Below are 144,179 nucleotides of genomic sequence, written 5' to 3'. Positions count from 1 at the left end.
TCTTATTTATACCCTAGGTAAAATACAAACCCAATGAAATAAGAAAACTCAAATGTAATAAAGGTTCAACTATTAATAATCAATAAAATACTAAAATTCTAAGCTTGCGAAGGCAAGCTCAATCCCGTCCCTGCCTTCTGTAGACGAGTAAGGGCCTTAGCCCTTTTTCATTCTCGGGTGCTTGCTCTGGCTCTCTATTATCGTCCCTAATGAAATTAATAAGTATATGTTTGTAGAAATACGTACTACATTGCGAGACTATTTCAAAACATATGGTCCACGGACCAGGTGGGATGTATAGTCTTAATGGTTCCTATATGGTGGATGGTCTAAGATGAAAAGTGTAGCAAACACCATCCTAAGAAATACTTTTGTCCATACTACTGTTGAAGCTGAATTTGTCTAACATAAAGCTTGATGTGACCAATCAAACATATTTTTCGTAAATGGTATATTAATAGATAATTTGGATTATTTCATTCAATTGACATCCATTTGTGTGGTCCAATGCTCATAAATATATATAGAGAAAAAAAAATCTGATGATGTATATGTGAAAGTGGACATGTTGTGCAACTATCATTCTTTATAGAAACAATCAAGATTCAAATAAAAATAAATAGATATGCAAACGAGATTATGAAATCAAAATTTATCTAGCCGGTGTCTATGTATTGAGAATTGAAGCTTGATAGAGATGATATTACTGAACTCCAAAATTATTCTCCAAATGTGTCTATGATTCATGAAAAGGTAATTTGGTCAATGTTCTAAACCTTATTGGTGTTCATTGAATGTTAATCAAATGGTTTGAAGCTATTAGAAATAGTGTCATTATACGAAGAGTGATCAATGTCCATTCCGCTATTGAGTGGGTCTGGAAACAATATACAGAGTATTGAGTTGTTACAATATATGCACGTCCAATATCTTATGGAGAAATATTACTTGCAACTTTTGTACAGGATTTCGTGTGCTCAAATTATTGAGGATGATTGGACATCTATTGGAATAATTTATTCCCCTTTTTAAGCGAACATGTGCAACATGTTGTTTGTTGAATGATTAAAACGAATGGCATGAAGGCCTTGTTGATGCTAGAAAGTGGATTTTTCGTTGAAATTGTGGAATATGTTTGCAACAAGGCTAATGTTTTTTGAATTAACAAACCCATTATGAATTGCATATTGTTATGTGGGTTGCTTATTATCATAAAGTTAATTTTGTCTAAGAAAGAGGTTAGCGAAGCCTTTCAATTTTAATTGAAAGTTATTATTGCTATTGAACTTGAACAATACAAGTTTGAATTTGGTCATCTTATTTTGTTGGTGTACGGTTGGAGATGCAGACTGAAACTTAGAGTTATTATTGAGTGTGGTATTAATTATTTATTAACTAAATTCTATGTAAAATAAATAGATTAATAATGTAAACAGACTGGTCAGGCTGAATGCAGGATTTCAACGCGACCTAAAAGTAACAACTCACTAAACTGTTTAACTGCTGTTGAAAAATATATGATTTAAAACTTGTTGGGTTGGTTTCAGGTGGATCAAGTCAGTTTTGGCCAGTTGGACAAGTTGTGTGGAATTATGTACACCCCTGCTAAAGAGGGTTTCTGTCTTTCTGTTTATTTATTTTTAACTGTTTCCCTCTGTTCCTATAGTCATAAATCCTTCCTTTAGAAGTCATTTAATTGTTTTCTCTGTTGTCCTTTTCTTAATCTAGTGGAGGAAAGCAATATTTGAGTCACAGCTTCTTTAGCTTCAACATTTATGATGTTATCTTTTAGTGCAGATCAGTGAAGGAGAGCGAATTACACTCAGTTTGTGGTTCAGTCGTGATTCAGCTCATGATGAGGATGCCAAAATTTTGTCATCACTCTGCGACCATTCACTAAACAGTTCTATAAGCATGTCTCCTTCATACTTCCCCATGCTTGCACCGCATAATATGTATTGGTTTCCTCCTGAAGAAGCTTCAAAATTCCAGTCTGGAATTGATATATGCTCTGCAAGATTACATGTTCTTGGATTCGACATTTATTCCTCCAATGAAGAACCCTGTTCGACTATGGATGCCTCCAATGACCTGAAATTGTTGAACGAACCATTACATCTGGCACGTGGTGATAAGCTGCTTTCTTTAGAATTTGTCAACATTCTGCATGCTCTTCAGGTATGTTTCATGGTAAAGAGTCCTGAAGTTCTAGGATTTGCACACTGAAACATAATATTTACATAATAGCCATAATAGGTTTCTCTCTATATATGTTAGTTGTGAAGGCAAAATGCTGTATGTTGCAGATTACTTTAATTATTATCCGGTTATTTATGGTTTATTCTCGTACTTTGCTTTATCCATGGAGTTACAAAGTTATATGTTTCCCGATCACCATATAATGCAAAGACTGGTCTTTCTAAGATTAGAACATATCCATTAGCCGGGTTCCTTTTAATAAAGTTATTAAACAACTTTCTTTGATCAGATTTCACTTTCTGTAGTGTCTGTCTTGACTGCAGCACATACTTTCTCTCATACAAGGGTCAATTAATCTCTACACCTGTGTATATTTATATTACCAAGTCTTCAGTATGCTGCACAATAAATTGCCTCCAACATCTTGAATGTTGTGTGTTAGTAGCCATCAGATGATATTAACTTTTACTTTCCGGTATTTTATTTTTTGTATATTACAGGTGGTGCAATTTTATTACTGGAAGGCACCTGAGCTCAAGAAGTTGTATGCAGATGCAGCTTCCCCAGAGCCCAACGAGTCATCTGTTAAGGTCACACAGCTATCTGAAGTACAACGGGGAAAAATCAATTCGCTGAAAGGCATGATTTTAAAGGATTGCAATTTAGCAGAGAATCTTCTTGCGAAAGCCAGCAAAGGCTTGCAGATATCATTCGACTGTCGCAGTTTTTCTGCTGCAGTTGCCAAGTGGGAAGCTTATACCTATACGTTGCTGAAAGAAATTGTTACAAACTTGCCACAGTGGAGAAGGCATGGATCCATTTTCTCAATGGTCAGCACCGACTAGAAATCTGTTTCTTGTTTACAGTCTGTGGCTGTGATCGGTTTCCTCACAAGGAAGTCAAAAGTTTTCAACTGAAGGAGATGGGAAGCTGCAAAGGTGCTCGTTCGAATATTCCCTTTTTCTACTTCGAAGTTTAAGGTATATGTTTGTCCTAGATAGTTGGATATGATTCTGATGAAGTTCAAAATCAGACGGATGGGCTTAACACAAACACGAACACCGGCGGATAATATAAGTAAATGGGTTGGGTTAAAGAACAGTAACTGAGTTTGTTCCTTTAGTGTTTTAGGTTTTTGGGAATTTTGTTTATTAATTACTCGAAATTGTGATGTTTGGTGAAGTAGTTTTTGTTAGTGTTTTAGGTAAAATATTATGTGAGGTGATGTTTTATGTGTAAAAAGTTATTATATTCTATTGAAAAATTAATGAACATTAAAAGAACAAATTCTATATAATTCAAGGATATCCTAATGACATCCTCTATCTCAAACCATCGAAGAAATAAATATTGTTTTGGGTAAAGTACATAATAATACACATATGTTACATAAAATACATGCAACACATCTTGTCCCATAAATAATAATAATAATAATAATAATGAAAAAAAAAGAAATAAAATGGATGACGACTTTTTTTTTTTCCCAGTATTTTGTCTAATGTTATATTGTTATGTCACAGTTTGCTTTTGATAATGACACCTATAGAATTCCTTGGTTATCCCTAGGTTGCACCACCATCTGGTCATTAACTTCTCGAACCACTGCCACCCCTTTTAGGACTGACCAATTCTTCACCTACACAAGTATATATATATATATATATATAGCTGTCCCGTAAAGGATGGTCTGGTGGTATAGGGGTTTGATTTGTGACCGTGAGATCAGATCAAGATCTGTGCTCTTATATATTCATGGTATTTGTTTTATTTAAGATATTTATAGGATTTTTGATTTATTTATATGATTTATATATGTATGAGCTATTATGATCTTGAATAGATAATTTCAATTTCATATTTTAACATGGTGTTAGAGCCGTTATAATCTCATATTTGTTAATATGATTGTTGATGTATTTATCATCACCACGCCGTTGCCGCCACTTTGATATCCACTAAAAGAGTTTTGAATCCGACTCCAATTCTATTGAGAGTCATATTTTCAACTTTGTTGAGAGTGGACGAGTCCTATTTTTAATCCTGTTGTGAAGGAGTGTGTTTTATATATGACCATGACTCCGTGAGCAAGCTGAGTCATGTTTCTAATGTAACTTAGTTGATAGCGTTGCTTCAGGTCTCTTTTTGGCAACTTTAAGTTGTTTGGTTTTATTTTCGGATTGAAAAAAAGGGTGTTAACATATATTTAGAATATTTATTATATTTATGATATTTATCGTATTTAACATATTGATAGGATTCTTGATTTATTTATACATTATTATGAATATGTATGAGTTATTATTATTGAAATAGAAAATTTCTGTTTCATATTCAATTAATTGGTTAGTACTTCTCATCTTATTCATTGATGGTTTTTTCCTTTTTGCTCCATTACACGGACATTCAAACTTAGTGTCATTTTCTTTTTGCTTCTTCAATTTAAAGCAAGATCTCTTGATGTGTCCCCGGAGGGCCAGTATCGTGTTGAGCTTTATAATAAGTTCAGCACGATGTTGATTTTTAGTAACATCCGTTGTATTGATATAAAATTTAATCTTCGTGATTCATAATGATTCAGAGGCAATTATAATTTTTTTTTTTATTTAAAAAGTTAGTTTGATGACATTTTAATTAAAATTAAGGCTAAAATTGTACAAAATTCACTTGTGGTTTCACGAAATTGCGCCAAATTCCCCATACTTTAAAAATTTCGTCAAACTCCCTCGTGATTTCATAAATTCTGCGTCTAACCTCCTTGGCGGTCCTTATTTTATGGTATTTGACCTAAATGCGTTCAAACAACGAATAAATTTTAGAATCTCAATTTTTAAATCCCTAAAATTACAAATATACTCCCTCCGTCCCATTGAAAGGTTACTATTTTTCATTTTCGTCCGTCCCAAAACAAGGTTACCATTTTCTAATTTAGTAATTGTATTACCTACTTAACATAATAAATACCCTTTCAACTTACAATATATTACACAAATGTCATTACTTTTATATTACACCATACTAATAGGGGTATTTTTGTCTTTTTTTACTACAATCCAATATAATACTAATATTAAAAAATCTACGTGCAAAAAACAAACGCCACCCTTCCAACGGGACGGAGGGAGTATTTATTTTTCTTACATCTAGCCTAAAAAAACAGTAAAAATAAACTCTTAAAATCTCATAAAAATAACTATTTTAGAGTATATTTACTATTTTTGAGTCTAAATATAAGAAAAATGAATATATTTGTAAGTTTAGGGGTTTAGAAATTTGAGATTTTAAAATTTATTTGCAGTTTGGGCGCATTTAGGTCAAATACCGTTAAATAAGAACTACCGAGGGGGTTAGACGCAGAGTTTATAAAACCATGGGGGAGTTTGACACAGTTTTAGAAGTATAGAGGATTTGACGCAATTTCATGAAACCATATGTAGATTTTGTGCAAATTAGCCTAAAATTAATTAGATTGAATTAGTATGTTATATTTGGTAATAAGAATATATCCAAAAAATAAAAATAAGCAGATATATTAAATATTAAACGAAATTTATGTATTCAAAGTGATATGGTATTGCTAACAAGTAAATATGTTTATGATAGAGCGACAATACGATATATTAGTTTAAATTACATATCATAGACATGATGGACTGAATATATTATTTATAAAACAAACCTAATATATATTTTCACCACATCTTTTTGGACAATAGACCATATTATATTTTGGTGAAATTGCCTTGTGGTTTTGAAATTGAGCATAAAATTTTTCTATACTTTAAAAATTGCATGATGCCCCCTTACACTTTAGAAAACGTTGCATTAAACCCCACCACCATGAAACCTTCCTTGTGTGATGAGAAGATAATTTCGTATCTATATTTTTTGCATGGCGGAGGTTTTCATGCTAACATTTTTTAAAGTATAAGGGGGGCTATGTAATTTTTAAAATAAAGTGAAGATTTACGTTGAATTTCAAAACTACAAAGGGGTTTCATGCAATATTTTTTAAAGTATAAATGAACGCAATGCAATTTTTAAAGTAAAAGGGGAGATTTACGTTGAGTTTTGTAATCACAAGGGAGTTATGGACAACTTTGCCTTATATTTTTAACAATTAATATAATATACACAAGTTACATATATGATTCAACACGAAAAATAATAAGAATACATCAATCGCACCAAAAAAAAAAAAGAAAAATAAAAATTAGAGCATAGAAAGTAACCAATCGTTAAATCAAAACTAATCCTAAACCGACCCCAAATCAATTTTGTTTCTCCAACCAAGCCGTATCTCGATTCTTTGACCCGCACGCTGGAGCCAAATCGCAGGTGTTCGTCGCTTCCCTCGCCACTTCCCCCCATTTCGTTCTCAGTCCCCATCGAATCTTGAAATAGTTTAGGCATTGCATTAGCTCAAGTTCGAAGTTGACAAGGCTTAACTCAAGAAAGAGACCGAGGCATCGATGAAGCCAAAAGTCATGAAAACCATTTTTATACAAGTTTCCTATGTGCTGAAGAAAGCGGTCAATTTGAACAACCAAAAACCTTTTTTGCCAAGCTGTCGATTCTTCGTGTGCAGTTGTCCATCGCTGCCATCATTTCCACATTGTCTCGGGTTTGATTTCCAATATGATGAAGTTGTCTATTGTCATCTGATTCCCAATCCTTCTCCGTTGTTTGTAACTGTCAAAATCAAGGGAAATGCTAAGAAGACAATGAAGCCCAAGGACACGAGAACCATCTCCATACAATTTGTTTTTAAAGGTACTTCATCAGAGACACTTGTTTCAAGGAGTTATTGCTTGTGAGCCCAAAATAAAATTCATTCTTAAACTATTGAGTTAGAGATATCAACTTTAAGGGAGTATAATTGAGATTTTATAAGATTTTATTGGATTTTAAAAAATTTATGGATTTGTGTGAACTTTTTAAATTTACAGAGTCAACGTAGAGTTTAATATATTTCATTAATTGATTTAGATAGATTTTCATGAATTTAATAGGATTGTAAAATATATATATTTTTTATTGATTTATAGAATTGTATAAATTTATATAAAACACATTCGTAGATAAAACATAATTATTCAAATTATTAAATAAATAAAAAAAAGAATTTAAAAAATACATTAATAATACTATTATTATTATATTATTATTGTTGTTGTTTTCGTCATCATCATCTTCATTCTCATCATTGTTATTTTTATTATATTACGGTCTCATTTTTCACGTAGCATTAGAAATATTTATTTTTCATGTATTAGCTTCTTTAATAAATATATATTTTGTTAATTATTAATAATGTAGAAATATTTTAACATAATACTATTTTTGTATATTAATATATATTTTTTTATTTTATTATAATTCAATATATAAATTTATTTTAATTTATATTTGTTATTATTATTTATATATTTTTTTACAAAAAATAAATATATATAAAATTAAAATAAAAATTTACAGTTGTTACAAAAAAAAAAAAAAATTGACATTAAAAAAAGTAAAAGTTTAAAAAAAACATATAAACATAAATTAACAACTAGTCTATCTTCACCAGAATGACAAATAGTGTATTCAATAATTTAATATAGATGACAATGGTAATATATATTTATTATGATAAAATAGTAGTATTTTTTTAAATATTATATTTATAATATAAAAACACATTTTTTTGAAAAAGTTGATAAAAATTTACTAGTATGTTTTAGTTTTAAATTATTACTTTTTATTAAAATATCATAATAATATTAATATTATTATACTATTTATCACTTATACATCAATAATAATAATTTTTGATGTAGAAATTCAACAAATTAAAAGTAAAATTCGTATATTTCGAATTTAGAATAGAAAGAGTAAGAGATCACGTATTCCTAAAACAAAATACATAAAAGAGTTAGAAAATGTGCAAAAAAACTGAGAATTTAAAAGAGTGATCCCCAATAAGACTTTTCATGAGATGATTAAAGATTCCCTACCCAATCTTCATTAGATTGTTTAAATAAAATCCAGCTTGAATCGTCTGAAATCGTCTTTTAGTCGGTTACCAAAATTATGCACTGAACCGTCGTTGGTTACCCCATCCACATGATCGTCGGTTACCTTTTGTCAACTTTCTGTCGACAGTGGTCAATTGTAACCACAGACGACCAATCCAATCGATTCCTTCAAAGCCAACCAACTCAGCACTCAAATTCAAATGGACCCCTCATCCGAAAAAACGACTAATCAAACTTGATAGTCTGTTGGGTTCCACCGGTCAGCCCTATTGAAATTTACTCCTGAAAGCCACCTGGCCCACCATTGGGCTCACACCCTTTTCATTTTTTGGGCCTAAACCCTAATTTTTAAATTTTGTACTCAACAACTTGCCCTATCCCGCCGTAACATGTGATGTTTGGAAGTCTACGACTCGAAACAACAATGTAATCACTATGCCTTTTCAAGTCAAATCACTTTTACAAAAACCCTTCTTTCCGCACAAATCAACCCTTATGCGAAATTCCTTCAATATTTCGACTCCTTCGTCTTCCTTATTGCGTACTTCTCCTTTAATCTTTCATCTTTATCAACATGGCTAACCAATATGTTCCCGCTCTTCCTTTTGATGGTTCCGATCCAGAAACCCCGTTTGTCTCTTCCAAGGTCTTGACCCCCACCATCCGTCTATACTGCACCACCATTGAAGATGCTTCTTGAATGCCAAAAATTCTCGAACAAGGCACATCTTGGCCACCAAGAATCCTGCTTACAACCCAGCTCGCCTTCTGGATAATATTAAGACCCATCTGAATGATCCCAAAGATAGCTTCCGTTCCTGGCGCACTAGGCTTTCCTTAATTTCCATGAGCAATGGAAACATTAGGGGATCGACAAAGCCATTTTTCTATCCACCCAGGTACTTTACCTTCACAAGAAGGTATTGCTAGCTATTTCCGCGTTCTGGAATCAAAAGGTTGGAGCCTTCTTACTACCCTCTGGCCCCATTGGTCCAACCTTGATAGACGTGGCCATGATTACCCATCTCCCGATTATGAGTGAAGACCTAGTGGTCGGCTCCTTCGATGGTAAAGAACCTGCATCCAACCACACTGGCTGGTTGCTATCCAATATTCAAGACAGAGGATGGACCAACTTCATAACCGAGTATTAGGGCAACTCTGGCACCCCTATGACCGACCGAGAGCACACTGCCTTTATACTCTTTTTGCTTTGTAGGTATGTTATTATTTATCCTTCTAAATGCGTTCTTCCATCCATTGTACACTTAGCCATCCATATAGCCCGTGGTCATTTCTTCTCGATCGGAACTTTTTTTCTTGCCAATCTTTTTGAAGGTCTTTCCCTTGTTAGCGCCCGCCTTTTAGATGCCAAAAAATTAGACACCGCCGCCTCATGCCCCTTTTGGTTCCTTGAAATTTGGTTCCATCTGTACTTCCCAACTGCCTTTTACAGCCGACCGCCCATAAATCAGAGTCCCGATCGTTCGCTGGGCTTGACTCTTGCCTTGATGTCCCCAAAAAATCCAACCTAAAACCTTTCGACCCAATCATTCACCACATCCTCTCCGACGGTAGGAACAACTCTCGCTTTTACGTCTATGAGAGTTACGTACAATATGCAGTCGAACTTTTATAGCCTTACCCTGATACTGACTTCCCCTTGCCATATCGAGACCCGTTACCTCATCCGAACTACCCATTTTCCTGGGATGCTGTTTTAAAATCAAGATCTCTTTTCCCCAGTAAGAGAATGGACAAAAAAGGAAACAAGCCCTTCTATACATTGAACTACGAACCTCAATACCTGGCACGTCAGTTCGGCTGCTGTCAAAGTCTTGCCCGTCCTCACCGAATCACCCGAAGTCCAGATGGCCACGTTATCCCCGACTCATACAACTATATCTGACCCAACTCTTAACCTATATTACCACAAATTCCTACATTTCCTTCAAAACACATCCTCAAATCGTCAAACCCTTCAGAGAATGGTAGTTGACCACATGGGCATTGTTGGCCCCATCATAGGACCGACTACTGGCGATCCTCATTACGTCGCCAGCTTTGGCCTTGGGCTCGCCAACCCTAGCCACGACTTTTAAAAACAAACAGACGGCTCCCACTGATGCTGGCCCAAGCGTCCTGAAGAAAAGAAGGGAACCGCCTAGCCCACAGTCGCAGCGGCACTAGCAGTGGACCAACAGGCAGTTGAGGATTACTTGGTGTTGCTGTCGACTGACACTCATTGGATGCCATCCAATATACGAAACCTCATGCCACCTGGCTTTAGTAAGTCCAGTCCCTCTGGCTATTTTACCGTTTGGACTATACTATTTTCTGACTTAAAACTTCTTTTCGAAGGATCCCTTGCCACCTCCTCTATGAACCGACCAGCCTATCGATCCGCCAACCGACCAAACCACTCAAGTAAATGATCTTTACTTAAAATAACTCTTCCGAACAAAAACTTTTGTTGACGAACCTTGACGAATTTCCAGGTACCAATTTCTCCACCAACCAATATTACAACTCGTCAACTTCCAATAGAAGTCCTTAGGCCGACCAAGAAGAACCGCTGATGATCCATCAGGAAGAGGAACCGACCAGGAGGCAGATGCTTTGTCTACCTCCTGCGCCGTCGACCCAACAACATGTATAGTCGGTAAGTCTTGATTTCCTGAACACCTTAATTTTTTTGTCGAGCTCATTTAACTCAAGTAAAACCTCATCAGGTACATGGTGCAATAGACGCTGAGCCGATCATCATTTTCAATTCACCAGCCGATCTTCCCGATTAACCAGTCGAACGGAAAGAGTGAGTGGCTCCCGAACCAGTCCAACAATCAATAGAGGTGACCGACCCTTCTGCCGCCCGCTTGGTTGTGCTTGAAACATCTCTTCATCACAATCAGGGGAAGCTTCCGTCAACCAAGACTTGGAAGAAGTGGTAAGTCATTGTGTCATTAAGAAATTCCATGTCTCTCAGATTCGTCTTCTCACTAACTTTTCTTCACAAGGATCCGAACTGAATGCTGCCAGCCGTTCCGCCAAGCGAATAGTCAGCGGTCGGAGCATGGGCCCACTGGGGTCCACCCTTACGAGTTCCCCAACAAATTTCCCCAGTCTTGGCCCATTCCGAAATGACCGCCGTCCAGGCTCACGTAAAAATTTCCGTAGCTCCCAATTTTTTTTTTCCAAAACTTGAACTTCATTCACTATATCTCAATTTGACAAAACAACCTCGATCTGTCCTCCCTCCTCCGAGTGTCAGTTCCAACAGCCGCCCGACCAGTGGTGACCCACTGTGCCATGTTGTCCTTTATTGACCTGAAGTCTGAAGACTTTCAAGCTTTAGCTCAAGTCACAATCGACTTGCTGATTCAACATCCTGCTGAGTCAGCGGCCACTTTAGTTCTCCACCGACTAATGAAGTGAATTAGTGAACTTCAAGCTGATCTTATAGTGATCCAAACTCCAGCATCCGACCCACCTCAGCCTCCGTCCGTGGCCAACTCGAATGCAATTGAGGCAACCTTGTAAAAAACAAACGAGGACCTCAAACGAGGTTGAGCAACCTCTTTAAAGCTCTAAGCTTCCTGACCAAAGACATAAAAAATGAGGCATAGAGAACTGGAGCGTCTTCAGAAAGAGTTGAAAAAACTGCAGAGGGAGGAGACCGCCTGGGACGGTTGCATCGAGGAGGAAAGACATCTGATTTCCGACATAGACAAAGCCAATCGAATCTGCACCAAGAATTGCAAGCATCCATTCGTTTGTGGCTAGTTCATGAATATCAAATAGCCTATCAGCAGCGATGGGCGGCTCGGTCCAAACAGAAATGGACTGACTTCCGAACTACCCTTGATGTCTTGTTATCTCATTTTTAAATTTTTACTTTACCAAATAAAATTTGTTTTGGCCCAACAAACATACCTATTTTCACGGATCAAAACACAACTTACACACTTAATTATAAAAAAACCAAATCTAAACTTCAAAATTACCATAAAATAAATCAAACTTGACCAAAAGGCAATTTGCCAAACATTATTCAGTTTCTCCTAGCCTAATGACCTCCCCACGCGTCTACGTTTCATCAAGCAATTGTGAAAATTCCCTACAACCCTTCTTTGTAGGGCAACATCCCATTGGTGGTCATCTTGAAGACCTGAGACAAGTGCTCAAACAACTAGATTTCAAATTCAAATTTTCCCAAAGAGGCAGAAGGACAATAGATCAAGTAATTCGTTTGATGGAACATGTCTCCATTGGGTACGAAACACTTAGTGACATCCTTAGTCGCATCTCTGATATTGATCATCACATGGACCTGATAGAACATCATGTTATGGCGATTCTGCTTGATCTTAGTTGGAACAATGTGTTTTCCCAATAGAGAGCACCGTTCGCATGGTTACGTGTTCTTATGGACCGAGAACACCAATCTTTACAAGATGTGAAAGTTTGTAGTGAACAAGATCTGGAAGAAATGCATGAACAATAGGATAGATACCGACCTGACCTTAAAGATCTCTTGGATGAGGAACTAGAATTTATGTCCACCAACTGGGATAATGATTCTGGATCGGAGAAAGAAAACCATCCTTGCATCACCCTCTCAGATGATAAATAAACCCCTCAAAGGGTTTGAACCCTTGACGGGTTCCAAAATAATTTTACCAGATAGTTATGCATTGTAATTTGAAAAGGCAGGATAATACATTTTCAGATACTTCACGTTAATTTTATCATGTACCACATTCCCTTCTTGATCCATAATAATAAATGCTCAGTTTCCGATTTTTTTGTAAACCACAAAAGGTCCCTCCAAATTAGGTGACTATTTCCACAACTGATCAACCTTTTTGTAAGTTGGAGAAATAGTTTTCCAAACCAGATCTCCTTCCTTAAAAGTCTTGTAAAGAACTATTTTACCATAATGTCTGGCTTTGCATTTCACTTTTTTTCACCATCTGGTCAATCGTCTTCAATCAGGTAACATCTAGATCTCCCAACTGCTGCATCATTGTTAATATCTAACGTAGTGTTAGCAGCATGAACTAACGGTACGTGAAGCTCGGCTGGTAGCACTGCATCTTGTCCATATGTAAGCTAATATGGCGAAAATCCAATGGCTGAATTTTTGCTATTTCAATGTGCCCAGAGAGCTTGAGGAAACAACTTATGCCATTTCCTTGGATTCTCACCAATCATCTTCTTGAAAATACCAATATAAGTTTATTCGCACCTTCTGCCTGACCATTTGCTTCCGGGTAACAAGGGGAGAAATGATGTAATGGGATATTAAAACCATCCAAAAATTCAACAAAATTCTCCATAGTAAAAGCTAAACCATGATCTGTAATAAAAGTGTGCAGAATCCCGAATTGAGAAATAATTTGATTTAAAACAAACTCAATTACCTCTTTCTATGTCGCATTCTTCAAAGGGATAGCCTCAAGCTACTTGGTGAAATAATTTGTTGCAACCAAAATGAAGCAATGATGCTTCGAAGAGGCCGGATGAATTTTACCAATAAAATTCATTGCCCAGGCCTTGAATGACCATGGTTTGACTGAAGTTTGGAGGTCAACATAAGATAGATGATTTAATGGCCCATGCTTTTGACTTTCTGGACAATGTTTGGCATAACTAATACAATCCTAAAAAATCTTTAGCCAAAAGAACCCTAAGCAATGAATAGCCCATCTCATGTTCAACCCTTCTCAGTGGGCCCTGCACATGCCACTATGAACTTCCTACATAACTTCTAGTGATTCTTCTGGTCCCAAGCATCTTAATAATATACCTTCAAAGGTCCTCTTGTACAAGATTCCTACAATTAGCTAAAACCGTAATGCCTTCAACCGAACACCCACGGGTATGACCGACTAGACTCTTTTAGATATGCAATGATATCTATCCTCTTGTCGGTCAAGACTTTCACCCCCGTACTGACGTCACAAACGGCTGTATTTGAGACCCCTCTACAGGTATCCTGAGCCAAATCATCTGCGTGACGATACTCCATCCTCGGGATATGTTCAATAATGACTTCTGAAAAATTCTTGACAACAATCGATACACCAAAGTCCTATACCATCGTAAATGAGGGACATTACAAGCATATCGCGTTACCTGATTGATCACCAATTGCGAATATCCTTGAATTACGACCGACTGGACCCTCATCGCAACCAAAGCCTCAAGTTCCAAACATATTATGCAGAATTATGAGTCATTTCTTCCAACTGCAATTGCAATTTAACCTTTTGAACGTCGGATCCTTTCAGAATTACTCATGCTCCCGATCTTTTGCCCACACTCGACCCATCAAAAAACATATGCCAAGTCCGAGTACCCACGTGTGACGTAAGCCTCGTATCCCCTCATCTATCCTCAGTAAATTGTGCCAAAATATCAACAATTGTCTGCCCTTTCACAATCTTCAAAGGTTTGTATTTTAATAAAAATGGAGCTAACTTAAGAGCCAATTTCATTAATCTCCCCTGCATGGTTGGCCTTTAAAAAATTAATTTGATCAGATCTACCTTGGATATGAGTTTTATCTCTTTGGGCAAGATGTAATGTTTCAGCTTGGTACATGCAAATTCTAGTGAGTAACACATTTTCTCAAGCACGGTGTAATTCAATTCAGGCCCAGAGAAAGTCTTGTTTAGATAATAAATAGCCCGTTCTTTTTTGTTCTCCCATTCTTGAGCGAAAAGACTACTCACCACATCGTGAGTATTTGCAACATACAATTTGAGAGGTTGGTCACCTCGTGGGGCCCCCAGAATAGGGCGTTCTGTAAGAGTATGTTTTATAGCTTCAAAAGCCTTGTGTTGTTCGGGCCCCCAAGAAAAATCAATTGCTTTTTCCTTTAGTAACTTTGTTATGGGCTTCATTTTTCTTGCAGCGTTGATAATAAATCTTCTCAAATAATTGACCTTACCCAAAAGATTATGCATTTCTTTGGTCGTCATAGGCGGCCACATCATAAAAAATGCCCTAGTTTTATTCTTATCAATCTCAATGCCTCTCTCTGTAACAAAAAATCCCAAGAAATTACTTGCTGACAGTCCAAATGCATATTTAATCGGATTCATCTTAAAGTTGTAATTTTTCATATGAACAAACGCCTTCTCGAGGTTGGCCAGGTTTGCCTCAAAATCAGTTGATTTAACAATGACATCATCAATATAGACCTCCATGGGATGCCCAATTAGGTCATGGAAGCTTGCATTCACAGCCCTCTGATAAGTAGTCCCCGTATTTTTTTAACCAAAAGGGCATGAAGGTCCACTCATAAATCCCTAACGCCCCAGGGCATCTGAAAGCCGTTTTAGGAATATCCTTTTATGCCAGAAAGATTTGATTATAACCAGCATACTAATCCATAAGAGTAAGGATCCAGTGTCCTGCAGCTGAGTCAATTAACATGTTAGCCATGTGCATCACATACTCATCCTTAGGGGTTGCTACATTGAGATCACAAAAATCAATATAGATCTAAATCTTCCCATTCTTCTTGGTCACCGGAACTATATTTGCTAACCATTCAACATACCTACACAACCGAATAAATCCAACTTGTAAGAGCTTCTTTATCTCTTCTTGGATTTGTGGCATCAATTCGGGACTGATACGCCGAGCCAGCTGCTTGTATGACCTGAAACCTGCCTTGATAAGAAATATATGCTCAATCAAATTCCTTTCCAATCCTGGAATTTCTGAATAATCCCATGGTAGACAGTCCATGTTTTCTCGTATCAAGTCGCCATCTGCTTTTGTTGTTGTTTAGACAATAGACTGCTTACCCTGACCATCTTTTGAACTAGGTCAATTCCAACATCATACTCAATAAGAGGATCTTGCGTTGTAAAAGATGGCTCTGTCTTTTCGAACAAATCTTTCTAACAAAATTGTCCATCTTCGACATCTGCTATAACTCTGACGTTTTGCAATCTATTTAATAATTGCCCCAAATAATACTGATTTATTACCATACTACACTCATTTATACTGGTACCTTCCATAATAATTCTAATTAATACAATAATAATGTTTTGGCTATCAATGAGCCATAAAATCGACGAGAGATTTGTTCTATCAAAAGAACACATACCCTCGGCTGGTGAGCTTATAGCTCCGCCATGGGTATTCGCTAACTAAAGTAGTTTTCGAAAGTGGAGGAGTATGCCTAGAGTAAAGTACGGACTTTTCGATAGAACAATTGATTTTCTTCCCAGAACATCAATTGCTGATGTAATGATGAAACCACGCATTGAGACGCATGAATTCAGTCTCTTCCCAATAACACTGAGTATGTGGTATCCGCATTTACCACAAAGAAAATTGTAGATATCAATTTTGGCCCCACCACTATTGGGGCCACCATCATGCCTTCTGGTTTGGTCGGTTGCCCAGTAAAACTTGTCATTTCAATATCCACCAGTAATAAATCAGTGACTCCTTTGTCTAGCCTTTTAAGAGTTTTAAAGGCATAACATTAAAGACCGCACTGTTATTAATAAAAAGTTTACTGATTGGCTTATCACAAATATGACCATTGACATAAAGGGGCTTTAGATGAGGAATCGTCCCTTCAGAAAGAGGAAAAAAAATCATTGGTGGGGAAGAATCGCTGATAGATATAGATTTCTTATCTTTGCCTATTCAAGCTCTTCCAAACACTCATTCGCCAAACTAGCCCAAATAGGCTCCTCCTAAATCGACTCATCTTTTTTTTATTTATTTTTATTTATTTTTCAGTGCATTCCTGTCATCTCGATCTCGAAAAGATACACTTGCTGACATGATTGCCTGATTTTCCATAAGTGACTAAATTTCAATCGATGAGAGTGACCCAAACCGAACTTCCCTGTGATCTTCGTTGATCTCCCTTATGATAGAATCTATATTAATTTGGTTACAATACTAACACTTGTAACCTTTTTCTTTCTTACTAGGCCTTTCTTGATTATATTTCTGAACGGTTTTGTAATTTGTTATAGTATCCAGAGATACACGAATTCTGGATTCAGGCCTCGATGTAGAAAACCTTTTATTATTTGAATTATGACCATGCCTAGCAGCATACCTACATTTAGCATTTCGAATCTGAGTATGATTCATACCTAAAAATCGAGGTTCAATATCCACTGGCAAGGGCCTCCTATTTCGACTCTATTTGTTGTTGACTGAACAAGGTTTCCTAGTCGTCCGACTCGAACCAACACCTGGTCTTTAATTCCACCTCATAAGTTCCGTTAGGGTGGTTCCACTTTTATGCAATTCGATTTTCACACGACTTGAATTTTTCCTTCTAGTTCTCTTTCGGGTGTGCTCTTTTCTAAATCCCTTGTTCGGGACAACCCCATTTTGGCCACCGTCATCTTTGGAAATGGTTGTTGTTCCACACCTAACATGAAATATTTGAAATGTCTGTCTTTAATGGCTCTTTTGGATTTCTTTCCGAAAGTGCGTACACTGACCTGTACTATGGGTAAAAGAATTTTGCTATTTTCAATATGACCTTCCTTTGATCTCTTCTTTTGTTGCTATTCATTGGCCTTTAGGAATCTCTATTTGTCCATCCACTAACGAAATATCAAAAATCTCGTCTACTTTAGAATTGTTGAAGGTCGGCTGGTCATTTCCCTCTATTCCTGGAATTTGTTTTAGCTTGGGGCAGATATACGGCTTTCCACTGACTATTTCTGCAACCATTTCTTCGCTTCTACCAATGGGTCCAAATATGAGGCATATGATTCTATTTCTATGCTAGCTATCTGCTGGACCTTGTTGCGCCAAAAATTCTGATCTCTATCTCTTAATAACTATTCTAAACGTCTAGCCTCCGATGTTAGACTGACCAAATCCTCGATATCATGTGTGGTTAGCGCCTCAGGTAACGGTCTATTCATATTTTTGACAACGAGATTGGTCATTTCTTTCTCCTCTATCACAGTCGGGCACCTACCCTTCATTAGACGAATCCTTTCTATAATTGCACAGAGGATTCTTCTGGCACCTGCTTAATTTACAACATATCAAGTAAAGACACCGTTGGAACAAGTATGAATCTTGCCCGCCTGCTCATTCATCTCTCTGCAAATTTGCAAAAAGGATCAGTCCTTTTTTCCAAAGAAATGTTGTTAGGATAGGTAAGAAGAGCTTTTCCCTTTTCCGCCCTACTAGGAGCGGTAGCTCTTAGGATGATGCTATCAACAAAAGACGGCATTGCAAAATTCGTCTGTAGACGCGAAAGAGACATTCTTGGAGGCGTATGTACATAATGCAAGGTGACCCTCAAAATGGCCTGATCCAGCATATTCGGTATTAAGTTTTGTTGATCACGCAACATTGCTTGCATGGCTGTTGTTTGTTGGTTGTTCATTTGTTGAAAATACGTCAACCATTCCGTTGGTACTCGTGCTGACGCCTGAGAAGCTTCTCACGTGGTCGGGATAGGCGATGAAGTTGTTGTTGTGACTTCGACGGCTGCGCTGAGATTTTGAGACTGGGAACCTGCCATTAGCTTCATTGCAACAATTCGACCGGATCGGAGTCGTATATAATTTTCATCGGACGTAGAATTAATAATTTTGCCTCGACTCCCATTGGGGTTGCCAATTTGTTGATGTATAAATTCAACAAATTAAAAGTAAAATTCGAAATATATTTTGAATTTGAAATAAAAAGAGTCAAAGATCACACATCCCTAAAACAAAGTACATAAAGAGCTTGAAAATGCGCTAAAAAACTGAGAATTTTTAAAAGAGTGATCCCCAATAAGACTTTTCATGAGATCATTGAAGATGCCCTACCTAATCTCCATCAGATCATTTAAATAAAATCCATCCCGAACCGTATGAAACTGTCTCTTAGTCGGTTATCAAAATCGTGCACTGAATCATCGTTGGTTACCCTATCCACACAATCGTCGGTTACCTTTTGTCAACCTTTTCTCGACATGTAGTCGATTGTAACCACAGACGACCAATCCAGTCGGTTCCTTCAAAGCCAACCAACTCGGCACTCATATTCAGATGGGTGCTTCATCTGAAAAAACAACCAATCAAACCTGATAGTCTGTTGGGTTCCGCTAGTCAGCTCAACTGAAACTTACTCCTTGAAGCCGCCTGGCCCACCACTGGGCCCATGCCCTTTTCCTTTCCTGGCCCTAAACCCTAATTTTCAAAATTTGCATTCAACAACAACAATAATAATAAGAATGATATATTTTCAAGAATTCACTCCAACGTTTATAAATTGATTAATTGGTAAAGATACACGCAAACTCGACCACTTAGAAGCAATAGACACAATGCAACAAGGTAAGGATTGACTAATGAGCATTTTTCCCATTACAATCGAAGAAAAAAAGGAACTATTTCGATCAATTTCCCATGAAATATTAGTAGTAGTAGTAGTAGTAGTAATAATAATAATAATAATAATAATAATAATAACAACGTGTTACAATCTCACCCCATCAGTGTAATGTAAAATACTGTAAAAATTTATTAGACACATAGTATTTGTTGTTTAAGAATTAATAGTGTAAACAAATATGGTTAATAATAATAATAATAAAATAATAATAATGTGTTACAATCTCAACCAATGAGTGTTTTGTAAAATATTGTAACAACTTATTAGAAACATAATATTTGTTGTTGAAGAGTCAGTAGTGTGAACATATATGAATAATAATAATAATAATAATAATAATAATAATAATAATAATAATAATAATAATGTGTTACAATCTCACCCAATGAGTGTTATGTAAAATATTTTAACAACTTATTAGACACATAATATTTGTTGTTGAAGATTTAATAGTGTGAACATATATGGTTAATAATAATAATAATAATAATAATAATAATAATAATAATAATAATAAGGTGTTACAATCTCACTCATTAGTGTTATGTAAAATATTGTAACAACTTATTATACAAATAGTATTTGTTGTTGAAGAGTTAATAGTGTGAATAAATATGGTTAATAATAATAATAATAATAATAATAATAATAATAATAATAATAATAATAATAATAATAATAATGTTTTACAATCTCACCCAATGAGTGTTATGTAAAATATTGTAACAACTTATTAGACACATAATATTTGTTGAAGATTTAATAGTGTGAACAAATATGATTAATAATAATAATAATAATAATAATAATAATAATAATAATAATAATATGTTACAATCCCACTCATTGAGTGTCATGTAAAATATTGTAACAACTTATTAGACACATAGTATTTGTTTTTGAAAAGTTAATAATGTGATATGTGATGCATATGCCATTCCAAAGTGATCTCCCTTTTGTGATCACTAAACGTTCTGGATAAAAAGCGTGTCTCCTTGATACCCAATCAAATCCTCTTTTTGGAGGATTGAATATGGTACTTTCCCATCATAGGGCTTTCTATCTATAGATTGAGCCATTACTCCCAAAATCTCTACTTATCATGAGAGATTTTATATGGTATAATTTCTTTTATAACTTTCCATTAAAATCGAGTAAAATCCACATACTTTGGAAGTCCATGGATTGTTGAATATCATAACATTTTAAAAGACTTTTGTAAGTCTTCATTGAATACCTCCATATTTTAAAAGACTTTTAAAAATTTAGATTCAATACCTCCAAATTTTGAAAGACTTTTAAAAATCTGAATTGAATATACTCAAAATTTAAAAGTCTCTCAAAATCCTATAGAGTTTAACCAACGAAGATTTTGATATGTTGTATGTACTGTGGTCTGTGTGTAGAAATAATGATAAAAATATATACTCTCTTTGTCCTACTTAATTTGTTTATTATTTCTATTTATGTCTGTCCCATATAATTTGTTATTTTTTTTTCTGAAAATATAATTATACACTTTAATCACATTTTAAAATTAATAATTTATAATTTTTTTCAAAAGATATTTAGTCATTTTAATGTTAATCTATAATTAGTTTTACTAATACACTTTTTACTTACTTACTAATTATACAATATCTAAAACTCCGTGTCAATCTAAAGTGGACTAATTAAGTGGGATGGATGGAATATTTAACTAAATAATTTCATTGTTTAATAGAATATTATGTTTTATATTAATTTATATGTTGTCTTTTATTTATAATACATATTTTATTTTTATTTTCTATTATATTGATCCTACTAATACATATTATTTTATCCATAATTAATAGAATTGTTTTTACAAAATTAAACCGTGACAATATATAATATGATTATACAATATATATTATATATTTTTAATTAATTATTTAATAAAATATATTGCTCTATTTTTAATACTTTTGATAATACATTAATATGATGTGTCAATTAATTTATATGCTGTTATTACTGTAGTAATAAGCTACAAAATATATAAATCAATAATAACAATTAATTTATTTAATTTTATCATTATGATCATTAATTTAGGTAATTAATTTTTTTTAAATTACGACTTCTTTCTAATTCATGAAATTTAATTTATGTTATTATAATTTACTAAAATAATGTACTTAAATTATCACTAAAGAAACATGACTTTTTGTAGCTGTCCATCAAAATAAGTCCGTCACAAAAAGTGATTTTTGTTAAGAAATTTGTCGGGACAAAAGTTTAGTGGTTTCTCAACCTTTTTTTGGTATTTGTTTCGATAATTTATCTTTAACAACTATATTTTAGATGAGATGCCGTCATATATATTTATTACGCAATTCAAGCTATAACAAATAGGACAATATTAAAATTTTCTATCTATATATATAAAAAAATCCAGATAGAAGATTGGTAATCTTCCCTTTCCAAACATGATATTTTGTTCCATGGAAACAATCCATCCTTCCTAGTTTCATCTCCATCTGTCAATAGTGAATACTAATTCCAAACAACCAAGCTCTTGTTTTTGTGTTGGAAGAAACACTGGTTGAAGAAGAAAGCCCAAGCAAAAATAAAGGACGAGATGGTCCTTGTAGAGGAAGATGTGCTGCTTAGCCATGATTACCCAAGGTGACAAAATATCTTCGAGCCTAAACATGATATCGTCCATTGCCCCACGAATTTTTCTTCACCAAAAATTCAATTACTTCTTCACTATTGACAAAAGATGATAAAAAACAACAAACAATAGAAATAAAAATACGGAACACCAAGGATTTAACGTAGAAAACTCCTTCAATATGAAGAAGATAAAACTAAGATGCCTATTACCGACCCAATGTAAAAATTCACTATATCAAAAGTGTTTGTACAATAAAAAATAACCACAACCAATTGCTATCAAAATTCTGCATCCAATTATAGAAATCAAACTTCTATCACAAGAGATCAAACATCAATAAACAAGATTTAAATTAGAATACAAAACAAATAAGAAGACGAAAAATTAACAATACCGAAATAACATCCAAGATGACAAAAATTGTTTATTGGAACAGAGTTGAAAAAAACCACTATTTCTTGTTTTATTCTCTTATATATGGGGATGTCGATTGTCTCTCTCAATTGCCCTTTCTCCAAAGTCAACTCTCAAAGTAAAATTCAGGCACTACAATTTGGGACTTAGGCTTTAATAACTTTTGGGTTCAAATTAAATTGTTGAGTGTCTGGCTTATATGAGGAACTCAAACCCAACACTATGCTTCCAAATAAGTCCAATTCAAGTAGACTAACCCAAATATGGTCATTTCGATAGGTTTTGTGTACTTTTTAGCTCAATATCTTCAAGAAAAAGAGCCTTATTATTATTATTATTCGAATTCTATAGGGGTTTGACCCCACTGAATTGAATCGGGTCCATGAATAATGTAAAACATTTTAGTGGGCCTGTTTTATTAGTATTTCATGAGCCTTCTTTGGGAATATGAATCTACTATATATATATATACCATATAATTTGGATTGCAACATGACTACTTTCATTTTTTCATTTGGGGTACTAGTTGGCCTCGCAGGGCAGACCTCTGTGATTGCGAGTTGGAGCTGCCATAGGTTATGGCCAGAGCAATGTACAGGTCTTAGAAGAGAGCAAAATAAGGATAACAAGAACGGAGCCAGCCAAGCGGGCAGCAGTGACAACGGGTAAATGCTTGGTAGGCCAACAGTCCAGTGAACCGAGCAGGGTACTCGAAAAAAGGGGGCAAACATTGCAAGTAAGAGAAATTGGCCCCCGAGGAGCTTTCAACAAAGCAAGGACTTCAATTCTCCAAAGTGAGAACTAAGGCAGGTCTTGCTTACACTTTAAGACAGATCAATCTTAAGAAGATCATAGCTTACTCCTCAGTAGCTCATATAAATCTGGTGACTATTGGTAGTTTAGTCGGGCGGCAGCCGTTAGGTCACCTATTTTGAGTTATGGACACACAAGGCCAAAACATGTGCTGGCCATTGGGGACCGAGTGGTAAGGCCATGATATGCAGGGGAAAATATCACTCATTCTTTCATTAGGAAATGGGACAGGTGCACGAACGAAAATTTCAAACGTCACACATCCGCTGCCTACCGTATGTTTAGGTGGCACCAACGATATCCAGCTAAGGTAAGGTCATGTCGCGGCTGTTCTACTCTGCTGCGGTCTAAATTTTTTTGCGTAGACGGTAGACCTCACCAGTTAAAATAATATTAAAAATAAAAAAGAAAATGAGTGAAAAAGTGGAGATGGGAGAAAGCCGCGGCAGCTTGGATTATTTACTATGTATATTTATATTTAATTTTATAAACATAATTTATTATTTGGAGTATAAAATTTTTATTTATATTTATTTTAAATTATACTATTCCCTGTAATCCTATTTGCGTTGGGCAGGAGATTTAAAAAATAATAATATTACATTAATAATTTGTAAAAAGTACGAGTAAAAATTTTAATTGCCCTTACGAGTGTATTATTGTAAAAAGTGATGACACTTGTGTAATAATAATGAAAAAATATGAATAATTTTATGGTTATATGAATATTTTATGAAAACAAGACTATTGTTTTAAGATAAAAAAAGAATGATAAACAACACTATTGTATTGGGACTGAGGGAGTATTATACTACTATAATAAAGTAATAAATATTTTTAGTTGTATATTTATATATAAGTTGATTTTGATATTTTTGTCATTGTAAGTAAAAATGATAAAAATATTTTTTATAAGAATGAGAGGTATTTTGGTATTTATATATTAATCATTTTTACTATAGTAAAAAATAGATAATTTTAAATCGGATCGAAGAATATTTTAAAGTGATAGTAAAAAAAAAAAAACGAGTAGAAATTTAGATCATAAATGAAGTATATGTTATCAAATTAATTAAACTGATTTAGGGATAGTCTGGTGATTTAGGGGTTAGACTTGTGACCATGAGGCTTGCCACACATGGTTCGCTAAACATATATTATTTAATTATTTATTTTTTTGATGAATGTATTTTTATGTTAGATATAAATAAATTTTTTGATAATATAAAAAATAATATTTTTTGTTTAATTATTGAATTTTTATGAGTGAAAAAAATATATATATTTCATGTCTTTTACTTTTGTAATAATATTTATAAGTATTGTACATTTCAAAAATATTAAGTGAACAAACTCAGATTGTTTATTCTAATGAATTATATATAAATTTAATGGATAAAGAAATAATAACATAAATTTGATAGATAAATAAAATATTATTTAACAGCAGTCCCGTGTATACGGGTCACGACTAGTCATAAAATATTTTAGATTTCAAAAAACAAAAAAGAAATTAGCATATATGATTATCTTATGAATTATTTACTTAAATGTTTATAATAGATAAATAATAAGGGTTCGGTTTATTTTATTTTAGGATAAACTGTTTTTTAGTCCTGTAACTGGACTTCCTTATCATTTTAGTCCCGTAAGTGGAGCCTGTCGTAAACTAGTCCCATAAGTTAAAATTTTCGCTGTTTTAGTCCTCCGGCGCCCGCATGGCTCGCCGGAAGCCACGTGTCCACCATGTCAGCGACACCTGGCGGACACGTAGATTTTATTAATTTTTTTTTCACTTTTTTATTTTTTTTAAATTTATTTTAAATTTTATGTCTTTTTTAGTTTTTTTTTATTTGATCCAATTGAAAGAAAATTAAAAAAATTATAAAATAAATAAATAAATAAATAAAATTCACGTGTCCGTCATGTGATGCTCACCTGGCAGACACGTGGCTTCCGGCGAACCACGCGAGCGTCTCTGGTATCGGAGGCAAAATCAAGTCAAATGTTTTATTCGTAGGCTAACCATGTCAATTCGTTTCTCGCAACGTAGCATCATAGACCAAGCCAAATTTGAATAAGACTATAAATAAGTACATTAGTGTTATAACTAATCAATCAATCAATCAATCAATTAATTAATTAACATAGCTGTTGGAAGTTAGTGAAATTTTAAAAACTAACAATGCCGGCAACAAGTGCAATGATTTATACAGGGAAAATTACACAAAAAAATATCCGACACGTATACTCCATTATCACTTTTGTCATATATTTAAATCACCGGTAAAATGTATCCCACATGTTTACAAAAGTCGCTATTTATGTCATTATCACTTTTTTCATGTATTTATCTCGTTGGCAAAATATATTCCACATATTTGCAAAATTCGCTATTTCTATCATTTGACTGCGCGTGATTGCGCGTTGTGTGAATGTCACGCGGGCAAAGGACATAAATAGCGACTTTTGTAAACATGTTGGGATACATTTTACCAGTGATATAAATATAGGACAAAAGTGATAATAGAGTATAAGTGTGAGATATTTTTTGCAATTTTCTCGATTTGTATATTTATAATGTATTACATGCTTGGTTGTTGGCGTGGGTGAATTGTATGCGGTTAAAGATCAAGTTGCGTGGTCTATTTGAAAGGCATTAATAAATTGGATAATTGTGACCATCCATCAAAATTTCATTTTAGTCGAGTCTGGCCTAGGTAGCTATATGGATTTTGGATATTTATTGATGTGAAGACCTACTTGGAATAAATCCAAACCTATTGATTAAATCAATGGGACCAGTGGCTCTGCCTCTTCTTCTTTAAAATTAAATTCTTTAAATATTTGGCAAATTGTTGAAAATTCAACTATCTCCATAGTCGAATGACTTTATATATATATATATATATATATATGCTGTTGTGATGATTTTTCCAATATTTTGTTAGTTTGTATTGCAAATGTATTCTGTTTATATATATGTATATACATATATATATATATTATGTACTAACAATTCTTAATAATAAATATATTATTGAATTATGTCAGTTCATACGTTATATTTATATTATGCTAACATATTTATTATATTGTTTATTTATACTTTGTGTTGTCATATTATGTATCATGTACAGTCTGTGAGTGTTGATTAATTTCCTCGCAACATCATAACTACTGCTATATATACACATAAGATATGTATAAATAATCTTTATTTTTATTTATATTACTTAGTATTTTATTTGTTTACACTTAGGGTGTGTTCGTTTGATGGATTTGGACAAAATCCCATTATTCATCCAAAATTTTTCCCCCAAAAATATCAAATCAAACACCTATTTTTCATTTTTTATATTATACTAAAAATCAATTTTACATTCAAAACATCACATCAACACCTATTTATATCACATCATACAACTATTCAAATTTAAAATTTTTACTATTCAAATCCCAACTCAAAAAATCCAAACCCCCAAACAAACACACCCTTAGTTTATTTAAGTTAAACTATTCGTTAAGTTGTGAAAAAAAGAACATAGTTTATTATTCATATTTTTTTATACACCAAAAAACGGTGTTTAAATGGTTCATAGAGAGAGAGAGAGAGAGAGCGCGCAATGATATATAGAGACAACAACCTTATCAAATACACGATCATAATTCAAATTAGAATAAAAGGAGATGTGCAACGAGTAAATACCAAGTAATAATTAATTAGATATAGTCGAACTCCACCAATTCCTAATAATATCTTGTAACAAAAGCTTTACTAGTTAATGATATCTCTTATTATGTATCTAAATATATGTTATATTCGAAGGTCAAGTTAGTATCAACAGACCTAATAAGTTAACTTAAACAATCAAATGTGATCACCCCTCATTCTTTCCCTCATCACAGCTTTATATATATAAAATATACTTTTAGATTGCTCACAAATTGTTGTCATATCTACTTTTCTCTTACCATAACGTAGACTAAAATTATATTACAACATAAGTCATTATCACTTCTACTCCTATAATCACCAATTTGAACGTACTGTATATAAACTCATTATCTGTTACATTACATAAGGACTCCGCTCATTAAACCATTCACTACTACTTCGCTCATCACACATGTAGCCATCCATCCTACTAAATCATGTAGCTTTCACTTTGCTTAGACCCAAAATTAGTTTGCTTTTAGTATTTAGACTAAAATTTATTTTCAATCTTCGTCTTCATTAAACTCAAATGCATATTTCTTAAGAGGATTTTCAACATAAATTCTCCGAGTTCGTGCTAGCCTTTCGCACAGCTGAAAAATAAGTATTAGTTCCTACGTCACAGAAATAGGCAAAATGCAATAGTTTTGATGAGTAGGGTAGGGTCGTCTCCACAAGGAAGCAGTAGCGATTTGATTATTTATAATTATATTATATATATAATGGGGAAATTTTGATTATCACACTAAATAAGGAAAAAATAAAATACCTCAATTAAATAAAATAAACTAAAATGCAGATTATTGATTTACCGAAGATGATTAAACTCTAGTATAGGCATGAATTTTCTGTTCAGAATATGAAATTTGTCATCACCTAAAAATCATGTTCATTGATTAGTTGGATATATTGATTATAGTTGATCTACCTACATTAACAACCAACATTTCCTTACTTTGTCGATAGCTAAGGTATGACATTAGCTATTTTCCTAATCGAGTGAGAATCTTAGGTACGACCGTAGTATTACTGACTCGAAAGCTTTAAGGACTAGAAATGCCCAATTCAATTTAACAAATTGCTATGAGGATTTGTTCAAAATTGATTTTCATTCTTCCCTATTGTGTTCTTCCTCTAGATTGTTACACAAATTGGAAGATTACACAATTGCGGGTGTCAATGCAATGTAGCTATGAAATTTCAAACCAATATGTGCGCAATAATCAATTTAAGATTTATAAATTCATAAATTAGAAGAATTAAAAATTCCCAACATGAATGAACACCAAATTAAACAAAACCAAGTCTCACGAATTCAATCCCAAACATCAATTTACATCTACGCTAGAAATGAAACTACTCAAAATCCATAGAAATTGAAAACCAAAAACAAATCAAGGAGTTCATCATGCCTTCAATTTGAGAATCGACAAAAAAAAAAACAGTTCTAATAATGAAGAAAGAATCCCTCTCAAAGTTCGCCTGCACCTCCTGGGAGTTCTCTGCACTATGTTTTTTACTTGTGTTCTCTTTTCCTCTCCAAAAAATTGATGTCGTGGTGAGAATGTGCGTATGCGCTTCTAATAGACGCATTTTAGTAAAATTTATTTGTATATATTTTTGGGTTTTAATATTTTTTTGACAATAAATTCTATTTAAAATTCTATATTTGGTATTAAGTGCAAGATATTGTAAAAGATGGCAAAATTGTAAAGATTGCAATTTAATCATTTGGGCAAAAGTGAAATTATGATAGAAATTGGAAAATGTTGTTATGAGATATGGATGAAGATTTCAATATAAAAAGATTATAATTTTTTGGGATATATAAAGGGAAGTGGCGCCACTTTTGAGGACAACAAGAGAGAACAAGAAAATAGAGTGCAGAACAGTCCCCGAGAAAGACTACAAGGCGCATGAGGCAAGGAGGAGAAGGATTACGAAGATTTTGATTTCTACCCCCTACCGATCGATCATTCTTAGGCGATGTCTACTTTCTTTATTGTTTCGTTTTCTCTCCTATTATTAGAGAGTAGATCTATCTTTCCTAGTCTACGAGTGAAAAGCAACTTGGTATGAATTTGTGAGATTGGACTTGTTTTGATTTATGATATTTCTTTGGTTCTTAAATATTTATGTGATTTTTAATTTCATTGATTCATAATCTTAATTTTAGTTGTGTATTTCGGCTGGATATTTCAATTGAATTAAAGATTGACTGCTAAACTAAATTAGGCGTCTGCAATTGCGGTATAATTTGGTTCGAGTAGCAACTAGGGACAGACACCACTAGGAAATCACATAATCAATTTAAAAAAATTCGCATAGGTATTTGTTAAATTGAATTAGGCTCTTCTAGTTCGCAAGGCGGTTAGACTAGTAAATTCTTTGTGGCGTCACTTGGGTTCTAGTCTAATTAAGGAAACAGTTGACAGGCATACCTAAACTGTCGAGAATTTAAGAAAAAGTTGGTTGTTAGGCACGTGTTGGTAACTATAACTAATTTACTTATAAGCCAATGAAATTAAATATTTATCGATGATGAAGTTCAAAATCCAAGTTGTCAATTTCATTCATAGGCTAGGAGTTCGTCTTTATTGAAGTTCAATCGTAGAATTTTCCATAGATTTTTACTTTGCTAGTTTGATTCTCGTTTAGTTTAGTTTCATTTCACTTCCCCTTTATTATTGAACAATTGATGATGAATACCTTTTGAATTCCTTGAGGAGACGACCCTACTCTAACTATATTACTCTATTTTTATTGTGGAAGTAGGTATATTTTATTTAGTTTTGCAGCGTGTGACAAACGTTGTGAAATTTTGGCGCAGTTACCGGGGAAATCTAATTGGTTCATTTTGTCTTTGGTTGTTTCATATATATATAATACTCTTATTTTCTTTGGTTTATGTCGTGATCTGAACGGACATGAAACTTTACCTTTGATCCGAGATCGAGAAGAGTACGCGTCGATTGAGAAAAGAGACTAGAGAACGCCACCAAAAAGAAATTGGAAAAGGATCGTCAAGCGAGGATTCTGATTGCTAATTGGCCTACGAATCATCTAGCAATTTTAGTTCCAAGGAGATCAAACTAGAAGAAAAGATGGACCGAAGGACACTAAGGGAGCTAGCAGCTCCTAATTTGACTCAACAGCCCCTCTGCACTACCTTTCCAACTGTGGATGGTGACATTAGTTTCGAATTGAAGTCGGGACTGATCCATTTGTAACCTTGTATCCATGGTTTGGAAGGTGAAAATCCATATAAGCACCTCCAAGAGTTTGACATCGCATGCACCAGTATAAAGCCGCACAGAGTAATAGAAGATCAAATCAAATTACATGTTTTTCCCTTCTCACTAAAAAGTGCTGCGAAAGATTGGCTCTTCAATCTACCTGCTGGAAGCATCACTACATGGACTGATATGAAGAGAAAATTTCTCGATAAGTACTTTCCTACCTCGCGAGCTGTGAACATAAGGAAACAAATATGTTGAATCAAACAACAAACATGGGGAGTCTTTATTTGAGTATTGGGACCGGTTTAATGTTTTAATTATGTGATGTTCTCAAGATCAAATCCCTGAGCAGTTACTAATTCAATATTTTTATGAAGGTTTGATGTCCATCGATAAGAGGATCATAGATGCAGCAAGTGGAGGAGCTTTGATGAACAAAACTCCTAGAGATGCTTGGGATGTACTTAAATGACATGGTTATGAACTCGCAGCAGTTCAGCCTAAGAGACGTAGTGGCAGTGAAAAAGGCAAGTGAGGTAAGTATCCTACAACAACAATTAAATAAGATAACTTCAATTATTCAACAGATGGCTATAGGGAATTCAAAAATTAAGGCGTGTGGAATATGCAATAGCACGGAACACCCTTCTGATACCTGTCCCACAATTACTCAAGGAGTGGATGTCCATGCTGCAGGATTCAACCCTAAAGCATACAATCCCTTCTCAAACACCTTTTATTGATCAAATAATTGAGCGATTAGCAGGAAAATCTTACTATTGTTTTCTAGATGCATTTTTAGGGTACTTCCATATTGCCATAGCACCAGAGGATCAAGAGAAGATGACATTTACATGCCCCTATAGTTCGCATATAGAAAAATGCCATTTAGACTATGTAACGCTCCAGCTACTTTTCAAAGTGCATAGTAAGTATTTTTTTAGAAAGACGCCTAATGGGCTAGTTCGATTACGGATCGGGTATTACACCCACTCTCTCTAATCTCTCTCTATGTACATACACTTCTCCCTTCCCTCGCCTCCCTCCTTGCGATGCTGTTTCGGCGAATCGATGGTGATGCCTTCCTCCTGTTTTGTGTGCAGTTTCTTGACACGTTTTCCCCCATTTTTGTTGTTTCGAGCTGCAATGGGCTCATTTCAATTGTGTTGGAGTTTGGTTGTTCTGGTTTGTATAATTTTCCTTTGGTTTTAAACTTTTGAGGATTTTCTTCTTAATTACATGGTGGGTTCCGGCCCATTTTTGGTGTGTTCTTGGCACTTTGGGTTTATTTTGTGTTGATTTTATGTTTTTGAGTGGTTGGAGTGTTGAGCCATAACATTTCCAAACTCTCCTTGAGTGTTTTGGTTTCTTGGATGAAATCAAATTTTTTCATAAAGTTTAAGTTGATTTTCAATAATAAAATCAAGTTTCAATCCTATTATCTTATTACAACAACATTTTTTTAATTCTTTATCATTTAAAGACTTTAATTTATATGAATTAAATAAGAAACAAAATATTTTTTAAAATATTTTTAATTGTATAATTCTATAATTTAAAGAAGTAATTGTCAAATATACTACAACTAAAAAATAATTAAATTTTAAAAAATTCTTCTCCGAAGAAGTTCATTTTAATTTGTTATCAATTTTTTTCTTAATAATTCTATATTTTGTTGAAAATACACAGTCAATATCCTATCGGTAACAATTTATTTTTCAATATTTATACTATTAAAAAATTCTTTATTTCTATATTTTTAAAAATATAATAAAACATCTTCTAATTGTTTTATAGTAGTATCAATGTATACAAATTTATTTTATAATTTTTTACTTATACTATTAATAACAAATAAATCATATAGCAAATAATCATACCTAATAAAAAAAATTCGTAAGATTCAAGCGAACTAATCAAACTTTTGGCTTCACTCTTCGATCTAGGACCATCATAAGAATTAATTAAATCTAATAAAACTAATCTAATTTGAGGAGTTTGAAATTTAATTGTTTTACCACTTTTAATTCTACTTTTCCAACATGTATTTGACAAAAATTTTAAAGTTAAGTTTGAAACATTATAAGTAAAAATTTTCATCTTTTTGCAGAACTTGAAAATAATGCATATGTTGTACAACCCCAAAAAATAAAATCAATTTTGTACAAGAATATGTCATATCACAAATAGTAAGGTTAAGACTATGCAAATATATGTAATATATAATGCTCTAGGATTTATATCAAACAATCATTTTTGAACTCCTTGGTGTTTACCTCTCATGTGAGAATCATTATCGTTACTTTGACCTCTTATATTATTAAAATCAAGATCAAAAGCTTCAAGTTCATTTTTCAATTCATTAAAAAGTCCTAAACCACTCGTATCATATACTTTTAAAAATTGTAGAAAGTATTATTCTATCTTAATATTATTACTCGACATGTTTATGCATCACACGATTAATGTCATTTGTTCGTGATGGCTAATATCCGGAGTGCAATAAAAAATTATGGAATTTTTTTTTGATTCTTTAATAGTGTTGTGACAGATTAGGGTTGATGATCGAATAACAAACAGAAAATGCAAAGAAGACACAGATTTATGTGGTTTACCAAAAACAAGTTGGCTACCTCCACGGGTAGAAACGGAGAACATATTTTATTGCGGGATTTGAGCCGCTTAGCCGCATGGCCTGGCCGTTTGGCCTGGACATATGGCTTGGCCGTATGGCTTGGCCTAATGGCATCTTGTTAGAATGGGAATACATGCCTATTTATAACATAAGTCTATGCCAATAATATTCAAATCATATATCTAAATCTAGGATATAATATCCAATATCCAAATCATATATATAGGATATAATACCTAATATCCATATCATATCTCTAAAATCAAGGCATATTAACAAATCTCCACCTTGACTTGAATCCCACTTCCAGATGCATCATTACAATGCCAGATGAACAAACTTCTTCGTTCTGCCTCAGATGAACAAGTGACAAACTAGCTTCAAGGCATCTCCACCTTGACTTGAATCCCACTTCCAGATGCATCATTACAATTCCAGATGAATATGTGACAAACTAGCTTCAAGGCATCTCCACCTTGACTTAAATCCCACTTCCAGATGCATCATTACAATGCCAGAAAAACAAGTGGCAAACTAGCTTCAAGGAATCTTCATATTGACTTGAATTCCACTTTCAGATGCATCATTACGATGCCAGACAAACAAGTGGCAAACTAGCTTCAAGGCATCTCCACCTTGACTTGAATCCCACTTCCAGATGCATAATTACGATGCCAGACAAACAAGTGGCAAACTAGCTTCAAGGCATCTTCAACTTGACTTGAATTCCATTTCCAGATGCATCATTATGATGCCAGATGAACAAGTGGCAAACTAGCTTCAGGGCATCTCTACCTTGACTTGGATCCCACTTCCAAATGCATCATTACGATGCCAGATGAACAAGTGACAAACTATCTTCAAGGCATCTCCACCTTGACTTGAATCCTACTTCCAGATGCATTATTACGATGCCAGACGAACAAGTGGCAAACTAGCTTCAAAGCATCTCCACCTTGACTTGAATTCCACTTCCAGATGCATCATTATGAAGCCAGACGAACAAGTGGCAAACTAGCTTTAAGGCATCTCCACCTTAACTTGAATCCCACTTCCAGATGCATCATTACGATGCCAGACAAACAAGTGGCAAACCAGCTTTATGGCATCTCCACCTTGACTTGAATCCCACTTCCAAATGCATCATTACAATGCCAAACGAACAAGTGGCAAACTAGCTTTAAGGCATCTCCACCTTGACTTGAATCCCACTTCCAGATGCATCATTACGATGCCAGACAAACAAGTGGCAAACTAGATCCAAGGCATCTTTACCTTGACTTGAATTCCACTTCCAGATGCATCATTACGATGCCAGACGAACAAGTGGCAAACTAGCTTCAAGGCATCAGTTTATTGTGACGGACTAGGGTTAATGATTGAATAACAAACATAAAATGTAAAGAAGACATAGATCTACGTGGTTCACAAAAAACGAGTTGGCTACCTCCACGGACAGAAACGAAGAACATATTTTATTGCAGGATTTGAGCTGCTTGGCCGCATGGCCTGGCCGTATGGCTTGGCCTAATGGCAGCATGTTAGAATGAGAATACATGCCTATTTATAATATAAGTCTATGCAAATAATATTTAAATCATATATCTAAATCTAGAATATAATATCTAATATCCAAATCATATCAATACGATATAATACATAATATCCAAATCATATCCCTAGATTCAAGGCATATAAGCAAATAAAGTATTTTTTATAATGGAAACTCTAACACTATGAGCTAATAAAGAAATTAATTCATTTTGAATTTTGCGACCAAGATAATGATAATGAATTTTATTTTTTTAAATACATCTAATATGATCTTACATTATTACATCGAATTCTACAATCATCTCAATTATTCCTAAAAAGTTTCCATTATCATCTTAAGAAAGTTTTTCACTCGATCATAAAAAAGCTAAATTATGTTTAGAACGACATTTTACAACCGATATTATTCTTATTCAAACTTGTCTTAAACGTTCTTCAAGATTTATAAATATATAGGATCATAAATATCTAAGTCAGAAACTATACATTCTTCAACAGTCAATCTTATTTTATTTGATGAATTTAGATTATCATCATTATTTAGATGAGAAATTATGTAACACCCCCTTGTATTTTAGTAAAAATGTACAAAACACCTTGTATTTTATTCATGGTAAACTGGTTTTTTTAGTCCCGTAACTGAACCCCCTTATCATTTTAGTCGTAAGTGGAGCATGTTGCAAACTAGTTCCATAAGTGAAAAGTTTTCACTATTTTAGTCCACCGGCGCCGGAGACGCCTGCGTGGCTCGCCGGAGGCCACGTGTCCGCCAGGTGTCGCTGACCTGGCGGACACATGGATTTTATTATTTTTTTTCCATTTTTTAAAAATCTTTAAATTTTTTTTTTAAAATTTATTTGCTTTTTTAATTTTTTTTATTTGGTCCAATTGAAAAAAAATTAAAAAATAAATAAAATCCACGTGTCTGCCAAGTGTCGCTGACCTGGCGGGACACCTGGCGGATACGTGAATTCCGGCGAGCCACACGGCCGTCTCCGATGCCGGAGGACTAAAACAACGAAAATTTTTCACTTATGGGACTAGTTTGCGACATGCTCCACTTACGGGACTAAAATTATAAGAGGGTTCAGTTACGGGACTAAAAAAACAGTTTACCCTTTTATTTATTATGTGAAACCCTCTTGTGTTAATGTAAAGTTTATATTAAACACCCACCTTGTCCAAAACTAATGTTTGATTCTAAATAAAGATGTAAATTATGCAAGTTCTATACAAATAAAAAAACATAAAATATCTTAAATAATTTTTTTGAATAAAATAAATAAATAAAAAATTGATCAATCATTAATTTTTATAGTTTTTATAAAAATTAGATAACAATCTGTCTCCAAAAACTATGAAATGAATGATTAATAAATTATTTATTTATTTATTTAATTAAAAAAAATTATTTAAGATATGAGTTTTTTTTTTGTATAAAATTTATCAATTTTGGACAAAAGGGTGTTTTGTGCAAACTTTACATTAACACAAAAGAGTTTAACGCAATAAATAAAATATAAGGTGTTTGTGTATTATTACTAAAAACACAAGGGAGTGTTATATATTTACCCTTGTTTAGATTATGAACATCATTATTAAAATTATTCAAATTTTCAATTAATGTGAAATGTTCAACACTATTCATATTTGATTCATTAAAATTAGTAGAAGAAGTTGTATTCCTATTTAAAAATTTATTAATAGCTCATTTATGTGAATATATAAATTTGTCTTATTTTTTCTTTTTTTACTTCCAGATAAATATTTTTAGGCAATACTACTACATTTATAAATTTAATGAAATAAAATAATAAAGAACAATCACACTTTATTTGTAGGTGGTAGTTTCTTGATAATTGAATTTTTTTTTCCTTCTTATTTGCAAGCTACTTTGTATCTATATTCTTGCAAAATAAATGACAATTATTCAATTTCTAACAAAATAAAATTTGAGAACGTGCGTCTTATTTATGATTCAACTTGAAACAAAAAAAAAAAAAAATTAAAAGTTAAAACCTAAATTCTTAATCTCTAAAAGAAAATAAAATTTCCCAATTTCGAAAAACAAAAAACTCATTGATTTGAGATACTACCTCTATCTCATAAATTTGAAACAAAGTATAAGATTAAAACCATAAATTCTTAATCCCTAATTTTTTTTTTTAAAAAAAAAATCTCCTAATTTCTGAAAATAAAAAAAAGCAGAAAAAACAAAAAATGAAAAAACTCACCTACGTGCGGACTGTTGAGTATATCCCACATTGGAAAATGTGTGGGATCTCCCTTAGTATATAAGGTGAAGGGCCACTCCACCTATCACCAATTGGTTTTAGGTTGAATGCCCGGATCCTTTCGCAACATGGTATCAGAGCCATGGTGCCCGAATGTGTGGGATCTCCCCTAGTATATAAGGTGAAGGGCCACTCCACCTATCACCAATACTTAATTATGTTCCTAATATCATTAGTAATAGAATAAATGAATTTAGGGATAGTTATGCGGAGGTAGCGGGCCTAATGATTAATTATCGTAATAATTAATTATCTTAAAATTTGTTAATATGTTTCTATTCCTTTAATTTTGTAGACAAATGTGTTTTACAATTGTAGAAAATAAATTGACCTTTAACATTTTATAAATAAATATGAGCCCTATTTATAAAGTTAGTTATATATTATTAAATTAATATATCTTTTGTTAACGTCAGAACCAAAAATAGCAAATACACTATCTGACTACAAACCAACATAGTCTACAACTGGTCCTGAAATATTTTTCTCATATTCTCAAATTGATTCAGAGACAAATTGGATGAATGGGGTTAATCAAATTGATGTCAAACATGTGAAGAAACACCCCATTCTATTTCAATGCAAAAAGAATTAAATTGGTTTGAATTTCATGGTCAACAAGGTGGTTGTAAAACCAGTCTGGGACAAACCAAGTTGACAAAGAGCACATTTCCAAGATATTTTAGAGACAAAAATTACTCTTTGAAGCTCTCACTCATGTTCCTCTCCATTTCCATATTTTGAAGTGATTTACACAAAAAACTCTTCGGATGAGTTACAGAAGGAAGGAGTTATCAGAGATCCAATTGGAGAAGACGACCAACTCAAGGCTTGCAGTATTCTGGGCTTGTTGTAGACATTGTTGTTAGTATGCATTTGTAATGACCAATACCCATACAATGAATGAAAAGTAAGCCTTTATAGAGGATGTGAGTTAAGTGAGTTTATGGTTGCTTTGTACTATATTCAATATTGATTATAGTGGATCATCTCCTGGATTGGAATCTCCCAGATATAGTTGGTTTATAACTAAACTAGGTTAACAACTACTTGTCTTATTTATTTCTTGGGAGTTTTGCCTTTATTTCATCGACAGAATGTTTGTTATTACTATTAGTTAACTGCGCTTCAGGGAGTTAGCCCATATCTTGTTCGAAGTTGATTTGGTCGAGTCCCATTCTTCAACATCTCGTGTAAGAGCGCTATTCTTTAAATCGTCGATTAGATTATCTCACGGTTTTGAAAATGAGGAAAGAAGGTGGTTCAACAACTCTACTTCCATTGTTCGATGGAACAAATTATAGAAGTTGGACGAACAAAACGAAAACTTTTCTAATGTCTCAAGAAGAAGATATTTCTTAAGCTATTGAGTTTGCATGATCTTATCCTATGAAAACCATTCAAAGAGAAGAAAATTTTCCAATTGTTGGGAAAAAACCCAAAAGAGAATGGACTTTGAATGAAAAAAACTACTGGAATTGCAAACTCGAAGGCAATCTATTCCATTTTCAATGTTGTCAATGAAAATCAGTCCAAAAAGATATCAAATGACAAGGTTGCTGAAGAAGCATGAAATATTCTAGAAAATACATTTGAATGTTCAGTTCAAGTTCGAGAATCCAAGTTGAAGCATGTGAAAGCAATGTTTGAAGCCTCAAAGTGGATAAATAGAAAGTGTTGTAGAATATTACAAGAGGTTTATGGATATTGTCAATCAAGCTGAAACGGAATGCATTTTGAAGAAATAAGGCTAATGAAAAAGATCTTAGGACTTTAACAATAAATTTTAAGCAAAAAGTGATTATGCTCAATGAACCGAAAAAATTAAAGAATATGAAATTGGATGCTTTGCATGGTGCCTTGCTACACTATGAAATGAATCATCTCAAGGAAGAGACTCCCAAAATTATGGCATCAAATGTGGAATATGTGCAACTGGTTGAATCAGATGAGGAAATGACACTTCTGAGTCGAAAACTTTCAAGAATGATTAGTGAAAAGAAGGTTGCAAAACTGAACTATGGAAATTTTCAAAATAGAAGTAGCCAACGTGATGCAAATACATCAAGTTCACAAAAAAATACTCTGAGTAAAGGTCATCATGTTACAGCAAGCCAAAAGGAAAGTTCGAAAGTGGTTTGAAGGAGAAGCTCACAGTGTTTGCTAAACATGAGACTAATCAAGAACCTACATTTTATGGATGTTGTGGAGTTGGACACATCAAATATGGGTGTGCAACGGTAAAGAAAAGAGAAAAAATAGGTTACCAAGCCACATGCAGTGATAATGATGATGAAAGTTCTATTAGAATTGAAGAAAATTCATAAAGTGAAGAGGTTGTCGCTTTCATGGCCGATGTGGCTGAATCCATTAAAAATGATGGTGTTTCTACTAATAAAGCTTCTGATAAATCTAGAGAAATTGATGCTGATGGATTAATCGAAGCTTATGAGGATATGGTTGTTGAACAAAAATAAGTGTTGAAAAGCAAGGAACTCTTGGACATTATCTATCGATTGGAGGATCAAATGAGAAATTGGATGATGAAATCGAGAAGCTGAAGAATGATGTTCTTGATAAATCTATTGAAGATTATGGATTGAAGGCTGAAAATGTGTAGTTGAAGCAAAATAATGATAGACTTCGAAAGTGCAAGAAAAAATTCGATGAAGTCTTTTCTATTAGAAAACCCTTCGAAGATCACAAAAGATTGGATTTCTGTGAATCTTCTCAAAGTAACCAACACGTGTACGTGGTGGTCTCCTTACTGATGTTGAAGTTCCAGAGAACAAACCAATTCCAGAGGTAAAGCAGAACTTAAGGAAGAGCAGAAATAGAAAGTGGAATAAAAATTGCAAAGGAGCTCAGAATAACAAATTTATATTATCATGACGTAATGGTTGCGGGTACTGCAGATGCCATGAACATTCAACTGAGAGATGTTTCAGATTAGTGAAAGATGTGATGAACGGGAGAAATATTAAATGGCCCATTGAATGACTCAGACAAAATATCAAAATCAGATTGGTGTGGATTCCTGAACAAAATAAAAAGGAAAATATTCTTGCGAAGGTGTTGGATGTCGATTAGTTTGAGAAGTTTCGATGTCATTTGATTATGCATTCGTACCCTATTTGATTTTGCATGTATGGACTTCAAATAAATTCTCCAATATACTTATGATAATTGAAATATTCTTGGTGAATTTTGGAGATAAAAATAATTCGGAAAAATTATTTGAAAAATCTAAAAAGAAAAAATATTGAGAAGAGATTTGAGTAGGCAATGGTTGATTTGATTGAATGGACGTTGTAAGTCTAAGATAGTGAACTGCTGCAATTTCTGCCAGGCTGCAAAATATTCGTCGGAAGAAAATATAAATTTCAAATTTTGAATTTATGGTGGTTAAAACTTCCCCTATCTTTATGCATACGTATTTTGGTTGTGTTGTCATCCGATCTTAAAGTCATTCTCACGCTTATTGAAAGAAAAATCGCAAGAACTCGATTTGGTAGAAGATTTAGTGGTATATTATATGATTATGGTGGACGTTGTTTCCGTGGATCAGCTCAATGTGGAAGATATTCTAATCATACACCGAATTCTGAAGAATTTTCAGGCCACCAATATTTTTTTTGTTGCTTCCACCAAAGAGGAATTCACTAAGAACAACAAAATATTGCTGAAACTGCAGCAATTTAATCCACAAATGGTCTTGATGGTGCCTGCTGGAATAGTTTTTGGTGATGCTATGAGGTTGTTTCTATAACCGTTTTTCATCAAAATGAAGGAGAATTTGTTTCTGAAAAAGTGATAATAATGAACTTATATTGGTGATGCTATAAGTTTTTGGTGAAAACTTATATTGAACTTTCACAGAGTGATGATGAAGTTCAAGGTGATAATGATGAACAAACCACCCCCATTGTTCATGTTAATGGATAGACTAACCAAATCGAACCTGAAAGCACAAAAATTATTTTGAATTTAATTCTTTGTAATGAGAGCTCAAGTGTTGCAATAGATAAGCATGTAGGCAAACTTTCTGCTGGAAATAGGAGATTTAAGTGATGTAATTGAGGACAATACCCCTTCAATAGTTGATGATGAAGATGTAAGAGAAATCCCAAAGACCCTACTACCATGGCAATTGAGGATGCACAATCCCCTTGAAGGTCCTTGTGTTTTTTGTCATCTGCTCCCACAAAAGGAGAGTAATGTAGGAAAAATGAAATAATTCTTTCAGGGAGAGTTGCTCATGTTTCGTACATTGTTGTTTTGCTGATTTTTAATTTTATTTGTTGTTTTTGTTAGAAGTCTGTAGTGATTGCAACCAACTTATCATTTTGTAAAGGTTGCCTGTAGCCTTTTATTTATGTTAGCATATAATATTTTAACTCACTCTTGGATTTCTACTTGGATGATTGGGTGTGTGAGTGACTTAATTCCTGGACTTTAATTTTGTGGTACCATATGCCAAAAATAGGGAGAATGTTAAATGGAAATATTTTTTTATTTCTTCTTTCGGCATATGAACAAACTACTCTCCTGCACCTGTTAATGTTAGAACCCAAAAACAACAAAGAGACTCTCTGGCTGCAGACAAACACAGTTTGCAACTGGAATTGAAGCATTTTGTCTCATCTTCTCATTTCGATTCAGAGACAAATTGGATGAATGGGACTAGTCAAATTGATATAAGACATGTGGAGAAACACCCTAGTTCCATATCAGTGCAAAGAGAATTAAATTGGTTTAAATTTCATGGCCAACAAGATGAGTGTAAAACCAGCTTGGAACAAACCAAATTGACAAAGAGCACATTTGAGAGATATTCTAGAGAGAGAAATTATTATTTGAAGCTCTCACTCATGTTGCTTTCCATATCCATATTTTGAAGTGTTTTACACAACAAAAAATCTCCGAAGGAGTTACAGAATGAAGGAGTTATCAGAGATCCAATTGGAGAAGACAACCAACTCAAGAACTACATTACTTTGGGCTTGATGTAGACACTGATGTCAGTATGCATTTGTGATGACTAGTACCTATACAGTAAATGCAAGGCAAGTCTTTATAGAGGATATGAGTTAAGTGAGTTTGTGGTTATTTTGTATTATATTCAATATTGATTATAGTGGATCATCTCATGGATTAGGATCTCCCAGATGTAGGTTGGACTGGGTTACCAAACACCTATCTTATTTATTACTTGGAGTTACATCTTTATTTCATAGACAGGGTGTTGTTATTATTGTGAATTAACCACGCTTCAAAGAATTGACCCTTTTTTGGTGTTCGAAGTTGATTAGTAAAACTCCATTTTTCAACATATATATATCTTATTACAAGTATGGGTCTCCTTTGGCATTGAGCCTTGAGCGGGCACCCATCTCGTCCTTCCGGGCGAGAGCCCGTCTACATCTTACAGTAAACAAAATTACAAACCCAAGTTCCAAAAAGAACCTAAAATTTATTAAACACACTGCACAATCCTTCCGTCAAAAAATAGACCGTCTAATTTTAGAAAATTATATAAAATTTATTTTAAACTCAAATGGGAAATGAAATCTAAAACATACATATACATCTTAAAGGAAACAAAAATATAAAATAACACCCCAAGAATAACATAAAATTTGTCAAACACACTATACAGACTTTCCACCAAGAATTAGAGCATGTAACTGTGTAAAATCATATAAAATCCAACTTTTTTTCGAATAACTTATATGATATGCCAATTCAAAGCTAAAATCATGAAAACTGAAAATAAGATGAAAAAACAATCAGTCTGTTCACTCAACATTTATCAATAGAATAATTCCCTATAAATATTATTAGAAAATACAAATATACACACACATTAATATAATACATATATCACCCACTCATAAAAATTCAATTATTCAACACAAAATATTATTTTTTATATTACCAATACAGTTCTCATACCACACACAAAAAATCAATTCATCTAAAACGCTGAGTGACCAGACTGAATATGTATGTTCGTAGTTTATACAAATAAAATAACTTAAAATAATGTACAAAAATTATAAATCGAGCTTTAATAGCATACAAGAAGAAGATCAAAAAACTTAGTCCAAAATTACTTCAAACTTGATTGGAAGAGTAAAAGAGGCGGGCCATGGTTTATTAGGAGTGTTTGGAGAATAAAATGAATATGGAACATAAGTTTATATTTAAAATTCAAATTAAAAATGTTGTAGCTCTTTTATTTTTTTATTTTAATTTTTTATAACAGTGTTTTTCTAATTATTATAAACATTATTTTTAAAAAGCAAACCCTTAGTTATTGTTTTTAGCTATAACTTTTTCATTTAATATTTGATTGACTCCTCCTTTATGGCGGAGGATTGTTAATTCAAATTTTCATCTAAATGTAAAATTGGTGGTGGATATGGTGCTGAATTTAAAATTATGTGCTGAATAGTTTCCAATATATTAATACACAATACAAAATATTAATATTGACAGTACACCATTTTTATTAATATATATAATACAAATACAACCTATGAACTAATATCACATGATATAGTCAACACAATACATGCAACAATTGATTTTAACAAATAACATACTCTTATACAGTACACATTGTAATTATGAACAAACATCGCATATTTTCATTACAAATAGCATATATTGTGTATGATAAAGACGTGTTATTTCTATATTTTACGTGTGCTATTTTGGAAAATCCAATTTCAACACCATAACTCTTCCCCATAAAATTTGAGATTAATTAGATTAATACACAATTTATGGTGATTTTGTTTTTTCATACATGAATGAGATAGCTTTCTATTCGAATAGGCATATCTCTTTTACACGACTTTCAATCGATTCTTCGTCAGTGATATTGAAAACTCAATTACCTATCCAATTAGACTAAATTCACTAGAAATGAATAAAAACTAAAAAACCTATGTTCATTGAAAGTGAAGACAGTTGAAACGCTCGTATCTATTAAAGCCTAATGAGACAATTCATTTATATGTAGGATATTATAGATCCTTTGGGCTAAAAATTCTTTAGGTAATCTCTCCATTACTACTATGGATTGAGGGCAACAATTATTTCTAAATAAGCTACCAGGGCTGGTTCTGACTTTCGATGGGCCCGGGGCGAAATAAAAATTAGGGGCCCTTAAATATATATATATATATATAATATTTTTTTTACCTATAATAAAATATAAATAATAAAAAAACTTTTTTTTAGTATTTTTATGCAAAAATATCAATAATAATAATAAGACAAAATTATTCATAATTTCCATATAGTTTTGAAACTTAGCATAAAATTTTTATGTATTTTAAAAATAGTGTGACGTCCCTTTATACTTTAACAAATGTTATATGAAATCCACACCATAAAAAAAAAGATAGACGAGAAATCATCTTCTCATCATCCAAAAAATATAAAAATGAGTTTTATTCAATAATTTTGAAAGTATAAGAGGATGTCATGCAATTTATAAATTATAAAGAGGATTTACGCTAAATTTCAAAACAACAAGAGAGTTATTGACAATTTTGCCTAATAATAACAATTATAATAATCATTTTGTCTAATATTTATTTTCTTCTTAATGCAAAAAAATAATAATAATAAAAAACCTTATAAATGATATACTCCCTCCGTCCCTTAATAATTTATTCATTTTTCTATTTTAATCCTTTCTATAATAAAGTATCAATTTTTTTTTTTTTTTTTTTTAGTAACGGTACTTTCTGCTAACATTGAAAATACTTTTACAATTTACAATATATTACAGAAATGTCATTACATTTATATCACAAAATACTAATACTAATAATAAGGTTATATTAGCATTTTCTATTTTATTCATACCACACCTCAATTGATAGATAAGGGATGATGAAGTATATATATATTTTTACCTATAATAGAATTCAAATAATTAGATAAAATAACTTTTTCTAGTATTTTTAGATAAAATATCAATAATAGTAGTAATATTAATTTTGTCTAAATAATATTTATAAATAATATATTTTTTATCTATAATAAAATATAAACAATCAAATAAAATAAAAGTTCTAACAATTTTATATGCAAAATATTAATAACAGTATTAATTAATATTAACTTTCACTACAAATAAAATTTATATTTGTAACGGAATTCCGTCTCTAATGTTCACGTAGCTAACGTAATTCCATTCATAATTCCGTTTCTAATGTCATTAGTAACGGAAAAAGTAGATTTAAAAACAAAAAATTTTTGTTACAAAAATAATTTTTTCTTGTAGTGTTTGTGTAATGCATAAAAAAATATTTTCAAATTTTGAGGATACATGGGTTTGAACCCAAAACTTCATAAGTAGTACATGTAACTGTCAAGCCATATTCCTCTATTAATATATTAAAATCAAATAATATGTATATAGAAATAGTTTATATATAACATAAATATATAATGGGCCCCTATTGAGATTGGGCCTGGGCGGGCGCCCCTCTCGTCCGGGCCCATGGCCGGCCCTGTCAGCTACACATTTTAATTAACTCAAAATTGAGGGTGGAGAATTGATGATCAAAGGTGAGCTTAAAGTGCAATGGGTCATAAACAAACTTGTTTTTCAAGATTGGTGATGAATTCAATAAGAGTTTGAAAGTAATGATGATGATGTTCATGCTCATATTGGTAAAGTATGTGTGTGGTGTGTGTGTGTGTGAAATGATAAATATGGGCAATGCCATAGCTCCAAGCAAGAGCAAGTGCAAGTGGGAATGCATGTCCCCATCATTTCTATTCATCATTTCCCGTTGTCTCATACCAGACATGTACCCATTCTTCTTTCCACCAATATATATATATATATACATATTCTATATATAATTCATTTGCTTAAACTAATTCCAAAAGAGATATTTCCAAAACAAGAGGGGAATCGAATTAATAACAAAGAGCAAACTGTCTCGTGACTGACATATGCACTTTCTTCGTCTTTTCTAATTAATCATCAGTGCCCCATTTCTTCGTCTCTCTCCTACCTCTCATCATCGTTGTCTTGACTCTACATAAGCACACTAGCTACTCTACTTTCTTTAAATACAGTATTTATAGAGAGAGAGAGAGAGAGAGCGAGAGAGAGAGTTGGGGAAGGGGGTTGTCATTCTATATCTCTATCTATACACAAATTAAACAGCAAGAGATATGTATAGCTATAAAAATTATAATGGTGCTGGTGCAGGTGATGTGAAGGGTATGGTAGTTATGGTAATGGTGTTAATGAGAGTGGCAGTGGCAGTGACGCCGGAGCAGCAGCAGATGGCGGACAGAGTCGAGCAGCTGCCGGGGCAGCCGGCCGTCAAATTCAAACAGTACGCCGGGTATGTGACGGTCAACAACACCCACGGGAGAGCACTGTTCTATTGGTTCTTTGAGGCCACTACAAACCCTCACAACAACCCTCTCCTCCTCTGGCTCAATGGAGGTAACTAACTAACTACTAACTACTTAATTAATTCATTCATTCATTGCTCGTCATCTCTCATCATCATCGACATTTCGTTCCTTTTCATATTTTAATTATGGCGGCACCTACAATGCAGAATTTTTAAATTCAACACTGTACTGACAATACATCGCAGCACACGGTGTTACTACCAGTATCACACCGTCTGCATTTATATAATACAAATACAGAGCATAAACTAACAGCACATTCTATACTCTTATACATTACAATCAATACTTGATTTCAGCAGACCACGTACTGTTATACAACACACTTGTAATTATAAACCAACAACACGAATACAACACATGAACTGACAGACAACACATGCTATAGTTTTATACAACACAAATACTAATTGGTTTTACCACACCACATACTGTTATACAACACGCTATGCTATAATTATGAAGCAACATCACATGTCATTGCTATACACAGCATGAGCTGTGTATAATAAGACTGTGTGTTATTTGTATATATTACGGTGCTGATTTTTCCATTTCAGCACATAACCGTTCCCTTTAATTATATATATAAATGTTTTATATGTGTCGGTCCCATCCCATGTGACGTTTACAATGGCGATGAATTTGTAAATGAGATGAGATGGGTTTAATTCATTCATTTAGGCCAGCCTGGCTGACCTCAATTAATATCAAATTTCAAATATTATTATTTATTGTACAAATAGTAAATATATCTTTATTCTATACAAATGAACTAAATATACCTCATCTTAAAAATTGACTAATCCATTATTTTTTTTAAAGAAAAACGAAAAAATTATTTTGGAGTTTGACCGATCAAATTTCTCAGTGGTCCTAATTGACTGAAGGAAAAGTGAATATCGTTTCTACAGTATGAGATATTATGTAGTCAAATATAAGTTAATTAAAATAGTTAGTGTAATAAAGTATTTAAATGTCCCTCCTACATATTACAACATATATGTATATGTATACAATTTTTTTTTTTTTTTTTTTGTTAATGATAATATATTATCAAAATATGTTTTTATTGCTAACAATATGATTATTAAACCCTCCATCTAGAATGCTGAAAGACTGATGACTCATTTTAGGTGTGTGCTTCTAATCTAAAAGAATTAATAATATTAATATATGTATATAATACGACAAATATACTATAATGGATATATATATATATATATATTTATATGATGTACTCGTAATTGTAAGTAATTAATATCTCTTGGAAGTATTGATTAGGTGAAACGTCAGTGTCCTAAATAAATTTAGCACCGCAGTTTTAGTCAATGATTGTTTCCTATCAATTCGTGAATATTGTTGACCAATATCTAATTTAATTTTCGTTTTGTGCTACATACGTACATGAACTAGTTTTCACATTAATTCATAATCGATTTCGTTATGAAAATTGAGAGAAATAAAAAAAAGAGAATTTAATTATTATTCTCCATTCGATACTTATTTACAACAAATACCATTAACTTTATTACATTCTCTCTCTTCATTTACTTTACTTTTTAATTAAATTTCCGAAAAATATTTTCAACTATCTATCATTTTTTTAATAAAATATTTATTTTTCTTACTTCCCGTGTCGGGCCCAAATGGCCTAATTTTAATGGACGTAGGGAGTATAGCACAAAAATTTGGTAACTCGGTTTCATTAGAAAGATCTAGTTCTGGGGGCGCTGTCAAGCCAATAATTTTACTATAGAAATACACAAACACACGTTAAAATAAGAATACATGGATATTTATAGCATAACAAATCCTAGTATCATGTCAATCATATCTCTAAATTTATGATATAATATCCAAATCATATCCCTAAAGTATAATAAGGGTTTCACATCACAACAATTTTCTACTTGAAGACTGATTACATCTCTCGTAATCACATTACACTTCATTGGCAATGACAGCGCCAAGCCTCATTCTTCACTCATCGAGGGCAATTGAGGTTAAATACAACATCAATTCATATAAGGTCACCACCTTAGGTTATCTTCCAAGATTGCTCATAAATCGACTCACTACTCCTACTGCACGTGTTTTCCACCTCGTAAAGGTATCAAAAGCATCATATTTATGCTTAAGGAAATATACTCATACCTAATTTGTAGCATCGTCAATGAACATGGTGTAGTACTTTGAGCCCCAAAGGGTCGATACAGGAGTTGGTCCCCACAAGTTCGTATGGACCAACTCCAACTTTTCCTTTTCCGGGTCTCTTCCACTCTTTGACAAAGCCACCTTTCGTTGCTTCCCAAAGATACAGTCCTCGTATACTCCAATATCAACATATTTGAGACCTGACAATCTTTCCTTCGAAACAAGCTCCCTTGTCCCCTTCTCGCCCATGTGTCCGAGACGAGAATGCCATAAAATTGTGTCATTATTTATGATCATGGAACTAATTCCATCTCGCATGCCTTGTCATGTAAAGTTCCATCTCTTCTCCCTTGAGCCACCACAATGGCTCCCTTGGTTACCTTCCACGAGTTAGTTTCTAAACTTGTCGAGTAATCTGCCTCATCCAATTGTCCCATGGAAATCAGATTCCGTTTCACACCCGGAATAAGCCTCACCTCATTCAATCTCCACTCCCCACCATTCGGTGTTCTGATTCGAACCATCCATTTACCTACAATTTTTAGTATCTCGTCATCTACAAGATAGACAACACCAAAATTACATGCGGTATAGGATTTCATGATTTCCGAATCACTGCATGAGTGGAATGACGTTTCTGAGTCCAAGATCCATGACTCCATTTGACTATTGACGCACAAAATCAAAGCATCGGATATTTCCTCTGCTGTGTTTCCGAAACCCTTATCCTTCCCTACCCACCTTGCACCGCCTATCACAAAGGGACTTGTTGTTTAACCTAGTACAACTATCGGAACCGACTGAACACCGACATTCAAAATATATGTTATATATTGTATTATTAGTTCACGTCGAATATGAATTGTTTTCCTTATATACATTAGTCAGCATTGGAATCCAAACATAAATAGGATCATGGGTTTGATATTTCATGCCATTCATTTCAATTCGTTATTTATTTATTTAAATTACAATACTAATTGAAAAGTGTAATGTATATATATATATATATATTTAAGTTTCAATAATAATATATTCATTAAATTTAAAAATAGATAGTAACAATAATTTTATAAATGGATTTTTTTTAGGTCCTGGTTGTTCGTCCATTGGCTATGGACAATCAGAAGAGTTGGGGCCATTTTTATCTCAAAAGGGTAAACCTGAGCTCAAGCTCAACAAAAATGCATGGAATAAAGGTATTTAAGGCTTTAATTATTTTCTTTAGATTAAATTGGACAAAATTCACCCGTGGTTTCACGAAATTGCATTAAATTCCCCATATTTTTAAAAATGCGTCAAACTCCCTCGTGATTTCATAAACTCTGCATCTAACACCCTTGGTGGTCCTTATTTAACGGTATTTGACATAAGTGCGCCCAAATTGCGAATAAATTTTAGAATCTCAATTTCTAAACCCCTAAAATTACAAATATATTAATTTTTCTTATATTTAGCCTCAAAACCAGTAAAAATAAGCTCTTAAAACCTGAGAAAAATAACTATTTTGAGTATATTTACTATTTTTTGAGGCTAAATATAAGAAAAATGATTATATTTGTAATTTTAGGGGTTTAGAAATTGAGATTCTAAAATTTATTCGCAGTTTGGGTGCATTTAAGTCAAATACCGTTAAATAATGACCACCGAGGGGTTAGACGCAGAGTATATAAAACCATGAGAAAATTTGACGCAATTTTAGAAATATAGAAAATTTCACGCAATTTTATGAAACTATGTACAATTTAGCCTTTCTTTAGTATTTTGGAATAATCCTATTTTCTTATATTTTTAATCCAATCAGTTAATATTTTTCCTCTCATTCCTTTCCATCAGCGGCCAACTTACTATTTTTAGAATCACCAGTCGGCGTTGGGTTCTCATATACAAATACAAGTAGTGATATTAAACAACTTGGTGACAATATTACAGGTAAACTATTGAGTGAAAACCATGATATATTTACTTCTTAATTAATTTTCTTAACACAACCAAGATTTTTAATTATAATATAATATGAGTACATTTTTTTTTGTCTCTTTAATTATTTGTATTATTATTTATTTATTTATTTTTTTCTATGAGTTATCAGCTGCAGATTCATATAATTTTCTCGTGGGATGGTTTCAACGATTTCCTCAATACAAATCGCACGACTTTTACATTGCAGGGGAAAGCTATGCAGGTAGACATTGCGAATTTGATATGCATAGATGCTTGATTATTACTTCTTTTATCGTATAATGTCATATAATTACATTTTGGTATAATAAATAATAAAACTTTTATTTTGAATTGAAGTTTAAATATAGCGTGATGTTTATGAATATATATATTTATATATATAGATATATATACACATGTTGGAACTTAACCCTAAGTTTAGAATCTATCGTGTTGAAATAATTGATATAATAAATAAAGCAATTTAATCTAACCCGATTTCTTAGGGCACACATATTTGAATCTACAAATTGATAGAGGGTTATGTGCTCTTCAAGCTTATGGCACAACCCCTCTCTAAAAAACCGCTATGATTTCTGCCGTTACTTTCATGATGAGATATGAAAAGTAATGGACGATGCGCCTAGACCTCGGATCACAATCCTAATTTATATCTCTTATTATTAATCGGCTTCATCACTCAATTAATAAGTTACTGGGTTTCTGCACATAGGAGGTCCGCAATTACTAAATACAATTAAGCCCAATAAATTAATAGATCACTTAATATAGGCTTAATCTGACTGATAGCCCAAATAGTTACATTTAACCCACAATTGAATTTTTAATCTAACAATCTCCCACTTAGGTAAATGTACGCTGAATAATCTTACGAGCTCATGAATATTTTGCTATCAGATCCTTTGATGTATTTTACCAATTTTATCTATAAATTACATCAATGCGGATCAAAGAGGCCATTACTGCATTTATCGCAATGAGACCAATAAGTGGTCACAACATCAACATAACTTAAGATTCGATCAAGTGCGGATGCACAACATAGAAGTTTCATATAATGTGATATTAACATGCCTATTTCCAACTGATCCACTTAACTTTAATTTAGAATAACTGAATACTGAACAATGCATATTGAATACTGCAGTATAAAAAAAAAAGTAACTTTAATAGCATTTGAACACTACCAATCAGCTCTCACTAAACCGAAATATCAAGATATGTATCTAGTCTCATACGAGTAACATGCTCACTATAGAACTTATGTTGAAACCCTTTAGTAATTAAGTGGATTCGTAATCATGGAAGTTGCACGAATATGTTCAATAACTAATTCATAATATGAAGTCAGACTATTAAGAAAATGACAATTATCATCATCAAATAATGTACTAGTTTCAACCAATTTTGAATTCTGGAAGAGACTAAAAAAATTTATTCCGAATACAATAATAACTCAATTTGTTCAAAATAGAGATCGAAATTGAATTTCGACTAAAGATGGTACCATAAAAAATATTTCATCTAAAGTCAAGTAATAATAACCAGTACTTAATAATAATAATCTAAAATTGCTAGTTGCTTTAATTTGAACTTTCTTGCTGTCACCCATATATATGTATCTTTCACCACCATTTGATTTTTGGCAATAAAAATAATCTTACATAGACACATTGATTTAATTGTTACACCAAAATGCACCCCCGGGTGTGTCTATGAACTCAAATTAAATTAATTTCAAGAGCAAGACCAATAGGACAAACATATCATCCGAAAGGTCTAACTTAAGTGCCCTTAGTTTAATAGCAATATTAGACATGTTCAGGATGTACTCTCTTATGTTATTTTTTTTGTTATACTTTATGGTAATGAGACTCTTAAGAAGAGTACTCATTTCCGCCTTATTGCTTTTGGTAAAACATTTCTCAATTTCGACAAAGAATTCATTGACGGTAGTGATATAATCAGATATCGTGCCTTCGAAAAATTTATGGAGTACTTTTCTTAATGATCATCAGACTTAGGCGATGGATCTATCTCACTTCTCAATTAATTGTTTTTCATCTGTAGTGTTTTTCATTGTATGAGTGGATTAGTCTACTGTTAATGCCAAGTCAAGTTTCAAGCAACCAAATGAATCAATATTGATTCTTTTCAGTGTCTAAAGTTGTCTTCATGTAGTATTGAAACCGGAAAGATATACACATGAATATTTATGAATCATAATGAAGCTCAATAGTAATGCATTCTCATTCCAAGACAATAAGTGCAACATCAATGATCAATCTTTGAATCAATAATATTGACTGCTAGCAATCATCTTGTTGCAATAATCATATACGTACAATAAGTAATGTCAAATAGTAAACCAATCTTTGGACTAATTCACTATTCACATAAGTTAACTCTATATAATTATCCCATACATATTATCGCAAATGTATATTTCATTCTGTCAATTATCAACTGCCTTTGGGCCGAAAAATAATTACATGGATTAAAATATACATAAACATTTACGTTATCAAGTAAAAATCTCATATAAGAGAGGTTACTTTGACAACGTCAAATACTCGGTCTTCACCGTCAAAACGCAAAAAGCATTATTAATGAATTTATAATTTTCTTAAACTAAATTATAATCATAATTACATTCAATGTATATGAGTTCGATTCCATAAAAAATAAAAGAATGTTTATTATCAGCTGAATGAATATGCCTATAAGCTATTGAATGCTTCGCATGTGAATTTATAAAATAAATTAGTAATCTTATCGCAAGTTACCGAGCAACATCAGCAATTGCCGTCGGACAAATTACTGACTCACCAGTGATAAACTTGTTTTGACAATTAAATATTGAAAATAAATTAGTGTGTCAAAAAAATATTTCATATTTGGACAGATCTATTATTCAGACACAAATAACACAAACTATTATCACCATATTCAATGTCATTAAACGTGCATGTAACTATTTAATCGCTGACTTGCCTTTGGGTCAATCAACAGCACTATAAGTCACGCACACAACCTTCTAATATATAAAATAAACTGACTTACACAGCAGAAGCTGCTTTGGCAATATAACTGTTTCAACCAATTCATAAAATATATTATACTATTATTTATTGCTAATTAAATTCACCTCAAAATAAACGATGTATATTAATACATATGAAAGCTATAACAACGGAAATTAATTTCTAAACTCATTAATATAATCAAGTAGTCTAGAAAGTACTAAATGCATCGGAATTATATACAAAATATGCCACCCAAAGAGATTATAAATTAATACACAAAATAATTATAGTCGAATTTGAACATATGTATACTATATAAAATATACGCTACTATATCCCAAGATTAATTGCATCATTAAAAAGGTCAGAATTAATCTGATTTAATAATAAATAAATTATGCACGTATTAAATCTAACTGCAGATACACTAACATATGCATATTAATAAATTTTGCAACCATGAAACTGGATGCATATATATAAACTGAACGTCAATCTCGATGCAAACGATTGACTAAATAAATAAATTAATTCAACCATGAATTAAGACATAATCCTTAATTCAAAAATAAATAAATAAAAATAAGCAAAGGCCTCGTATGCATATCTGAATCTATAAAATCCAAAGGAAATTAATTGATCGAATCCTAATAATTAGTACTTTAGAATCTAACACCATACCTTATCTTATTTCAAAAAATTATTTATTAATCCAAAAATAAATGGATAAAAAAATAAATAAAAATACATACAATTAATGCATTCAAAACACAGTCATACACGCATGTATGCATTAGTTTAATAACAACTCAGTTGTTACATGTTAATTAATCCAAATAATCACAAACAAATAGACCAACGTGGCATGGTTGATCCTTCTAATTCAAAATGAATTAGCTGCTTTCCGTCGATGCAGGCAGGAAACAATTTAATTCCGTTGACTAATCAATATATATATCCGTGTCGTCCCTTCTTGATTCGTACTGAATCCGACATATTAATACATCTAACAAGATATCTCAATAATTCAACACAGCATGATTCTGCCAATTGTTGGAGCTTATCAGCAATTAAACCTTAAGTTCAGGATCTATCGTGTTGAAATAATTGAGATAATAAAATAAAGCAATCAAATCTAACCTGATTTCTTAGGGCACGCATATTTGGATCTTCAAATTGATTGAAGGTTTTGTGTTCTTCAAGCTTATGGTGCAACCCCTCTTGAGAACACCGAAAGGGTTTATGCCGCTACTTTCATGATGAGATATGAAAAGTAATGGACGATGCGCCTAGATCTGAGATCACAACCCTAATTTATATCCCTTATTATTAATCGGCCCCATCACTCAATTAATAAGTTATCGAATTTCTACACATAGGAGGCCCACACTTACTAAATACATTTAAGCCCAAAAAATTAATAAATTATTTAATATATGCTTAATCTGATTGATAGCCCCAATAATTGCATTTAACCCACGACAACACAAACAAAGGAGAAGAAGATGCAAAGGATATTAACTTTCAAGAACAGAAAATATATATGAAAAATGTGTAAAGTCAAATACATGGGAATTGATCAACTGCTCATCCGGTCAAAGTCAACATAGTGTTGATTTGACTGTGCTACAAATATAATCAACATATATTTATATATATCATGATATTTATAATATAGCATATGTTATGTTATACTTTAGCATAGATTCTATTGTAACTATAGTTGTACCATGCGTAAATATATGCCGGTGATGACCACCACTACAAAAAAATAATATATTTGTAACAGAATTTCGTTCCTAAAGTTCACGTAGCTAACGTAATTTCATTCATAATTCCGTCTCTAATGTCATTAGTAACGAAAAAAGTAGATTTAGAGACAAAAGTTTTGTTACAAAAATGATTTTTTCTTGTAGTGCACGAGATCCACAACCCATATATATATAAGATATAAAATTATAGTTTTTTTTTTTCATATATAATGTTTTAAGTTTTACAAAAATCATTTCATGGTTGTATGTGTAAATTACTATCAAATTTTACTTTTTGTAACACTATTAAATATATTGTGTTATTTAATATTATAGGGCACTATGTACCTCAGCTTGCAGAGGTGATAGTAGAGAAGAACAAATATATGGCAAATGAGGACTATATTAACCTCAAAGGGATTATGGTATGTTTTCTAAAATAGTTTTTAATCTAATTATCTTGATGGTGAAAATAAAATTTTTAACTATTTAAATAAAATTGAATATGACTAATTAATATAAATATGATTTCAACAAAATAATTATCTTATTTAACAAAATTACATGAATTTGTGATAATTATTTGGTTGATTATGACTATATTTTATTTTTTACATTGTCCATCTTTAAAATTTTCTACTAACAATAGAAAATAGAAAAAAAAAAATGGCGAATGATGCATTAACCGACAGATAGGGAACGCTTTGTTGGATGATGAGACAGACCAAAAGGGCCTCATCGAGTATGCTTGGAACCATGCAGTTATATCAGACAAGTTGTACGAAGAGTTGAAAAGCAATTGCGATTTTAGTCTAAAAAATGTAAGCCAAGGGTGCAAAGATGCAATGAATAAATACTTTGCCGTGTATAAGTTGATCGACATGTATAGTTTGTACGTTCCTAAATGCGAAAATAGCAACATCACCAACACTTCCCGACCCTTCCCAGACATGAGATATATAGCCAACTATGTAAGTCTCGAATGTACATAATTTCAATTAGTTTTTATAAATTTATTGTCGTAATAAAGTTAAATTATGGTAATTGTATGAATTATGTTTCTATAGGATGGATGGCATGTGAGGGCATTGGCAGGTTATGATCCTTGTATATCAGATTATACTGAAACATTTTTCAACAGGCCTGATGTTCAAAAAGCATTGCATGCTAACGTTACCAAAATTCCTTATAAATGGACACATTGCAGGTATGTATATTTTTGTTTCAATTTTTGTGACTTACATGAGCTTATAATTATTATTTTTATCTTTTATGTGTATATATATATATATATAAGATAAAAATTAGGTTCTAACTGTTCATGTAAATATTGAATGATTCAAACAATATGTGACAATCATGTAAGCGAGTAGCCCAAAATTGAAAAAATGTTCTGCCAAGTCTTTGTAAAGAAATTTCGAAAAACCTCCTATTCCAGTTTATTTGATTTTCTTGTAAAGTTGAATTTATGTCTCTACTGGATTTCTTTAGAATTTCTCTATAAGCATTTTGCAAATCGTGTTACGAAAAGAAATACTTCGCCTTTCCATTTTTAATTTTCCTCGCAGCTTTATAATGTCACAAAATATATATATTTTTTTCTATACCATATTGCAATATGACATACTCTTGAGTTTATAAATAAATTATTAAGTCTTTTTCATTTAAAATATTTACTATTCAATGCTCTTAAAAGCACCTTAATTATAACTCTTCCATGCTATTTTAACTACTACAATTCTTTTGATAAAATGAAGTATATTTTACTTGTACCAATTATAGTCTTTCTCAAATTTCATAAGTTTATTGCAAATGAATACTATACTTATTATCAAAGTAATAAATTGTATGTAGAGTACAATGAAATTGTTCTGAATTGAGAACAAAATAGAGTGCAATGAACAAATCTTATATTTAGCTTATCAAAGAAAATTCTATACATGTATGTGCACCATTGATTGATAGCCTCGAATGTATGCATACATTTTTGCAGTGACAACATCACATCTTGGGGCGATGCGCCAATGTCTATGCTCCCTACCATTAGGACACTGATTGCAGCAAAACAACGTATTTGGATATTTAGGTACAACAAATCTAAATTCATTTACACAAAATTCATATATATTTTTTTTCATATTTTTTATTCACAATGAATGATTTGCCGCAAGCAAGCTTACATAGATATTGAACGAAAGGAAACTTCTCGTTTTCCATTATCAGTGGAGATACAGATGGAAGAATTCCAGTGACATCAACTAGATATACTTTGAAAAAATTGGCATTAAATATCACACGAGACTGGACGCCGTGGTACACTGATAATAAACAGGTAGCATTTTTTGTTGGTTTGTTGGTGTGTATATATAAGAGGAGTAGGTATTTTGTAATTATATACACCCAATTATTATTCTTTAGCTCTATCTTATTTATTTATTTGTTTTTCTTAGAATTTTACTATGCTATATGATTAGCAAGATCACAATAATAAATGTGTGTTATATAGGTTGGTGGTTGGACAGTGGAATATGAAGGATTGACATTTGTGACGATAAGAGGTGCCGGTCATGAAGTTCCTTCGTTTAAGCCAAGACAAGCACTTCAGCTGGTAAACCATTTTCTCAAAGATGAAAGACTTCCCTCGACGCCATATTGATTTTTACTAATTGCTCTATTGAAGTATTTTCAAGCGCTAAATCTTACATTATTTAAACTTGCAAACTTTTATGTTCAAATTGATTACGGCAAGATATATGAAGCAAATATATAGTTGTCGTACTCATTTCTAATTGTGTGAGGGGGCTTTCAAAAAATGGATATCGAATTTTTCTTGAATGAAAAATAAAGAATAAAGTAGTTCAACACATGTATAGAAATACTATAGTTCATCTCCAACACTTTGTGTATTTTGACATTTTTTTTCCCAACAAAATAGTAGATCATAAGAGTGACGCATATATCCGTGGTTAGTTTTCAAATTTGATTACTCTAGTATTTGTATTTCTTTAGATATCAATTAAGTGAAATAGATAGCGAATGTAATATTTTTGGAGAGAAAATAGATATTAATTTTTCCCTACATGACACTTTTAGTTGTTTAGTGAATGTATGGAAGAAAAAGGTAGAAGAAAATTGGTTGTTGGATGCAATATGTTTGGGGAAATATAAAAAACACTATGAGAACAAACATAAGGCAAAAAATAGAAAAAACGATGTCAACTGTGATATTTTTAAGAGAAATTACAAAAACACAAAGGTGTTTGTTTTTTTTTTTTTTTTAAATAGAAACATCACCTTTCAAATGGGGGTTGAGGCGGAACCCCAACCTTATATACCACGAAACAACTAAAAGTGTCATGTAGAAAAATACAAAACATAAATGTTGGTCGGAAGGTGTAATGAACACTAAACTACAAAAATAACATGTACTAAAAACATACCAGCTATACAGGAGAAATAAGTCGTATCTAAAAATCCAACTATCAACTCGAGTCGAAATATAATCCAATAAAAACTAAATTTGGAAGTCCATCAGCATCAATGCGAATAATACCTCTAAGATGTCCCGATACATCGGGAGAAGCCAACAACATCATTGATCTGGAGATGCAAGCCTAATCTTCAATAAAATTTGCCACACCATTACCTTCCCGGTGGATGTGAGAAATTCTCCAAGTGACATTCCAAAGAAGGATCTTGATCCTCGAAATTGTTCCTTGAAGACTTCAATGTGCGGCTGATGATGAGATCAAGTGAATGCTAGACATCAAATTTGTTTCAATCCAAAGTGTGGTGAGGCAGATATTGATTACCAAAGTAATGTTGTGAAGGATAGCACTAAGCTTGGTGAAGGTGCAAGTCAAAGCATCAATTGCCACTTAGAAGGCAACAACGGTGGCGCCTTGATGATCCCAATTTATTTTTTGAAGCACTATCTCTGTTAAGCTTAAATCAATCCAAACTTGTCTTTTTCCAAAAAAATCATCTCCAGAATTGTCGATCAGGTGATGAAAATAGATTCCAAGTTGATTTCCAATATCTAAATTTCCAATCCAATATCTCCTTTCAAGAATGGCACATGTATGGAGTACATGTAAGCGATTTCAAACTCAATACTACGGTGTTTTGCATTTTTTTTTTTTGTTCAAATGAATCAAAATATCTGTTGAGAATAAGTTTAATTAATGGTTGTGGGGTTAGTGGTGTTGAAGTTACGAGTTGTTTGAAATTCTATTGACTAGAAATTAAGTTGTATTTATATTTTGTAACTTTTTGTTTTTAATATGCTATTATTAGGATGTCATGATAATGGAATGAAAAAAAAAAAAAAAAAACAGAGCATCGAACAAAAGATTTCTTAAATCCAGTGCATTTTTATATCTTGTGGAAAGAACCAGATATTAACAGATTGGTATCAGAGCCAATATGAGTTCCAACAGTCCGATAAAGATGATGGTTCCACGGCTAACAAAATCAAATTATGAGAATTGGAGTTTTCATATGCGTGTATTGCTTGGAGCCAATGATGCATGGGAAGTGGTCTAATCTGGCTATGAAGAATCAGAAAGAGTTGATGGGTTAACAGCAAATCAACTGAAGGTATTAAGAGAAACACGCATAAAGGACAAGACTGCTCTCCATTTTTTATTTCAAGCTCTCGATGAATATGAATTTGAAAAGATTTCTGATGCGAAATCCTCCAAAGCATGGGGCAAGCTGGAAAAATATTTTAAAGGAGCCGATAGGATGAAACAAGTGCATCTCCAAAGCCTTCGCAGTGAGTTTGAAAGCATGAAGATGAAGGAATCGGAAAGTGTGTCCGAATACATAGCCCAGGTGCAAACTGTGGCAAATCAGCTTAGGAGAAATGGTGAGATGCTGGATGATACTCGATCGGTGGAGAAAATAGTACGATCCCTCACGGATAAATTCGATAACATTGTGTGTGCAATTCAAGATTCAAAGGACATTGCAACCTTGACATTAGATGAGCTTTCCGGGTCTCTTGAAGCTCATGAGCAGTGGAAAAAGAAAAAAAGTGATGAGACACTCGAGGAAGCCCTCAAAAGAAAAGCATCTTTTAAAGATGATAAGGCGTTGTTGTCTTCTCAATCTCGTGGACAAGGACGTGGTCGGGGTGGTCACAGCACTAGAGGCCATGGTCCAGGAAGATATCAAAAAGAAAATGAACAATCCAACTCACAAAACTGGAGAGGTCGAGACGTGGTAGAGGATACAAGACAGTCGAATGCCATAACTGTGGAAAGCATGGCCATTTTGCGAGAAATTGAAATCCCAATAAGTGCCATAACTGTGGGAAAGTTGGACATTATGCAAGAGATTGTTGGAGCAAGAAAAAGGTGGAAGAGAACAGAAATCTTACAATTGAAGATGAAAACGAGGAGAATGAAGGAATCCTCATGATGGTGCAAAATAACTCCAACGAGGACAATGGCATGACATTGTATCTCAACACGGGTGCAAGAAATTACATATGTGGCTTGAAACACCAATTTAAAAATTTTTGAGAGGCTAAAGGTGGCTACTTATCTTTTGAAGATACATAAAAAATTCGAGTTGAAGGGCAATGTACAATTTGCTCATGCAGAACGATTTGGTAGGAACAATTGAAGATGTTTATTATGTGCCGGATTTAAAGAGTAACATTTTGAGTGTGGGTCAACTTATGGAGAAAGGTTATTCAGTGTTTATGAAGGGGCGGATGTTGCATCTCAATGACAAGCAAGGACAGCAAGTGGCTCGTGTTGAAATGGGTAAAAACAGGATGTACAAACTTAACTTGAAGGTGGCACAAGGAAAATGCTTGAATGTAGATGTTGGTAAGAAAACAACTTTGTGGCATTTCAGATTCGACCATTTACATTATGGAGGATTGAAAACCTTGGCAAAGAAAAACAAAGTACAAGGGCTGCCCGATATTGACTACAGGGATGAATTCTATGAAGTGTGTGTGCTGGGCAAACATTCAAGATCCTCATTCATCAATGATTTCTAACAAAAAACTTGGGTTTACTTTCTGAAGGATAAGACTGAAACTTTTGGAGTGTTCGTGAAGTTCAAAGCTTTTGTGGAAAAATCAACCGGAAAAGTTATCAAGTCACTAAGGTCCGATAGAGGAGGCGAGTTCAATTCAAGGGAGTTTAAAAACTACTGTGATGAACATGGGATAAGAAGATTCCTAATCGCACCCTACTTTCCTCAACAAAATGGCATTGCAGAAAGGAAGAACCGGACAATACTCAACATGGTTTGATCAATGTTGAAAAGCAAGAATTTGGTGAAAAAACTATGGGCAAAGGCTGTGCAGTGTGCGGTGTACGTGCAAAACCGTTGTCCTCACTCAAAGCTAGAAAATTCAACATCGCAAGAGGCGTGGAGTGGTAAAAAGCCAACGGTGTCACACTTCAAAGTGTTTGGTTGTATTGCGTATGCACACATTCCGGATCAGCGGAGAACAAAGCTGGAAGATAAGAGCAAAAAATATGTTTTCATTGGTTATGATGAGGAAACAAAACGATACAAGCTGCTTGATCCGACAAATGAGAAAATTATAGTGAGTCGGGATGTACAATTTGATGAATGAGCTGAGTGGGATTGGAGCAATGCAAAGGAAGAGACACAAAATGTTCGTCAAATAGAAATCCCAAAAAATATTTCAGCTCCGGAAAGTATTGATCATGAGGATGAACCAAGGCATCCAAGGTGGAGGTCGTTGCAGGATTTGTATGACTCGTTAAATGAGGTACATCTTTCTTGTCTATTGGTTGATGCTGAGAACATTAGTTTTGAAGAGGCTATGAAGGATGAGAAGTGGCGAATAACCATGGATGAGGAAATTCATGCCATTGAACGCAATAAAACCTGGGAGCTGATGGAATTGCCGAAAGGTGGACAGCCCATCGAAGTAAAATGAGTTTTCAAGAAAAAGCTGAATGCAAATGGTGAGATCGAAAGGCACAAGGCACGACTTGTGGCTAAAGGCTATAAACAAAAGGCAGGACTCGATTATGATGAAGTGTTCGCCCCAGTTGCAAGGATGGAAACAATTCGCTTGTTAATTGCGCATGCTGCCCAATTCGAATGGCCAATATTTCAATTGGACGTCAAGTCTGCATTTTTAAATGGTGTGCTTAAAGAAGATGTGTACCTCGAACAACCTCCCGGGTACATTGAAGTTGGCAGTGAGCACAAGGTGTTGAAACTAAAAAAGACACTTTCTTTATGGGCTCAAGCAAGCACCACGGGCATAGAATGCTTGTATCGACACCTATTTCAAGGAGAATGGGTTCCATCAATGTCCATTCGAGCATGCACTCTATGTGAAGAAGAACCAATGGGCTTGCTATTCGTCGCTCTCTATGTGGAGAATCTCATTTTTATGGGAAACAATGTCAAGATGATAGAGGAGTTCAAGAAAGCAATGAATCGTTAATTTGAGATGACAGATCTCGGAAAGATAAAATATTTTATTGGGTTAGAGATACAACAAAGTGAAATGGGTATTTTTGTGTCGCAGCAAGCATATGCTAAAGAAATTTTGAAAATGAGCAATATGGCGAACATCAATCCAGTGTCAACCCCGATGGAACCAGACACAGAGCTTTCTAAGTATGTAGATGAAGACCGAGTCGATGAAAGTTTGTACCGAAGTTTGGTGGGAAGTCTTCATTATCTCACTTGCACGAGGCCAGATTTGGAGATGAGTGTTGGAATTGTGAGTAGGTTCATGGAGGAACCAAGATACTCACATTGGAAGGCATTAAAGAGCATTCTACAATATATTCGTGGAACATAATCACTCGGTTGTGTATTCCAAGATGGAAGAATTTAAAATGTTGAGATATTCGGACAGCGATTGGGGGGGGGGGGAGATGTTGACGAACGGAAAAGCACAGCAGGATATGTATTCTTTACGGGAAAAACAGCTTTTGCATGGAAATCAAAGAAAGAACCAATTGTTGCACTCTCCATATGTGAAGCCGAATATGTGGCAGCGGTGTGGTGTGTCTGTTATGCAATTAATTAGGTGAGGAATCTACTGGGAGAGTTAGGGCAAGTGAAGTGTGAACGAACTGAAATCCGCATTGATAACAGATCGGCTATTGCATTGACAAAGAATCCGGTGAACCATGTACAAAGCAAGCATATAGACATACGGTTTCATTTCATCCGAGACAACATTAAGGATGGAGCTGTTAAACTGGAGCATGTTGCAAGTTGTGACCAAGCAGCGGACATTTTCACCAAACCGTTGCCCACAGAGATGTTCGAAAAGTGCAAAATGATGATCGGGATGAAGGATTAAAAAAAAAAATTAAATTTAAGAGGGGGTGTTGAGAATAAATTTAATTAATGATTGTGGGGTTAGTGGTGTTGACATTACGAGTTGTTTGAAATTCCTATAGACTAGCAATTAGGTTGTATTTATATTTCCTAAATTCTTGTTTTTAATCTCTTATTATTTGAATGTCAGATGATGGAATAAAGATATCTTCAATCCAGTGCATCTTTGTGTCTTGTGAAAAAGATCAGATTTTAACATAAATGAGTGAGACCCTTCCGTATGTGTAGACTGGGCCGTAGGTTCCAATTTCGTGTGTTTTCAAATCTTTTATAATGATACCAAAAAATGCAAGCAATTTACACTACAAGAAATTATCAATTTTGTAACGAGATTTTTTCGTTACTAAATTCACTTTTTCTGTTACTAATGATATTAGAGACGGAATTAGAGATGGAATTACGTTAGCTACATGAACTTTAGGAACGGAATTCCGTTACAAATATACTAATTTTTTGTAGTGTTAGTACAAAATAATTTAAATATCAATTGAACTTTAAATTCTTTACGGTTCAAATGAATGTCTTACTCTCATGTCCTATGATGTATTTTCATCCATGTACTCAAACCCTCTAATGGAATACACCTCGAAAATACTTTGAGGCATCTCAAGGCTAGGATACACTGCAAATATTACATGATTGAATTCAAAAAATGCAATATATATATATATACAAACAAATTCTTATAAAAATTTACCTCCCATTTGCCTAAATTAAGTATAACACATATACATGTGTCGCCAGTGGCATCTCAATGCTAGGATCCTAACGTGTCGAATTAAATTAGTATTAAGTAAATAGCTCAAGAAAATTTTATTATGTAATAAGTTCTAATATGAGGTATCATCTTCGTCATCCCAATTGAGGCTGCTGATGATGATACGCGTAAAACACAAAAATGTTCACTGTAAATTTATGTATTCAATAATTCAAGTTGAATGAAAATAAAATATCTTACCGATCACCTGAACCATCCTAGCTCATTTTGGACCTATGGATTTGGCTATGGACGTTGCTCCTCCTGTGATAATAACATAACAGAGCATGCAAGTCATCATATATGCTGTCTGTGCAGTGCTTCTTGCTACTCCTAAGAGATCTGCACTGTATAAGATATTAGTAAAATTAATATATTCCAACATATTTCACGAAATATCAACGATCGATCAAAATTCTATATTGCATTAACCTATGAATAAATTTGGTTCTTTTCAAAGCTAAATGTTTCAAGGAACACCTTGGGGTTGGTCGGTCATACATTAATTAATTGTTCAGAAAATCGTATGATGCAGTCATGAAACCCCTACTTGAAATGTTATTACGCATTCTATTATACATCTAAGACCTTCGAACAGTACTCATGGCGAAAAATATGTTTCAACGAAATTATAGATTTCAAGAAATGACGCACACCCTAAGTTCTTTCAAGGTATTACAACTTCAAACGAGTTACATAGGTACAAGAGAAAGTCCTAAAATATTGCAAATCACATTAACTAACATCTTTAATAATAAAACTTAACTTACTTTTTGGCTTACTAATTAAATTATCTTATTTACCTAAACATGTGGTTTCATTTATAAACATTTACAGATAACTAAGCATGGTGTACAATTTATAGATATCAAATTCTACTAATTATATTACTACACCGCTTAAGATTTATATATTTTTTTATAAATTTTCAAAACTGATTACTACAGGAAGTTACTTCGAGCTCGTTTTTCAGCCAAAGAAACAAAATTGTGAAACGTAGTATTTTGATTTTTTTATTTTTTTTCACTTTAATTTATCTTCTGTGTGAATAACTTTAAAAATATTCTGTTTAAGTAAAATATATTCGAATTCACATTAGAGGCTCTTATGCATATAATAAAGAAGAGTTGGAATTATTCAAAAGAATAATTAGTTTGTGCAAATAATTATATTTATGCTACTGTAAAAACAACCGATTCTATATTGTGTTTCTTTGTATGTATATACTTCTGGTCTTATGATTTCAAAACTTAGGTTTTGTTTACATTTGTTTTCAAATCACTTTTATATTATTTATTAAGACTATTTATTAAGAGTATTTATTATGTTCTCAATTATCATTTCAGATTTCTTATGAAACTTTTTATTATAATTTTTAAAAAAATGAAGTTTGTGAATATTTCAAATAATCAAGATTAAAAAAGTTTATTACTCCAAAATCAGGGATGAGATGATTGCTTATAGCAAGTCTGGTTATGATCAGTGAGGTTGTTATTCAAAAGAATCTTCCAAAAAGGCTGAAAATTTTCTTCAAGAAGCGACTAAGCACATCATCGAGATCCATTCATGGCTTCTTCTTCATCTTCTCCGTCATCTAAACCTTCGTCACCTTGTCATCCCATAAGTTCTCTTCACTTTCCTTACACTCTTATCTCCATATCTGTTTCTTTTGATCTTGATAACTTTCAATACGTTGTATCCTTCTTCCAACCTGTTCGATCTTTTCTTAGTTTTTTGGGGGTTTGATCTTCAAGTGATTCTTGATAAAAATGTTGTTCTCCATGAATATTTTGTAGACATTCTTGATTTGATTCGCACATTCAGTCTGACTTATCTAGTCTCTATGCAATTCGTTTTCAGTTTCTTGAGAATATCGTAGGTTGTTCGAAAGATTGTATGTTCAATTTTCTTGAATTCCAGTGCTACTCAAAGCATAGTTTTACTGATGTGGTGATTTTTTCTGACGTATTGAATCAATGAACATATGAAGTTAACCCCTTCCCTTTACTGACAAGGACTGTATGCCAATATGATTACAACAATCTGGTTTTAAGTCTGTCGGAAATCTTGATGGGATTCGGGCCTGACAATTCTTGTTGAAATACAATTTATTCTTGGATTGCCTAAGATTATTGTGCATAGCTCGATGGAATGATTGTATTACGCTGCAGTTTTCTTATATTTCAGTGTATATACTGATCTTGTGTTGCTAAAAATTGCAGCAGGATATTGAGCCTCCTTATATCAAGGACGACTAGTTGCTGCCATTAGATATTTTCATTTGTTGAATAATATGCTTCAACTATTTTTAAACAATTAATTATATTAATATTAAAAATATATTAAGTAATTATCTAAATAAAGTATCTAAATAAAGAGTGATTATTATTTTCCATATTTGGATTGATTTGATGTAATAATCCTTAATATCTCTATTGTATGTTTTATGGTTGAATATCCTTTGGATTGAGTGAATAACATACGGTTGAGTTCTTCTTCTTCCCAGTAGCCTTCGAAACATCAATCAACTTTACAAAGCTTTCCCAACAAATTTCTGGTATGAGAGCCACAGAATTTGTGCCTGGAAGGAGGCGCAGATTGGAGAAGGACACCAGCATTCCTTTCGAGCAGGGGATTCGGTAAAGTAATCGAAAAACAATTGGTGAATCAAAGTCATGGCCAACAATTCGAGTTCTCAGGTTTCAATTCCAATGTTTAAAGGGCAAAATTATCATTTTTGGAGTTTAAAAATTAAAACCTTGTTTAAATCTCAAGAACTTTGGGATATAGTAGAAACAGGGTTCCTCGATGATAGATCTGAACCACCCACACAGCAAGTAAGGGAAAATCTAAAGAAGGATGCCAATGCGTTATTCCTTATTCAACAAGCTCTTGATGATAGTATTTTCTCCAGAATTACAACGGCCGATACGTCAAAGCAAGCATGGGATATCCTTAAGCAGAAGTATTTGGGAGATGAGAAGATTATTACAGTAAAATTGCAAACCCTGCGCCGTGATTTTGAGTTGTTATCAATGAGAGAAAAAGAATCTGTGCAGGATTATCTCTCTAAGGGTTTCTACTCTTATGAAGTCGTATAGTGATGAAATAAATAATATTACTGTGGTCAGCAAAGTTTTGAGAAGTTTAACCTCAAAATTTTATCATATCGTTGTGGTTATTGAAGAGACGAAAGACCTATCTACTTACAGTTTCGATGAACTGATGGGACCTTATTGAGCCATGAGGATCAATTGAATAGATCTACTGAGAAAACCGAAGAAAAGGCTTTCCAAGTAAAGGGGGAGCTTCAATCTAAGGGAAAGGTAGATTCTACTTCTTGGAAGAGGCCGGATAACACAACAAGTAGAGGCCAAGAAAGAGGTGGTTATGATGGTCGAAGTCATGGTCGACGCAAAGAACGCAATTATTTTTCTGGAGAATGCCATTATTGCAAGAAATATGGGCATAAGGAGGTTGATTGCTGGTTTAAACAAAAGGAAAAACAAAAGGATGACCAGAAGCGTGCGAACTTCACCACAACACATAAGGAAGAGAGTAATCTATTCATGACTCATTCCACTACGAATAATGTAACCAATGATGTTTGGTTTATTGATAGTGGGTGTTCTAATCATATGTGTGGTGAAAGAGGATTGTTTAAAGATCTGGACCAGACCGAAAAATCAGAAGTTCGTCTTGGTAATGACAAGCCAATCAAGGTTGAGGGTAAATGTACGATTGCGATTAGAACCACGGAAGACAATACAAAATTGATTCATGAGGTACAATATGTTCCATCACTTGCTCATAATTTACTAAGTGTTGGAAAACTATTGAAGAGTGGTTATTCAGTTCTATTTAATGATGAATCTTGTGACATCACGGAGAACAAGACCAACAGAAAACTTTTCAGTGTTAAGATGACATCGAAAAGGATGTTTCCTCTTGATGTGAAGCTTGGTTGTGCCTTCATCGCTAATGAGGATGAAGAAGCTAAACTTTGGCATAATAGATATGGTCACTTGAATATTAAAGGGCTGCAGTTGCTTATGAAGAAAGGGATGGTTCTTGGGTGCGTTTATGGAAAACAGAGCAGGCCTTCATTTCCGGTGGGAAAAGCATGGAGAGCATCGTCTTGTCTTGAGCTCATTCATTCGGATTTATGCGGACCTATGTCTGTGGAGTCTCTTGGAGGGATTCGATATTTTTTTTCTATTTGTGGATGACTTTCACTCGGATGTGTTGGGTCTATTTCTTGAAAAATAAATCAGAGGTATTTGAAAATTTCAGAAAATTCAAGGCATTGGTGGAGAAACAAAGTGGGTGCCAAATTAAATCTCTTCGGACTGATCGAGGTGGTGAATTTGTTTCACGTGAGTTCAATGAGTTTTGTGAAGAGAATGGAATCCGTAGAGAGCTGACTACACGCCACAGCAAAATGGCGTAGCTGAACGTAAAAATCGCACCATTGTTGAGATGGGCAGAAGCATGATGATCGCAAAGGGTGTTCCGAAAAAGTTCTGCGCTGAAACAGTAGCTACGGCCATCTACATTTTGAATATTTCTCCGACAAAAGCTGTTTATAATCAGATCCCGTATGAGGCGTGGAATGGTCACAAGCCGAAGGTAAGCCACTTACGAACCTTTGGTTGCACAGCATATGCTTTGACAAAATCTCGATCAAAGCTTGATGAAAAGTTGGAAAACTGTGTCTTGTTGGGTTATAGTGTTCAATCCAAGGCATAAAAACTATATAACCCAATAAGTGGTAGGTGATTATAAGTCGGGATGTCCAATTCAATGAAAATGAAGGTTGGACTTGGAAAGGAAGTGAAGATGCTGGAGCGTCAATGCAAGTAGATGGAATCTTTAATCACTCTCCTGAGACTGCGATACATGCTGAAGGTGAAAATTTAGAAGGTTCTACAGATTGTTTGTCAGATTCCTCGGATTCGAGTCGAAGTAGCAACGGAAATCCTCCTCGTTCTACTTATGAGCACACTCCGAAAAAATTCAGATCAGTGGCAGAAGTTTATGGAAGCTGCAGCTTTGGTTTGTATATATCGGAACCTACATGTTTCAAAGATGCTGCTGGAAAGGAAGAATGGCAAGTTGCAATGGTAGAAGAAATGAAGGCGATTGAGCGCAATAAGACGTGGGACTTGGTTGAACCTCCTGAAGGAAAAACTCCAATTGGTCTTAAGTGGGTATTCAAAGTCAAGTATCATGCTGACGGTATTGTGAATAAGTACAAAGCGAGACTGGTTGCAAAAGGTTATGCGCAACACAAAGGTGTTGATTTTGATGAGACTTTCTCACCCGTGGCTCGCTTTGAGACTATAAAAACTCTTCTTTGTATTGCTGCACATTCACAGCTTCCGGTTTATCAATTCGATGTTAAATCTGCATTTTTAAATGGAGATTTAGAAGAAGAGGTGTATGTCTCACAACCTGAGGGCTTTGTGGTTCAGGGCAAAGAACACAAAGTTTTTAAGTTAAAAAAGGCGTTATATGGGCTTAAAAAAACACCACGCGCGTGGTATAAAGGAATTGACTCATACCTTCTAAAGAATGGATTTATGAAGAGTGAAAGTGAGCCAACACTGTATGCAAAAAGAAATGACAAAGGAGAGTTTCTACTTGTTTGCATTTATGTCGATGACATGATATATTTGGGATCAAGTGAAACCTTAGTTGCTGAATTCAAGATGTGTATGATGAGGGAGTTTGAAATATCGGACTTAGGGATGCTTAGTTATTTTCTCGGACTTGAAGTAAAGCAAGCTGAAGATGGCATATTTCTTTCACAAAATAAATATGCTAATGATCTTTTACTCAAGTTTGGTATGCACAATTGCAAAGTAGCAACCACACCGATGAATACTAACGAGAAGTTGCAGCTGGAAGATGGAATCAAAGCAGCTGATCCGAGCTATTTTCGAAGGCGACTTGGAGTTTGCAGATTTGAAGCACGGGGGAGTGTTGAATAATATGCTTCAAATATTTTTAAATAATTAATTAATATTATAAATATATTAAGTAATTATCTAAATAAAGTATCTAAATAAAGAGTGATTATTATTTTTCATATTTGGATTGATTTGATGTTATCATCCTTAGTGTCTCTATTGTATGTTTTATGGTTGAATATCCTTTGGATTGAGTGAATAACATACGGTTGAGTTCTTCTTCTTCCTAGTAGCCTTTGAAACGTCGATCCACTTTACAAAGCTTTCCCCAACATCATTGAGCCATCTTGCTTACCCATGGTAGATTTTACGGCCATTCCCCAGTACCCGAGTGTCATTACATCAACACCGCCAGAAAGGTTTTCGGTTCTTTTCACGATAAAGGCACCGTTAATGTCAAATTACCCAGAGTCTCATCCCCTTCGGCGTGCTGCCGTAGATCTAGTGGTTGTCCTAGATTTTAATGCATACCTCGACAGGCAATCACTGGACCATGTCTGAAACGCTCTTGGTATTGTTATTGATCACTTGAGTTCCTCAGACTGACTTTCGATAGTGTCTTATTACCCTGAAGATAAGAAGGTTGTTCCCCTTCGTTTAATGACCGGGCAAGGAAAGGAAAGTGTCAAACAAACTGTCAGTAAACTTGTGTTTGCAAACGGTCCAACTGACTCAGTGAAAGTTCTAAAAGTGGCAGCTCAGGTCCTTGAGGAAAGAAGATTTAAGAATATAGTAGCATTCGTTATGGTATTGTCTGATAGGAGAGGTCACTGCATCACACAGAATCAAACATCGAGCAACCGAGAAAAGGGTATAGAGTACTTGGATAAATTACCATATTCGATCTATCGTAATTTCTTCAAATATGACATCTTTCCGGTTTATGCCTTCGGATTTGGTCCATACCACGAGCCAATTGGGCTTCACGCATTATGTTCCCGCAACACACTGCGTAGCTTCAGAGAATTGATGATTTCTGCTTCGTCGGCCGTTGGATCGGAGTGAAATTTGGACACAAGGTTCTTAACACTCTTTTCTTGGTTTTTACCGGTTGGATCGTTGTTTGGAGGTCTGCAGCTCGAGTTATTTGAGGCAGACAGTAGCAGTTGTTTTTAGGAATAATTTGGTCGTTTTCTAGTTATTTTTGTGTTGTTGCTTCATTTGATTGGTTTGGAATTATTGGTGCACTATTTGATGCTATTGCTTGGAACACTCTTGTACCCGGATTTGATTATAGTAGAGCCGTTTCATTGGTCTGGATGACCCGTGGTTTTTCCCTTCGATTTGAAGGGTTTTCCATGTTAAAATTGTCGTGTCTCTTGCATTGTTGAATTCTTATCTTTATTCGATATTATTCCTCCTAATTGATTCTTGCAAGGTTGGATTGGTTTAGTCCTATCAGATTTGTATCAGAGCTCGGTTGAGTTCCGGTGTTATTTACTTGCTTGAATGATGTAGGCTAATACGAATAGAATGATTAGTTTGAATTGAACTAATTATCATTTGTGGAATGGGAAGATGAAGTACTTGTTGTTTGTGAAAAGTATGCATCGCAGAAGCTTGAAAAAATGCTCGAGGAAGATTGGAGTTTTCAGCATCAACAGATTTGTGGATTTATTCGACAGTTGTGGATTGGAGTCTACAACCACATTGTCAATGAGACACATGCTAGAACATTGTGGGAGAAGATTGAATCTTTGTATGCTAGACACATGCTAGTTCTGCTCCCGATGGCATTATAGTGTTGCAAACGGCAAAGAGTAGTGTGCTTAATGAAGAGATGAGAAGGGAGGCACAGGGATCTTCATCTCATTCAGAGGTTTTTTTTATTGAAAGTAGGGGGAGAACTCAGAAGAAAGAGTTGGAAAATAGAGAGAAAAGTAGGAGATGAATTGTTTCTTGCCCAAAAGGGAGATGAAAATATAGAGTGTCATTACTGCCCCAAGACCGGTCACATCCAGAAGAATTGTTTCTTGCGCAAAAGGGAGCTGAAAAATAAGAAGGAAAACAGAAAAAGAAAGATCCAGAAAATGATGATCGTGTTACCACTACGACAGGTAATGATCTCATTGTTCTTCATGATACTGAAATTATTAATCATGTGTCTGATGAAAGCTCTTGGATCGTTGATAGTGGTGCTACCTTACATGTTACACTAATAAAGGAATTCTTCACATCCTACACTTCTGGTGACTTTGGAATATTAAGGATAGGCAATGATGGTGCTTCAAAGGTAGTAGGCATTGGCGATGTATGCTTGACGACTAATATGGGCATGAAATTGTTACTCAAAGGTGTTCGACATGCTCCTGATGTCCATTTCAATTTAATATCAGTTCCTATGCTTGATGATGCGGGTTATGACAACCATTTCTGTTATGGAAAATGGAAGCTTGTTAAAGGAAATTTGGTTGTGGCTAAAGGAGATAAAGTGTCTAAACTGTATTGGACAAAAACTTCACTTGCTGGAAATATGGTACATGCCATAGATATGGATGCTTCCAATTTGTGGCATTGGAGACTTAGTAATATCAGTGAAAAAGGGCTAAGGTGTTAACTAGACGAGAAGTGCTTCCGGGTTTGAAGAATGCAGAATTGGAGAAATATTCTCACTGTATAGCCGATAAACAAACCAGGGTATTATTCAAGAAGCATTCTCCATCAAGGAAGCCAGAGCTGTTGGAATTGGTGCATTCTGATATTTGTGGCCCATTAAAGGTAAAATCTTTCGGTGGTGCACTTTATTTTCTAACTTCTATTGATGATTGTTCCAAAAAGCTATGGGTCTATACTTTGAAGACTAAAGACCAGACACTTGAGAAGTTTAAAGAATTTCAAAACCTGGCTGAACGGCAATTTAACAAGAAGTTTATGCGATTCCATGGATTATACCTATTTACACAAATACTTCTACGATTCCCATTTGTTAATACATAGATCCCAATAAGCATATCCTGAGTTGGTACGAAAATAGGGTCTCCAACCGCTGGAGACAAAAGATTCATATGAGGAAACATAAGTAAACGGGCCTCTGCCTGAGCCTCTAAAGATAAAGGTACATGAATAGCCATTTGATCCCCATCAAAATCGGACTCGCAAGTGTTTATCGTCGCTTTGTGTGAGATTTTAACTCCATTGCAGCACCACTGACTGAGCTTACAAAAAAAAAAAAAAAAGATAAACACTTTGATTGGGTAGTTCCTGAACAAACATATTTTGATTTGCTTAAGAGAAAACTTATTAATGCTCATGTTTTAGCTCTACCAGGTTTCACTAAACTATTTGAATTGGAATGTGATGTCTCGGGAATTGGGATTGGAGCTGTCTTGATGCAAGGAAAGAAGCCGATTACGTACTTCAGCGAGAAGTTGAGGGGGGCTACCCTTAACTATTCAATATATGACCAAGAATTGTACTTGTTGGTTCGTGCACTTTAAACATGCCAGCACTATTTTCGATCACAATAATTCATTGTGTCACACCGACCATGAATCATTAAAGCATTTAAAGAGTCAAAAAAAGCTTAGCAAGCGGCATGGAAGGGGGTAGCATTCGTGGAACATTTTCTTACTCAATTCACTACAAGAAAGAAAAAGAAAATGTTGTAGCTAATACTCTATCAATGAGCTACAGGTTGCTAACCTTGTTAGAATCTAAGCTCATGAGATTTGCATTCATAAAAGATATTTATGTGAATGATGTTGATTATTCCGATATTTTTTCAAAATATGCTACACATGGCTTTGGTGACTATTATTTGCATGATGAATATTTGTTTCGTGTGAATCGTTTGTGTGTACCTAGGTGTTCACTTCGTGATGTGTTAGTGGTGGAGGCACATGAGAGAGATTTGATTGGTCATTTTGGACGCGATAAGACATTGAGTGCATTGCATGAACACTATTATTGCCCTACAATGAAGCATGATGTGGAGTATTATGTTAATAAATATGTTGTTTGTAAGATTGCAAAATCACATGCACAACCACATGGTCTAGGAGGCACCATGGACTGATATTTCAATGGATTTTGTTATAGGATTGCCTAGGTCCTAGGAGAGGAAATTATTCAATTTTTGTTGCGGTTGATAGATTTTCTAAAATGACAACTTCATTGCACATAAGAAAACCTATGATGCATCTCATGTTTCAGATCTATTCTTTCATAATGTCTTGATAAGGATACAAAGTTTCTTAGTTACTTTTGGAAGATACTTTGGGCTAAATTGCACACTAACTTACTATTTTCTACATCTCATCATCCCAAACGGATGGTCGAACTGAAATAGTGAATAGAACCTTAGGGAACTTACTTTGTGTTTTGATAAAAAAGAATTGCAAAAGTTTGGATGAATGTTTGCCTCATGTTGAATTTGCATATAATCGTATGTTGTACTCATCAACACACATATCTCATTTTGAGGTTGTTTATGAATTTAATCCTCTAATACCTTTGGATATGTTACCATTGCCTAGCAATGAGTATTTTAATAGTGATGGCAGGGAACGGGCTGAATTTTTTAACGAGATGCATTCAGAGGTTCGGGATAACATTGCAAAGTCAAATGCTCGGTATGTTAAAAGTTCTAACAAATGTAGTAAGCATGTAGTGTTCCAACCAGGCGATTGGGTGTGGTTGCACTTGAGAAAAAGTAGATTTCCAGAGAAATGGAAGTCTAAGCTGAGCCAAAGAGAAGATGAGCCATTGCAAGTTGTAGAACGCATCAATGACAATGTCTATCGTATTGAGCTACCGGGTGAGTAACATGTTCATAGTACATTCAATGTTACTGACGAGCAGTATACATTTTGAGCAGTGTTGTTTATGATTGAGATCAGGTCTACTGTTTTTTTTTTTTTACCCATCCTTATTTCCACAATAATAAATGTATTTGACAAGGTCGTCAAAAACTATGATGAACCTGCACTGCCACCTGGTCCAATCACTCGAAACCGTACCAAGAAGTTTCAAACTGATATTATGACATTAATTCTACACTTAGAAGAGAAAAAAAGTATAAAGTCGAAGCATGGAGGCTAATGGGACAAGTGTTGTCAACATAGGAGTGCATCCATGACCCATACACTTCATTCCCTTGAAGACCACAATTTATAATACCCATAAGAGTTACTACTCATATCATTATCCCATATGGAATAAGAGGTGTTCTATTTTCTTTAATAAGGTAGGCTCTTTTAATCTAATTAATTGGACCATTTTTAGTTACTTAATTAGTTGGGCCTTATTTTATTTTTAAAATTTGTAGGCTTTAAATAATGTGTATTTTTGTCCCACATTGGTTGCAGAGCATTTTGCCAAGCTAGCGTCTCCCTATAAATAAGGCACTTGGTCTAATTTGTAAGACATCTTGAAACTTATATCATATAAAATTTTCTTCTTTATTCCATTATATTGGAATTAGTGTGTGAGTGAGGATTTCTCTTGCATACGCGTATCATTCTCAAATCGGGTCCTTGAGTTGATTCATTGGGTTCGTCGCTTCCGAAACCGATTGGAGTTTCTAGCCATATTGTTCGAGTCTTCATTGGTTTAGAGGTGTTGGGTCTAGGCAATGTTTTGGTTCACATCCGATCGATTGACGAATCGGACACCGGTACTATATCTTTTATTTTACTTAGTATTCATTTGAATTTAGTTTTAAGTTTCGACTAGTATTGTTTAATTATCTGGGTTGCGTCAGTATTGCACGTGCTGAGGATTATTTTTTTGCCTTTTTCTATATATGTTTTTACATGGAAAAACCTCGTCTATATGCGTATCTACAAATGATTTGTACGCATCATTGGGGGTTATAAATGATGCATTGGTCCAATAGTCGTCATTTGGAAAGCAAATGATATACGACTTTATAAAATATGATGTGTACAATACTATACTATACTTTAAAAAATATATGATGCTGTTAGTCAAAGCGAATATTGTTTAATTAAACTATTTACCTTTTTTTTTACCTAACCTAAGACGGAATAATTATTCTATGCACTTTTTAGTTGTTAAAATAATGGAAAAATGGATATTATTGGATTTGGTGTCCGTTTCAATTCTCTATATTTTTGTTTTTATGTTGACCCTAATTTTAAGGGCAAACTATATTCAATTGTATATAAAATCAGATAAGATATGATGATCTTTGCCTTATATGATAAGGATAGTTTCGAATATGATTTTGTAGAGAAATCGATTAAATTAAATTACAAAAGTTATTGTTTTTCTACGCAATATTTACGTAATTTTTTCAAAAACAATAAAAATCTAAAGTCGTCCCAAGGAAATAATGCGGATGACTTTAATTTTGTTTCTTTTGCGCCTACATATCAGCCGCACATCTATTGGGTTCGCTAATTGGGATAAATTTATTATTGGATGGGATACTCAAATGTTTCGGGTGTTGATTCAATTAATCATAAAATGCTACTACTGATATGTTGTATTACTAATATAATCATGATGCATTTGCCTATACAAAATGATGTTACGAAGGTGAAGATATAATGTCCTATACATCTAACAATTAATATGTTACTTTCGCAATAGATGAAGAAGAAAAACACTTACCGTGGACCGGATTTTCTTCATTGTTATATTCGTCTACAGCGTACAGGAACTCACTAGAATTCACATTATTTTGTTTCATCTTGGTTCACGCTGTAAGTTTTTCATTATATATATATTTTTTGATTGACATTAGCGGAGAGTGGAATTTTTTACGTTTTATTTTTTTTTCCTAAATTATGTGCAATGTGAAAAGATAAGTTTATATCTATATTTACTTCCCCTATATCTACACTCAAATGAATAATTGTTTTATTTATTATATGAACCAAATTACACATCTATGACTGTAAATTTTTTTTTTAGGATGGTCTTAATAATGGGTTCAAGAGGATACCCAGGCCGGAATTTTGGATTTGAAATTTAAATCGTAAAATTTTTGAATTGAAATAATTATATGATGTGATATAAATTTGTATTTGATTTGATATGTTTTAAAGGAAAATTTTGGATGAATAGTAAAAATATAATAAATACCCCGAAAGAACACCTAAGGCCATCCGCATCAATGAAACCCAACATGAGATTCTTTCCTCTCTCTTCCACGTCATATTCTATCTCTACCACGTCATCGGAGAAACTCATTTCATTTTATACCCCATCAAAGAAACTCATATACACAAATTTTAATTTCTCTTTTCTTCATATTATTAAATTATCTATTTTGAAATAATCTAAATAATAATAATAGTTATCTAATATACATATTTATTAATATTTATTTATTTAATAATTTAATAATTTAATTTATAAATAATAAAAAATACTCCCTCCGTCCTTTAACAATCTATCCATTTTTCCATTTTGGTCCGTCCTATAACATAGTATCCGTTTCCTTTTTTAGTAATTGTACTATCTACCTAACATTACAAATACCCTTATAATTTACAATATATTACACAAATGTCATTACCTTTATATCATACAATACTAATAGGTTAATTTAGTCTTTTTACCTTTATTTCTACTTTATCCCAATATAATATTAATATTTTTAAAACTTCGTGCAAAAAGCAAATGGATAGATAGATTGGGGACGGAGGGAGTATTTCATTATGTATGTTGGTATGTTTCTCGATTTTAATATTATTATGATGTGTTTTACATATGATATCATAATTTATATTATTTTTAAGGGTTGTTTTTTTAGTCCCGTAACTGGATCCCTTTATCATTTTGGTCCTGTAAGTGGAGTTTTTCGCAAACTAGTTCCATAAGTAAAAACATTTTGTTGTTTTAGTCATCCGGCGCCGGACTTGGCGGACACGTGGATTTTATTTATTTATTTTTCATTTTTTTAATTTTTTTAAACTTTATTTTTAATTTATTTGCTTTTTTAGATTTTTTTATTTGGTCCAATTGAAAAATAATAATAAAATCCACGTGTCCGCCAGGTGTCGCTGACCTGGCGGGACACCTGGCGTACACGTAGATTCCGGCGAGCCACGCGGGCGTCTTCGGCGCTTGAGGAGTAAAACAACGAAAATTTTTCACTTATGGGACTAGTTTGCGGCAGGCTCCACTTACGGGACTAAAATAATAAGGGGGTCTAGTTACGGGACTAAAAAACAGTTTACTCTATTTTTAATTTTTTTTTTCTAAATTTCAGTTACATATTTAGTAATTATATATATTTTAATTATTTGTGTAATTTAATGAATAAATTATAAGATAATTACAAAATTAAATTATTATTATTAATTGATTATATTTAATTAAAATTTTATTAAAAAAATATATCAATATTGGCATTATTTTGTAAAGAATAACATTTTATAAAATATAAAAATATAAAAATTATTAATAAATATATATATAATAAAAATAAAGTATATAAAAGATACTTAAAAATAAAATATATTTTTTTGTCAAATGTTCCAATTAAATTGGAACACATGATGAAAATATAGTATCAATATCAGTGTTTACACAAATGCGGCAGATGTAAAGGGTTTTACACGAGTGCGGCAGAGGTAACTGACGACTTCACTCTGGTATGAAAAAGTTTGATATTTGATATATATATATATATATTTTTGGGGAAAGGTTAGGGTGCTGAATTTGGAAAATCAGCACTATGCTCATTCTCCAAATCAGCGCAAGTCTTTATTATACAAACATGTGTTGTTTGTAATAAAAATATGTGTTATTAGTTCATAATTATAACGTGTGTTGTACGAGAGTACATCATGTACTGAAATCAAAAATATTATATATGTTGTATGAGACTATATAATGTGCTGTTAAGTTATATGTATTGTATTTGTATTATATTAAAGTATATTATGTGTTGTTTATAGTAATACCGTATGTTGTCTTGTACCACACATGATGTGATATTCAACACAATGCTGAATTTTATATCGTGGGAGAGAAATCCACATGTGATGCTCTAACTGAATAAATTCTATATAAAAATAAAATAGAAACGCAAGTAATTATTATTATTATAAATAAAATAAAATATAAAATTGTGCAACACTAGTTCTTATAAAGTTGGTCATCTGCTATAAACTATAATAGCCCATCTAACTCGGTGAAAATAGATTAAATTAATAGCGCAGTATGAAAGTAGAACGAGACAGAGCCACTCCAAACAACATACATATAAGTGATTGGTTGTGATATCAGTTTTGAAATCACTTCTGTTCATCCATTGTAAAAAATTATGTGGGCCATATAAAATCACAAATAGTATATATATACACATATTCTTTTCTTTTTAATTATTTCCTTCAATAGTCTCCAATAAAAATAAAATATGTTATATTATAAAATATTACATCAAAATATATTTAAACCAAAATTCAACTCTAAGGTCCCATTTTTAATAGATTTCAAACAACAGCACAAACTAAAACAATTAATTAATTATTTAACTCCATTGATTTCATATTTCAATAACAACCATCATCAAATCAAATCAATTCAAATCAATATGTAACTCACTGTTACTGTCCTGTGACATACATGTTTATCCTTTATGAGTTGGCTCTTCAACCTCGAGCTCCTTATTTGTCAGATGATTTCAAAAACTAAGGTAGAAAATTTATATCTACAAGTAGAGGAGAGGCACAATGAGTGGTAGACAAAAGTCAAACTCAATGAAACAATGCAATATCGATTCATATCACAAAAACTTGAAGAGAAAGAGGAGATGTTGGTAAAATGCAGCAAATATAACCAACCAGCCTTTGGTATGTATGTATGTATAAGTGTATATAGACGACTTGGGTACCATAAATGTTTTCCGCTGTTGGGTGTATTGCTTGTACGGGTTAATTAATTCGGGAGCTGTTCCTTCTTCCCCACCATTTCTTTCTTGCCTTGTCTGATTGCCCTTCGTCATTCCCAAGCTTGTGGAGAATCACCTTTGTTTCCCTGAGTCGTGCTCCATAATCTTTCTTCCAAGCTTCAAACATTTGTTTTAATCGCCGGAGCTCCTGATCCGGGTCCAAACTTGCCTCGACCTGACCTGACTTGACCTCCACCAAGAATCTGGCATCATCTCCAAATACTTGGCTCCTTTGCTCGAATTCCTCTGCCAATCGATGAATGACGCTTAGAGCAGGGCTTGTAGATCTCCCTCCATTGCTTTCAAGAGGTCTAAAGTGGCTGCCGGGGTCCCAGCTGGACTCACTTTCATCATTTCCATTTGCTGAGGCATCTGAGCTTCTTTGGGAATCGTCAAAACCGAAGCTTTTCTTGGCAATGGAAAGGCTGGATTGAAGTGATCTCATTTGTTTCTGCCAAATCTCTTCCATTGACTTCATTTTCTGCTCATATTCAGACCAACGGTTCTCATATTCTTGCAGGCGATGGAGTATAATATCATTCTCCTCGTCTTTTTCTCTAACTGATGTTTCAGCTCTAAGAACACGGCGTTGCAGTTCAGCAAGGTATGATGACTTCACCAGCACTTCTTCATGTTGAATACCCTGATTCAATCCATAGTTATGTCAACGTTTAATCTGGAACTTCCATTCTTCTAATCTAGTATATTACTTGTGGAAGAGTTTGAGCCAAAAATAAGTGCATATCAGCTTAATGACAGGAAACGCACCATTAGACTTGACTATAAATTTTTAGTAAACTTTTGCATCATAACCACAAAAGAATAGCTATCAATAATCGGAACAAAAAATACTGTAATACAAAAATAATGTCCACCGTTTCATGTATCATTGAGATTAGAGAGGAGGGCAGTCTAAGGCCAGAAGCACATTTCATTACTCAGTTCATATGTTAAGAACTGTATGACATGCGTACCCAGGAGAGAAGGTGAACACTTTATCAAGAACTACGTCTTCAAATTGGGAAACGAATATCTAACAAACCAAGAAAAAATATGTATATATATAGTAGAAAATAAATATATCCAAGTTAAAATCTATGATAAGAAATTATTAGAAGAGGAAACAATCCAGAAAAAACTAACTAATGATTGGCATTAGGTTGACGAATTCTGATCCTATCAAATTAGCAACATCTGTATGTTAAGTAAATATGACAATTCCCACAGTAAAATGAAAGAGGCTTACCGTTTTTTGCAAAAATTGCCGCAATCCTATGTCTCCTGAGCATTTTCTCACCAACCAGCCACGAATAACTGTGAAGAAAAGGGGGAAGTTGAAAACAACTTCATAGTAGCATCCTAACCTCTAAATGAAATGCATGATCACAGAAAGTTAAGAATTCCAAGTACATCCATAAGTCTATACATCTTACCAAAGCTTTCAAGAAAAGACAGATATATTAAATATCTTCGCAGATAGACTGTAAACTGAGCTAAGAATGTCATCCACAAAGAAAAGCACATCCAGAAACAGCTATACCAAGGTTTGCATATCATGAGAATATGAAATCTAAAAAGGTTCATGCTAGGGATAGAGCGGATTCTTACCTGATTGCAGGATAGTGGATGCCTCACTTAGTCTTTTGAAGCTATATCTGATAACCCTGCCCTTGACATGCTTTTGTATAGTTATTGCTGCTCTATGATCCCTTAACAGTATTGCATATTCTTTTCTAGTTTTTTCAGCACGGATAACTGCATTCAAATGTTTCACATTTTACAGAGCTTGTAAAGTTAAAAATAAGAAGAAATTAGCTAAAAACATACATGACTGAAGGAATGCAATCCTTCTCTTTCTCTCTTTTACAAAGAGCCGAGCTTGATGGCCTCTAAAGCAACTTTGAACACGCAAAATACCATAAAGAGTTCGATTTCTTGTATCTTCAAGAATCCCAATCTACAATGAATCACAAGACCACAAACTGCCCATTCATGACAGATAATGGTTCGAAAGATTTGCAGTTCCCAAGTACATTATAGCCTCGAAGTGCGCATGCGCGCGCGTGTGTGTGTGGAGGGGGGGGGGCAGAGAAGTTCAATAAAGAGAGAGCACATAATCCAAGGTGCAAAGGCTATAAACCAATTCAATATGAGCGCATGGGGAAAAGCTCATGATGTGTGCTACGTGTGGCACCATAGTGGTGCCATGTTTGTAATAACAAGGCACAAAAATTTGTCCTTCAGACCCATGAAACCAGTTATGACTATGCCAACTTGAATCCATATTATACTAAATGAATCAAGACTATCAATGTTCGCTATGAATCATCTCTGCTTCCTAAAAATCACTATGAACATAAGGAAATTTCTAGCTTTCTAGGAAAACGAACTCAGATCTAGGCTTTTGTTAATATGAAAAGGACCCTTACCACCAATAACACAATCAAATCTAATACTCCCCTCAAACTGGAGAGTACAAATCATACGATTCATGCTTCTTGCATATGAACTCAGATCTAGGCTTTTGTTAATATGAAAAGGACCCTTACACCAATAACACAATCAAATCTTGTTTCTCCAATGTCATCACCCTGAGATAGGAAGCTTTAGTTGGTGTCATAGCCTGCCTATCTTGGTCATTCCGAACTATGTAGCTGAGGGTTAGTTGCCAAGGCGGTAAAGCAGGAGGGACAGGGTGAAGGCAGCCAACTGCCAGTCGGTCCAAGAGCCACACAGGACCAACCTCCTGATCGATAGGTTGACTACTGTCCTTACTGAAGAACTACCATTTCATAATTTCAAACCAGCCTCATTGATGAATCCAAATGTGGAGATTCCAATGCTTGGACATGGCAGCACATTCCCTCTTACAGCTTATCAGGAATAAGTCCAACAATAACCCATACGATGACTCTGGAATTTCATAAGCTAAGTCAATGAACGCATATACATACTACGATACATCCTGTTTTTCGTAGCCCAGTTAATGCCAGAATAGCCCGCCTTCATTGCATTCATCAACTTGTAGTTTGGTCTACTTGTGAACTAATGCACGAGTAATTTGGCCTATTTCGCTTGAACCATCAAACCTAATGTATAGTTGGGCTCTCCATTGCCACCGCATCGATTTGGATCCTCTGCCCATCCAAACAAGAGTGAAGTTGGTGCTGGTCACCTCAGGCTAGCCAACACAACGGCTCATCATTGGAAAAGCAGGGTAGAGGTCGTTGGCAACAGGTTTCCACGGAATAGCAGCAATCATAGGCACCCCAGAGGCGACGAAAGCCTTCCCCCGGATGGCTAAGCCTCGAGAGGTGGCGGCAACAGCTGCGATGGGAAGAGCTGCATCTGTGTTATCAAAGCCATCCACAGTGACTTTCAGAACTTTATTGAGTTGCATTTCCAATTGCATAACATTTCCTGTGATTTCATTGAAATTCTCCTCAATCCTATCCATGTTGGAGGCGCATCTCAACCATCACATGTCGCATGGGTGAGTGAATTCGGAAGATCGGACCAAATTGTTAAAACCAATTCAAAAGGATTTACCAAACAATAAGGTTGGCCAAAAATATTCAGGGATCTAAATTCTTATTGCTTCTTCCATACATAAGGTTTGGCCAAAAATATTCAGGCATCTAAATTCTTATTGCTTCTTCCATAAGAAAGAATAATCATAACTATAACACTTACGAGTTTATTTATAGGTGTCAAGATTAACTAGGAATCAATTGTAAGGGTCGGGTATGGCTGCATCCAAGACCCGACCCTAATACAAATAGTTCTACTCTATACCCATATGGATCTAAAAATATTCAGACCCAACTTGAGATACACGCGATGGCTAAATAAACATAAAAAGTCTAGATTGACCCACCTATACCTGGACTTGTACTCATTCCCAATTGATGTAAAATTTAAATTTTCAAAAAGTTATTAAGAAAAGTATCCTAAACATTTAATGTTCTTGAGGTGAAATAGTTCATTAGACGTAATATTTTATATAAAAAATATGGGTTGGATATTGTTAAGATATATATCTTCTAGTAGATATGATTTAGTTAGGATTATTATAACCAAATATTATATTTAGTTTTTTATATAGATTATATATCAATATCTGTATATATATTTAAAATATTATTTTTTCTTTTATTTCTTTAGAATGAAATAAAATATTTTCGCCTATTTCTCTACGTTGTATCAAAACCAGATAGGGTTTAGGTAAATCTTCATATTTTCAGCTGCTGCTGCTTCCTTAAATCCTAATCTCCAAAACTCTAAATTTTCTATTGTACCAATTTGAGCCATCTTTTCCTCCGACCAACAGCATAATCCAACTCCATACACACCGGCCCTTTCAACCACGGAGAGAAAACCTCCGTCTGCTGCCATGTTCACCTTCACACGCCACCTCCAGAAGACGACACCTTCATTTCAGTCGATTTTTGACCCCTTTCCAACGGTCTCTTCAGAAAAGCGCCATACTGGTGCGTTCCTCTGTTCACGACCCGTCAGATGGTGTCACTGTCCATCGCCGCTGCCGCACATGTATCACACGCACTGCCACTAAGTTTGTATTGAGATTTTTTTCTTTCTTCTTTTTTTGTTTATGGCTGACATTTTACTGTCAATTGGTACTAGACATTCCTACTTGAAGTATACCTATTGTCACAAGAATAACCATACTCAAGGGTGTTGCTTTAGCTTTCATGGACACCCTTCTCGTACGAAAAATCCAATTGTTTCTAACTTGAATGAATGTTCGTCACCTAAATCCAGTACTATAAGTCATGCCGATTATGATGCAATCCTTCAGTTCGTCACCTACCTCCATATGTCTAGTAATCTCTATTTGTTTTTCACTTTTCATCTGTTAAATTCACTAACAAAAATTACTCAACTAATTTATCTTTTGAGTTTCTTATTTATGTCCCACAGGCCACAATGTTCATTTAACCTCATATGTTAAGTCAACTACCTCATATATGTTAAGTCAACTTACTAAACATTTAGATTATTTTATCTTACCGTCCAGTAGTTCCTTTGTTATTCAGGACCGCATCACAGTGTAGACGATTGGTATTGGATAAGTTTCATGGGCTATATTATCTAAATGAGTCTTCTTATCCCCATCTTCTACTCTTGCAACCGCCTTTGTTGTGTCTCTTGAATTGTTCCATCAATGACTAGATCATCATCCCCATTTGACAAAATTAAAACTTATTTTTTCTAATTTTTCATTGTTGTCTTTGTTACCACGTGAGTCAAGCGAGTTTGGAAAACAGTTTTGTACTACTTCTCCAAAGCGCATCAACAATAGAACATTTGAGCCTTCTGAATTAGTACACTTAGTATTTGGGGTCGTATCATTATCTCAACTCTAGGTCACGCTTCTCTAGGTACCCTCAACTTGAAATCTATTTTCTGATTATAAAATCTGCATACAATTGCTCGTCTATTTTATCTTTCGCCAATTTTGTTTTCAGCTTCAATAAATTTTATGTTCGGTCTTTGAGTGTTTGTAGTGATTCCATTTAGAACCTATTTCCGAATGCGTTGAGAATCTCATTTTTTACTCTAACTCTGTTACGAGCGAGTCTCGTTTTCAATTCTAACTTAGTTAGTAAGGCTCCTTCTTACTCTAATACATTAGACAATTTTTTAACGTCATTTTTTCTCTTTTAGTGAACTAAAGATTTTTTTCGTCACCACTTGAGTTTGAGGGAGATATTGAAATATTTTAAATATTTAATTGGAAAAATTATTTTTAGTCTCGTACATGGCCCCTTATCATTTTAGAAGCATAATTGAACCCTATATTGGATTAGTTCCACAACTAAAATATTTGGCAGAAATGTGCCAAAGTAGCTATCGTAGAATGCCAGAGTTTGTGTGGGTGACACGTGGACAATATTTGAGGATTATTTATGCCAAAACTTTTTAGTTATGAGATTATTCCAATACAAGATCTAGTTATAATCCTAAAATAATTCTCCGATGTTTTCAACATGTCATTCACAAAATCTTCGGTATGTCACAAAGGTGCCATGTTAAGAACTCCGGCGGCTGGGGACCATTTCTGTCAAATTTTTTATTTGTGGAACTAATCTAATACAAGGTCTGATTATAGTCATAAAATAATAAAGGGGATCACGTACTGGACGAAAAAAACTGTTTTTCCTATTTAATTTATGGTTTAGATTAGATTTTTGTTGCCCAGATAAGCTTAAGCTTTTTGGTGAGACCATCATTAATATGGTATCAAAGCTATGGTCGCCCGTATTTGGTAGGATATTGATCTTGGTTTTGAGATCAACATCATCTCGAGATGAGAGTTTTGAGTTTCCCACATTGGATGAATGTTAGAACTCTCTAGGGAAACTCCTTTTTATCACAAATTGGTTTTTAGATGGAGCTCCCAATCCTTTTTAATAAGAACAAACACCAAAATATTTTAGGGTGTTTGCAAATTTTATAATTTTTTTCTTATAACTAATCTACCAATTTCCCTTCAGATATTATATCCAACACCAACTTTTCATTCAAGACATCATTTCCAATAACTATTTTACCTAAAAAGCATCAAATTCCAAATACACAATAAAAATTAAAAAAAGAAAGATTACAAGTATCTTAACATAAAATTAGAATATATTTAATGCATTTCAACAATTATAGAGAAAGGGGTTATTTAATTTATTTAATTTATTTCGGCCAAGTTGGATCCGGGTCAAGCACAACAGTGAACCATAGCCCCAGGCCATATCCAAAAATTTTACTCCCTCATTATGTCGGTATTTTATTATGTTTGCTTAACTTAATGCACACTCTATTGATGGTAAAAAATTTATCAACTCTTAATTTTATTATCTTTATTATAACAAATAACAAGTTTTCCACAACCCTTTTCTATTTACCCCACCACTTTTTTATCAACTTCTTAATAAATTTCCAATAATGCCCCAACTTTACTTTTTGCATACCCTACTTTAATATTATAATTTTATCTCTGTGTCCAACCAAACTTATATAAACTTCCCGAATGGAAGGAATATTTGTTACCCAACGCAAACCCTAGCTTATACCTATATAATTAGACCTGGCCCCAATTAAAAGAGTGAGACTTTGGGTCTGGTATCATCAAGTATGCCCATGGCCCCATACCATATCCATCACCATCCTTAAGATTGAATAGGATATAAGGGACTTATTTTCAAAACTAATCATAACCAAAGTAGAATATCAAAATGAATCCTAATCAAAGAGAACACTAAATATAAGAGAACCCAACACAGGGCTGGACCTCACCTCATTTATTGTATTCGCAGAAAGATTCCCATACACTCTAGCTAGATTAAAAAATAAAATAAAACAAGCATATAGCATGTCACGTATAGATTATGCCTTATCAAAGTCCTCAGAAATCTATCAGAATGAGTTATTATTGATTCATATGCCCCAAAGAACTCTACTACCCAAATGCTGGATGAAAGGTCAAACAAGGAAGCTTTGTATTTACCTGTCCAGTTCGAAAAAACAATTTTGTGTATCCAACTTGATACATCTCTGGTAGAATGTTGAACTGATTGAGAATTGCTACCGAAACACTGAGTGGGTCCTTGGATGCAACATGCGCCATTAGAAGAAAACCATACCTGAGGAAGGACGTGATCAAATGAAAAGAATATGGAAATATATAAATGCACATACAAAAGATTAAAACCAAACACATTTTGTTTTGGTTGAATAACTTTTTCTTCACCTTCTAGCAAACTTTTGATGTGACATTTTGGTGGGAAAACCACATCTTGATATTCTCAAAACTTCTAAGACTCCACAACACCTGAGCTGTTGCAATATGAGTCCCTGATCAAAGCTACCAGGGGATTGGGAGTTATTTGGCTTTATACAACGAATGAAATGTGGTGTAGTGTTCTCAAGATGTTTCAGCAGTTGGAAGAGTTGGCCCTGGCACCAGTAATATTAGTAAGAGACATAAACTACAAACTCAATAAAATTACAATCCAAAAACCTATTTAAGGCATAGAGAATGAAGAGACATTCAACTATGGACACAGGTATCAAGTCTGAATTAGCCTAATAAAAAAGCAGATTTTAAGTGATTCACAGCCTCATCATTCAATGCACAACGTACCGCATACACCCATATATGAAATCTGAAATCCATTGTTTTTTGTATATTCCAGCAGACCACAATAGTTTACTTTCAAACTATTAATAAAAACACATGGATGATAAAAGGCAGAATAATCCTGATCTGTACTAATACAGATGATCATTATTCCTATATCACAATTCACAAATGTTATGCAATCATATTATGTATAAAAGTTCCCCTGGCAACCTGCTATGTAATCTGTTAGATGTTTTAAATGACCGTCTCACCTAAAAGCTTAAGCTTAAACGGATACGCATCATATATTTATTTATCCACATACGGAAGTCAACCAACATAATCACAACACTTTAGTCCAACATATCAACATAATTTCTGCACCTGAAGCAACTTTAATATGAAAGTATATTTACTGCTTTATCTCTAGTGAGACAATTTGAGTCGACATGCTTAACCAGACACACTATACACAACATGAGATCAAGAGAACAATAAAAAGTCTCAGATGGCATAACCACAATTCATAAAGAAAGGTTACATGCACTAATGTTCAAGATTTAATACAATTCATAAAGGCAAGCAGCAGTCCCTTGTATTTACAATCATAGTCAATTTCATATGGGCAAGCATAGCACTGCACAGTCTAAAGCTTTAGTTAGTAAGCTATATATATGTATATGTGTGTGTGTGTGTGCGTGTCTGTATAAATTGGGAGAGAATGAATTGTATTCCACTTTCTTTATTTACACTACAATTACAATAGTATCCATAGACAATCAAAGGCGAGATAAAGATTGGAAGCAATGAAGAAGACACACAGGTATAGAGAAAGCAGAAGAAACAAACACTAATTAATCTCTAATAAAATTTAATACCTAGTCCTCATCCTCATGCTGGAGCATACATATCATAAGCTCCAAGCTTGTTAAAATGTACCATATTTGTGATCCTCCGATGCCTTTATGAATAAATCAGCAAGTTGATTTTTGGACTAGGAACTTGAATGAGATTTTCTGAGAGGTTCTCATGTACAAAATAACATTCCACTTCAACATGCTTAGTTATTTCATGAAAGAATGGATTGGAAACAATATGTATCAGTGCTTGACTCTCACACATTAGTTCCATGAGAAATGGATTCTGAAAGCCAATTTCAATAAAAAGATTCTTTAACCAAATTAAATGAAATGTTGCACGTGTCATTGCTTGATATACAGGTTCTACATAAGAACCGGCAACAATCTATTTCAAACTAAACAAAAATATGAGGATTCCACCAAAAAGCATATAGTAACCTAAAGTAACCTTTGATCTTATGACCTTTCCCATATGCATTTTTAATAGGAGATGACAATGATATTTATATAATAGATTTTGTCCTAGTGATTTTTTTAGATATTGGTAATTTTTTATTACAACGTCCCCATAGGTTGTTCAAGGTGATGCCATAAATATGCCAGCCCATTAGTAGGATTAGTATAGGCCCGTGTATGTTGTATATAGTCTACCTTGTACTCCTTAGAGCTAAGACTGACAAAAGATTAATAAAATTATGCGCTATCATGGAATCAGAGCCCCTAACCCTTCTCCACGATTTCATCATAGTCTCCATGGCTCGTCCTCACGATTGACCTTAAAATCGATCAGAACTTGGGGTTTTCAATCACCGTCGCGCTCGGATCCTCTCTCAGCTCTCCACCGGTTTTGAGAATTGACGCTGGTTTGTTATCTTTTGGGGTCTTGCTTGTTTCACTTTCTTCTCGCCCTTATCAACCTCTGACTCTAATCGGCAGTCTCTTTTTTGTCCTATTTGTTTGCTGTTTGTGAAATTAATCTGGGGGTGTTTATAGGGCTTCCTTCACTCCAAAAATGGCTAGTTCAAGCTCTTTTTTCGGCACTTTGTTCGCTACTCCTACAATAACTACGGTTAACCAACTTGGTGGATCCAATTATGGCCTTTGGTCAAAAGTTGTACACATGTGATGTATTGGACAGGGATTTTCGGAAGATCTTATCACGGAAGTTGAGAGCATTCCTGATGACAAGAAAGATACACGGGAGAGGGCAGATGCACTTCTACTCACCTACTCTGGCAATCTATTGATGTGTTCCTGCATCCGATTTTCACAAATTTCACCAGCTGCTATGAGTTGTGGAAACAAGATGCACTTTTGTTCACCAACGACTTTAATACAGTTGTATTTGGTTGTTTATTCCCTTGTAGACCTCAAACAACAAGGTCTTACAATGTCTGAGTACTTGGGGAGGTTAGCATTCATTCAGGCAGAGTATAATCTTGCCACTTACAACTAATGCTCCTAAAGATCTTGAACAGAGCAGCACCTTTTATATGGTTTGTGCACTCATTGGACTCAGTCCATAAATGAGTTTTGTTCAGGACTAAATTCTTTCAAGATCTATTGTTCCTACATTTAATGATGTCTTCTCTAGATTGCTTCGAGTGTCTCCCACAGCTTCAGAATCCATGGCATCTCATGATCAATCTGTGCTTGTGTCTGAACCATCCCTCTCTCCTAAACCCATGTCGAGGACATCCCGTGGAGCAAATAGTGGAATGAATCATGAAATCAGCCTCACTGCAGTTATCGTCATCATTTGGATTACACTAAAGAAAAATGCTTAAGCTGAATCGTCGTCAATCACATACCAATGTTGCTAGTGCGTCCGACTATATTACTTTGACCGGCGCAAATTATGAAGAATATCTTCAGTTTCAAGCTTAATCAAGTGAATCCATGTCTATCATTGGTATTCTCAGTCCTCTTCGTCTTTCGGTTCTTGACTCCGGTGCTTCTGATCATGTGTCTAGTAATCTATGTTTATTCTTTATCTCTAAAAACTCTCATTTTTACCTTCTATTACATTAGCGAATAGTACTAAAGTGTCTACCCAAGCCATTGGTACAGCTCATCCTTTGCCACGTTTATCTCTTGATTTTGTTCTTTATATTCCTAAGTGCCCTTTTAGCATTATGTCCGTTAGTAAGTCTTTGAATTGTTCTGTCATATTCAAGGGTGATTCTTTTACTATCCAGGACCGTAGTACGGGATAGACGATTGGTACTGGATGTGAGTCACATGGGTTTTATCACCTTACCATTCTTTCTAGTCCAGCTTCCCCAGATCCTCTCACTACTATTGCCACTACTTCTCCAAAGTTGCTTCATCAGTGGTTAGGTGATCCCAGATTGTCCAAACTTCGTCTACCGGTCCCACATTTGTCACAGTTGTCATCTTTGCATTGTGAGTTATGTGAGCTTAGGAAACAGTCTCTTGTGAGCGTTCCTAAATCAATAATAGAGCGTCTGAGCCTTTTGCTTTAGTTCTTTCAGATATTTGGGGGCCTTGTCATACACCTTCTATTGTTGGGTTTCAATACTTTGTTACATTTATTGATGATTATTCTTGATTTACTTGGCTTTATTTGATGAAACACCAGTCTGAGTTGTTATCTAGTTTTAAAAAGTACCACGCATAAATAAAAACTCAATTCAACTTTCCTAACCTAACTCACAACTTACATTCGGTACCCCCTGATGTTTTTGTTCCTATGGTTCTGTGTTAAGGTAATCTTTCTACACATAATCCTTATCCCGTTTACCACTTTCTCAGTTATCATCATTTGTCTCCTTCATATTGTGCTATAGTGTCTATCTTAGAATCTATGTCAATTCCTACTACATTACGTGTGGCGTTGGCTTATCCAAGGCGGCGTCAGGCTATGGTGGATGAGATGAGTGCTCTGCAAGCTAATAGAACTTAGAATTTGTTGCTCAGGGGGAGGGGAGTCCACTCTTGTGTGTTGGCTTTGTAGTTCTCTATCTATGGGTTAAAACAATCACCCCGAGCTTGGTTTGGGAGTTTCAGCCATGTCATACAAGAGTTTGAGATGATACAGAGTGACTTAGATCATACAGTTTTCTACAAATGCATTGGATGGGAAGTACATATACTTGGTTGTTTATGTAGATGATATTGTCATTATTGGCGGCGATCTAAATGAAATTAGCAAAGTTGAAGCAACATTTACACAATTCAAACAAAAGACTTGGGACCGCTTAAATATTTTTTGAGAACTGAGGTGGTGGCTCAATGTAGGAGAGGTATTTTATTGTGAGAATAAAAGTATGTTCTAGATATATTATCTAAGACAGGTATGATTGATTGTAAGCCAGTGGATTCTCCGATGGATCTTAATTTAAAGCTTCTTCTAGGACAAGGGAGGCCTTAACTAAACCTAGACGCTATAGAAGATTGGTTGGTAAGCTTAATTACTTAACGATCACTCGACTCAATATCTCATTCCTAGTTAGCGTTGTGAGTCAATTTCTTTAATCTCCATTTCATTGGGATGCAGTTAAAAGTTCACAAAGAAAATATCGTTGTATACCAATCATAATTATACTGAGATTATTGGATATTCACATGTTGATTGGGCAGGATCTCCAACTGATAGACTATCTACCTATAGTGTCTTTGTTGGAGGTAAACTTGGGTCGTGGAAAAGTAGGAAACAAAATGTCGTTGTTCGGTCTAGCGCTAAAGAGGAGTATCGCGCCATGGTCTCAACTACTTGCGAACTGACATGGATTAAGCAAACATTCCATGAGCTTAAGTTTTGTTAAGTATTGAAGTTGCCGTTGTGGGATAATCAAGTTGTGCTCCATATTGCCTCTAATCCAGTATTTCATGAATGGACGAAACACATTGAAATTGATTTTCATTTTGTTTGAGAGAAGGTATTATTGAAGTGTACAGTCCCTGATCGTGTTTCATCAAGTGACCCACTTGTTGACATCCTAGCGAAGGCTCTCTGAGGATCTCGAACTGAGTTTATTTGTAAGCTTGGAACATATGATCTATATGCTCGAACTTAAAAGGAAATGTAAGAAAATCTTTTATGATATGTGTTTAGTGTTTAGTTGGGCCCATTAGTAATTTAATAGCTAACCCATTAGTAGGATTAGTATAAGCCCATGTATGTTGTAGATATATATTCTACATTGTACTCCTTAGAGTTAAGATTAATAAAATTATACGGTATCAGGCTTCGTAGCTTTGGACAAGTAGCTAAGTTTCTTTCTCCGAGGTGCAAAGCCATGCCACCCCTAAAGTAAATCTAACGCCTTTTAGGGGAAACATATAGTAATCTATCTTCACCATTTATGTTCTTAGATCAAGGATTAACCCACAAAAAAACCCATCATTGCTAAGCCTCTAACCATTCTCGAGTACCACATTGAAAGCTCGAGTTAGTACCAAGTTGAAAGCTCCAGTTAGTCCCACGTTAGCCCTAAACTCTCATACTAAGGCAGACCAAACAAATCGTAACTGAAACAACGATCAATAAAAATGGTAACTTCTCGACCACCTAGCGTTAAGCAGAGTTGTATCTGCAGGCCGGTAAAACCCACCATCGCAAATAGGAGAAGTTCCACTTGCCTATCTTCGACATGCTCTAGTTATTCAAGTCCACGTATCTCTTCCTTGTCTTCTTCTCAACCTTTAAGCTTATGTATCTCTTTGAATTTGGCCACTCAATCGGTATCTGGATCCACCATGCACGCCTGAAAAGATTTACTTAAAGCACTTATGCAAGTGCATACAAGTTCTTTGCAATGGTAGCAAAGCTTCTTTGATTGACACTCTTGGTATTCTACACGGCTTAGCATCCAAAAAGGAGCTCGCTGCGATGATAGCTCTGAGGTAACGGCATGGCTACCTGCAACATTATTTCCCATTCCTAACTTGTCAACTTCACTTCCATAGCTTGCTAAACTTCCTCGCGCCGCCATCTGCGCCTTACCCCAAGATTGAAAGCTCACTCCTCTCGATGATCCAGTAAATTTGGACGTCAAGCTGACACGTTGAACTTCCACTCGATGCTACAGCTTACCTAGATTGTAGTATCCAAGTTATTAGGTTCCATTGTTCTAAAACATTCCCGACATCCTGTTGTAACCTCCTATAAAGTAACTCCCATAATGCTCATCAGATGGTCTTGGAACTTGCATTGCTAGCTACATAAATACATTGATGCACCGATCAAGTGATTTATGTTTCTGAATTTTGGCCAAACATGCTCATAAAGGCTTCCCACAAATCAATCATCAAATCAAGTTGTTAGGGCTTGGGAAAATTTCAACCAAGTAGCCTCAGGATGGTGAATACAATGCTATCTAGACCAATGTAAGGCTACGTCTTCCATGGAGATCCGTGCCATGGCTACCTTAAGTTCTCCACTCACTTGATGAAGGTCAAACTATAGCTTATTGGTTATGAGCCATCAAAAGGCAGTAACTTTATATCAGGAAGCAAAAGAGCATACCCGCTTCTTTGTCGCCCGCACCTTTAGTTAAATAGAGATGTGGTGCAATGTTGGTGTTGGGGCCATAGATTCTATAGTCGCGGTTGAGTCATCAATACAACAGTTTGCTCTCCATAGGTTTCAAATTTCTTTGTGATTTCACGACGGATTTGAGTCCTCTCTTCCATCAAAATTCCAGCCATTCTTCCAAGTCATCTAAACGTTCTACTCGGATGGTGGTAGGCATTATTCCATTAGAAAGTGATTCGGAAAGTCGGACCAATTGATAGATTATAGAGTATTAGATATACCCTTATATATATGGGCTCATTTACATTATTGACACAAAGAAACATTAAATAAATAAAGGACTAAAAAATAAATTAAAAAAAATAAAACAAAAGCCCATTCTAGAGTCATCAACTTTGTGCCACAATCAACAATAAGTGAACTTAGTATTTCTTGCCTCGTCTAACATAAACCTTAAGATTGCCCGACCTCATATAATATAGTTAGGCTATCTAAGAGAAATCAACAACACAATGAAGAAAGTATTGAAACTCCAACTTAAACTTAAAGCAATTGGACCCCCAAATGTGTGTGTGACATGCATAAATGGTTTGGCATCCCTTTTATGGGTTTCTGGAGAGAGAAGTATAATGATGCTTGCAAGTTTGATACAATTGTTAATTCAAGGTAGAGACTTGACTTGGAATGTGCAACATGACAACATCATCTTAAGATTATTGAGTAGTGAGTAACTACGACCACAATGCTCAACAAGAAGAGAGAGAAAAAGGAAAATGAACACATGAGAATTGTAAATTACCTAAGTTAAACATTCCATTTGACTTATGGCCTACTCTAATCATCGTTTGAGTCTTCAAAATTTGGACAAAAATCCAAGTACGAAGGACACAACAATTTAGTTGACACCTTAGTTTATTCACATATATGAGATTGAATCAAAATTTAGGGACAAATAACATTGATGGAAGGATGAGAGAAGAAGAAATGAGGAAATCACCACTCCTTGAATGGAAGTGGATGATCCATTACCAATTGTAAGACGACTATTATGACAATGGGGCAAATGAAAGGTGTTCGGACTGGACCAACTTAACAGTAGTATGATACTGTTCACTTTGAGTTGAACCCGCACAGATTTGTTTTGGGACTTCCTCCAAAAGGCTTCATACCAGTGGAGAGTTGGCCCAGTCCCAACAGTGGTATCAGAGCCCGGTTCGATGGTGAAGTGGACTGGGTGGTATTGGGCATTGGTTATGGTAAAATAAAAAATTCAGTTGAGAAATGTAAAAAAAAAAATACAGCTATCTGAATTGATCAAACAAAAATAAATGATTAATCGGACAAAAGAGAGACTTAACGAGTGAGAATTCATGAATAAATATTTTTGGTGATTTAAAAAAAAATTATAAATTATATACAATATTTTGTAAGTTTATATTTTAGTACTATGTTTTAAAAAACCATAAAAATTGAAAACTTGAATAATAAATTTAATGTGATTTTGTAAAATTTGAATAATATAATTTTAAAATTAAATAGTACAAAAAAGGATAAAAATTTTTAAAAAATAATACTTAATATTCATTTCTCTGGATAGGGGAGACAAATAAAATCAGAAAAATGAAAATAACTTATTTCTCTAACTTCAATTTCTCTTATTCAAACAAACTGCTGTCAACTCCCCGTACCAAACACACTCTAATATCCAAGGTTGGCCTAAGGAGACAGAAAAATGACAAATTGTTTGGTTAGATTGATTACATTGAATAATTTGACTTTGTGTAATCTCCTGGGGTGGGAGTGACATTGTTGTGGCTGTTGAGTCGATGGCTGTGAGGAAGTGATAGAAAGAAAAATCAAAAAAGAGTATGAAGTTAAAATTTAAGAGAAAGCTAGTCTCGGCAGATGCTTGTGTATTGACAACGGGGATGGACTTAGGCCTGTTATTCACGGGTTTATATTTTACTTGTTTTTCTATTAATATATTATATTTTGAGTTGCCCTTGCCCTTTAGTTATTGGATGGACTTATTTTATTTTTAGTATGTAGGGTTTAGGCATTGTATTTAAGGAGTACCTAAGGTTTGAGACTTTCATTTTGGAATTTTCGAAATAAAGTAGTCGTCAGGCATTAGACAAACGGTTGGTACCGCTTGATTGTTCTTAAGCAAACGATAGATATCGTTTGATTTTTCTTATCCTTTATTTTGTTTCTTAGGAAGCATTTCTTTGATCATCGGAACCCATGGCAAAAGATAGGTTTATGACCAGATAAAATTGTCCTAATCCAGAACTGTTAACAAAAGCCATGCGTCAACATCCTTGTACAGGAAGAGAAGTAACAGGGATTTGAAGAAATGGGAGGAATGGAGATTAAATAGTGAAGATATTAATCAATTGAGTTGTAAAAGTACACCAAATTTGAACTTAGAATGGAAGAATGAGGCAACCAATTAACATTTGGTTAGAGTTAACAGTGACGTCCAGAACATGAGTAGCATTTCAGTGACACCAGCAACATCAGAATGGACACCGAAGCTCTCTAGGCCAGAGTGTGTGGTCAATTTCTTGATTGAGACAATGGGGACGGACTGATTTAAAAAATTATATCCCTTAGGTACTCTAGTTGAAACATAGTCATCTGTTTGATACCATGTAGAAATTTGGGAGAGAATGAATTGTATTCCAGCTGAATTGATTATTTGCATTACTATTACATGTATATATATAGATAATAGAAGGTGAGATAAAGAGATGACGAAGACACATGGGATGTGGAAGACAAAATGAATAGACACTAATTGATATCGAGTACTAGTTAACTCTATCTAATATCTAACAATACATTTAGATCAACATTAATAACATGTATATGCTTTCAAAAATTCAAAGCAAACATCAATACATTCAACCCAAAGATGAGAAAGAAAGCTGCAACTAAAGACCATGTCCAGAGGCTAATAGTTATCCTAGATCAACTTTCCGTAGCTCCAGAAAACTCAATATTAGGAGGAATGAGGCAGAACTTAGGTATATATGAATGTGTTTAGGGCATTCGTTAGCATTTAAATAATAGGAAAAAAAAAATGAAGACAAGCCTCTAAAAGGACGCACAGAGTAGCATCTATTGTGCCACTATGGCATACCTTGTCACAGCAATTCCTGCTGACATCTCAGGCCATGGCAACATTCCACAACATATCTTATATTCATCCAGCACACATTCGAATAAAACTAGTCGCTAAAATGCACTCACCTTGAATTTTGTCATGACACTTAATTTTTGTGATTCTGCCCCTCCAGATTTATACAATGCGCCAACTACAGGCTTCCCAGGTTGTGTAAGCATAGTGGATGCAAAAGACCGTGGCAGGTGGCATGTGCAAGATGAAAGAAGCTTAATGGAATCCAAATAAAGTAAATCTCGATTCTTCTCAAGAAAACCAGTAGTATCATAAGTAACCTGGAAACAGTTACAACGTTATAAAGACTCGAAGAAGAAAAATGTTTGAAATGAAATCATATCAACTGGAACTGAAGCAAATAACAAAGTAACAAATCATAAATCATGGTGTTGCTTTTAAGATAATACCAGGACAGATTAACTACATATTAATGAGAAGATTTTAGAATTAAACAAGAGTTAACATTCGATTGGTGCAGTTGATATAAATCGCAAGAGTTATCAAGAAGTTTATATTCTTCAAAGATAGTGATTTCTTGAGATTTCTTTAACTCTCCTTAGGTTAATGGAGAGGCAGGGGCTGGTGGCAAAAGCAGAACTTAATATTTCAAGTATTTAGTCAGCTAAAGAAGCGAATACCTCTCCAGCATAATGGCGTACAGTGAAAGCTTCCCTCCTTTCCCCTCGGAAACAGGGATTAGAATATAGATGTTGCATAAGCTTATTGGCAAAGCTCAAATCCGTGCCATTTGGAAAGGTTGACTCCTCATCTAGCAAGGATTGTAAACCTAATGGTTTCTTCACAAAACAAAAATAACTGTGTTTGAATCAAATGGCAAGATAAATGATTACATCATACATTAAGTCAAGACTACCATTACGGACAATGAAAAGCAAACGCATTCCGGGTCTATTATGTAATTGTCATCAAGTTTGTCCAAACTTTCTAATATATCTATTGTTTAAAAACAAAATAATAATAATAATAATAATAATAATAAATAAATAAATTATTAATCCATGAAGATTCAAACTAATTGTAGGTACTCATCAGGGACGTTCTCATTACAGAACCAATAAGCATGCAATGCAAACAAATTAACCATATACTTTAAATAAACAATTTATGCATAGTTGAAGCAAGGGGGAGAGAGAGAGCAACTTCTGTAAAATATGTGTGCAACTGATGCAATCTTTTGTTTAGGTTAAAAAAAAAAAAAAAAAAAAAGAACAGAACAGATGAAGCTTATTAGAGAAGGGCAATTTTGGAAACAAGCGTCACAAGATGAACAATCCTTAACATGATAAAAAAATAGTCGGAACTCGGAAATATTTATAGATATACAATTAACATTTTGTTCTCAAAGTAACATAAATAGAACAATACAGACACATTCAAAGAAATGTAAAATCAAATCCTCAAGGCACAATTAATACAACCTCAATGATAATGAAAGAGTGGATTGGATGCTAAATATTTAGCAACTTATTCAGTAAAAGCACAGAAAGATAATTGGGTGCTTGAAATGACATCAAAGTCAAAGTTTGTACCTTCTCAAAGAGATTCAGACAATCTTGGTTATCTTCAAAGTCAACTTTTGTCCAGTCAATACCATCTTGAATGTATTCCTGGAAAGGGTTTCATACTTAAACTCTATGGAGATGTAAGCTTGCATAATGTCATTCATTTCCCAGATACAATCAAGAAACAAAACATGCGGCACATATCAACAAATTTTAAGAATGCCCTTCCTGGAATGTATTCCTGGAAAAAGTTCCATATTTTAACTCTATATATAAGCTTGCATAATTTCATTCATTTCCCAGATACAATCAAGAAACAAAACATGCGGCACATATCAAAAAATTTTAAGAATGCCCTTCCAGATTATCAATAACGTGAACAATTAAAAGATATGTCTCATTGTGTGGGGAAGCGATGCATAGTTGGTAGTTGTGACACTCTAGTTGGCCCAAGGCAGATTATCATTGCCCCATCAGGTCAAGTGGTGGCTTCAGCTCCCTAACCTGATGTTAAAGGCAACCATACAGGTAATCGACATAACCATACTAATTTTTCAAAATATTTTAAAAAACTAAACAGTGTCAAATTTGGGAATCTATGTATCTTCAAAATTTTGAAACTCAGAGTATTACAGTTGTAGTTTAGTATAGTTATATTTGCAATTTGATGGTCTACCTATCAATGTTAAGGCTGATGTACTTTGTCAAAGGGTGCCTAAAACAATCCTCTTAAGCATTTCCTCTATGCTAAGGCAGCAGAGTAAATGAAATACAGAGTGCTCTATATCCTTTTCTAATGTGGAAACAATGTTCACTTTCTGCTATTTTTTAATCGAAGGGTGAATAAAGTTGTGATCATTCAGTCATGGATTATATCTCACAATTGTAGTTTGTTTGTTTGAAAAAAAAAAACATTTTTCCAAGTAGTAATGAAGTATTACTGAAATAGTTCATAGTTTAGCTTTTGTTGTTTTTTTTAGATAAAATGGTTGTCGAATGTAATATTTTATATGGAAAATGGGTATGTTTTTATTGGAAACAAGGACATCCCAAAATACACGGGTCAATGCTAGTACGGGACTAATAGAGAATCAGGATAGGGCTAGGATAAGATCGTCTAAAAATATAAATAATCTGAAGTAATTGTTATTATTTTTTCCATCTGTCAAAAAAAAGCTGAGTTATAATGTTGTTGAGATATTTTAGATATTTAGTTTTAGATTTGTTAGATTTAGATTTAGATTTGGTCATATCCATTATATTACATTATTTAAATTTGAGTCTATCGAGTTTGTTTTAGGTTGCCTATATATAGGCCCCTTATTTTGATTATCAAGAATGCAAGCTTTAGAGTTTCCGCAAAATATTTTAACATGGTATCAGAGCTCAAGGAATTTTTCTAGGTTTTTGTAGTCTTCTTCAAGCAGCCTTCATCGTTGTGTTTTGTTCTGGCCTTAATTGTTGTGACTTTTTATTCTTCACTAAGTCATGTGTGAAACCATCTCCAAGGGAAAGAATGATATGCCTAAACATTTGGTAGAGATAACCAAGGGAAAGAAAATAAAGACAATCTTTGGTGTACTTATTGCAAGAAACCCAGGCATACAAGGGAGAAGTGTTGGAAGCTGAATGGCAAACCTCCAAGCCGAGAGTGGGGCTACCGTGGGAGGCAGCAGCAAAGGCCTCAAGCGCATATGGCAGAGCAGCCCAATATTGAGGAAAATCCAGCATTAGGGGGGTTCAATAGTGAAGAAATTGAGTGATTGAGAAGATTGTTGGGGAATCTTGAGAAGCCTTTTGGAACATGTTCAATGGCTCTTTCAGGTAAATCTGTGTGCACGAATGTCTTAGACAAATTATGTACCAACTCTTGGATCATGGACTCCGGTGTGACCCCCACATCTCAACTCTTCCACACCTATACCCTATGTCTAAGTAATAGAAAAATTGTTGTGGCCAATGGTTCCTTAGCCACTGTTGCAGGGATTGGAGATATACATATCACACCTAGCCTTATCCTTAAAAATGTCCTCCATGTACCCAAACTGTCAACAAGCCTTATTTTCATTCAAAAGTTGACTCATGATCTTAAATGCTATACTGTTTTTTGCTCTTTTATTGTGTTTTTCAGGACCAGGACTCGGGGAGGAGGATTGGACTTGCTAAGGAAAGGAACGGTCTTTACCACCTTGAACCATCTAAAAAACCTAAGAGTAACTTGCCTTCTTCTTTCCTTAGTTCCTCGAATAAAGATGCCATTTGGCTATATCACCTACGTCTGGGTCATCCTTCTTTTAGGATTTTAAAAATAATGTTTCCTCATTTGTTCCAAGGATTAGATATTTCTGAATTTCATTGTGACATCTGTGAATTGGCAAAACATATCTGTGCATCTTTTCCTATTAGCAATAAGAGAAGTTCTCATCCTTTTCAAGTGATTCATAGTGACATATGGGGTCTTCCACTATACCTAATGTTTCTGAGGCTCGTTGGTTTGTGTCCTTAATTGATGATTACACTCGGGTCACATGGCTCTTTCTTCTTAAACAAAAATCTGATGTTAGCACTATTATACCTAATTTTCATTGAATGGTTCAAAATCAATTTGGGGTCAAAATAAAAAGCTTTAGGACAGACAATGCTAGAGATTATTTCAATCAGATTCTGTCACTTTACTTTCAATCACAGGGGATTGTCCATGATTCATCATGTGTAGAGACACCCCAACAAAATGGGGTAGCTGAAAGAAAGAATAGGCATTTACTCAACACCACCCGAGCCTTACTGTTTCAAGGGAATGTTCCTAAGTCCTATTGGGGAGAAGCCGTTCTTACTGCCACATATATGATAAATAGACTTCCCTCCCATGTGTTAAAAAACAAAAGCCCCATAGAGGCCCATCATAGCTTTTACCCTCACTTCAGAACCTCAAATTGCCTCACTCCTAGGGTATTTGGGTGTACCGCCTTTGTTCATGTCCACAAACAACATAGGGGGAAGCTAGACCCTAGAACCATCAAATGTGTTTTCCTCGGTTACTCATCAACTCAAAAGGGATACAAATGTTACAACCCCTTGACCAAACAATTTTACATTTCTGCGGATGTCACTTTCACATAAAATAGACCTTTTTTCAAGTCCTCTCTTCAGGGGGAGATTTCAATGATGGAAGATAGTACTTGTGAGTTTTTTTAACCACTTAAAACCCTTGACCTTCCGCATGTGCCACCCCTCAGTCACTCATAACAAAACCCTCCTCATGTTCCGGTTGAACCTAAGTCCTCTAAACCAGTCACATCCGAGTCACCCGATCCTGTCACTGAACCCATATCATCTCTTTCTCCAACCAGCATCACTCACAATTTTCCAAAGTTTCCTCAGGCGTATTCAAGGAGAAAGACCGTTCCTGAACTGACACAAGTCCAAGAATCCAATCCAAATTCTGAGAAAGAAATCACGGTAAGATCAGATCCACCTTTACATTTACACACACAATCTGTTGAACAGTCCACTGATTCAACTATTGTTCTGGATCTTCACATTGCTGTTAGAAAAGAAACCAGAGAATGCACTAAACGACCACTCTATTTTATATCTCACTATGTCTCTTTTAAGCGTCTATCGCCAGCCCAAAAGGGATTCATTATGAATTTGAACACCATTGCCATCCTTCATAATGTGTCTGAGGCATTGACAAAAAGGGAATGGAGAGATGCTATGAGAGAAGAGATGAATGCATTAGAGAAGAATAAAACATAGGAGATCGTTGATAAACCAAAGGGAAAAAACATTGTTGATTGCAAATGGATTTTTACATTGAAATACAAGGCTGATGGATCCTTTGAAAGATATAAAGCAAGGTTAGTAGCCAAAGGATACACTCAAACTTATGGGGTGGATTATCAAGAAACATTTGCTCCAGTTGCAAAAATGAACATAGTAAGAATTTTGTTATCATTGGCTGCTCACTTTAATTGGCAAATGCTACAATATGATGTTAAGAACGCATTCCTCCATGGTGACTTAAATGAGGAAATAAACATGAACATTCCACCAGGATTTGAAGGGGACACTGGTAACAAGGTGTGCAAACTGAAAAAAAGCCCTTTATGGGTTAAAACAATCTCCTAGAGCATGGTTTGGCAGATTTGCAAAAGTCATGAAAGAATTTGGGTACAAACAAAGCCAAGGTGACCACACGCTTTTCATTAAGCATTCAGCTGTAGGGAGAGTGACTGCTCTTTTAGTCTATGTGGACGACATCATAATGACTGGAAATGATGAGAAAGAGAAGCATGAATTAAAGCTGAGACTAATGAAAGAATTTGAAATAAAAAAACTAGGGAAATTGAAGTATTTCCTTGGTATTGAGGTGGCATATTCTAGACAAGGGATCTTCATATCTCAACAAAAGTACGTGCTTGATTTATTGGCAGAAACAGGGAAGATTGGGTGTAAGCCAATTTCTACTCCAATAGATCCAAACTATAAATTGGGAGAAGCTAAAGAAGAACCAACTGTGGATAAAAGAATGTACCAGAGGTTGGTTGGCAGACTTATATACCTTGCTCACACTCGACCAGACATAGCATATTCTGTAAGTTTGATCAGCCAATTCATGCATGATCCAAGAGAACTTCATCTTCAAGCTGCTTACAGGGTACTGCACTACTTGAAAGGCAATCCAGGGAAAGGAATCTTGTTCAAAAGGAATGACACTCTTACTTTGGAAGCCTACACCGATGCTGACTATGTTGGCTCCCTAGTGGATAGAAGATCAACTGCAGGGTATTGTACTTTTCTTGGAGGTAACCTAGTGACATGGAGGAGCAAGAAGCAGAATGTAGTGGCAAGGTCATCAGCAGAATCAGAATTTAGGGCAATTGCTCAAGGATTATGCGAATTACTTTGGATGAGGATCATTTTGGATGATTTGAGAGTCAAATGGGAGGGTCCTATGAAGCTTTACTGTGACAATAAGTCGGCTATTAATATAGCTCATAATCCTATACAACATGATAGAACAAAGCATATTGAAATTCATAGACATTTCATTAAAGAAAAATTGGAGGAAGGGTTAGTATGTATGTCCTATGTTTCATCAGAGAGACAATTAGCCGATGTTCTAACAAAGGGGCTGAACAGTTCGAGTTTCCATGATCTTGTATCCAAGCTGGGAATGGAAGACATCTATTCCTCAGCTTGAGGGGGAGTGTCAAATAATAGCTGACTTATAATGTTGTTGACATATTTTAGATATTTAGTTTTAGATTTGTTAGATTTAGATTTAAATTTGGTCATATTCATTAGATTACATTATTTAGATTTGAGTCTATCGAGTTTGTTTTAGGTTGCCTATATATAGGCCCCTTATTTTGATTATCAAGAATGCAAGCTTAAGAGTTTCCGCAAAATATTTTAACACCATCCATAGTATCATATACCATGTTCTTTCAATTCAATTTTTTATCCTTCATAATTCTTCCTTTTTCTTTTAAAAATTACTGTACAAAAGATAGATGATAGTACTTCTGAATCACTCTTGTTTGTTTTATGATTGCATTATTTAAAGAAAATTGAAATTAGTCATTGTTACTATAATAAGATTTTGCTATTATAGTAATATTATGGAAATTTGAAATAGATTTCTCATTCAAAACAAAAAAGTTATAAAAATTCCCGAATTTCTTAGATGGACAGGCTGCCTGGGAGATAACAAGGACAACTATTGGGACAGAACAGCGAAAGACAGAAAATTGTCAAAATAGGACTAGGACTGGGCAAGGATTTTTTTCTATATCAGCTTTTCAAGACAGCCAAAAATTCATCTAATCATGTCTTGTGCGCAGCCATAAAATTCCATCATGGACACAACAAAAAGTTGCCCAAGACACCACTGTCACTGCAACTGTGTCAAAATGCCAACTGAGGGCACCCAATGCCTGATACCTCGCCAACTAATCACCATGGAAACAAGAACTTCAACCCACTGCCAAAAACAAAATACCATTATTGTTGAATTGTCACAACCGCTACCAGTTTCAGTAGCAAACCACCACCACTATTGCACCTTGCAATACACCACCACCTGCCTTGATGGCAAGGCTGTTATATTAGAATTAGATCCACTAGGATTATCTCCCATTATATTATTTCAGGATAGCCCTAGGTTAGGTTAGTCAGGATTAGCGTCATAGAATTATCTAAAATTTTGATTTAGAGTTCAAGCTGTTGGCCTGGACACAGAGAGTATTCTTATAGTACAGGGGGGCATGATTTGACAAAATACTTGAGACAGGGATAGTACTTCTTATAGGACAAAAGACATCATTTGGAAAGATACAAGAGAACCTTCACAATTAATCCATTAGCTAGGGGCACTTAAAATAATAATGCCTTAAACGTCATCTTACATGCCTCCACTAATTTACTATTTCCAGGGAAAATGGAGTGCACTACCCTATCATTAATAAATATATGTATATAAGAGAGAGAGAGGAAGAGAAATGATCAGCCACAATATTAGATGAAATATTTCATAGCTATCTAATAACTCATCCTATTTACTTTAGCTTTTAAATTCAAATGTTGGGAATGTCAAAAGATGTGCTTTGCAAGCATTAGCATAAGTTCATTACACTCAGGTCAAGGCAGAAGACCATGTCAAGATAAAGGTACATACTATATATTGAAGTCTAGTTCAAGCTTGAAGAACAAATGAAATGTAAACAATGGCATAAGTCAGAATATATAATATTTATGAATGGCAATATAACAGATGAGAAAACAGTACCTCTTGCTCCAATTTGAATAAGTGGCGATTAAAATGTTGTTGCAATCTTTCGTTGGCATAATTGATACAGAACTGCTCAAAACCGTTCCTCTAAACAAAAAGATAAAAAGATAATCACAATTATTAAAAAATATATATATTTAAAAGTAAAAAAAAAAAATGTATAGTTACAAGCACACACCTTAAATGATTCAAAACCATAAATATCAAGGATACTAATGAACCTTCCTGTGCGTCTTTTGCCTACTGCCAGTGATTTATTGATTTGTTCCACTAGCCAATCAAACAAACAAGAATAAATTGATTTTGCCAACGCATCTCGTGTATCAATGGCCTGAAATATTAAGTGGAATACAAAATTATATAATTTATGAGATTTTTATATTTAGATAGATCACGGAAGCTCTTTTCTAATTATTTAAGTGATCAATTTCATAAAACTGACTAACCTGGGCTAGGGTAAGCTTTTGAACAATTGTATCATTCCTTCTCCCAACTTTCATTTCTCGAGTAGATAACGTGCGCTTTAGTTCCTCAACATTGCACCCAATCAATGCAGCAACATTGATTAGACCTAAGAATAGGACATATGACGTTCAAGCACATGTACACGCACACGCACGCATATGCATACAACACATCTAGCTTCTATGAAATTATATTCTGAACCAATAGTAAGCTACCTATTAGTATAATTGTAAAACAGACTATTATGGAACAGATAAATGTATTTTTCTAGTTATTATTATGGCATGACTATAATGATCAGAACCTCAACCTTCTTCACCACACATTTGCAAAATAATTATTCGCATAATCTTCTCTAAATAACCTAACCTTCATCCACCACTGGTTCAACATGATCCTCAGCATCAATCACAGTAAAGGAGACATTCCCTAACCAGAGTACTGCAGCCAGCATTGCAAATATGCTTTCTTGGTCTTCCTTTTTAACATGAACAATATCCAGGGCTTCCTGTTTTGATGAAGAATTTGCTAAATCAGTCAAAGATTGGGAAAAAAAATGCCAGAGAATGATAAGAACAAATCTGCATGGTTTACCGTCACTATATGGAACTGTTTGGCATCATCAACTCCAGGAATTGAATAACAATTGCTTTGCTTCAAATAATTGAACTCCTCAACACTCTTTAAGTTTAATTTTTCTTCGCAGGAGGGGGGAGGGGGGGATCAGTACAAACAGTAAGGAAAAAGAGAAATAAACAACAGGTAGATAAAAATAAAATTTAAATGTTAGTGCGGGAATCAAGAAATAATAAAAAGATGAACTAAACTAGAATATTGGATAACATATATGATTGGCTCTAGAGCTACATAAGAAGGGATGATGCTGCACCTCTAAGGCTGGGCGGAGCTCCAGCACAAAGTTGGTAAAAGATATGATAGGACCTCTCCCCTTCTGAACATTGAACAACTCTGGACTGTTGGTTAAAACCATCAGTCTGAAGTCATTTTGTATTGAATAAAAATGATTGTAATGAAACAGCCTAAAGTATAATAATGAATACCTTCTCCAGTAAATCTATTAGGAGTCAACGAACCGCATTGGATGAGCATAACATAAATAGATTCAATTAGTCTTTTATAGTGTTAGTATCTAATAATTTGAAATACATATATATATATATATATAAATCTGCCATGGTAGATATGTTCTCACAAGTTTGGATGATGGCACCAGCTATTTTTCCAGTTTCACTAAACTGAATCTCAATCAGCTTCCCCTGCAAAGAAAAAAACAAAAAGCTTAGTTCTGACATCCACAACAGAAGATGGACTTCTTTCTCATGAAACAGAGAAAGACAAGTGGCCTACAACAAAGCAACTTACAAATCGACTTGAGTTATCATTTCTCAATGTTTTGGCATTACCAAAGGCTTCCAAAATTGGATTAGTTTTCAGTATCTCGTACTCTATCCCACTACCGCCACCCAAGGCAGCCAAATATTGCATGGCTATTTTTGCAGTCTCAGTTTTACCAGCTCCACTTTCTCCACTGAATATAATAGATCAACAGAAAGACACTTTATCAAGTGTTGATTACAAGAGAGCCCCATCAGAATCACAACTTATACATAGTAAACATTATCTAAAAGAATATGAAAGAAGTCAAGCTCCGCAAAGTAAAACTACTTATAGACACAATTTTTTATTTTTATATTATTTTTATTTTTTTTTATAAACAGAGCAGTGTTTGCAGTTACGAAGCATGCTTCTATCTCAACTACGAGTTGATTAAAAATTAGCAAATTGATCCACTTATCAAGGATCTAATAAGTCAGATTCTCCACAATTTCACACCAAGAAAATTAAGACGGGCAATTCATTGTGGTTCTAATACATCATATCTCCGTTATGTTGCATCAATAGGGCATTTATTTTTATTCTAATTATATTTCTACAACTTTCTGAGGATAAAAGATTACAGTAAAAAGATTTTATACCATGATCATTGGGATAATGTGATGGAATATCATCATATATCAAAAGTTTATGACATTGGAAATTATTATAAAACTTGAAGAACATATGTTTTCCATGTATTAAAATTACAGCGCTAAGAGATGTTGATGTAAAGATTGCTAAGATGGCATTATGTCTCTAGAAATGGTGGCAACACCACATTACTATGTTACTATACATTTATCAGCAAGGGAAACTGATAAGCTAAAGGAAGACCACCTCTAGATATTATTTGACATTTTGACCACTTGCCTGATGGTGGTGAAGATTTGACCTCAGTAGGTGATTCTTCCCACATCCAACAATGAAAAGAAATCCTTATAGCATCGATAACCCCGTATTAGTAGAATGAACTCAAGCATGAGATGATATAGACCAATTCGATGCCAAACATCCAGCTTTTACTTATTTTTAAGTTTCATCAATATATCTTCGATTTATTGACACTCTAATAGTAGAGGTAGTGCTTCAAGTACTATTTTAGAAAAATGTCTCAAGTGTTAGAATTCTACAAATTCATTAATTGTTCAAGTACCCCCTCCAAAGTCTACAGGTATCTCATGAAAGAACTCCAAACCTTTGAACATACAAACCATTTAGACTATAGAGTGAACAAAAAAAAGGATGCATGCAATAGAAATACTCTTCAATTGACTCGTTGCATTTAATCTAAAATAGTAAATATACCAAACAAAATTTTCAGTGAGCAAGCACTTGTCCTTGAGAACAATACAATAGCATCAGTAATGTATTTATAGGGCATTCAATATGAAGTACACAGAAGAGATCATATTAACATATAAAGAGCAACGATATAAACAAAAATGATAAATTATAAACTGTTTTGGCACATCATTGTAACCAACAGAGATGAATGTTCTATTCTCTCAATATGTAAAATGCAATGATTTCAGTGCAATTGAAGGAAATGAAGATTGCATGCAAAAACAGTGGAATGCAAGTGTGAAAGAAAGGAAAAGGATTTCAGAAATGGATGTGTATAAAATGGCATTTAACTGACCTTATAATGATAGATTGATTAACTTCATCTGCAGTTCACATAATTATGTTAAAACACTGAGAGTCACTGGAGTTATAAGATATACTTTTAAACACCTATAGTAAATATATCACCTCGAATCATTTCCCGCATAGCAGTGTCAGTTATGCCATATACATGTGGTTTATCCATAGATTTGCGCTTATAAGCTTCAATATAATCATTTCCATACAATGGCACTTTCTTAAAGGGGTTAATAGCAACAAGAACAGGACCTGCTTTGGTCTGAGATGAACATAAAAGTAGAAACCGATGAAATAAATCAGACAATCATAAAATTTGAATAAACTAGCACAAACATGATCACTTACATAAATCATGTCTCTATTGTATCTGTACTGAAGATTATACAATACTGAAGGGTCATTGAAATAACTTAGCTGAATAAGATCATCAACACCATCAAGTATATCAGGATTTGCTGGCAACAGAATTTCTGAATTCACCCTTATAACCTGGATAAGGAAATCAACAGAATATTACATATTTAGCAGTATAGAAACATCTAACAGAAGAAACTAAATCCGCGCTCACTTTTCCCTCGGAATATGATATTAATGATTCATTTCCATAAGTCTTAATGGTTGTTGCCAGCTCCCAATTACCATTAGGAAGTTGAAACCATGAGTAATGCTTCTGAAAAACAAAATGCCAAAAAGTAAAAATAAAACGAGCGTTAGCAGATGCAGTCATTAGCAATAAATTAAGCAAGTATAAAGCTTGTTGTCTCCACTTCAAGTTCTGCCCATGCATACGTAAAATGTTTCACCAAACATACAATGTCATTCAATATTTTGTTCCAGAATAATGAGAGCTAGTAGGAGTTGTCTATGAGAACAAAACAGTTTTTACCATCCAAGAACAATAACCAAATAAAAAAGTAAAATCAAGGTATTAAATAGATTATATATATTTGTGGAACTCCATAGATACCTTTTTCAAAGTGTCCAGGGTGGTGTCACTCCACTTAGAGTCAACATGAGATTGCTTATATAACTTCATAGGATCATCCGTCTTCTTAAGATCATAACCATCATCACGCGATGCAACCACACTTTTTGTCTCATCCTTGGTGTCATAGTATGGCAGTTCATTGTTGTCTGAACCATTATTGCCCACTGCAGCCTCACCTTTCACCTCATCCTTGGCGGAGGTCTCCACACAGTTTGGCGATTCATCGTTATCTGAACCAACATTGCCCGTTGCAACCTCACCTTTTGCCTCATCGTTGGTGGAGATATCCACACCACAATATTGCAATTCATTGTTGTTTGTACCATTGCGCAATGCAGCCTCATCATTTGCCCCATATTTTGCGGGAGAACCCACACCACGATAAGGTGATTCATCAACGCCCAATGCAACCTCAACTTTTTCTAGATCATTGGTGGAGGTATCCACAACACTGTAAGGTGATTCATTGTTTTTTGAACCATCATTGCCCAATGCAGCCTCACCTTTTACCTCATCTTTGGTGGAAATATCCTCACCATTGTAGTGTGATTCATCACTGACCAATTCAGACTCACCTTTTGCCTTATCTTTGGTGGACGTATCTGCATCACAGTACAGCAATTCGTTGTTGTTTGGACCATCATTTCCCAATGCAGCCTCAGCAGTTGCCTCATCTTTGATGGGGGTATCCACACCACAATAGTGAGATTCATCATCGACCAATGCAGCCTCACCTTTTGCCTCATCCTTCGTGGAGGTATCCACAACACAGTAGGGCGATTCATTGCTGTTTGAACCATCACTGACCAATGCAGTCTCACTATCTGCCTCATCTTTCGTGGGGGTGACCACATTAAAACAAGTTGATTCGTCAACACCCAACCCAACCTCACCTTTTGCCTCATCATTGGTGGAGGTATCCGCAACACTATAGGGTGATTCAATGTTGCTTGAACCATCATTGCCCAATGCAGGCTCACCATTTGCCTCATCTTTGGTGGGAGTATCGTCAACACTACAGTCTGATTCATCACTAACCAATGCACCATCACCTTTTGTCTCATCCATGGTGGAGGTATCCACAACACAGGATGGCGATTCATTGTTGTGTGAAGCATTATTGGCCAATGTATAGGATGTGTCATCAATGCCCAAGGCAGCCTCACCTTTTGCCCCGTCCTTGGTGGAGGCATCCACAACACACCATGGAAATCCATCGTTGTTTGAACCATCACTGCCCCGTGCAGCCTCACAATTCATCTCATCTTTGGTTGAGGCACCAACACCGCAATTTGGTGGTTCATCAACACCCAATGCAGCCGCACCTTTTCCCTCAGTATTGGTGAAGATATCCACACCAGAGAATGAGGACTCACCATTTCCTAATGCAGCCTTACCTTTCGATTCATCCTCGGCTGAGGTTTCCATACCATAGAATGGTGATTCATCATTGTCTAAACCATCATTATCCATTGCAGCCTCACTTTCTGTGTCATCCTTAGTGGAGGCATCCACGCTACAGTATATCAAGTCATCATTGCCCAACACAGCCTCACCTTTTGCCTCATCCTTGTTGGAGATATCCACACCACCATATGGTAATTCATCATTGTCCGAACCATAGTCATCCCTCCTCCCATTACCTGTGCCCTTTGAAGCATCAACTGCCACATCATTTTCTGATACCATATCAGATGACATCATCCCATCGCCCTCACCCTTACAAACAAACGCCACTGGCAACGATTCCATAGACTGAAGGAAAGGTGATCCACAATCCTCCTTGGATATTCTAGTCAAAGAAACCTCTTATTATATTCAATTCAATGAGCCTCACAAACAGGTATAGTTAGATTAAAAAGGCAGCTATTTTCCTTCCTTTTTGTGCGTCAAAAGTGAATTAAACTACAATGATGCGGCCCACAGACTATATCTACCAAAGTTGATGGCGGGGACCGAAAAATTACCAATGAACAAAGTGCACGCCCCTTCGCTTGCCAGAACCACCTTCACCTTCTCCACGGAACCAAACCAAAACCAGCAATCACCCACCCAAAATGATTGATCCCTTGCAACGATCACTCCGAACAAAAACTTGGGAGCAAAAAAAGTCCAACTTTTTTCAGAGGATCAAAAAAAAAATCGAGTCGTTAATACCAAAGGTCGCCAAAATTTTGAAAATTCTGTAGACACCCACGATCACGATACGATACTCGGGTTATATGACCCCCCGTATTGATCAATCGTCGTCAAAAACGCGGCAATTGACCATTAATAATAATATTGTAGAATATATTAAGGGAAATAAAATAAACCAAAAGAAGAAAGAAAATCGGACCCCTTCAAATGAATATCGGTGCAGATTATGGGCAGAGACGGATGGCATGCATTTTGAAATAGAAAAAGAGAAAGGGCAGGCAAGGAAGAAGGGCGCAAGGATATGACGACAAGAAAGAAAAATACAAATAGGAATACTAGGAAGAAAATCGAAGGCGGGTGAGGGGAGGGGCGAAAGCAGAAAGCAGCGCGACCAGCTTTAGCTTTCGTAATTCGTTCCCCTTCCTTTGTTTCCTTTTGCGGGGGAGCTTCGCGTTCCTGCCAATGCCAATTGCCATGCCACTGTTAATGGAGATTATTAATAAATTATTCAAATATTTTAATTATTATATTTATATATATATATATATATAATAAAAACAACGCTAAGTCGTAGCTTTTCCAACATCAAAAGCAGACGATTTGGATTTCGTTATTTTTTTCAAAATTTTAAATTTTTTAATTAAATATTTTTTCTTTCTTATTATTCTTTTATAAATTTATTAATAATAATTTGTCAAATATATGCTAAATTGCACAAAAAAGAACTACACTTAGTTTCATAAATTTGCGCCAAATTTTCTATGTTTTTAAATCTGTTTCAAATTATCTCGTGGTTTCATAAACTCTCTAATCTAAATGCGCTCAAATTGCAAATAAATTTTATATTCATTTTTCTTATATTTAGTCTTAAAAAAATAAAAAATATATTCAAAAATAGTTATTTTTTGAGGTTTTACAAGTTTATTTTTACTATTTTTTAGCTAAATATAAAAATATATATTTATAATTTTAGGAGTTTAAAAATTGAGATTCTACAATTTAATCTCAGCTTGAACGTATTTAGGTTAAATACCGTTAATAAGGACCGTCGAAATGTTAGACGTAGAGTTTATGAAACCACGAGAGAATTTGACGCAATTTTATAAGTATAGGGAATTTAGCGCAATTTCGTGAATCAAAGATGAATTTTGTACAATTTAGTCATTTATATATGAATAATGTTAAATTAGATCATTTAAAAAAGTTACTTAAAATTATTTCAATCTATACTATTAAATTTAAAAAGAATAAAAGAAATTGTAATATTTTATATTATCAATTTATTTATGTAATAGATTTTAAAAAATTATGTGAGATGATAAAATTTTAAAGTATGATGTCTATGAAAATAATTTTAAATATTATATAAATATATCATAAAAAATATACAAGTTATGTACATAATTGTATTAATTGTTTATAATTATATTAATACTTTTATTATATTTAGGGTCGGTACTAAATGCATGTACAATGAATGCCTTTTTGATGGTTTTTTTTCTAATATAGAGATAGAGACAATGTTAAAAAATTATATATAATATAGATTACGTTTTGAGGCTGCTGCAATATAAAAGACATTTAAGGGACATTTAGTACAGAGAAAATAGAATTGCAGAGAAAAATAATTAATGAGAACTAATGCATTTGGTATAGAGAATGAAATTGCACACAAATGATAATAGAAAATGAAATTGATTCAGTAGAAAATAAGAATTGATTCTTTTGTTCCATAAAACATATAATTCAATTGAGAAATAATAGATATATATATACAATGCATAACCCATATTGCTAGTTGAAAAGAAAAAAAAAACGATCACTAAAAATGATAAGTTGGATAAGAAAAATATTATTGTATTAATTAGTTATAAATTTAGCTTGATAATTTATTTTAAGAATAATTTAGATATGATATTTTATGAAATTTGAATAATATAAAAATCATAAAAATTAAATAATAAATAAACACAAATTAAATCGTAAAATTTCAATGTAAAAAATAAATAAATAAATACACAAGAATATAAAATAATTTATTTATTAATCCTAAATTTTCTATCTTAACCAAACAAGAGAAATATGAATATTTCTATTTCCCTATTTCTGGATTCCACTCCCGATCGACATCTGAATAGTGGTGACCAATTGTAACTTTGTCCTTCTATGACTTAAGCCATGAAGTACTTTTGGCTTTGGCTCAAGTCATACACGATCTGTTGGTCCAATATCCCACTAGGTCGGACGCTACTTTAGTCTTTCACCGTTTGATGGAACTGATCAAGGAACTACAAGCCAATCTTCTCGTGATTCATTCCGTGATTCGAACTCCATTAGTAGAGCCGTCTCAGCCTCCGCCCAAAGATGATCCGACCACAATTGAGGCCTTACTATCAATGACCAACGAAGACCTCAGACAAATTGGCGCGAGACTTGATGGCCTACTCCAGGCTCAAACCATCCTTAACAAGGATATTACCATGAAGCAAAGAGAATTGGAGCGTCTTCAAAAGGAGTTGGAGAATCTCAAAAGGGAGCAGATCGCCCTGGACGGCTGCATCCAAGAAGAAAAACGTCTGATTGATAAATACTGGCAAAGCCGAACCAACCTATCGCGAGAACTGTAGGCATTCATCCGTTCGCAGCTTATGAACGCACATCAGATAACTTTTCTAAACCGTCGGGCAGCCCGGTCCTAGCATAATGGACCAAAATTCGGGCCGCCCTCGACGCCCTTTTGTAACGCCTCATTTTTGTAATGAAATAACTTTGATCAAGTCATATAATCTCGTAAATTTAGCCTATCTTTATGGATAACACATCGACCATTTGCAAAACTTATCCAGTACGTATTAAATCTGGACCCCAAGCTTTCAACTATAAATAACCATACCTCGTAGTTGGCAATTTATACCTTTAAATTTCAAGTCTTTTCCATCACAATGTCTTCCCCGCATATTCGTGTTTTATCTAGGAACCGGGAAAATTCATTACAACATTTTATGGTTAGGCAACAGCTTGTTGGTTGCCATTCCGAAGAACTTATACAAGTACTTAAACAATTGAATTTCAAATTTAAATTCTCTTATAGAGGCAGAAGGACCATGCATCGTGTGATTCATTTGATGGAACGTGTCTTAAGTGGGTATGAACCACTTAGTGATATCCTCAGTCAGATACTTGATCTCGATCATTACATGGATCTGATAGAACATTATGTCATGACAATTATACTAAACCTCAGTTGGAACAATGTGTTTTCCAACAAAGATCCTCTTTGATATATGGTCATCATGACTGAATCGGACCTAATCATAATTCATTTTGAACCAATCACTAGAAGCCAAGCCAGTAAATTTCAATTGACAATTACAAAATGTGCACTCAAACCCAAATTTTGAAACTAAATCCCTTGGAGCATACCATGAAATAACATTCCATGAAATATTAGACTAAAAGAGAACTGTAAGCATAACATCCATAAAAGAAAATGATCATAAATGATCAAATATTCATTAAAATATAATTTTGCTTAGTGTGTCTTACAAAACACCTTAATGGTCTTATTTATAGGGGTGGGAGAAGGGGAAAGTGGAGTGATTTGTATAAGTAATCTCCCAATGAGAGACACGTAGCCTAATGGTCCCCCCATGCATGTGAGGTTCCATATTATATAGAAGTGGTCCAAAGAGATGGTCCCCCACTTAATGCACGTGCAATCCTAGGTTTATATAATTACATATTAACCCCTCTATTTTAGCACACTTCTAGGTTTGCACAACTTTTCTGTTAGTTGTCCGATTAAGGCGTTGCAAACACCAATGTAACTTTTACTACCACGGCACCCGCCCTAGGCTTTCCATCAAGTTATCGCATGTTGTAACATAGTCCGTCGGTTGGGTTCCAAATCTCCAACTTCTTTATCAAGCCTTGCAATTTTTTAATGCACGTTATCGCTCTAGCTCTCGAGACTGGTCCAATTGGAATATGTGAAATTGCAAGTCCCAATCTTTTCACATCCATATCACTCAACCCTTTGAGAAACCGATACATGTTGACTCCATCATCTTCCACAAATTGAGCCCGCATCATAAGCATTTCCATTTCCTTGTAGTTCTGCTCAACTATCTTGCTACCTTGGACTAAAAATTAAATTTTATGAAGAATAGCCATCCGATAATGTGGGGGCACAAAACGTGCATGCATAGCTTAAGTAAGGGATGCCCATGTGACGTGGACATTTAAAAGTCTCCCGAACCACTTGGACCAATTACCCGAAACTGAGCTCGTAACCTTCAAGATCAATTTTCCTACTTAGTCCGAGAGCTCGAGATGAATAATATAAACAAATATGAAGTATGGAGACCTATTGGCCCGAGCTTAACGGTTATACAAATAAAAATAATTGAAGACATGTGATGATGTCATTGCTTACATCATAGCATTGACATCATTGCTTGCATCACTTTTTGGGAATATACTACAATTAATTACAATCTTAGAAATGTATTCTTTTGATAATATGTTGACATTATTATGATATTGGTAATAAGCTTTTGGGAACATGTAACAATTACGTATATTGAAATATGTTCTCCATGAGAATGTATTGTCAATTTAATTGTAGTAATTGTTCTGTCCCCATCCTTTTGACATATATATAGACTCTTATCCATTTTCATATCAACTTTGGTCATAATATATTTCTTTTCTTTTGAAAAATAATGTTTTTCACCGTATTTACTTTCAAAGTATGAAATCGGGTCTTTAGAATTATCCATTGGTTCGTGGCTTCTAAATTCTTGCAGAGGAATTAAGCTTATCGATTTGTTCCTTTTCCATAGTTAGGATTTTGGGTCCAAATTGAATTCTTGAGGTTCTTAATCAACTAGGTTGGCCATCAAATTTCTATTCTTTCTTATCTATTTTCTTTCTCGAATTTCTTACATTGATTAAGGTTATTCTTTTTCAACTTGAGAAAAATATACAAACCCCCACAGGTTACGTCACCATATCTCAATCGGAAGCATTCCGGACCTTGCAATATCAGCTTGTATCTCCCATCAAACAAGAGCATACTCCTTAAACTACACAACAACGAACTGAATTTTCTTGTGGTCCGAGTAATTATGACAGACAAACATCATCTCCACTTTGTTTTGCACTCAAGAAACTCATTAGGATCAGTCGATCCTACGAAAGGTGGTATGGAGAACTTGATGGGCTGTATGTTGTCATCAACATCGTTGGCTCGACCTCGGCCCCTTTCGTCATAGATATCCTATTCCAAGCCAAATTCATTAAGCAATTCCTCTGTAGCATCCCTTATTCCTTGTCATCTTTGGGTAGATGTAGGCCTCGGACTTGTATAACGCCTTTCAGCAAAATCATCAACTTGGATAGATCTCGTATTTGGTATAACACTAGTTGAGGCCATAGGCTACTTGCCAAGGTGGATTTCTTCACGCCTCGCATCACTATAACTTCCCCTTTCTTCAAGAGTAGCAACCTTATCAAAGACTTCATCGAGTCTCTTCTCGATATTTTGATCAACCTTCCTTAACAAGGCCTCCGCATAAGCCTTTATCCGAGCATCCACAACATCATCTATATCATCTCAAACATGATCTACTTGACTCCGTAGGTCATGTATCTCTTGACCTTGCTGATCCACTCGAGATGACATACTGACACAGCCCGACTGTGTATAATTATGTGCAAAGTATTTTTCTTATCCAAAAAGTTCAATAAAATCAATGGATTCAGAATATGGGTGAAAGAAAAGATAGTGCAGAGAATGTGAATTAATATGGATGATACCAACCACTACAAAGGATTGGAAGCCACGAATCGATGAAATCACTTCAAAGACCAGATTTGAAACTCTAAATTCGAGGAAATTACTCCCTAACACTAGAAAATTATAAAAGTGAAATTTGATTCATGATGTAAAAGTTCTCATTACAAAGACATGGACCTTATATAGAGATCTTTGAGAAAATAAAAGACAACAAATAATAAAAGAAACAAAGCAAACAAAATGTATGTCCAACTATAAGGAAATAATAATAAGGAAAGTTCTATATATTGAATTATACTATATGAAAATTTATAATAAAATGAAATCTATATTAAGGTAACTTCTAGAATCTTCCAAAAGTGATGATTCTCTTGATAATCTTCCATAATTTGTAATTCTCTTGATAATCTTCCATAATTAGCAATTCTCTTGATTTTTCAATTCTGATTTTTGTGGGTCCCATTGAAGGAGTGTAAGGTGAGGGCTAAGTGGCCTCCAAACATCATTTTTAAATTGATTTTTCATGAAAAATCATTGGGTCAATGCAGTGATGGATTCTTGAAACTGACGAGCTCGGCTTCGAGTGATGGGTCCCATAGACATTTGAATCCTTGAAGATTGGATGTCCTCGTCATTTCCTCATTCTTGAAAAGCCTTTTTGTTCTCCCAAACAAGATAATCATCCGCTGTATCAAAAAGACTTAAGTCAGAAACATTAAAAGTAGCATGAACTTGGTACTCACCTGGGAGTTCAAGTTTGTAGGCATTATTATTAATGCGTTCCAACACTCGAAATGGTCCATCGCCACAGGGAGTAGGTTTTGACTTTCGCAATTTTGGAAATATTTTCTTCCTTAATTGTAGCCAAACTCAATCTTCTATCTTGAATACAACTTTCTTGTGCCCATGGTTAGCTTGTTTTGCGTAATTGTCAGCAGCATTTCGTAGGTTATCCCGAACTTATTAATGAAGTTTTCGGAAAAATTCAGTTTTTATTCTGCCATCAAAACTAACATGCTCATTGTGGCGCAATATCATAAGATCAATATGAGAGTTAATGGGTTAAAACCATAAACAATCTCAAATGGAGAACAATTCGTAGAGCTATGCATCGTACGGTTATATGCAAATTCAGAAACAATCGATCGCGGAACACCATGCAATCTAAGAACCTCTTTGAAAAATAATGAAGCAACATCCGAAGCATCAATGGTTTTTATGCATGGAATAAAATGTGCGATTTTTTTAAAAATGAATCAACCACAACATATATTGAATATTTACCAGACATACTCCTAGGCAAACCTAATATGAAATCCATATAAATATCAACCAATTGGGATTCAGGAATAGGTAGAGGAGTATACAAACCATGTGGATGAACAGTAGACTTCAAAGAGAGGCATGTTGTACAGCGACGGAGTGCAGCTTCAACTTCGGCTTTGATTCGTGGCAAAAAAAATTGTTCATGCAACAAATTAAGTGTCTTATTCCTACCAAAGTGTCCCATAAAACCCTCAGAATGACTTTGTCAAATCAACAATTCTCTCAGAGAGCATTTAGGCACACATAATTCAATTTTTCGCAGCAAAGACCGCTTATGTACATGATACTTTTCAAATGCATGTGAATTACATTTAGCAAATGCATCGGAGAAATCAAGATAAGCTGCATATAATTCTTTCAAATAAGAAAAATCTAATAGCTTAGACTCAACTGTGATAACAAATGCATACCTGCGTGACAATGCATCCGCAACGATGTTTTTCTTATTTTTTTTGTATTTAACAACATGGGGAAATGTGTCAACGAAGAAGATCAATAGGATGTGTCTCGTACTCAACTTACTTTTGGATTTGATATTCTTGAGGGATTTGTGATCACTGTACACAAAAAACTCACGAGGACGTAAGTAATGTTGCCATGTTTGCAAGGCCCGCACTAAGGAGTACAATTCCTTATTGTAGGTTGAGTAATTCAAGGCAACGCCATGTAGCTCATCACTGAAAAATACAACGGGTCTATTTTCTTGCGAGAGAATAGCGTCAATACCTACAACACCAGAAGCATCACAATCAAGTTCAAACGGATTAGAGAAATTAGGTAAAGCAAGTACGGGTGCACATGTAAGTTTTGATTTCAAAATATCAAAAGCATTTTGTTGTTCACTTCCCCACTCAAACTTATTCTCTTTTTTGGTAATGGCAGTTAAGGGTGTTGCAATAATGCTGAAGTTCCGCACAAATCGACGGTAGAAACTTGCAAGACCATGGAAACTGACACAACCCAAGTAACTAAACTATACTAGTCGAAACTTAAAACTAAATTCGAGTGAAAACTCAGTAAATAAAGAGAGATATTACCGGTGTCCGATTCGTCAATCGATCGGATGTGAACCCAAGCATTGCCTAGACCCAACACCTCTAAACCAATGGAGACTCAAATGATTTGGCTAGAAACTCCGGTCGGTTTCGGAAGCCATGATCCCAAGGAATCAACCCAAGGACCCGATTTGTGAATGATATGTGTATGCAAGGGAAACTCTTACTCACACACTAATTCCAATATAATGGAATAAATAAGAGAACTTTAATTGATATAAGTTTCAAGATATCGTACAAATGAGACCAAATGCCTTATTTATAGAGGAAGATAACTTGGCAAAAGACTCTACAACCAATGTGGGACAAAAGTACACATTATTTAAAACTCACTGATTTAAAAAAATAAAATAAGGCCCAACTAATTAAATAACTAAGAAAGGTCCAATTAATTAGATTAAAAGGGCCCACCTTATTAAATAAAATAGAACACCTCTTATCCCACATGGGATAATGATGTGAGTAGCAACTTTCATGGGTGTTATAAATTGTGGTCTTCAAGGGAATGAAGTACATGGATTACGGATGCACTCCAATGTTGACAACGTTCTTCCCATTGACCTCCATACTTCCACTTTATGTGTAGAACTAATGCCATAATATTAGTTTGAAATATTTTCGCACAGTTTCGAGTGATTGGACCAGGTGGCAGGGCATAATCATCATCGCTTTTGACGACCTTGTCAGAAATTGTGGACATCATGTACGCTTGTAGGTGTAGGCCACTTTTGGATGGCTGCAACCTTCGCAAGATCTACTCATACTACATCTTTTTCTTCAATAAAACCCAAAAAGTTGCACTTGTCGACACAAAAGTCGCATTTTTTAAGTTAGCATATAACTTTTCATTCCGTAAAATATCTAAAACTGCTTGTAAATGTTCAACATGTATTTCAATAGATGTACTATAAACAAGTATGTCATCAAAGTATACTACCACAAACTTATTTATAAAATTCCTTAAAACATAATTCATCAATCGCATAAACATGCTTGGGGTATTAGTAAGTCCACAAATGGCATAACTAACCACTCATATAGACCAAAAAAAGTCTTAAAGGCAATTTTTCATTCACCACCTTGATTCATCCGAATTTGATGATAGTCACTTTTTAAATCAATTTTTTTTGATAAAATTATAGAACCACACAAATTGTCAAGTAAGTCATCTAATCTATGACGGGATGACAATACATAATTGTTATAGCGTTGACGGCTCGGCAATAGGACAAATACAACACAAGGACTTAGGCTTTAACAAATTCAACCTTTGCTCAGTAGATCCTCCACTTGCCTTCCTATTTCTTTTACCTCATCCGGGTTGGCTCGATGATGTAGACGCCCAAAAGCCTCCCGAACCATTTGGACCAATTATCCGAAGCCGAGCTTGTAAACTTCAAGATCAATTTTTCGGCTTAATCTGAGCGCTCGAGATGAAGAATATAAACCAAGATGAAGCATGGAGACCTATCGGCCCGAGCTTAACGATTATACAAATCAAAATAATTGAAGACATGTGATGATGTCATTGCTTACATCATAAGCATTGATATTATTGCTTACATCACATGTGATGATGTCACTACTTACATCATAGCATTGACATCATTGTTTACATCACTTTTTGGAATGTACTACCATTAATTTCAAAATTGAAAATACATTCTTTTGGGAATGTATTGCCATTGTTGTGATATTGGTAATGTGCTTTTCAGAACATGTAACAATTATGTATTGAAATATGTTCACTATGAGAATGTGTTGCAAATTTAATTGTAGTCAGTGCTTTGTCCCTCTCCATTTGGCCTATACATAGGCCCTTGTATTCATTCCCATATCAACCTTAATCATAATATATTTCTCTTCCTTGAAAACTTGTATTTTTCATTGTGTTACTTTCAAAGTATGAGTGAGTGATTCATTGCACATTGTTTTCAAATCGGATCTTTAGAATTATCCATTGATTCGTGGCTTCTAAATTCTTGCAGAGGAATTAAGCCTATCGATTTGTTCTTTTTCCATAGTTAGGATTTTGGGTCCAAGATTACATTCTTGAGGTTATTAATCAACTAGGTTGGGTATCAAATTTCTACTCAATCTTATCTATTTGCTTTCTCGAATTTCTTAAATTGATTAAGGTTATTCTTCTTTAACTTGGGAAAAATATACGAACCAACTCGGGTTATGTCATTTTGGTATCTGAGCTAGTTAGCTTGAGTTTCTACACTTGAACGTTATTCTTTTTTTTCTAAAAACAATATCTGCAAGGAAAAAAAAGTCTTGCAGAAAAAAATTTAAAAAAAAGAAAAAAATTACAGAAGTTTGTGTTAATAAAAAAACAGCACACTTGTTTGTTTGTTCTATTATAGCTTTCGTATTTTTCATCATAAGTTTTTTTCCCTTTTGTTTTGTTTTCTTTCTCAATTTCATTCGAGTTCTTCGTAGTTGCTTTCACTCTCTTGATTTTTGTTGTCACATCTTTGGAAACATTCCACCGATCTAATTTGTGTCTTGTGCAAGACGGTGAGGTACAATACGTGATGAGTGAAACACGAGAGTTGTGAGGGCTTATTTTCTAACTAATCTATACATATATTTGTATATTATTTTTCCTAGTGGCAGAAGATGAAGACATACGGATTTAATATGTAGATGTTAAAAAAAAAAACTCTTGAACTTGGTGATGAACCAAGTGAAGGAGTTAAACAATTCTACACTCGAGGTGCTTAATGACCGCGTGGATAAGTCAGAGTTCAACCAACAGCGGCAAGGAACTCCACATGGTTCTGAAGCCATTCACGAGGAAGGTGTCCGTAAAAGGCTAATTAGAAACAACGCCCTTCGAAGAGAAGTACCAACTCCCCGACGTAACCTCCGTGAACCAAAAAGATACGTACATGACTATGAGGATGAAGAAGAAGAGTTCAATGATGAACTCCTACGACGGAGGCTGCATGACCCCCGAAGAAGGTATGATGATGAGGTTGCACCACCCGTTAAGTTCCAAGTTCCGTCATTCAATGGAAAATATGATCCCGAGGCATTTCTAGAATGAGAGCGTAAGATGGAGTTGATTTTTGACGTGCAACAACTTTCAGAGCAACAAAAGTTACGTGTCATGGAGTTCTCTGACTATGCTTTATCATGGTGGGACGAGACCAACCTCTCACGATTTAGACACAGAAAGCCTCCCGTGCGCACTTGGAATGAGTTGAGATGACTCATGCGGAGAAAATTCGTGCTGCCACATCATCACCGTAAGGTACTAATGAAGTTGGAAGGTTTGAAACAAGGATCAAGAACGGTGGATGAATACTACAAAGAGGTAAAGATGTTGCTAAAGAAAGTTGATGTTGACGATGATCCTGAATGCATTATGGCCCATTTCTTCAATGGGCTTAATCAAGAAATTTTTGATAGTTTGGAGATGTATCATTACGTGGATTTTTTTGAGGAGATGGTACACTAAGCTATCAAATTAGAGAGACAGTTGAAAAAAAAAAGAATAAGGTGCACATACATCAAATGAGGCCGCAACTGACAAACATGTCAAAGCTGCAAACTTCCTTAATAGCAAGTAAGGGGAAAGAATCCACCGTTCCTGAATCTTCACACTTAAAAGGTACGGCATCTTCTCCAAATACTGGATCCACTACTCGCACTCGTGAGTTATATTGTTTTAAGTGTCAAGGACGAGGACATTCTTCCAATCAATGTTCTAACTAGAGGACCATGATCATCACTTCCTCTGGAGATTACATATCCGAATCCAAGGAGGACATGGAGAAGACCGAAAAGATCAATACGGAGGATGATGAGGCCATAATCAATAGTGGACTGACGTTGGTGACCTTGCGAGCTCTAAGTACCTTGGCCAAAGGTGTTGAGGACACAGAGCAACGGGAGAACTTATTCCATGAGAGATGCAATGTGGGAGAAAAGGAATGTAATTTGATCATTGATGGAGGTAGTTCCACAAATGTTATGAGTGACCTTGCAGTAAAGAAGTTGGGTTTTCAAACCCTTGTTCATCCGAAGCCATATAAGTTACAATAGTTGAACAACTATGGCAAGATTAAAATTCTCAAACAAGTGGATTTGGAGTTCGAGATTCAAGGTTGCAAAGACAAAGCGAGGTGTGATGTAGCCCCGATGCAAGCTTGTCATGTATTACTAGGACGGCCTTGGCAATTTGACTTGAATTTCTTTTGCTTTCACTACTGTTTTGGATTTTTTTGTCTATTGTCTTTGCGAGAATTCCATCAATTTGAATTGAGTCCTATTTTCGAGACGGAGAGGTACATAAGGTTTGAAGTGATACACAAGAGTTCTAGTGAGGTTATTTTTGTTTTCTTTTTCTTTTTCTAATGGAATGGGGTAAAAAATCCAATTCTCAACAAGTTGATGTACATGGTCTTCTCAATAACATTCTACAAGAGTTTAAAACTCTTCACCATTCTGGATTGGAATTGATGAATAATATGATGGACCAACTGAAAGAGAGTCAACAAAAGTTACAAGAGAACATTCGACTATTACCTGAAGCTCAGAGGCAAAATGATGTCCAATTGCATTTGAGGCCAAGACGCAACACCCAGCCCCCACTCCCACACAATTTTGACGAATGCGATGATGAGGAGTTTGAAGGAAATTAAGAATGACCTAGGCATCATAATCATAACCGACGGGATGAAGATAAAACTATCAACTCGATCAAATTTCAAGTGCCACTGTTCCAAGGAAAATCTAACCCTGAAGCATTTTTGCAATGGGAACGAATGTTAGAACTAATTTTTTTATGTTCAACAACTAACTGACCAACAAAATCTCCTTGTGGCCGTAATGGAGTTTTCAGATTATTCCCTTGTATGGTGGGACCAATTGAGCATCAACTGCCGCAAAAATAAGGAGGCTCCAGTACGGACTAGGACCTCGGCGATGAGTGGAACGGCATTTAAAACCAAGTTAGGTTTGTATTAATGGTTGGTAATGCCATTCGGTCTAAATAATGTTCTTAGTACTTTCATGCGTTTAATGAATCATGTTCTTTGTGCTTTCATCGGTAAAAGGAGTAATAAAAAGTCTATATTGAAAGCATGAAACGCATGATTCATACAAACTTAGCTTCATTAAGCGCATGACAGTATTAGGAGCATTAGTTAATTAAAATACCTAGCTTGGACTAAGAGCTTTATTAAGGGAGTATTTTTTTTTTTTTAGTTTGTAAGAGTACTCTCTTATGATTTGGAAGGACATAATACCTCATTACTTTCAATTTATTTTATACTTGACAAGAGATTAGCAAACTTTCGAATTTCTTTTATATATAATTTCTTTAAGTAAAAATTTTGAATTAAAATAGATATATGATGTGATATAAATAAGTGTTGATGTGATATTTTAAAGATAAAATTTAAAAATTTTAGCAGTATAATATAAAAAGTGAAAAATAAGTATTTGATTTGATGTTTTTAGAGAAAATTTTTATATTGAATATTGGACATGTGATAAAATTCTTGAAAAGAACACACCCCCCCCCCCTCCCCCAGTTAGCTTGTGATAGAAAATAATTGAGACTCTCTAAGAAAATGATCAATAAACCATGAGAATGTGGAGGGATCAAAAACCTTATTACATAATACAAAGACAATGAACAAAAGAAGGGAAAAGTTGAAAGTAAAGTTAACTGGATTGTTGAGATGTGAAAGTGAAAGTGAAGATGAAGTTAATATCAATTGCTAGCAAGACAATAAATCAGCAAATGTTGTTAATGATATAACGGTGGAAAATAATATAATTGTCCCCTGGATCGATGAGTTGTTGCTACTACATCCGTTAAGGCCGCCCCTGTATTATGGAAGTATTTTGAAACTATTTGAGGATCCCTTCCAAGAATTTGAACCTTCCGAAATTATGACAATCAATCGTGTCTCTTAATACGCATATAGATAGATAGATAGTTGGAAAAAAAAATGGTAACTAATTCAGAGCTCTTGCAAACTGCAAAATAGGTGCAGTTTGGTTCAGGTGTTGTACCAGAACTAACATCATTAGGGATTGTACAACAAACATACAGGAAATCTTACTCAAATTAGTCATTGAAATTTTTTTGGATTTTCCTGCCGAATAGTGAGTGGCCCTCTCGTTGCGAATGGGTGGCAACATTCCATACATACATGAAGCTTTGAAGTCTGACCTGCATTATCGATCATATCTCCTAACAAATAAATACGGTGACATTTCTTTCAATGCCATTGTAATTTCTATGCCGGAATCACTATGATTGAACATATAATATCTATCTATCAATTCTGTAATTGATATTTGTAGAATGTAAGGTATATGATATTCAATGTTTGAATTATTTTTATTATGTTATATTGTATATATAAAAAAAAATAAAAATAAATTTATATAAACATATATTTTGGCTAAATTGCACAAAATTCATCCGTGATTTCACAAAATTGTGCAAAATCCCTCAAATTTTTAAAGCTGCGTCAAACTCTCTCGTGGTTTCATAAACTTTATGTCTAACCCCCTCAGCCGTCCTTATTTAACGTTGTTTGATGTCCGCGCACCTAAAATGCGAATAAGTTTTAAAAGATTCATTTCTAAACATTTGAAATTACAAATATAATCATTATTCTTATTATTTAACTTCAAAAAAATAATAAATATACTAAAAAATTGTTGTTTTTTCTCGGATTTTAAAAGTTATTTTAATGTCATTTGAGACTAAATATAAGATAAATGAATATATTTATAATTTTAGGAGTTTCGAAATTAGTATTCTGAAATTCATTCGCAGTTTGAGCTCGTGTAGATTAAACGCCATTAAATAAGGACGGCCCATGGGTTAGACACTGAGTTCACGAAAACAAGAGGGAGTTTAACACAGTTTTAAAAATATAGAGAATTTTGCGCAACTTTGTGAAACCATAGGTGAATTTTGTGCAATTTAACCTATATTTTCTATAGAAGATTTAATTCTTTTTAGATTGATCTAAAATCTAACGAGGAAATCTCAATAATTTTATTCTCTAGTGAATTTCATTCTAAAAAGAGCATCCTTCTCATTCTATAGTGAATATCATTGTCCATAATTTTATTCTCTAGTATTAGGAGGGTGTGACAAACAGTATAACCCTGCGTTTTGAAAGAATTTTTTCATTTTTATTTTATTTATTCCTTATTTATCCTTAAAATGTTATTATTTATTTCATATACATATAAATATATTTTATACTGCGGTAATTATAAATGATTTTAATATTTATTTATTAAATTATAATTTTATTTTTATAAATTAAAATTAATTAATTTTTATATATAATTAATTTTATTTGTAAACTATAATTATGTTTTTATTATTATTATTTTATTTTTATAGTATTAAAATTAAATAAAATAGAATAAATTTATTAAAAATTATAAATATAATAAATTAATCAATAATCTAATATATATATATATATATTTAGCTTTGATTTTGGTTCGGCACGTGGTGAACCAACATTTTTTCTATTTTTTTATAATTTTTCTTTTGTGGGGCCTACTAATTAAAATTAATAATTATAAAATTGAAAAAAATAGAGGTGACGATCGGCGTATGTAGAAGAATAAAAATAATATTAACTTTTTTTAATAAATAATCTAAAAATAATTATTGTATAATAAAAATAATTATAAATTAAAATAATTTAATAATTTAATTAAAATTTAAAAATTAAAATTATAAAATATAAAATATGAATAAATATATAATTATATTTTCGAAAAAAAAAAGTGACAAACTATTTGAAGGAAGAAAATGGAAAAAATAAATATTTAATGTGGAATAGAAAAAGTATTATTTAGATCATTTTTACATAATAAATATATATTTGAATAAATCAAAATAAAAATTAATTATTTTTAGTAAAATTAAAATTTAAAACAAGTCAGGAAATTTAAAAAAAAAATTAAAAATGAATATATATAAACCAATTGTTCAAATCGTAATCGGTTATATGATGTAATATAATTAAAAATTAGTATGATGTTTAAATAAAAAAAAGTAATTAAATGCAATATAGTCTTATAATCATATTAATTTATCAAGTTAAATATATTTTATAAATATAAATTAATTTATTTAAATTTTTATCAATCTTATATATAAGATTCAGTCAAAATTCTTTTTGTTTCTATGTTTCAATAAAAAATATTTTTATCTACGTTTAATTTTTTTTATAGTAACCATAAATAAAATATAAATGAATATAAGGAGTTTGGATAAATGAAAATTGAACAAAAAAATGTTATGTTTTGAGCAAATTGAGTGAGTATATTATTTTAAATAGAGTAATAATATTTTTTTTTAGTATTTCAAATTTAAATCAATATTATTAATTGGCTCAATTTCAATAAATATATATCCATTAGTCCCTCTTTAATATACCGTAGGGTTTTGTAATAAATTAAAAAAATAATAGTATTATATTTATTAATGAAAATGTATAAGAAGTTTTAACTTTTGAAAATTATTTTTTCTATAAACTCGAGCTCGGCTCGCGAGTAGTTCACTTGAGCTCGTTAGTGATAATATATTTATATTATTTATATATTAATATAATATATATAATTTTTTATATCAAAAAATTTATATTTATTATTAAAATTTAAATATTTTTATTATAAAAAATTATGAATAAAATTAAATATATTTAATTTATATATTAAAAAATATACATAATATGAGCTCGAGTTCGAGCCTTACGAGCGGAGCTCGAGCTTGAATTTGAGCCTAACGAGCCGAGCTCGAGGTACTATTTTGGCTCAAATTCTTAACGAGTCGAGCCGAACCTGTACCGTTAACAAGTTCGAGTCGAGCTCGAACAACGAATACTCGAACTCGCTCGGCTCGTTTACTAGCTCTAAGCACGGCTATCCGCTAGTTAATATAATAAATATATATACCAAAATTTTATTATTTTATAGTTTATATCATTCTTAATAAAAAAATATTCATATTTCTTAATAAAAATATATACTATTATTTTTTTTCAATCTAAAATTAATCAAAAAATATTTTATAACACATTCGTAATTTCAAATAACTAATAATAAAAATTTTAAAATTTTTAAAACTAAAAAAACACAATTAAATTTTTTTTAAAGTTAAATATAAATGTTCTCAATTGTCATTTTACGTATAAACAACTAATAATGCCAAACAGTTATTTTACAAAGCACTTTAATATAAACAGCTAACAAGTAAACGCTAACGGCTAATTGAATCATTGGAATCAGCTAACAGCTAAAAGCTAATTGCCAAACACAGCCCAGATCTGGTATAGATATTGATTGTGCCCTCCCCTCATCTCAACAATTCTCACTTTCTCAGGTATAAACATAACAGAAGAGAAGAAAGAAATAACAGCCAGATCTAATCGGGAAATGAACTGACTAGCAAGCTATTATCAACCAATCAATATAATAGAATAGAATAGAATAGAATAAACAAAAGATGTTTTCCAAGATGCTCTAAAGGTAAAAATGAATTCACTAATCACCATAAGCTTTGGAGTCACCAAATTCTATACTCAATACCTGGGAGCTTTGGGGACTATCGCTAACATGAGGTACCAATTCATCTAATTCTAAATGAATATCTGTTGTATCAAGAATGACCCTGCACGGTACTGTTTTCTCATTTCCAGCAACGAGCCAACAATCAGTATAAAGTCCTTCTCTGGGTGCAAGATTCAACAAACAAGACCTACGAGCCGATAACTGTTTTCTATCTCTAGAGAACTTCCCTTCGCCATTAACATTCAGCACAAGCCGGTGATGACGTCCCAACAACTGAGACACATATTTCATGTTCCCTTGGGAGAGTGCATACCGAACTCGAGTGGATGATACCTGGCCTTGCTCCCGGGAATTGCTGGTGTCTTTCTCTGCAGATTCTTGGTTTTTGTCCATTACACATTTTATTATACAAGCTTCCATACCATAATCCTTGCACAACCGCTCAAGATCGGATGCAGTACCAACTGCTTTGTACCCAAATCGATAGTTTTGACCTGCCACATTGACACATGAGCTTTCTAGAAAATTCTCAGATGGTAGTTAAATAAATAACAAGTCATTGATAGACGGTCGTGATATGAATAACCTCTTGCACCAACTGGTGGTCGAAAAGCTTATTCGGTCCCTTTCTAAGTCTTTAAAAGCTTATTGTATGGTTCAAAAAAATTAAGTAGATAAATGATCAGTAAGGCAAATATACCTGCCACAACACCCTGAACCCCAAGTTCATCTGACAGCTTTTCCACAAATTGTTGCGGAGTCAGATGCCGTACTTTTGAAAACTCAACATGGTATTCCTTAGGTATGATGTTCCCACAAAGTGAAGCCCAAGAGGAGAGAACCCGTTTCCTATCACATTTTGCAACTATCGGAGGCCTGCTTAAAATATTACAAGGTGGTCAGAAACTAGTCTTTTCCTATCTTTACAGTTTATGGTGGCTATAGTATATCTCATTAATTTGGCTACACAGCATGTGCTATCTGTCTTATGGGTGGCAGTCAAAATATGTGCTATATATATATTATACTAATATGTGCTATCGGATATGCTATTTTTTTTTTTTTTTATAAACATGTGCTTATTGAGTCAAATCAGCATCACAGTAATCAAAGTGCTGGTTTGATATGCCTACAAAGTGCATGTAGAACAGTAAATATGGACCCAAGCCCACTGTCATTTGAAGGTATGTTTACTTGTTTTTTACATATTACATTTCAAAATTTTCTTCAGAAAGATATTATATCAAATGTCTATTTTTCATTCAAAATATTACATTCAATAGCTATTTCACTTAAAAACAACAATACCAAAAAACATAGATATTAAAAAAAAATGATTTTATTATAACTTTAAGTGTAGTAGTGTATTTTTGGCTAATAAATTGTTTAGGTGACAGAACAAAGGAATTAGAATTATTGCATTGCTCCAAGGATACTGTTTATATTCAGCTGTGCATTTGTTTCATTAATTTTTTCGAATTTTAGGTGTTTTAGGAATGGGATTCCTTCAACGGGTAGCCATCCTAAATAGCAAGCTATTAAGAAAGTTAATTCTATACTTGGTCAAAAGTACAGATATAAAATATATGCTTGGGCAAGATTATAGATATAAAACATGTTTACCCACTAAAGTTTTTTCGATATAATAGTTCTACTCAGGATATATGTGCGTTTGTAACCAATACAAACCTAAAGTTATAAGAACCTGGAACATTATCGTTCTGATAAGATCGAGAAGGGATCTCCCCCCGCACCCCCACCTAACCCATTTTTGTTTCATTTTCTTTCAATACACAATTAAGCCTGAATTTTCCAAACTAAAACCTATCTAAATTGTCTGATACTGATTTCTCTTGTATCTTCAGCAGGCTCAACCTCTCTTCTTCAGAAAATGGGTTGAGAAGATGTTAGAGATTAGGTGTCAGAGGGTTTTGGAATTTGTTGAAGAAGGATTTGGACTTTGTGTTTCATGGTTGCTGCCATCAGTCTCTTGCTGAATTGGACTCCTAGTAGTCTAGTACCCATTTTCAATTTAGAATATTGTAGAAGAAATAGGGGATTTTTATTAGAGTTGGGGGAAATTTTAAGAATTTATAGTAACAAGACTAAAATGCACTGATATTTAGAGGTTATAATGATGCAAAATTGGATGGAAGTACACTTTGGGTAAATATTTGATAGTTGAGATGTAGTTTTGGCCAAAACAAAAACTAGGTTGCACAAGCATGATACTTGAATAATTGTAAAATATTTTTGGCAATTAAAACTACGCTTAATCAGTTTAAATCGATTGAAAAGAAAGGTTTATTTCATACCGTGATTCCCATCCAAGTACCTCTGCCATGCCAACAAAAGATAATAGATATGGCAATCCTATCTTGGAGGCTTGAATTGCAAGTTCCCGATGTCCAATATGGAGGGCATCAAACTTCCCAAGTGCTACAATGCCTCCTGTGGTAATCAAGCAAAGGAAAAATAAATACAGAATCAACTAAACTTTGGGGATTGATTTATCCCAACTGAATTAACCAAGATGCTTTCTAAAATGAGACAATAACAAGAACGTTTCACTTGAAGTATCAGTTACTGCGTAATAGTTATATTTTACATTGTTATAGTCATTAGTCAGTTTTCATCCAAAATAATTCCAATCTCAAGCTTAAAATGAGTTTCAGAAAATTACTCCAACTGTCCTATTAAAAACAAAACTAGGTCGACACACTTACAACATATATTTGTGCAAATTTTACACAAGTTTGAGGAAACAAGATAATAAGATATGATATATGTGTAGGCAAACAATTAGCCAATAAAAAAACAAATCACAGGACTACAATAAAATAACAAAATAAAAGTAACAATAACAACAATCACTAATAACATATATTGAATGATAGATGTCTGCATACCAATTAATTATTCAAATTATTAAGTCCTCGTCAAGGTAAGATGTCAAAGGAGACCAGGAATGATGGTCCAGTGTGAAAAGGATTTATCCAAACCATCCCAAATGATCAATAAAAATATGATTTATCATAATTGCATCCATTATTATGACTAATATAATTCATTTTTCAAACAAAATTTCACAAACCATATGCTTGAAACAAAGTTCTTAACCCAACATATCTTAGAAGTAACAGCTAAACTAGATTGGACCTCAAGCCTTGCATTTATAAAAACACTATAGGGTGTGTTTGTTTGAAGGATTTCGGGTGATTTCTACCATTCCCATAAAATTTCTCTCCCAAAAACATCAAATAAAACACCTATTTTTTATTTTTTATATTATACTAAAATTAACTTTACATTCAAAATATCACATCAATACTTATTTATATCACATAATTAATTACTATTCAAATCTCAATCCAAAACTCAAACCCCCAAACAAATACCACCTTAGGGTCCACTAGGATTGAGGGGTTTCAAAATCCAGCACAAGATATTCTTCATATTGATTTCAACACATTGATTTTCTGAAGCATTTTAATTCAATTTATAGTTTGAGTAGCACGAAAGGATTGTGAATGCATTCTATTGTTTAGTTTAGTTCGAAAACTTTCTCCAACTCTCCAAATCCTTCCTTTAGATTTAAAATATAAACGAAATGCCTCTGACAAACCATAATAACTAAAGACACAGGCATTGAAATAGAGCATACAAACATCGGATGAAGCAGAGTCAAATACCATATCAACTGAAACAGTATTGTTATAGTAATTGGGTAAAGTTGAGTATAATAGATTCTTTGCACTGCCAGAATAGCATATACATATTATGAGTAGGTAACTGGTATTTGTAACCGTCCATGTCAGTGTCACCATACTCAACAGCTTATTAATCTTTTAATAAGAACAGTACACACCAGCATGCAAAGTATGAGCAAAAGTAAACTGCTTAAACAATAGCTTTGAAGAACAAACCTGCTACTGATGTAACTTCTTCAGTTGGATGGATCCTCCCATTGTCAGTTGGGCTGCTCAGAGCAGGAAGACAAAAATAAAAAAGAATATAAATAGAGATACATTATGTTGATTAGTTTCGTTTTGGACTGATCATATCGTCTTGCATGCAAATTATTCATAATTTTAAAAGCCCTCTCCAATAAAAGTTGTATTTTTTGGAGTATATGAGTAGGCAGATGAAATATCTCAGCTTTAGCTTTCTGCTATATTTATATTTCCTAAAAATTTAAAGAAGTTCGATAAAAAATAAAAAATAAAAACCATCCAGAAAATTTCCATTAAACTAAATCAATTCTCTTTACTTTCAGTTTTCTTTAATCAATTCAAAATGCTATCAGATTAGCATCAGAGCACCTTTCTTAATAGGTTTGTAGAATTGACAATTAAGCTACGTTTTCCCATAATCGCTCCACCAAGTTTTGACGGCCAGAATTATTGCCTTGGGGCAAATAAAATTGAAAATCTATTTCGAGGCTATGGATGATGTTCCTCCACTAGCGAAAAATCCAACCATGGTTCAAATTAAAAATAACAGTGAAAACAGAACTAGAAAAACAAAGGCCAAAGCATGTCTCCTCAATAATGCTTGAGCTCTCAACCGCTATTTTCAACAGAATCCTGAATATCCAGGAGATGAAATAATACAGGAGTTCTGAATTTAATTTCAGAGTTCAAATTGCAAAGGATGAAAGAGTCTGAGGATACTCAGAAAGGTTGCTTGGCATTGTTATTAAGGTCAGGTTAGTTGACACTAAACTTGATGACTCAAGTATTGTACAAGGAAATCGTGTAAGAGTGCCTGAAGGATATGAAGCGTGTATAATCACCTTGGGAAGCACAAAGGATCTATCAAGGGTCACTTTGGCAGAGCTGTTAAATGCCCTGCAGACCCAAGAACACAAAGAATGATGATACATGAACAATCTGATGAAGAAGCTCTACCAACCAAGAATCAAACAGCAGGAAGAATCAAGAAATATTACAGGAGAAACAATGTTTCAAGCAGCAGAAATGCAGCAGCTAACCAGCCCCAAAGCAAAGGCAAACATTTGAAGAAAAGCTATCCACCTTGCAAGCATTGTGGTAGGAAATATCATCAAAGGAAGAGGAAAATCTTTGGGTTGCCAAATCAGATTATTTTTAGCAACATTGATTTCAATCAAATCTCTAGCTATGTAGGTCTTTCAATCTAAAACGTTAAGAAAAAGAAGTTCCATGTTGAGAATTAGATTTAAGAGTCACTCTGCAGTAGTAAAGAAATGAGTCATGCACCAATTGGGCAACTAACTAATACTTTTGTCACTAAGCGAGCATGGCACTTTCAAAAGGAAAGTACCCTCTGTAATAAGGTTCAGAAATCATAATCTTGACTCTCATACCACCAGGCCTTTCCCAAAATTTGACCAATACTAATCAGGTCTACGGGCAAAGATAGAGCAAAGTTGGTCTGTAAAATGGCAAAGGGTTGGAAAAGAATTTTGGATTCTAGGTGTGAAATGGAAGTCAAATCAATTTCTGGTTCCGCACTTGAATTTCTCTTTAAAATTCCTTAAATGGGAAAATTATGTGGACGGACTTTCAGGGTGTTTCAAGACAAACTAAGTTACTCAGCTTAGAACCTGAAAGGGTAATTAAACACCAGATGAGTTTATTAGGGAAAGAAGCACTTCATACTGAGTAAGAACCTTCATTTTGAAGCCGGTCAAAGGGGCCCTACCAGGTCAGGGAAGTTCTTCAATCTAGAAATGCATGGTTTTGATATTTTTCACCTGATCTATCGTCTTCATCCAGAAATCTGCTCTTCAGCTATTTCTAAATTGCCCCTTACAAATGCATATTTAAAGCTATGAACTAAAACTAGACAGTATTTTCTTGGGTATGTTCCCTTCAGGCAAACGCCTAATCCTTCAACAGATGCACCTAGCAAACAAACCTACAAATTCTAAAATTTGGCTTTGCAAAGCAACTCTTGGAAGTGGCTGGATTATTAAGTTAGAAAACTGTGGAGAATCAAAGCGGCAGGAAGATACAGGTTTAAGTGTGATAACTGAAAGCAGTATACCTCAAGTCAGCTCAAATCTTTTTGTGATGATGCAGAAATCAAACATCAGCTCACAGCTCTCTATTCATCAGGAGGGGGAAAATTATGAAGATCAATAAGGGAGGAATGTTGGAAATTTTAGTGTAATTGGAATAAAACCTTTGGCCAATAGTGCAGGTTGATAATTGAGCTTGAGTTTGGGTCACATGCTCAAGCATTATATCAACCTCCACGGATGTAAAAGAAGCTAAGAAAAATGAAGATCAATAAGGAGAGACGAGGGACACGCAAGGGAGGAAGCCCACACTCAGGCCCACAGCCGCAGCACGTGGGCGCGAGAATGGTTCAGTCGCCTCCTTCTGGTTATATTTGTCTCGTCTCTCGGGTCCAATCATACATAAAATGATGTGGAATTTCCAAATTGGCAATTTCTGAATTCAAACTCTTGAATTTTTTAATTTGAATGAATGGGGTTGCTTGGTGGTTGGAAATGGAAAGGCATCTCTTGAAGAGGTGCTTCTTGGATCATAATTTTCATGCCTCTATATAGGCTTGTTAAGGCTTCATTTGCAATATATACAAGATCAGACTTTGGCCTCTTATATACACACAGAATTTACATAACACCTTAAGTTATCTTCTTCCTTTCTCTAGGGTTTTATTCAACCAAAATGAAGGGGCGTACTCATTTTATCCTAATACAAATTTCGTGTAACCCTGGGTTGTTGGGCAGGTCGAAATATTGTGTTAGGGAAGTGACTTGTCCGCAACTCGAGTATAATCCAAGGCATCATGTGTTGTTCATTCATACACCCATAGTTTATTTTCCCCTACAAAGAAAGCAATGGAGGAGTAGATGCTCATGATTAAGGGAAACAAGATATGGGACCTAGCAGATAAACCTAAGAAGCTCAGTGCTGACTGCTCAATAAAAAATAAATGAATAAAAACTACAGTAGTAGCTAAAGGTTATATGCAAATGTTTGGTGATCATTATTCTGATACATTTGTCCCTGTTATTAGGTTTGACACAATTAGATTGTTTCTTTGTTCCAGTTAGACTTCAAATCAACATTTTAAAATAGAATCTACAAGAAAAAAAAATATTTGTAGAGAAACTAGAAGGATTTTTGAAGCATGGTGAAGAAGATAACGTTTAATTGCTAAGACAGGACTCTACGGCTTAAAACAAACACCAAGATATCTGGCTAAAACAGATTCTGAGTAGACAGACACCTAGTTGGATGCTTGATGTATGTCACAGCAATGAGACTGGGCATGCTAATAACACTGTTATCTCGGTACATCCATGGGGCTATTAAAATACATTTACAATCAGCTAGAAGATTATTACAGCATCAAGTGTGCTTTAAAATATGGTATGAAGTACGAGAAGAGCCCAGAGTTCAACCATATGAATTTTCTGATAATGATTGCGCAAGCTCTACTGATGACATAAAATGTACTTCAGGATATCGCTTAAACTTTAGATCAAGTTTTTTTTTTTTTTTTACGGTGCTCTGAAAGGGAAGAATTGTCGGAAAATCTACAATACAGGCCGAATTCATAGCAGAGACCCCCGCAGTGAATCAAGGAATCTTGCTAAACAAGATTATATGTGATCTATGTTTGGAACAAAGAGAAAGCACACAGATTTTTGTTGACATCCAAGCAACCATTGCTATCTGAAATACTCCTATGTTCATCGAAAAACCAGGCATTTTAACACCATGCCTTAATATTTGAAAGGGATGTGACATTATGGTAACATACATTTGGTTTACTGCAAACCAGGATACTAATTGCAGTCTTGTTCAAAAAAGCTATCCCGACTAAGAAGTTGGAAGAGTTGAAACACAGCAATGAAGTTTGAAATTCCTAAAGCAAGGAGTTTTGATTAGTTGCTTTTGGACTATGTATATCATTTTGCAAGTGTTTTGAAATTTTTTAACAAGTCCTCCCTACTCAAAAGTTGTTCCTATTTTCTCTGGTATGATTATGAGTAGGCACCTGAAACATCTCGAGTTTCATGTTATTTTACAAATCCTAGTAATGTGAAGAAAACTAAATTAATAATTATAGAATATACATTCAAAAATTTCCATTTAGTCAAGCCAATTCTCTTTTTACTTCAACTTTTCTTTCATCAATTTATCAAACTATCGTATTAACTGGACCAAATTAACTAATAGACTAAAATATACAAAGTTGTTATATGTATACTGACAAGTTAAAGATGCACAGTACTCAGATATCACAGCTGCTTGTATTCATTTGTTAGATTATCGACGAAAATGAATGATATTAACTACTCCTAGTAGGATTCGGGTCAAGTAATGTTACACCCCATAAACAATCTCTTCGTAGAAATTTCAGCCAATGGAGCATTATATTAAACAGAAACAACAACAACAACAACAACAAAGAAACGCCTTTTGATTTCCGTTATTCTGATAGACAAGTTCATAAGAAATTTGGTAGAAGCAATCCATTCCAAATAATATGTCCAAAAAGGAAAGAGTTTGCAGATTACCTGGGACAGTGAGAGACACTGGGCACCTCAGACATATCTTGACCACAATTATCACTATCAAAATACGAAACTCGAGCCAAATCGCCACTATCATCAGAGACAGACGACGACGAAAAAGAAGAATAAGAGGCATTTGCCCCCAATTTGAAGCTCAAAAACCTTTTCGAGCGAGGCCCGTCATTATATCCGGAAGAAAATCTACGAAGTGGCGCCGGAGCACCACTGTGGTTCAAACAGCGATACCTGCTCGCATTGAAACTGCAAATTCCCAACTGGCGAGGATTATACTCTCGCAGCTGCTGTGAAATTCGACAGCCACAGCCACTCATCATCGTTCTGGAAAAAGGGTCGGATTGAGCGGCGGCCGATGTGACTGAGGTGGTTATAACTTGGGTTTGAGGGAAGTGGGAGGAGAGGGGTTCAGTGGCCATTTTGGTTGAGAATGCCGGCGGCGATGAAAGCACCCGGCTTTGGTTCGGCCCGGCTCGGCTCGGCTATGCTCGGATAGAAAAGTTCTGTTGTACAAAATCTATTGTACCCCCTCCATCCCGGAACTAAATATTTTGCATTTAGTATTATTTATATTGGGATATAGTAGAAATAAAATAGAAATGACTAAAATTATGATATAAAGGTAATGACATTTGTGTAATATATTGTAAATTGTAAAGGTATTTGTAATGTTTAGTAGATAGTACAGTTACTAAAAAAAATGAATAATTTATTATGGGACAGACTAAAATGAAAAAATATTTGGGTAAAGTTGGTCGGGTCCGTGTGGGTTTCAATATTTTTATTCCATTAACATCCAACCAATTGCTTTTAGTTTGCTCGCGCAATCACATAGTAAATAATACTCATTCCGTAGTTCAAATCTATTTTCATTCAAATTTATTTTCATGTAACAAAATATTGCATCCGTTCAAAATACCGTACAATATTTTCTTTTAGACATATCCCAAACATCCTTGCAATATTTCTAAAATAAAAAATAATTAATTATACTTAATCTTTATGTCACATTTTATTCCATCATATCACTCAAATAAAAAAATAAAATATATATTTCTGTCTCCACTTAATTTCTAAATTATCCTATTTAATACTACCCACCTAAAAACTCTATGTCCAAAACAAATGTTGCACCTTGTTTGGAATAGAGGGAATATCGCTTTTTCTATTTTTTCTTTACCAAAAAAATATAATATTTTCTATTTTTATCTATTTTTCCTAAAATTTTTGTCATGTCAAATGAACACACAATTGATTAACGGAGAAAGTAATAATAATTTAAATGGAACAATCTTCTATTATTTTATTTTATTTTATTTTTCACATCAAATGGTTTAGAAAATCATAAATTTTTTATGGACGGTTGCCTTTTACGGGACACGATTGTGTATACAGTTAAAATCTAGAAAAACAATTGACAGACTATCCCAAAAGGATAACATACTCATGGGAAAGAACCTTCTTCAAATAGGTGACAGTATCATTACATGATGGGACCAACAATAGGAAATGAGCTCCAGTGACGGAAGTAGAGGGTGGCAAATTCTTTTAAATTTTTAAAAATAATTTTTTATTTTAAAAATTATATTTTTATTTTTATTTTATTACAAAACAATAAATTAAACAACATCAAAACTATATATTATGACTATATATATTGTAAATATTTATGTTTTATATTTTTAAATAAAATATAATACAATTTTTTATTAAAAAAATAATTTAACACTATATATCATTATTATTATTATTATTATTATTATTATTATTATTTATTTATTTATTTATTTCAAACATCACTTATATAGAATATAGAATAGTATATAAATATATTTTTTAATAAATAAATAAATAATGAAATAAGGATGGAGTTTGGCAAGGGGAGCCTGAATAAATCCGCCACAGACGAGTTCGGTGCAATTTTTTAAGAAAATATTGATTGTACCAGGTTTCATATGTACCATAAAGTGCAAGACTTAAACATTGAACAATCAAACTTTTCAGATATTTTATATATTTAGTTTTAGATGCAGTAGATTTATGTTTAGATTTGATCTTATTCATAAATTAATTATTTATATTTGAGTCTATCGAGTCTATTTTGTATTGCCTATATATATAGGCTCGTTCTTTTGATGATCAATAAGACAATCTCATTATTTTTCCCCAAAATTTTTAATATAGTATCAGAATCTATTTTTCTCATGCCTTTGATATAGCCTACGAACCTGTGTTTCTTCGGGTACATTCAACCTAAATTGTACCCGGAGGTCTTGTGATTTTAAGATTTTGCCTTTGCAAGTCTGTCTTTTTGCAAATCTGTCTCGTCTGAGATCTGTCATTTGTCCGCTGCCTGTCTGTTCCTGCGTACAATTTGAAATTTCTGTTCTCGCGTACATGGGATGTACCCGGAGATCTCCTAATTTTGAAATTTTTTCTATAGTTTCTAGTCCTTTCTTTTTCTAATTTTGATTTTATCTTGAGTCCTGATTTTGTCTACGATTGAAGTCATGTTTGCGCATCTGTCTGCGATTATGCGATCCGTCTGCTGCGTTTCTCCAGAGTCATGTTTCTTATTGCAATGAGAGTCCCGTTATTTCCGATTTTGTGGAGAGTACTCCCGTCGTTTTCGACTCCAGTAGAATTTTCGGCTCCGGTTGAGTCATGTCGTTTCCGGCTCCGGTGGAGTCATGTCGTTTTAGGCTCCGGTTGAGTCATCTCATTTTCGGCCATCTCGTTTTCGCCTCCGGTGGAATTATGTGGTTTTCGGCTCCGGTGGAGTCATGTGCTTTTCGGCTCCGGTGGAGTCATCTCGCTTTCGGCTCCGGTGGAGTCATGTCGTTTTCGGCGGCTCCGGTGGAGTCATGTCGTTTTCGGCTCTAGTGGAGTCATCTCGTTTTCGGCTCCGGTGGAGTCATGTGCTTTTCGGCTCCGGTGGAGTCATGTCGTTTTCGGCGGCTCCGGTGGAGTCATGTCGTTTTCGACTCTAGTGGAGTCATCTCGTTTTCGGCTCCGGTGGAGACTTATCTCGTGTTCGGCTTCGGTAGAGTCATGTCGTTTTCGGCTCCGGTGGAGAGTCATCTCGTTTTTTTACTCCGGTGGGTGAAGAGTCAATTGCTAATTTTATTTATATTTTCTTTTTGCATTTATATTCAAATTTCTTATCAAACTCAAGTTGGTTTCTGTTATACCGCTTGAGTTTGAGGGGGGATGTTGAGATATTTTAGATATTCAGTTTTAGATTTAGTAGATTTATGTCTAGATTTGATCTTATTCATACATTAGATTACTTAGATTTGAGTCTATCGAGTCTATTTTGTATTGTCTATATATAGGCTCATTCTTTTGATGATCAATAAGATAATCTCATTAGTTTCCCCCAAAATTTCTAACACAAACCCTATTAATGGATATATCTCTTCCTCTAATGATTAAGAGACAACTCTATATAGAAACTTGTGATTGACGTTATGTATGAAAATAAATGATATTTCTCTGTCTATTAATTTTTATTTTTAGTGTATCCGATAAAATTATCTCATTACTATTATTGACGAAAAAAAAAATCATCTATTTAATTATTATTCTTTTTATTTATCATTTACATCATCAATTACAACATTCCACCCACAAAACTCACACACACGTAGACCAGATCTAGATCTAGTTCTTCATCGCATTGAAGGTCTATCGTTTTCCTCATAGTATTGTCCATTATTCAAACAGTAGATAGGTTCTCCTTTCAGGTGGATATGGCTTCCGATGGCTCGCCTACCATTTACCTATAGTTATCGTTTCTAATATGATTTTTATGATTCAAAAGGAGATTTTTTTTTTCATCCCCAATGATTCAATTTCGAGATAATAGTGGCGAAGACCAATTTTTCTGTCTCATTAACAGTGGTTGCCTACTTAGTGGTCAGTAATAGCCATTTTGATGATTTTGCCTTTATATAGAGTGATTTTGTGGTTTTTTTAACCTTAAAGAAAGAAATGTGATGGTAAAAATTTATATTTTATGATTCTCTACAGTGGAAACTCTTTTAAAGTGAGTCTTTTATGCACCTTAAATCAATTATATGCTCTTATTATATTCTACTGTTTTCGTTGTTACTTTTGTTGATGATTAAAGTTGATTCAGATATAAGGCAAAAAAAAACTTGAATATTGTAAAACCCAAGAATAATTTTGAAATGTCGCGCGTCAACACCAAAACAATGGCACACAAAAATGTGATGTGCCCTGATGCTAAGTCTAAATAATAATAGAAGGGAGTATAAACATTTTTCTTTGCGGAAGTCATAAATATACTTACCAACACCCATATTACTTCAAACATGCAATATATGTAGAAGGTAATTACACATTTAAAAATGTCAATGATGCATTTGAAAAGGAAGTAAATGTGTAAAATCATGAGTTCAAATATTATTCAATACAAAAATAAAATAAAAAATAAAAAATTGCATCTATCATGTCCTTACAACACATTAAGTGGTTGAAGGTTCAAAAAGTAACTCTTTATGAAAAAATGTAGTAAACATCAACTAAAGCTAAATAAGGAATTAAATATGCAATGCATAAAATAATCTAAGAATAAATGATTGTCAAACAATAAATACAACTAGCCAAAATTTATGACTCACTCAATACATTAACCGACTTGTCAATCAATGACTAAGTCTAGCTAAAACTATGACTCACACAATTTATCAATTGACTTGTCAAATAATTACTAAGTCTAGCCAAAACTATGACTAACACAATTTATCAATTCACTTGTCAATCAACTGCTAAGTCTAGTCAATTCCATGGCTCACAAAATTTATTATTCGCTTTGCCAATCAACAACTAAGTCTAACCAAACCCACAACTTACACAATTTATTAATCGACTTATCAATAAACGGCTAAGTCTACCTTAATTCATGGCCAACACAAATTATCAATCGAATTGCCAATCAACAGATAAGTCTAGCTAAA

At 34.1% G+C, this 144,179-nt stretch overlaps 4 protein-coding genes across 6 annotated transcripts in view; 2 read left to right on the top strand and 2 right to left on the bottom strand.

The window, feature by feature from the left end:
- The window catches only part of LOC127241433 (uncharacterized), a 12,235-nt gene extending 8,745 nt beyond the window's left edge, over positions 1-3,490 (top strand). For all 3 annotated transcript variants that reach the window (XM_051260485.1, XM_051260484.1, XM_051260483.1), the window contains 2 exons: positions 1,798-2,178; positions 2,700-3,490. In XM_051260485.1, coding sequence (XP_051116442.1) covers positions 1,798-2,178; positions 2,700-3,044 — 726 coding nt within the window. In that variant the 3' untranslated portion in view covers positions 3,045-3,490. The remainder of the gene's footprint in view (positions 1-1,797; positions 2,179-2,699) is intronic.
- A 42,377-nt stretch (positions 3,491-45,867) lies between these two features.
- Positions 45,868-58,251, top strand: LOC127241523 (serine carboxypeptidase-like 34). The gene is made up of 10 exons (XM_051260630.1): positions 45,868-46,420; positions 49,641-49,748; positions 50,386-50,481; positions 50,642-50,734; positions 55,628-55,716; positions 55,984-56,262; positions 56,359-56,498; positions 57,285-57,377; positions 57,515-57,623; positions 57,798-58,251. Exons 1-10 carry the CDS (start codon positions 46,141-46,143, stop codon positions 57,945-57,947), a joined length of 1,437 nt encoding a protein of 478 aa, XP_051116587.1. The 5' UTR covers positions 45,868-46,140; the 3' UTR covers positions 57,948-58,251.
- A 21,609-nt stretch (positions 58,252-79,860) lies between these two features.
- Positions 79,861-113,337, bottom strand: LOC127241302 (myosin-1-like). The gene is made up of 24 exons (XM_051260272.1): positions 112,715-113,337; positions 110,727-112,539; positions 110,328-110,429; positions 110,105-110,248; positions 109,868-110,018; positions 109,755-109,782; positions 108,101-108,266; positions 107,931-107,994; positions 107,779-107,792; positions 107,607-107,691; positions 107,312-107,415; positions 107,087-107,225; positions 106,699-106,823; positions 106,431-106,583; positions 106,250-106,339; positions 99,484-99,561; positions 98,572-98,730; positions 98,005-98,211; positions 88,018-88,223; positions 87,775-87,910; positions 82,080-82,209; positions 81,861-82,007; positions 81,499-81,566; positions 79,861-80,895 (listed from the first exon to the last, which is right to left on the bottom strand). The coding sequence occupies exons 2-24, from the start codon at positions 112,497-112,499 to the stop codon at positions 80,236-80,238; spliced, it is 4,929 nt and encodes a 1,642-aa protein (XP_051116229.1). The 5' UTR covers positions 112,500-112,539; positions 112,715-113,337; the 3' UTR covers positions 79,861-80,235.
- Positions 113,338-130,372: 17,035 nt separating this feature from the next.
- Positions 130,373-139,675, bottom strand: LOC127241528 (FAD synthetase 1, chloroplastic-like). The gene is made up of 5 exons (XM_051260640.1): positions 139,186-139,675; positions 134,570-134,622; positions 132,959-133,094; positions 131,344-131,519; positions 130,373-131,137 (listed from the first exon to the last, which is right to left on the bottom strand). Exons 1-5 carry the CDS (start codon positions 139,614-139,616, stop codon positions 130,617-130,619), a joined length of 1,317 nt encoding a protein of 438 aa, XP_051116597.1. The 5' UTR covers positions 139,617-139,675; the 3' UTR covers positions 130,373-130,616.
- Positions 139,676-144,179: the final 4,504 nt, after the last annotated feature.

Source organism: Andrographis paniculata, unplaced genomic scaffold (genome assembly GCF_009805555.1).
Source record: "Andrographis paniculata isolate CXL003 unplaced genomic scaffold, ASM980555v1 Contig82END, whole genome shotgun sequence".
NCBI classification, from domain to species: domain Eukaryota; kingdom Viridiplantae; phylum Streptophyta; class Magnoliopsida; order Lamiales; family Acanthaceae; genus Andrographis; species Andrographis paniculata.
This window is presented reverse-complemented; position numbering and strand designations above follow the sequence as displayed.

Bases quoted from the DNA above. Each gene is read 5' to 3' on its own strand.
- LOC127241523 (XM_051260630.1), top strand. From the start codon at position 46,141: ATGTATAGCTATAAAAATTATAATGGTGCTGGTGCAGGTGATGTGAAG. The intron at 49,749-50,385 runs GTATTTAAGGCT...CCTTTCCATCAG, and splicing joins CAAAAATGCATGGAATAAAG to CGGCCAACTTACTATTTTTA. The intron at 50,735-55,627 runs GTAGACATTGCG...TTAATATTATAG, and splicing joins TGCAGGGGAAAGCTATGCAG to GGCACTATGTACCTCAGCTT.
- LOC127241302 (XM_051260272.1), bottom strand. From the start codon at position 112,499: ATGGAATCGTTGCCAGTGGCGTTTGTTTGTAAGGGTGAGGGCGATGGG. The intron at 110,430-110,726 runs GTATCTATGGAG...TTTGTTTTTCAG, and splicing joins CCCTGGACACTTTGAAAAAG to AAGCATTACTCATGGTTTCA. The intron at 82,210-87,774 runs GTAAATACAAAG...GATTCATTGTAG, and splicing joins TGTTTTTTCGAACTGGACAG to ATTGGGATTCTTGAAGATAC.
- LOC127241528 (XM_051260640.1), bottom strand. From the start codon at position 139,616: ATGGCCACTGAACCCCTCTCCTCCCACTTCCCTCAAACCCAAGTTATA. The intron at 134,623-139,185 runs GTAATCTGCAAA...TGCTCTGAGCAG, and splicing joins AGTGTCTCTCACTGTCCCAG to CCCAACTGACAATGGGAGGA. The intron at 131,520-132,958 runs GTATGAAATAAA...TATTTTAAGCAG, and splicing joins GTACTTGGATGGGAATCACG to GCCTCCGATAGTTGCAAAAT.